General features: G+C 43.4%; 1 protein-coding gene and 1 long non-coding RNA gene across 5 annotated transcripts in view; one reads left to right on the top strand and one right to left on the bottom strand.

Moving 5' to 3' along the window:
• Trabd2b (TraB domain containing 2B) overlaps positions 1–15,901 on the bottom strand; it is a 221,360-nt gene extending 205,459 nt beyond the window's left edge. The window contains exons 1-2 of the mRNA XM_048782692.1: positions 15,875–15,901; positions 11,837–12,568 (exon numbers count right to left, since the gene is read on the bottom strand). Coding sequence (XP_048638649.1) covers positions 11,837–12,568; positions 15,875–15,901 — 759 coding nt within the window. The remainder of the gene's footprint in view (positions 1–11,836; positions 12,569–15,874) is intronic.
• A 60,401-nt stretch (positions 15,902–76,302) lies between these two features.
• LOC125620395 lies at positions 76,303–120,988 on the top strand. 4 transcript variants are annotated; one of them, XR_007352027.1, is made up of 6 exons: positions 76,303–76,549; positions 77,913–78,055; positions 114,037–114,110; positions 114,599–114,771; positions 117,969–118,119; positions 120,408–120,988. It is a non-coding gene; the product is annotated as an uncharacterized LOC125620395 (long non-coding RNA). The 4 variants fall into 4 exon arrangements; XR_007352028.1 differs by lacking the exon at positions 114,599–114,771 and having other exon boundaries at positions 76,309–76,549; XR_007352026.1 differs by lacking the exons at positions 117,969–118,119; positions 120,408–120,988 and having other exon boundaries at positions 76,322–76,549; positions 114,599–115,955.
• Positions 120,989–144,179: the final 23,191 nt, after the last annotated feature.

Below are 144,179 nucleotides of genomic sequence, written 5' to 3'. Positions count from 1 at the left end.
CCCCCCCCCCTTTTCACTAGAGCCAGAAGAGTTTCGAGTATAGGTTCTATAGTCAAACTTGCTAGGTTTAAACTCCAGATCTTCCACACATTTTCTGTGTGACCCCAGGCAAGTGGATTAAATCTCTGGGCCTCAGTTTCCTCGCCCATTAAATGGGGCTGAATCCACCTGAGAGCCTGACATGAGGATGAGGTGGGATAGTGCATTCTGCCACAGTGGACCTCTCCCTCAGGTCACATCAATCCCTTCCCTTCCCTCTATCTCCACATTCATCTCTAAACCCTCAGAATATGGAACCCAGCATGGCACAGTGAGGTTCTTGGAAGTGAACAAAATGAATAAATAAACAAAATGAGCAAAAGAATAGTGACTGGGTGGACCATTTACTAATATCTAATTCAGATCACTAAATATTTCTCTTCAGGATAAAGAGGAGAAATGCATGCGTACTAGAGCTAAGAGCACAGAGCACTTGCTCGTAGTCCTCCCGGGGCTGTATACCACCTGATTCTTCCAGTAACTCAGCTACTGCTCTTAACAGGCGCCTCTCTGAGCAATGCACGAACAGGGAAGAGCCCCAGGTCATGGGATCTAATCCATGGAAAAGCTAAGGCTAGAGCTGGGGGTCTCAGCCCAACTTTTCAATCCCTCCTTTTTGTGTCTCCACTCCAGAAAAAGTAGGAGACCATGGGGAAGCCAAGCCAGAATGATTACTCCAGACAGGAAAAAACGACCATGCTCTGGGTGGTCTGACCACACAGTTCCCATCAGGCCACCCAGCTGCCCATCCCTGTCCTGGATGATGCTCAGTAAGCAAGACCAAGAGATCGAGAACCATCTTTTGTATAAGATGGGCTTCACCTCAACATACAGCCTGAAAACAGGCCAATACTAACAACAACTATAATGACCACTATTTAACTACAGTTAACAATCATTACCTCTTACTCTGTGCCCGGTGCTCAGCTGTGGGGCTGACAGGCCTCATCTCACTAATTCCTCACAACAACCCCAGGGGGCAAATGCTATTGTGAGCCTCACTTTTTTCAGATGCGGAAACAGATCTCAGCCATCCAGCCAAAGTGGGGGAGATGGAATTCCAACTGCAGCCCAGTTTCTTGCTTAAGGCATCAAAAGATCTAAGCAGAAATCCCAGATCCATCATTTTGCACAAAGTACTTATCCTCAATTTCCTCAAAATGGGGAAAATAATACTTACCTTTCAGCATTGTTTTAGGAATTTAAAGTGATAAACTTGAGGCCTAGCACATAATATACACTAAATAACAATCGCTCTCTTGAGGTCTGGGTAGAGAAGGGAAAGGACAAAGCCACAAAGCCAACTGAAGGAGGGGTAGAAAGCCCCCCCACCCCCACACACTTTCCCATCCCCAAGATTGAATGCTTTGCTTAAGAATCTTCTTCCTCCCAGAATGGCCCTCTCCACTCCCAGCTCCAGAGCCCAAATCCTATTCCACCTGCAGTCTCCCTTAAGCCCACCTCCATCAGGAAACCTGCATTCCTTTCTCACCACCCTCCTCAGCAGGACATGGGGGTTCTACATGCTGAATGAACTGAACATCCCAAGCGAAATGACCAAGTGTTGTTCCCAGGGAGGATCCAAAGCACCTCAGTGTACCCATCCCATGACAGATCTACAGCTCTTCAAGCTGCATCTCAGCCCCAATACAGAGCCCAGTGCTCAAACATGTCCATAATCAAGTGACTGCCACAGCCACCCAACTGGAGATCTGGGAGACTACTGAGAGTCCCAGTACCGGAGGAACCAGTGACCAGAAACAAACCTGGTGCGGCTTCTGAGCTCAGGATCAGCACTGGCAAACAAACAAACAAACAACAACAACAACAAAAAAAGGGGATCCACGAGAAAGCAGAGTAGAGGAGGGCAGAAAGAAAACACCTTGGGGCATGCAAAACCCCCTGGAGACTGCAACCAGGCAAAAGAGGGTAGAAATTATCATTGCCAAGGGGGCTTTTGTCTCAGACTCAAGGCCAAACAGCCAGAAAGGGAAACCTTGCATACTAGAAGATGAGGGAGGGGGAGATTTCCAGAAGGCTTTCTCTGCTTGTATCATGCTCAAAGGGGTTTTTAAATGGGACCCAAGGCTTAAATTACTAAGGGCCTCCCAGGCCCATTAAGTCCCTGGGAGATAACACTGGCCAGGAAACTTTAAATAACCCTAATAGGGAGGAAGGCGGTAAATCCCTTAAACAGCAGAGGACTAAGGGGATAGTGGGGAGGCCTGGCCTTTATCTTCGCACCCTGGCTTGGCCAGCAGGGCTGGTCGTGCGCCCCTGCCTCCGCCGCCGCCGCCTCCGCCTCCGCCTCCCAGCGGAAAGCGGCTGTGGCTTGCCTCGAGGTGCCAGCCCTCCGGGCCCCGCCCTTGTCGCCACCGCTGCGTGGCCAAGGCGTAGCTGGGGACGTGCGCATTGCGGCCCTGTGCCGCCCGCCCGCAGCTGTCTTAGAAAACGTGCACTTGCGCTCGCTCGCAGAAGCCGGTGCAGGAAAGCGGCGCGGCGGCGCGGCCGCCCGGCCAAGCCCCGCGGGAACCGGGAACCGCGCACCGAGGTAGCGCTCCTTTGCGTCCAAGGGCTCCCCAGACGGAGTTGGACATTGCCCTGCCTGCTGTTCCAAACGGCGTTGCGAAGAGGCACCAGGCTGGAGATTTCATTTAGCCTGGACTCTAGCTGCAACACATGCAGAGCGGCCGATCTTCAGTAAACCCCAAGACGCACCGCTCCTGGTGCTCTTGCAGCTGCCTTAGGCACCCCCAGTTTCCGGAGCTTAGATCCCCGCCAGTGTCCTTCACCTGGCTAATTTTTGATTCCTTCCTATCTGGCTTCCCCAGGCCACCTACATCAGGAAGCCTGTAGGAAGCCTTCCTGGGTCTTCCCAGGGCTGGGGAAACTGCATCTCCTGTGCTCCCACAATCTTACCTGACCTCATCTGCTGCAGCAAAAGGCCTGTCTGACTGCCAGCCCCACTACCCAGAAAGGATGCACCTGGGCAACAGAATGGCTACTCTTGCTCATTACTCTACCTCCTGCACATATCCTGTATCTGGCACAGAGTAGAAACTAAAAAACATTTCTGGAACAATTGCAATGATGATAATTTTTTAAATGAAAAAATTACAATGAGCTAGTATCTGCTGAGTACTTACGGGTCTGCACTTACTACAGTGCTTTACACTACTTAATCCTCACAGCAATTCTATGAAATTGATAGTTAAGGAAACGGAGGCAAAGACAGAAATTGAAATTGCCCGAGGGTACTTACACTGCTAAGTGCATCAATTCTGGATACTGAAGGAGCACTGGGATATGGTGGGCCAATGCCTAGAGACTTTCCAGTGGAGGGGGCTACTGAGCTGAGTCTGCCCATGATGTGAGAATTTATAAAAAAGACTGATTTTGGCTTCTAAAGGTAGAATCAGATCAGAATGTTGCTGTGAATAAGGGAGGTGGGGAGGGAGCTTTGTGCAGAGAATACATGTTCAAGAGATCAGAGCAAGTTAAGAGTAAATTCAAATGCTTCCTCCTGCTCTCCTTGACTCAATGGAAAGAAAACAGAGAGAATCCCAGGAGTAAAAGGTGACAAGGTCTGGGGGCCTCCGGGCAGGGAGATCTGTGTACTGCCTGCAAGAGATGGAGGGTGGTCACATGCTGGTCCAAAGGCTGGCAGGTTCCCCCACAAGCCACCTTGCCTGAGTCAGGGGAAGACACAGAATCTAGCAAGGATGCAGATGTAGAGACCCACATGTTCCAAGGCCCTAGGCTCTCCTTCAGAGATGGCCCCAGGGCCCTGACTTTTATAGCCTAGTCTGATGATCTCCTAGGTAGCCAGGCATTCAGTGTGGCTCAGTACAACTCACTCACCAATCCTTTCAAAACACAGTCCTGAAAGCCAATCCCATTGTTGCACCTAAACTCAAACTACTGAGTTGTATCAGGTGGCATCAGGCCACAGGACGAAGTCCAATCTGGTGACCAGGAATAAAAGTCTTGCTATAAATTAGCATTTGTTTGAAGAGCCCAGGATTTTAATGAGGGCAGCCACCAGGAACCTTCAACAATTCAGAGGAGTAGAAGTTAGCCAGACAATAAAAACTGGAAGCGATTTTCAAATAGAGGGAACAGCACAAGCGAATGCACAGAGGCATGACCAAGTACTGCATGTGAGAGGGAGGGAGGGGACTCCATGGAACCCCGTGGCCCACCATCACTGGAGCCCCCTAACTATGAAAGTGAGAGGAAGATAAACACTTTAAAATGAAAATAAATGGAGGATGGAGTGAGCCTGGAGAGGCTCAAGTGTCCCAGGTACTAAAGAAGAGGAAAAAAGAGGCCTTTGTTCACAAGTCACAGGTAAAGAAAACAATAAAATATCCCACATGGAGAGTGACAAATCCAACAGACTCATGGATGCTACAAAGTCCTCACCAAGTGACCCAGTGACAGAACCGAAGTACTGGACATGTCTCATGTGGGGAGTCTGTGGGCTTATGTGACACAGAGGCCAAGATATCCTCCCTTTTCAGCATCCACAGCTGCCAAGTTCCCAACCACAGAATACACCACAAAGCCCGACTTCAGAACTGGAGCCTATTCAGCCCGATTTTGGAATCAATTATGAGTACATTCGGATCAGGAAAGAAAGACTGCCCAAGTAAAAATTATAAAGTAAAATACAGGCATGCTGAAAGAACATCATAAAATGCCATAAAGGAACTCCATGAAGGGAATTAAGGAAAGCTTTGGTTCAAGTCTTCTGGAGCAGATTAGACCTGGGAGCATTCTAGGAAGACTTCCTGGAGGAGGTACAGTTTTGAGCTAAGCCTTGAAAATCTCTGGATTCAGATGTTAGAAGAGAAAAGGAGGAAATTCCTGGAGAAGGAGGGGGCCTAGCAGAAGCAAGGCGTTTCCAAGCTTGGGGCAACAGTCTTGTATTCCAACGGATATACTGCACAGATTTAAAAGCCTGAGGATCCTGGAGGATCCTGGCGAGACGGCTTGGCAGCCGCTAAGCAGAACTGAAGGCTGGGCCACCGGCTGCCTGTGGATTAAGTGGGCGGACAGAGAGCCAGTGATGGGAGATAAAAGGGAGTGAAGTGGATAATATTTAGAAGCAAACTCAAGGGGAAAAGAACGTCAGCAGTCCGGCTGGCAGGCTGCTGTGTTGCCGGCATTCTTTAGTTTCCTCCCTAGGAAAGCTGCATTACCAGGCGACCTCGTCCTGGCTTTGAGAGATGTCCAAATGGGAACTATTAACAAAGGCATGCTCCCATTTTTATCTCTATCAGAAAGTGCTTTGCTGGTATGGCTTTCTCTCTCTGGCCAGGGATTGGAGAGCAAGTTGGGGAAAGGAGATCAGACAATGTGTGTGCAGATGGGCTTCTTGGAATTCTGGAGAACTGGCCCCTTCCAACTCTAAGATGTTAGAAGTCCGTGTCAAGTGTCAATGAGCTGAAAATTCTTCAAAGCTAAGAGGCTAGGATTTCATGACATGAAGATTCTTCCAGTCCCCCAATGTCTCTGAGCCTAACGTTCTAAGATTTCACCATTCTTTGGTTCCTGGAGCCTCAAAGTTTGGGGCTTAGGGATGGAGATTCTCTGAGCCTGGAAGTCTCTTACTGTGAGTTTCTGATTTAATGCTAGAAGATTTCATGACCTCTTGGTCACCTCTGACTTTAGGGCCTCATGTTCCTTTGACAGAAATTCTTAAGTCATCCTATTCTCCTGCCTCTGAGTTTGTCCCCCTCTAAGTTCAGATGAGACATTAGATGTTAAGGTCTGAATCAACCAGGTCACAGAGAGGGGATGTACAGAGCCTGCTGGCCATTAGCCCCCTGTTTGCAAAGAATCTGAGTATATGCATGTTCAGGGGTCACCCAAGGGACTTCCACACCATGTGACAGACATTTGCTGAATAGCTCCCAGCCAGAGGGCGCTGTGCGGGAGGCATAGTAGATGTGATGGCTGCAGAAGCTCAGGTGGGGGGAGAGGAAGCCTGCTTTCCAGTTCAGGTTCTGTACTCTCAAGGTGCAGCCCAGGCCAGCCTATATTTACTCCAACCCTGACTGAGGGGCTCTCGCACTCAGGATGACTTCTGAAATAGACCATGCTGAAGCCATGGTTTGAGGTCCTCCAGGGGTACCCAGCTGCCTTGGGGGAGGTGTGTGCGCCCTTCATTCTGTGGAGAGCATATAGATCCCACAGGAGGCCCGATGGTAGGGCCTAATGCTGTGGATTTGAGGGCTGCTGTGGAGGCTCAGAGAGGGCTGGAGCACTCAAGAATGGCCATTCTTGGAGATGGGAAATCAGAGATTGATTTTTGAAAGGAAGATAAAGGAAGAACATGGTCTCTTGATGAAGAATGAAGAGCCAGGACATAGTACAGATAATATCAGACGCTGCATGCCTCAGTCACACAGCTGTAACAGAGTGCTAGTCATGCTCACATTTCAGGTGATGAGCTCTCCACAGGCAAAAACTATGCCATTCCCAGGTCTCTGCTCCCAGATCCTGCACTGAAGTGTTCTGGCTGAATGACTGAGGAACTGAGGGAGGGAGAAGAGCCATAGAGTAAAGAGAGAATCAAGCCTGGGCAGTGACCAGAGGCTATGCCGCAACAGGCTGGGTACCCTCTGCTCTGCAGACCAGCAGCAGAATCACCCACCAGAACTAACAGGTCCCAGGACAAGTAGGTATCAGCAGCAGCCCACCAAAGACAAGTGGCCAATGATAGAAAACTCAGGCTCAATGGGGGTTAGTTTAATCTAAGAAACAAAGGCAAAGGATGAGCACCACAGATGGCAGAATTGGGTGGGCACTGGAAATAACCTAGCCGACCTCTCATGGGACAAGGGGACAACTTAGACCTACAGAGGGAAAGGTCTATCCCAAAGTCATAGGCAAGGTAGTAATTGGGTAAAGATAAGTATCTATTTGAATCTTGACTAATGCCCTAATAAAGAGGCTTGTTACTCCCTTTTCCCCTTCTGCCACGTGAAGGCACAGAGGAGACCCATCTATGAAGAACAGGCCTCTATAGACACTGAATCTGCTGGCACCTTGGTCTTGGACTTCTCAGCCTCCAGAACTGTGAGCAATAAATTAACACTGTTCATAAATCACCCAGTGTAAGGGATTTTCTTATAGTATCTCCGATAGGCTAAGACAACCCATTGGATGACTTTGGTATTTTGTGTCCTTTATGTAAGGCACGGAGTGATTGAAGTCCAAGAAAGGTGCTCCTCACTGTGCCCTATGCTTCTTTCTTCACACATTCATTCATTCAGCAGTGCTGGATGGTAAAAGGGAATTAGGGAAGGTCATATCACGGGTTCTGACCATTTGGTGTTAATTCCTTCATTCTGCAAATATTTACTAATACCTGCTGGCCCCCCAGGGTGTAGATATGGGAACCTTGACTATAAACCGAGGAGATCTTTCTTTATTCAACTGTTCAGTCTTAGCTTGTATTAGGGCGGCCGCCTTCGCAGTGGTCCCTTGGAAAGCTGGAGATGCATTCCAAGGAGGCAGCTGGTGCCCAGAATGTCTTTGGAAACTCCTATTTTAGAATTACCTTCAGATCCAATTTATAAACCCGGGAGAAAATCAGTTTCAGCACTTTTCAATTATTTCTCTTTCTCTATTTTGCTTTTTTTAGCAAGAAATGAAAATCTCCCCCTCCATACACTTACACACAAACACACACACACACACACACACACACACACCACACATACACATACAAATCCACCACATAAAGCTGCTTGACTATTAAAAACAATAATCAATTCATCTCTGAGATGCTTGGAAAGCACAGGCTTTAGCAATGGACACACCTGAATCTGACCCTGGAGTCTACCTAGCCTGTCTATGTAATCACAGCCAAATGACCCAACCTTTTCAAGTTTTAATTTTCTGTCTTTAAAACAGATATGACAATTGACCCTGCAGCATTGCCATGAGGATGAGACATCACATACATGTGAGATCTAATGTAGCACCCAGCACAGAGACAAAGTTCAGCAGGTAATTTTGTGGTTTCTAGCTCTAGTTTTACAAACATTTTGGACATGTTTGGCAGGCCTGTCCCAGAGCTCAGGCTCTACACACACTGGATGGGTGGCACCAGCAGACTGGCTAAGGCACAGCATGGCAGTATCCTTGTTTTCTTATTATATCTTGGAGCACCATATAACTTAAAACGTCTTCTCATCCAGTGCCCCCACTTACAGGGGTATGGTCGGGGAGGACTGGAGATTCCCAGAGGGAGTAGTGACAGCCAGCATCAGTCCCTTGAAGCAGCAGGCAGAACTGATAGGAATCTACAGGTCTCAAGATTGTCATAAGATCTGGGCTCAAGGCTCAGGTATCCCAGGCCCTCAAAGGCAGGGCCTCATCACTACCTCTCAATATTCCAGTTTCAGTTTGCTCAGCAAAGGTTGGACAGTGGATACAGCTGCTGGAAGAAATACATGGTGGCTTCCCATGTAGCCTTCCTCTTCCCCGGGGCTAGTTACTCTTTGCCAAGCTCAGAACCATCATGCAGGAAGTCATTTACTTTCTCAACAACCTTCTACAGGGAGTGTCTTCTCACATACTCATAAAACCAGCTCCACTCTAAAAGACTGGCAGCTACCATCCCATTGGATAGGTTAGATGGGGATACCAAGTCTCGCCCAAGCTTATATATACAAGTCTCCCACCAGGCTGAGCTGCCTACAACACACGAGGAAGCCACACTCTTCAGAGGATCAGCCTTCACCATCCCCTCTCCAGCCTCACAACCAAAGGAAATAATGTCTCTACAAGTACAAAATCACTAAGAAATAAAATTTTAAGCCCTAAAGGAAGTATACAGCAGAATAACAGATACCTAGACAGAAGTCTAAAGAAACAGTACCAATGTCAAGAAGAGCACATCCTTCATATAGAGGCAGGCAGATGGGCTCTGCTCCTTATTAGCCACGTGACCTTGGGCAAGTCATCAACCTTTCTGGGTGCCCACCTTAGAAAGCTATAGGGTTGCTGTGGGAATTCAATGAAATGGAAATGCATGTGGAGCTTCCTGCAGGGTGCCTGGCACGTGGAATTGATTAGAATCATCCTACGGAATGTCAGGGCTGGAAGGGGCTTGAAAGATGACCTAATCCTGGTGTCTCATTTCAGAGACAGAGAAAACAGGGCCCAGAGAGAGGAACTGACTTGTCCAAGGTCACATGGCAAAGTCATGGTGATGCTAGGTCTGGCACTTTCAGTTATTTTGAAATGAAAGATCAAAACCTACCAACAGACCTGACCTTCCAAGCTAGGCAAGATCAGTTACCAGCCTTCCAGTTTTTCAGGGGTTCCTCCAGGCCCTGAAGTCCCCAAACTAAATCTTTCTTTCTCTGCTTAAGAAGCAAAACTGCTTCTTCCCAGAAAAAAAAAAAATATGTCTATAAAAATTTTTTGTAACACCAAAATTAAAACTAAAATCTCAGACCTTAACAGAAAGTGACTCTTTTAAGCCTTTTTTCTAGCCTTCCTCTCTCACTGCCCCCCCCAAAACCAAATATTTTGCAATAACAGTAATGCTTCGAGGAAAGAAAAAATAAAAATCTGATGCACTTAACAGATATTTCGGTACAATAATGCATCACAGATGTTCATATCAAACTGTGCATGCGCGCATGCAATTTTACTGAGTAGGCTGTTGCATTTCTAACTTTGAGTTTGGGGATCCTTAATGACCCCATCTGCCCAGGTTCTTAATCCCACCTTTTCCAGTTAGCCCACGTCTGCCCAAGGGGTTGGAGGAGAGATTTCATCACCTCGGTCCAAAATGATAACAGAACAAATTGGCCAGTCAGGCACTCTGGCAGGTGGTGAAGGGTGTGTAGATTAGGGAGCCAAGAGGAGACCTGGTTTCTTTTGTTTGGAACTTGCTTTCTGCAGCCCTAGTGAGAGGCTGGACCCCCAGAACAATTTGAAGAGCCGGCCTACGCTGGAGATGGGATGGGTACGTTTTTGAAATAGAAATTGGAGTCTGTTTGATCTTCAAACATGGGCTTTGGAGACTGTCAGCGGGCTCCTTGCCGGCCGATGAATGGCTCTCAGGAACTTTTCCTAAAACATAACCTTACACACTTCCCAGCAAATGTTTTCAACCTAGCAGAGCTGTCATTTGGTTGTACAGCAGCATTTCCAGACCCCAAAGAAAAGATAGTTTTGTTGTTTTAAGAGAGACAGATTAAAGCCAGGGGCTGTTTAAGCAGAGCACTGGAGGGCTCCCCTCAGCCCTCGCTGGATTCCTCTGTGGTTGGTACAAAGAGGGTGTTGAGAATGATGGTGGATCCCCCGCCTCCCCAGCCTAAAAAAGATATAAGGCCAGACATGAGGCCTCTGAGCAGAGAGGCCCCCCACAAACCTGCCTCCAAAATGAGATGGGCGGTGAGCGCTGGGGGGCCCCAACACAGATAATATCAGCTCCCGAGGCTGGCAAGGGAAAAGTCACTTCAGAGGGAGAGAGCCGCTATGTTCAGAGGAATCAACACTGGGCCAGAGAATACGCAGGATTTTCCCCCGTGGAGAAGGAGTCAGGCGTAGTCAGAACCCTGCGGGGCGTGACTAACTGCCCCAATATTCCTGCCACCGGGCCCCTCTGGGTAAGGACTCCACAATTATGGGAGAGCCAGCAGGAGAACCGACAAACCCGCCTTTCATTTGGCCGGCAAATCAATCTGGCTTCTTACCTCCCTGGGGACAATATTGCATTTCCCCTGGAAAAACAAAGGCCAGAGATCTCGGAAAGGGGGATCGGTTTCTGCCATGGTTTCCCTGGTGAAGAGCTTGCAACATCTGAGGATCAGCGGGCAGGTCTGATCCCAGTGGTAGATCGTTCCTGGTCCCATCATCTTATGGTGCTGTCTCCTTAATGCGGAGCATGCACCTTTCAGGGCCTCACCGCTCTGGGGACTTTGGCCTGAACCCCCTCTTGAGGCCTCCTTGCAGGAGCCACCAGCCTAGGAGTCCCCATCCTGGGAACGACAGCCCCTTTCTCAGGGCACAGATGTGAACTCATTGTTCCCAGGGCCTCAGAGTTGAGTTTGGGGCCAGTGAGTTGCGAGTGACCTCTGCCCATAGAGAAGGCCTTTAATGACATTTTGCTGGCTCAGGTCTCTGGCAGTCAGAGACTTTAAACCTGTTAAGCCCCTCCCTTTTCTCTGCCCCCACTCATGAGGTTCAGAAATCAGAACTGTCAACCTTTAAGCAAACACATGTCTCTGAAATTATTAACCCCCAAAGTCTCTTTGCTGACTTTCTCCCAGTCTTAAGGAAGCAGTCTCAGAGTTTAGTAAAGGCCCAGGAAATTCTGTAGTGCTTAATCTGAAACAGCAAACCAGTGCTTGTAAAGGGCAGGTCCAGGACACGTCCCCTGCCAGCCCAGCCCAGGCACCATGTCCTCCTCTGTACAACACCACCGCTCCAGGTATTTGTCCACACAAGAGCCTCACAACAGCCTCTTGCTCTCCAGACACCATGGCTTTGGCAAAGCCTGACACAAACTGGCAACCCCCTCTTTTTGTTTTCCATCACTCTGATGCTCCCAGGGAAATTCTTTCTGCTCAGGCAAGCACAGCAAGTACGAAGTGGATATCCCCAACAGGTAACCCTGAAATACAAGCAAACACTCTCTTACCCCAAACTCTGGCATGCACCCTTTCCTCATCCCACCAAAGCAGCCCCAGAGCCAGAAAGAAGCTCTTCCTTAGGGGAAAGACCTGGCTCTGGCTGCCAGCTCCAAGCTAGTGAGCGTGCCTACCTGGGAGAAGTTGAGCCCATTGAGTGGATGGCACTGCTCCTCCACCCGCTCCACAGCCCCTGTGCTCTTCTTCATCTTCTCGGCCTGCTGGGCCAGGTAGAGGTCCAGCACAGGCACACCACGAGAGCGCACGTCCGTCTCCGTGAGAGAGTTCACCATGAGCATCACCCACACAGGCCTCTTGCGCTCCCAGTTGCCTGCAATGGCATTGAACAGGTAGTCCGCGTACAGCCCCTTGCCCCGCTGAGCAGGAGTCATCCATGATGGCATCATCAGCTTCACATAGTCCAGGTGGCGCTTCAGGCGCCAGTAGAGCTCTCGGGGCAGCACATCCTGCAGGTTCTCTCCGTGCGGCAACAGCTGGCAGCTGGCCAGTGCAGAGATAGTATAGGGGTCTGTCAGGTCCAGCTCGAAGTAGACGCGGGCACTGGCCTGGAAGGCCGCCTTGGAGTTGTCAGGGATGAAATCCCAAACGCGGGTGTAGGGGACATGGATGGTGCCAAACAGGTAGGCTGGGGGGTGACGCCGAATAGTCCACAGGAAAGAATTCAGGTCCCTCTGCTGCAGGAGAGGAGAGGAGAGGCAGTGAGGCTGAAGGCAGCAGAGGAGAGCCAGGCTTGGCACAGAGGAGTGGGAGGGGAGGTGGGACAGAAGGCAAAGACTCACTTGGGCTGTGGCAAAGAGCAAGAGCTTTGGAAGCGGAAAGACCCATACTGGAATCCCGGCTTTGCCCTATCTTAGATGCATGATCTGGAGCGAATCATTTCTCTTCCCACAGACTCAGTTCCTCATCTGTAAAATGGGAGTGAGAGCAGGGGCTGTTGGGAGGATTGAAAGATACAATATATGTAATGACGTCCTCTGAGCAGTGCCTGGCACAGAGGAAGTGGGCAATGAAGGGAAGCTCTCATTATGACCAGCTTTCACTGTGAGAGCCAAGCACTGCCACACCACCTGAGAACATTCATACTGGGCCAAGGCAAACCTTCCCTGGTGTTTCATGTGGAAGGTGGGGAGAGGGGGACCAAGAGTCCTGCTCTGGCAAGAAGGGAGGAAGTCATATAACTTTTAAATCCAACCATTAGAAGACATATGCCAAGAGCACTTTGAAAGCAGAACACCTATTAAAAATAGCACACCTATTTCAACAGCTACTTCCCATTCACCAGGGTGGATACAGTTTTCTTCTTGGAGGGCAGGTCTGGGGTGTTAGCTACTTTGCTCCAATAGCTGAGACCATAGATGAGAAAGTGCTTTAAAACCTCGCAAAGCCAAGTCAAGTCTCAATTTCTGGTTTGAGAAGAGAGGATTCCATAGAATTAATCCCAAGAAATGTACACATTCTGGATGCTTTCCAGGCTCCTGCATCAAAAATGTATACCTGGTCTTTATCCCCAATTCTGTCATCTTCTATGACCTAAGCTCCCATTAGGGTTGTGTGTGTGTGCAGGGGCACACAGACCAGGGCCAGTTCTCCAGATTCAGATTAGGGTCAGTGGGCATGGGAATGTAAAGGGGAATATCATTTTCTCTCAGGCAACGCCATTCTTCCATCCAGAAAAAATCCCTGAAGTGCTGAATGATCTGGCACAAATGAAAAGTATGTGTTGGGCAGGTAGAGGAATAGAACCTTACTTTACTAATAAGCAAAAATTGTAAATCCCAGCTTACTGGAAATAGACGGAGTGCCCAGCCAGCTAATGTGCTCCCTGTTTCTGTACAAGTCAGTCTGTTGGAGGTGCACCTTGCCCAAGGTCAATGAATTCCCTGCTAAAAGGGCAGTGAAGGAAGACCATACAACACAATTTCTTGATCTCCTGGCCTCCAATTCAGGGTTACTGCCAATGAATTAATTAACACTTAAAGAAAATCAAGAGATTTTTCATTTTGGAAAGAAAGTTAGGAGAACCAGTAACTTTTTCCACCCCCCAAAGAAATATTAGGCCAGCGTGTCCTGGCATTTACTTTTCCTCTCCTCTGGACTCTTCCCCCTTTTCGCCAAACTGAGGCACTTGGGACAGTAGGTGCTGGGGCCTGGACTGCAGAGGAAGAGAGAAGTAGGATCCAGTACCAGGAGAAAGTTTGCCTTAGGTTAGAATAGGAGGGCAGGGAGAGGGAGGGAAGCCGGGGAAGAGGCACAGAGTGTGTGAATGTAAGCGCGAAGGGGTTTGGAAGGAATCTGAGAAGACAGTCAGAAATGGGCAGCAAGAATAAGGAAGGATAAGGCCAGAATAAAAGTCAGAAAAAAAGAGAGTCTGGGGGGGGGGGGGCGGCACACGGAGAGGAAACGTCCAAACAGGACCTAAAGTCTAGAGGAGAGCCCGAGAGTGTCAGGGAGTAGAGAAGGAATGGGAGAGAGGGAGCGCCCCATCTCAGCTCCGGCTGGGTTCCGAGCTAGAGCCAGGACAGGCAAAAGCCAGGAAGGGCGCCCAAGACTGCGCCCAGCGGGCAGAGGTAGAGCGAGCGGGCTGAGATGGGTGCGGAAGGCAGGACTCAAACAGTCGCCCCAAAGGCTGGAGTGCCCGGGCGGGCGGGAGAGTGGCGGGGCAGGCGCTCGNCTAGTTCCCCTCTCGCTGCCGCGCTCGCTCCCTCACACACGCGCGGAGGGAGGCGAAGCCCGCAGCAGCCACTTCCCAACTTTCCAAACTTCCCAGCGCAACTTTTTCCTCTCCTCCCCAGCCCGCGCCTCCTCCTCCCTCCTCCCTCCTCCTTCCCCTTGCCAGCTCCCTGCCGGGCCGGAGCTTCCGTGCGCCGCCGCCAGAGGGCGCCCGGGCCGAGGTCCTGTTTGGCCAACCTCGCAAGCTCAGTGGTGGACACAGACCCAGTAGGAGAGTGGCTACAAATTTGTGGATGGGACATGGGCCAGTCTCTCCCAACGTGTTCGCTGATTCTGGCGGGAGTGAACGGCCAGAGGGGCAGCAGTTGGTCGAGCCATTGTAGACTAACTTAAAATGTAGCAGTCACAGGAAATCCAGAAGACGAGGTATACAACTTTTTATCATGACGCTGTGCCTAACACTGGCACGTGCTTCCTAGTTGCCCCGCAAACACTAACTGAATTACAATGAAATTTATAAGAGGAACAGAACAAAATCATCCTCCAAATTTCTTGGAAGCTTCCATTTAGGCAATCATCTCCCATCTATTTCCCTGCGTCGCAGAGATCCTTGTGTGAGGTTCTGAAAGGGAAAGGCTCTGTATCCCAGGTTCTCAGGCATTCCTCTAGGAATTCAAAGAGCCTTCAAAACCAACTCCCTCTGGCTTCTCAGGAAGAAAATGAGGGCTTAGAGAAGGCCACGGGGTAAAACCAAAATTTCTGGACCATTTCTACAAAATGAGGAAACTGAGTCACAGCACACTACTTAGTTCTATTAACACAAGAGTTTACTGACTCTTCTATCCTGTCATCATAGGTTAAAGAATGTATCTGATGATATTGTTGCAAGCCAACTGCTGAGAAAGGAAGACAGGGACAGATATGCAAGGAGGCAATTAAAATGCAGATAATGGTGCCAGAAAACACAGAAGCACAAGGAAATGGGAACAGAGAGAAAGGGTTATTTCTAAATATTTCTAAAATATTTCTAAAATGGTGATGATTGCACAATGACAGCCCAGAGACCCAAAGATGAGAGTCTTAAAAGATAGTCAGAGGTAGCTGAGAGAAAGAGGTGCACTAAATCTTCCAAGTAGAGGAGGAGCAGGTGACAGGGTGTCCTGGTGTGAGTGCACAGGTGCATGCAAGGCACTGCTAACAGCTGGGTGAGGCTGGAGCAGAAGCAGTGGCAGATGAGGCTGTATCTTCCAGTCAGGACTCAAAAGATCCACCCTTTGTATGTACAAGGTAATGGAACAGATTTGAAGTCAAGCATAGTGGAGCACTTCTGTACTTACAGGGGCTTGCGATTGGAAGGAGCAGGATGGGGGCCAGGAGCTGGGTGAGGAAGAAGGCAGAGAGTGAGAAGCCAGGGCCTGAGCTTGTGCGTCCTGACTCCCAGCTCAGTACTCTCCCCTTTCTCCACTCATGTCTCTGGGCACCAGATTGAGCATCTGGAGAATGGCCATGCTAGAAGATTGGGTGAGAAAACCTGCTGGGCTGGATGGACAGAAAGGTTTCATAGAGCACAGGATCTGTGCCACTGAGAGGAACACCAGAAGGAAAGGAAGAGGGCACTTCAGACTGGCAGGTTAAATCACATGAGCCATATGAAATCACCACTCTTATAGTCCAGAAACTGATTAATGTTGGCAATTTCATATGGTTCGACTTACTAGGTGCCCGGAGCAACCTCTGACTCTCAGCATCTTAGCCACACACATACTTGGTGACAGATAGTGAGCAGACCAGAGTGCCCAGACAGTATGGTACCACAGCACTGGACAGATACATGTTTCCCATACACAGCACTCTGTGAGCTGCAGCTGCAACACAAGAGAAGTCCTTGAAAAAACTCTAAAACTCCCTACAAAGTCATCAGTCCCCTTCCGTAAGGACAAGGTGAATTTGGGGGGAAGGGAGGACTTAATTCAACCAAAAGGGAAGCCATGGTCTTCACTGGAGAATTAGAAGACACAAGGCAGAGAGTGAATAAGCAAGAACCTGATCAAGTTAAAAGTGGTGGTGTGTGAATACATGTTGGCATTTTAAAATTCTACTTATTTTAAACAAAAGTTCCCTGGCATCTTTTTTTTTCCCTAAAGTTATAAACATTGTGGTGGCAGATTATCATGAGTGCTAGATGTAACTCCCTCCTCCATGACCTCACGTAGTTAGTGGCTCTGACCAGAGGTAGAACAATTAACATCTCTGTGCCTCTCTTTCTGCAGCCAGCTCCTTATCCTCCATGATTTTTCTAGAGTCAATGCATACATGCTTTTAGGCTCTTCATCAGTATGGATATTGATGTTATCAATGAGATGAAAGAACAAGTGAGTTTTTTAATCTGAGAAAGTTGAAAACATCCATTCATACAAACTCCTGAACATAAATGTTCCTAGCAGCACTATTCCCAATAGACAAAGGATGGGAAGGACCCATGTGTCCATCAACTGATGTATGGAAAAACCAAATGTGATATATCAAGACATCATATTGTACACTTCAAATATATACAATATTTAATGAGGTAGATATGTATGATGGAATATTATTAGGCTATAAAATGAAAGGGTGTCCTGATACATGCTGTTACATGGGTCAATCTCAAAAACACTATGCTAAATAAGCCAGTCACAAGAGGATATATATCACATGAGTCCATTTCTATGAAATGTCCAGAATAGGCAAATATATAGAGGCAGAAAGTAGATTGCCTAGAGTGAGCTAGGAGGAATGGGGAGATTGAAGAGCATAGATTAAGGGCATTGGGTTTCTTTTTGAGTAGTGAAAATATTTCTAAAATGGTGATGATTGCACAATTCTGAATAAACAACAACAACCAAACTTTATATAGTAAGTTGTATGGTATGTCAATTATGTTTCCATAAATTAGTATTTAAAAAAAAAAGGACCAAACAATCTTGATGCCCCAAGAGACTGCTCTTTCAGGACCACGAATCTTAGTGTTTTCAAACAAGCTTCCTCCTACCTGTTAGTGTCAAAAGCCCTGAATGATGACAAGTCCTAAGTCCTGGAGACTGGGCAGCATGGGTCATTCTGTCCCCTCTGGACCTGAGTGTGAGCTGAGACACTTTATCATCAGTGTGAACAAGCTTGTGTGGTAGATAACCTTTAAGGGCCTCAAACCCAACCCTAGAGCTCCAAGTTCAGTAGCTAAGGGCTTTAGACAGGATGTGAAAAGCCTGGGCTCAAGAGGGGCCTGTGGACTCAGATTCCTGACTCTTTTCCCTGGGGCACATCCGGCCTACTTTTCCTTTTATTGCATTTTAATTGCATTGTTCAATCAGATTGGTACCAGGAATCTGTAAGCTATAACAGCCAGGGCAGGGGCAGAAGCCTTGTAGCGTAACTAAACCAACAAAGTCTGCCTCCTGAACAGATTCTGGAGCCCATGCTGCTGAAGGGCATCACTTGCAGAGAGGGAGATGAAGGACTCTTCTACTTGTGATGGCCTGAGGGAGAAGATTTGCCTGAGGGCTACCCTCTTGTGGGACCATTGTGCTGGGACCATTGATAACTCTGGCATTTTCAAGTGGGTGTGGTCCAACTTCCAGCTCTGACTCCTATCCCAGTCTTGGCTCCTCCCACGCAGCCCCAAGCTGTCTTCCCTATCCTTGGTTGGAAATTGATTCTCCATGATTGAAGGACACGATTGCCTTGGGGAGAGGGGAGAAAGGAAGCTAACTCCAAGGCCAGGCAGAGGTCAGCAGTGTTTTTTTTTTCAGTCCAGAGTGAAGGAGAGCTCCAGAAAAAAGTGTAGACACTGAGATGATTCAGAAAAGGGCATTCCTCCCGGGAGCCAGGAAATATACACTTGGTTACAGAGGTGCAAACAGGAATTAGAGTTACCTATGTAAGATGGCATTCATTAAAAACAAAAATCTCACAGTGGCCCAGCGCGTGGAGGAGTGGAGGGTAGCGATCAGCCCAGGATTTTGTCCTCAGAGGATTTGCAATCCAGTTGAGAGGACAAAGATGCAAACAAACATCTTGGAAAACATAGGGGGTGGGGGGGGGGTAGAACAAATAAGTCAGCCTTAGGAGAGTGGAGATAGGCAAAGGCCTTTGCCAAGAAAGTGATGTAGTTAATCTTTAAGGATGAGTAGGAGTTGGACATGGAGGATGAGAAAAGAGAGGTCATTCCGGGCAGTGGGAACAGCATGTGCAAAGGTATGAAAGACTAAGTATTTGATCTATTTAGGGAACTGCAATCAAAGAACTAGAATGTAGGAGAACCATTGGGGATGGTCAGAAATAAGACTGCACCAGAAATGTCTCTGCCTGATCTTCAGAGGAGCTAGCTTGGTCTGCATACATTGTGGGTGCCGGTTGAGGGTGGCTAGCATGACAGGTTCCAGATGGGATGTGTGCACTGCCAGATGTGTGCAGCCTTCAGGGATATAACAGCAATGATATGCATTGCCTATATTAATTCACCCATATTTATGGAGTCCCCATACGTACTGTAGTATATTACCACAAATGAATAGAAGATCTGCCCTCTGGTTAATTGCAACTCTGAACAAGGCAAAAAAAAATATGTAGGTGCCAAATTTAAAATGCATGTGAATGAATATGGCTGCAATGAACTTGGAAGTAGATGTCTCCTTGAGATACTGATTTCATTTCTTTTGGACATATACTCAGAAGTGAGATTGCAGATTGTAATTTTTTTGAAGAACCTCTGTACACTTTTCCATAATGGTTGCATCAGCTTACATTCCCACCAAACAGAGAGCAAAGTTGGTCAAAAGTATGAACTTTCAGATGTAAGATAAATGAGTTCTGGGTATCTCATCTACAGCATGGGTGGTGATTCATGTGTTAACTAATTTGACTGTAATCATCCTCACACCATGTATGTTACTAAATCCTCATGTTGCACACCATACAGATATTCAATATTCGCCAAAGAAATATTTTTAAATAAAGGAAAAAAAGACATAAAGAATGAATATATATATATATATATGTGTATGTATATATATGCCTGACAATCCAGGCACTGTCAGTGAGAAGTGAGGGGTCAGGGACATCTTCCTGGAAGAGGTAACATTTGAATTAGTCTGAAGGAAAAGAGAATTTCAATACTGGAAAAAGCTTTGTTTGTACCCCAGGTAAGGGGAATGATGAGAGTGAAGGGGCTGAGTGAGCCAGGACAGGGAGAAGAGCATTCTGGCTGAAGAGGAAGGGGTGGCAGTGAGAGTGGACTGGGGTAGGGCTAGAGTGGCATGGGGCCATATAGCAAGTGAAGGAGGGAAAGGAGCTTGGGGTTATTGCAGACCAACATGTGCCAGGCCCTTTATCCAAAGGATCTCAGCAACATTGTAAGACAGATATTTTAACCCCTATTTTATATATGAGGAAACTGAGTCTCAGAGGGTAGACATGACAGATTCACGACAGGCAGCTGATAGTCAGAAGGCCTGACTCTCTAGACCTTTCCACTGACGTCCTTGCTTCCTTCAAGACATGAATGGGAAGGGAACACAGGTAGCACAGGCCACACTGGATGTGGCTTGTGAGCGCGCGCACGCGCACACACACACGCACACACACACTCACACAATCATGGAGGACACACTCAAACTGCATGGAGCAATTCTGGGATTTATCTCCCCATCTAATTAGGACAGTGGGGTGAGAGTCATTTAGAATTTGCCTTTCACGTTAGCCCAAGCTGTGCGATGCTTCATTCCTCTATTTAGAATTCAATCAAAGTATGGAAAGGGAAAGAAGAAATGTGATGCTTGAAACAAAATACCCCATCAAGCTGACCACTAAATGGCACTTAGACCCCAACTGTACACACAGCTGCTTTATGTAATGAAGGCTGTGGACCATGTTCCTGGATATAAAATAACAAACCACATATAAAGTTTTACGTTGCTGTGTAATTAGCACGGATCTGTGAGAGTGTGAGGCGGCCAGGGCGAGGGCAGGGGGGGGCTTGGGCTTGGCTTGAGAATGGTGAGCTGTGGAGGAAATATCATGCCCAGGGACCAGGAAGACAGGGGTTTGAATCTCTGTTCCACCACTCTGTGCCCTTTGACCTTGGGCAAATTATTGAGACTCTGTAAACTTTCAATTTTATATCTGTCCAAGGAGGTGATAGTACATGTCTTACAGCAGTGGTTTTGCCCTCCTCCCAAACCCCAGGGATATTTGAGGACTTTTAAAGACATCTTTTGGGTGTCATAACTGGGTTGGGGCTGCTGGCATCTGGCAATAGAGGCCAGGGTGCTGCTAAAAATCTCATGATGCACCTGACATCCTCTTCTGCAGTAATGGGTTGTTCCACCTCAAATGCCAATTCTGGCCAGATTGAGAAATCCTGCCTCACAGGATTGCTGTGTCATGATATATCATTTCTAATTCTTATTGGGCATTTATTGTATTACTTTATCACTTTATTTAGATGTATTATCTCTGACCTGTTCATACAAAATCTGTGAGGGAACTCCTCATTCTATAGATAAGAAAACTGAGACACTGGGAGAAAACCTGACCAAAATCACACACTGAGTAAGGGTTTGAACCAAGGGCGTGGCTTCCTTGACAACTGCATGTTTCAGTACCTACTGCCTGGTGCTTGGTGCGTGGCAGTGACAGTGACCTTTGTAAAGATTTATTCATTTATACATGCCACATGTGCATTGAGAGATTTGGTGCATGGTGCTAAGGACTTGGTGAATGCTATAGGCAAGGTCCTTGCTCACACTTAACTTACTTTCTAGTTGATGAAGAAAAATAATAAGCAGGTCATTAAATAAAAATATAGAGAGTGTAAGAGGTAGAGAGTGTCTGGCAAATGATGAGGAATCCACCAAGAGAAGATCTGAGGGAAGGCCATTATCAGCAAAGAGAATAGCCTGGGCAAAGACCCTGTGTTAGTCAGCTTCTGTGATCAAAATCCCTGACAAGAAAACTTAGATGAAAAGTTTATTTTGGCTCATGGTTTTGAAGGTTTAGTCCCTGGGGGCTACTCCATAGCTCTGGGCCTAAGACAAGGCAGAACATCATGGTAGAAGGATGTGGCGGAAGAGCCCTACTCCATTCATGGGGTCAGGAAGCAGAGAGAAGGCAGGGAAGAGACTGCAGAGAAAATGAACCCTTCCATTGCATTCCTCCAAGTGACCCACCTCCTCCAGCCATGCTCCTCCTGTCTGCCATTATCACCCAGTCCATTCAAACAAGGATGGACTGATTAGGTTACAGCTCTCACCATCCAATCATTTCATCTCCAAACATTAATGCCTTAGCACAGGAGCTTTGGGGTGACACCTTGTATTCAAATCATAACAAGGTAGGGAGGTACCTTAGTATGTTAAAAAAAAAAAAACAGAGAAGTCTAATGAAGTTGAATTTAGGTCATGAAGGAGAAAATTCTAAGAGCCAACAGGGAGTTGGAGTAAAGCAAGACTTTAAAGATCAAGGTTAAGTTTTAATTCCAGCTTTACTGAGAAGCTATAGGAGGATTTTAAAGAAGTTAAACACGACTTGATTTAGAGTTTTAAAAGACCATTCAAACTTTGGTGTGCAGGATGATGAGGTGGCAAGAGAGAAATTCAAAGAACCCAATAAGGACACTGTGCCATAGTCATGTGGGAATAATGGGTTCTCAGTCCAGGTGGTTGTGGTGGAACTGGAAGAAGTAAGAAGATTTGGTTCATGAAGAGTTGGAGCCAATAGCTACCATTTTGTGATGGAGATGATGTGGAGGTGAGAGAAGAGAGGAATGAAGCACCGTGCAAAACGTTTGGCTTTTTAACTGAGATGGGTAAGGCTGAGGAAGGAACAGATTGGGCTGAGGATGTGGCTCAGCAGTAGAGCTTTGCCTAACATGTACAAGGCCCTGGGTTCAATTCCTGGTACTGCAAAAAAAGTAAAATAATAATAATAATAATAATTTAAAAAGGGAACAGAGTTTTGAGGAAATGGAAAGGTGTGGTTTGAGGTCATATGAACTGCCCACTAAGATCCACATTAGGTGTCAAAGTAGCAGCTTATAAGAGGGAGCAGGCAGGGCTGGAAAGATATATTTAAGATCCATTGCTCAGAGATTAAATGTACAGCCAAGTTCCTACTAGGCATTAGACAGATAGATGATAGATAGACAGACAGACAGACAGACATATAATAGAAAGAAAGAATTGAATAAGGCCCAAATCTAAATCCCAGGTACTCATTCATTTCAAGTTTGAGGAGAAGTATCTGCCAAAACGATCAGAAGTAGAAGAAAAACCAGGGGAGAGAGATAATGACATCTAACAGAGCAGGGCAGGGAAGCCACCCTTAGATGGGATCTCAAACAGGTTGACAGCACTGCTTAGCGATGGAAGCACAAGTGCAATGGATTGAAGACAAAGAGAGAGTTGAAGAAATGACAATGGTCACTATGGGAAAGCCTTTCTAGAAGATTTGTGATGAAGAGTTAAGAAATGGAGTGGCCTAAGGACATGGGTCAACGAAGAGACTTTTAAAAATACGAATCCTGAAGTGTTTTTGCAGGCTGATGTGATGGATCTAGCATGGAGACAGGAACATTGATCCCAAAGAGAGGGAGGGTTTTACTGGACAAATCCTTGAGGAGTGTTAGAGAAAGAACGATCCAGAGACAATGGAGGGCTACTCCTTGCTAGAGGTCATTTCATCTATTTTTACAGGGGAGAAGATAGCAAGTATGTGAGTGATATAAGTAGTCAAGTGGGAAGATAAAGCAGCTACTTCCACTTGCACATATAGAAAGATCTGAGCCCTGATCTGGACCACTGGTCCATCCCCAACCCTGATCCCAACACCCTGATACAGACTGAGCTTTCCTCCTGGCCGCAGACTGAGTTCAGCCCCATGCACTGAAGATGTGAAGGTCAAATTGTGTCCACTCACCTCTTTCTGTTGCTAAGGGAGACCCTATAAAGAGTGTTCATGGCTCAACATAGCCGTCTCCACAGCAGGAGAAGAGCATTGAGGCTGAGCAGCACCCAGATGCTCCACTACTGAGCGCTATTTTCAAGACAGTGTCAAGAAAGGGAGGTCCTAGGACTTGTCAGCAGATGGGTCAGTAAGAGTAAAACCATTTGTGGGGAGTGTCCGAATAGGAGAGATCCAAGAATAAGAGGCTATTGAAATGGACCAAAAGTTGGGATTCATTAGGATGAAAGGCCCCAGCCAGGGCAGAAATGGACAAATCACTGCAACTGGCAATAAGGACAAGCAAGCACAACTTAAGGAGTGTGAGTGTGTTGGGTGGGGTAATCCGTGGTTCAGCTGAATCTAAGACTACTGAGAGCTCTTCAGATTCTTTTCCTTTAATATGGACTGACCCTTGCAGAACCAATGTTGTCTATACAAGTAGATTTATACATGTATATGGTGATTAGGAGTTTATAATACCTGCTGTGTAGGAAAAGCCCTTGCAACTCCCTTCACACTTCAAATTCCTCATTTTTAAAGTCAGAGCAGTAGAAGGGTGTGGCTCACAGGTTTGCTGTGGGGATCAAGTCAGATAATGTGAAAACACCCCATGTAGTACAAAGGGCCATGAATGTGGCTTTCATGATCATTATTAATAATATTAAGAAGATAAGCCACGCTTGGTGGCACATACCTGTAATCCCAGTGACTCAGGAGGTTGAGGCAGGAGAATCACGAGTTCAAAGCCAGCCTCAGCAATTTAGTGAGGCCCTAAGTAATTCAGTGAGACCCTGTCTCTAAATAAAATACAAAATAGGGCTGGGGATGTGGCTCAGTGGTCAAGTGTCCCTAAATTGAATCCCTGGTACCCTCCCTGCCAAAAAAGAAAAAGAAGATGAAGATGCTCGAAAGTGTCTCCTACCCTAGGAAAAATACTTTCATGCTCTGAAGTTACAAAAGGGTGAGCCCATCTGCAGCATGACTCTTTATGGGAAATATCGTAGAGGGTGTGTGCTGTGGTGGTACCCAGGGCCATTGCACTGAGCAGTTGGGCAAGATACACCTTGTCGGGGGTGCTCTGCAGAGGAGCTGCAGCGAAATCCATCTAGCACTCCCCTTGCCAAACTGTGTGCTCTGGCAAGGGACTGTAACCACATCTGATTTCACCAGGCACCATATAGGCTAGCCGTGGCTCTGGTCCCACTGGAATGCTTTCTTATGTTTTTAGGTTTGTTTATCTGGCTTTTATTGACCAAATCCAATCCTGGGGAATTGGGTGGCTGTCTGGGTTCAGCTACTGGCTTTTCATGACGATGCTCCAATCTGTATCTGCAGCGTGGTGTCTCCTCTGCTTTCCCACCAACCTCATTGTGTCCAAATTCACACTCACTTTTTCTTGGTTCGGAATTGGGACTGGATTCTGGACACTCATTTTATCTTCGAAACCCCTTTCCATCAGTCTTCTCAAGTAGTTGTCTAAACACTGCTTGAAATATTTAGTGACAAGAAGTTCGGTCACTAACTGAAGATAGCTAATTTTACTTTTTAATTTTTTTTTAAGTTATAAGTGAACACAATATCTTTATTTTTATGTGGTGCTGAGGATCAAACCCAGTGCCTCACGCATGCTAGGTGAGCGCTCTACCTCTGAGCCACAACCCCAGTCCCAGCTAATTCCACTTTTAAGCAGCAATTAGTATTAGTATTTAGAAATGTCTTTATATCGAGCCTGTACCTGTCTACCTGTAGCTTACGGCCACCAGTCCCTGGTTCCTGATCTTGAGACCATGTAGGACAAATCCTCATTTTCTCTATGACAGCCATTCATAGATCCAGGCACGAGGATGAGGTTATCCTGGGTGTTACTGCTGGCTCTTCCTTTCCTTGCTGGAAAGGTTTTTGCTTCTTTTTCCTCCCTTTTGAAATCCCTTATGTCTAGAAATGATACCAGCATTTTATGATTTTTTTCATTCATTGATAACGTCAATTCATTCACCCAACATCTACACGTCCAGGATCTATGGCTAAGAGGAATGAAGAGAGTTGTTAAGAGTCTTCAGCTACTCAACTTGTCTTTAACTAGATCCACCCTGTTCTCTGTGCCAGCATGGCCTTCACAGAGAAGCTCTGACTTTGGAAACCAAGCACCTCTACAGTAGCAGAAGCTTTTGCTGTCTCCCCAACTTTTATCACAAAGTTTTGCAGTGTGCGCGCACACATGTGTGTCTGTGTGTGTGTGTGTGTGTGTATGTGTATGTCTTTGTTTTGCCTCTGAGCTTTTTCCTTATCAGTCTAGAGTGCTTAGCCCTCCCATCTGTCTTCCCCTCTCAAATCAGCAGCTGACATTCTCATCTATTTAATGTCAGATTTTTCGCCCCAGTCGATCCCTTTTTCCATTAGGGTTTCCAGTAATGCTGCAGCTGAAATAATCACTTCTAGCTACACCATAAAGCATTAGCCCAGGGCTACAGAAACAGAAATCCTCAAGAGATCAAATTCAAAGAATTGTCACAAATATACAGGGGAATGTGTGTTTAGGCAAGCTTCATGGGGGTGAAGACCATTTGAGGGTTTTCCATTCTGTACTGTGCATAGCTCCTGTTCATAACAGTTGTGGCCACTTACTGCTGTGACTGACAGATAGTATTTTGAGGCACTTATTATTCAATAGGCATTGAGCAATGTATGGATTTCCAGTCTTTCACACCTCACTAGGCTTTGGTCTTGCAAGTTATTGTACTTGCAGCCATCCTAGTGAGGATGAAGTGGTATCTCACTGTGATTTACACTTCTCTTGTGATAAATGATGTTGAACATCTTTTGGGTGTGTGTGTATAGTGGGTTTTTGTTGTTGTTGTTGTTTTGGTTTTTTTTTCGGTTGTTGGGAATAGAACTCAGGGATGTTTTACCACTAAGCCACATCCCCAGCCCTTTTATTTTTTATTTTGAGACGGTCTCATTTAGTTGCTAAGGGCCTTGCTAAACTGCTAAGGCTGGCCTGAAACTTGTGATCCTCCTGCCTCAGCCTCCTGAGCCCACTTGGATTATAGCCGTGTGCCTCCACACACAGCCCATCTTCATCTTTTTGCAAATGGATATCTATTGTTCCAATACCATCTGTTGAAAGATATCCTTTCTATATAGAATTACCATGGCACCTCTATCAGAGATCACTTGGTCATTTATATGTGGATGTACCTTTGAAATTTATGTGTGGGTATATTTTCAAAAATATGTTCTGCCCCACTGATATGCATATCTATATTTAAGGCAATACCACATCGTCTTTATTACTATAGCTTTATACTTAGTCATGAATTTAAGTAGTGTAAGTCTTCTAATTTTGTTTTTCATTTTCAAATACATTTGGCTATCAAATCATTTGCATTTTCATACAAATTTTGGAATCAGTCTATTAATTCCTGCAAAAAATGTCTCCTGGGATTTTGATTGAAATTTCAAGGAATCTCTAGATCAATCAGGGAAGAATTTATATCTTGATAATACTAGAATAACACTTGATAATACTTGAATCCATAAACACAGTTCACTCGTAAGGTTTTCTTTAACTTCTTTCAGCAATATACATCTGCAGATCTTTTGTAAAGATTTTCCTGAAGTATTTTACATTTTGTGATGTTCTTGCAGATAGCATTTCAAGTTTATGATTGTTCCTTGAAAGTATATATGAATCTTGTATATTGTTCTTGTTTCCTGAAGCCTTTCATTTTCTACATCTACTGATGGCCTTCCCATTCTCCTTTTGGTTAATAGTAATTTAGTCTTTTTCTTTCTTCTCTTCCTAATAGAGTGGTCCAAGGTTAATTGTTTTTATGGATCTTCTTAAATAACTAGCTTCAGGTTTCATCAATGTTCTCTGTTTTTCTATTTTATTTTATGATTGTGTTTCTTCTTAGGTTTTAGTTTTCCCTCCTCCTTGTCCTCCTCCTCCTCCTTCTCCTCCTCCTCCTCCTCCTCCTCTTCCTCCTCCTCCTCTTCCTCCTCCTCCTCCTTTCTTTCTTCCTTTCATTTCCTTATTTATTTATTTATTTTTTATTTAACAGTGCTAGGGATTGAACCCAGGGTCTCACACATGCTAAGTATGTGCTATACCACTGAGCTACATACCCTATCCCTGTTCTTACTCCTTAAGATATAACTCAGTTCATTGATTTTAAACTTTTTATTTTTTTATAATATAAACATTTAATTCTATATATTTTATCTTCACTTCACAATTTTGGATATATTTTCATCTCCATTCAATTAAAATATTTCTGTGATTTGTTCTTTGAATCATATTTATAACTGTTATTTAGTTTCCAAATTATTGGCTATTGTTGAGATACCTTTCGGTTATTGATTTCTAATTCAATTCTCTTGTAGTCTGAGAACATACTTTGTATGATTTCAATCCTTTTAAATTTATTTAAAATTATGGCACAGAATCAGATTATTCTTTTTCCACCTTTATTCTTTTAATCTATGTAATACCCACATTTGCATATGATATTCAGTAAGAAATCAAGTTTTACCCTTTGGCTTATAATGAGCTAGATTTCCTCAATCTGTCAATATTAAATTTTTTTATATTTATTTATTTTTTTTTAGTTTTCGGTGGACACAACATCTTTATTTTAATTTTTTTATGTGGTGCTGAGGTTAGAACCCAGCGCCCTGCACATGCCAGGCAAGCGCACTACTGCTTGAGCCACATCCCCAGTCCCAATATTAAATTGATTTGTCACATTACTTTCACTGTATTTTAAGTCCTTTTATATATGTATCTGTGAGGGCTCTAGCAGGAAACAGAATACAAGCCCAAATGGACTATCCAAGGAAAGCTTGATAAAGAATTACCAGGTTAAGAACACAAACAAGGAGGGGGGGCACTCAGCAGCAACAGAGGGTGCCCTGAAGCACCCATCTATCAGGCATGAATGAGCAAGGGTCTTGAAAGAGCAGCTATCAAAACTAACAGAAACCTGGAGATGGCGTTTTGCTCTTCAGAATGGGTAGCAGCTGGGCCCCACCTGCAGCCTGGCAGGAAGAGAGGTAGAGAATAACTACCCTCTTTCTTCATTTCCCTCCAACTTCCTTCCAGTGTCTCTTGGTGGAAACTCAACAGAGCTTTAAAGTGCGAGTATGGTTAATGCAATGCAGGAGGCTGGCCTCTGGCAGCAAGGCAGATCAGACCAGGGTAGAGAAGGGATCTGGAGGAGCAGAGAGTACCCATGTGCACCTCTGCTCTGCGACAGAAGTGTCTGTCTGTTCTTGTATCAGTGCTACCATGTACTTATTCTGTGGTCTTGCAGCATGTCAATATCGGGAAGGTTGAGTTCTCCCCTCTTCTTCTAAAGTTTAAAGTTTTTAGATTAACTCCATTTATATTTCTCCATGTGCATTTTAAAGTGTATTGAGTTCTTCAAAACTCAACTGGAACTTTTATTGGCCTTATAGTAAATATTTATATTGATTTTTGGAGAAGGAATATATTTTTAAAATTAAGTCAACCCATTTGTGAGCAAGGATGTCTCTCTATTTATTCACATTTTCTTCCGTGTTCCCTATTAGGGTCATACTCTTCTACACAGAGGTCCCTTGTATGCTTGGTTAAATTAATCTCAAGATTCTTCCTATGTTGTGGCTACTAGGAATGGTGCAAATATTTAGCAATTACCTTCTATGTGTGCACCCTGCGCTGGGTGATATGGGTTTTGTAGTGAATGTGACGTGGTCCCTGGTCTCACAGAATTGACCCCACAGAAACAGACATCACCCTTGTAAAGAGACAAATCCATGACCACACATTGGAATGAGTGTTCTGAATCAAAGGTCCAGGTTTCCTCCCTGGCCCTCTGCCTTCCCTGTGTCATTCCTTAGTGCTGTATGTTATGGCTCTTACAAAGATCCCAGCCAGATGTCATGAGACAGCATTTCCAGCCCCAGTTCTGATTCATCAGGCCAGTTTGTTCATCTTTAGAAGGAAGGGTTGGACTGGACCCTCTAGTCCAACTTTTATGGCTCTTCAGCACCATTCATCTTCTTTCTCTCTCTCCCTCCCTTCCTTTGTTCCTTTTCTCTCTCTCACTCTCTCTCTCTCTTCCTTCTTTTTCTCCCTTTCTCTCTCCTTTCCTTCTTCTATAATTGAGTGTGAAGGAAAGAACAGTATTACCAGGGAGAGGGAACGGAACAGAACGGCTGGGTCTAGTTTTAAGTGCTGTTGGGATGCTCAGGCCAAAATGCCCACAGTAGAACATGCAGCTGCGAATCTTAAAAGAAGAATCCAAGCTGGAGATGTACAGCTGTGAGACTGATGTGAATGAGTGCACTAAGGACAGTGTTTATAAAACAAAAGAGGAGAATTAAGCATAGAATCTGGGAAACTGAGCTATTTAAAGTGAAGTAAGAGAAGGGAACACCTCTTTCATAAGGAACCTGCCACAGGTATAGTGTGACATAGGGCAAAAGGCTTTTAATCTCCTATGCAGTCATTTTGGAAGAAGTTTAATTAATGACTCGCAATCTTTTAGAATTCTTTGTACGTCAGTCTTCCTTTGTGGGGGTGGGGGGGACTGGCCAATTGGTGATCTGTGATTTCAAAACTGTGGCATGGACATTTGATGCTTTTACTAATAAATTCTTAGAGGAAGACACCAATATTCTCTTGGTTGCCTCTAAAATAGACATAATGATAAAAACTTTAGTGAGAGTGAATCTAGATTCTGGGAAAGCAATTAGAAAACCATAGTGTTATTCTTTATGATAATACCAAGGGTTAAATTCCTATCTTGGCCTTTATTCTCCATTCAGTAACTTAATTGTAAACTAATGTTCATTCCATTTTCACATATCTGTCTCTTCCTTCTGTTCCAATTCCTCTGGGCTCCCCACACCCAGCAGTTGGGAGATCAGAAAGATACCATCTGCTGATCAGTAAACAGATATGTATTCCATTCTGAGTTGATTGGATCAGGGTGTCTCTTGATGTCCTTTTCTGAATGTTCATACATTCCACCACATGCTCACTTATCTAAGGTCACACCCGGAGCCTCTGTGGCTGGGATGAATCACATCTGAGCTGACCATCCTTCCTGGAATCCATGGGCTGCAACATATGTGAGTTTAGCCAAAGTGGACACCTGCCACCTCCTTACAACAGGGTTGGCTTCAGATGATCCCATCTTTATGGTCTACATGGGGGCCCCCGATTGGTGAGATCACATATGGAACTTCTATTGGGTACCTCCTGCATATTTAGCACTAGGGTGAAGGGGGTTTATAGTAGAATAAAATGTCAAAAGAGAATAAAATGTCCAGTTCCTCAGAAGGAAAGAAGAGAGCATGGGATGGTGGCAGGTTTGGGGTAAAAACGTAAGGCATTTTCATGGTCTTTTATTTCTCTAGTCCAGATTTGGTATCTAGCAGGCTATAATTCCCCCAAATGAATTAATGCTCTGCCTTAAACATCCAAAACCTCTCAAGTCCCTCCAAGCTTATCGACTTCCGTTGGCTCCCCTTTGCTCTGAAGCATGTTTATTTCTCTGGGAGTTGCAGGCTCTTGTGTTCACAGGGCTTGGCGAGGGCCTTAATGTGTCCTTCTCCAAGTGGGGATGAAGAGCTGCAGATTTATCTGGGCTCCACAGCCATCTTCCTTGCATTCTTTATACCCCAGCTGAATGTCCCAGAGACATTATTAAATGAAAGGGGGATTGTTTGCTTTTTCTTTTTGTTAAGAGATGTTGAAGAAACAGAAAGAAGAAACAAAGCCAAGAGGAGTCCCACTGAAAGTTTATAGGAGCAAATATTCCTGTTATGAAAAGATCCCTACACCAGGGAGTTTGTGTGCCACTTCCATTTTCCAGAAGTCTAGAGTGCTTGTCCAAAGCCTTGTAAGAAGACAGTGACAGGATGGGGACTAAAATTCATGCTCTCTTTCTCTGACTCTGAGCCTCCACTCTAAAGAGCAGGGAGGATGTAGGGTTACAGAAAGGAGGCTGTGTGGCCCAGCAAGATTGAGCCTCCTCCTCCTCCTCCTCCTCCTCCTCTTCCTCCTCTTCCTCCTCCTTCTTTTGTAGACGGACACAATACCTTTATTTTTATTTGTTTATTTTTATGTGGTGCTGAGGATCAAACCCAGTGCCTCATACATGCCAGGCAAGCACTCTACCACTGAGCTACAACCCCAACCCCTGTCTTCTCTTTAGAGCCTTCATGTGACTCCCTGGGGACTCAGGACAATCCTCTCTTGCTTTCTGTCCTAGAAGCTTGAACTTCTCCTGGAAGCTTTGCTCCCAGAAGCTTGAGCTTTTCAGAAGTTCTGCCATCAACATAAAGGACTGATCTGGGGTGGCAACTGTGGGGCTGTGTCTGTGGGTGGGTTGGGTCTCCCCAGGCAAGCTCTGTGCTCCCCCCCTACCACTAACAGCAAGGCTTGAAAGCCAGCAGGTGTTGGGGAGTGGATATTGTGTCATAGACAGAACATGGACTTTGGGGTCGGACAGACCTAAGTTTAAAACCCAGATCTACTAATTCTCAGTTGTACCAGTGTACACAATAAGCTAGTTTTGGAGTCTCAATTTCCAAACTTGATTTTCACACCAATCCATATGAAGAAGGCATCTGAGAAAACTAAGAGTAAGAGAAGTGGAACGCCTCCCCACCTCCCCCCACCCCCCGCCGCCATTGTAATGCTAATCAGCTGAAGGGGAGAGGAAATGGCTGCTTAGCCCTCTTTCCATGCCAGGCACTCTGTATGAATCTACACAAACTCTTCATGGCAGCTGTGGGAGGGAAATGCCATGCTCATCCTGTTTAACGATTGAAGAAACTGAGGCTTAAAGGGAGTAGACCCTTTTTTATGTTCCTTATATGTTTTCTGAAGCTAGCAAGGAAATCCTTCTCACTTTATAGGTGAGAAGTTGAGATGTAGAGAGGGACATAAACCACGTGCTGGGGTCACACATAAGGAGTTGGTGGTGGAGCTGGGTCTGAGTCCAGATTTCCTGGCTCTCAACTCAGGGTTCTCTCACTGCCTAAACTTGCTGGGCCCAGCCAAGCCCAGGGAGGGCATGCTGCCCTGGGGTGTTGCTCTCCTGGACCAGTCTCTCCCCTCTTGCCAGGGAAGCACGGCCCCAGCCCCTGCCAGACGGCCTTGTTGCCCAACTCATGGGCAGGAGCCAAGCTTGGCAGCCTTTGGTGGGCATCCAAGTCAAGTTGCTCTTTCCTGGGCTGAGTTTAGCATGCAGCATGGCTTCATCATCCAAATATGTCCTGCCAGACAGGCCTCAGCTGCTGGCCGGCGGGGCACTTGGCGGCCCCAGAGAGCTTGGCGCTAATTGGGCCCAGCCAATATAAATCATGGTTCTCATTAAGAGGAAGTCCAGCCGTTCCCTGGCAGGCAAAGGGTGAGAGGTGGGGAAGGGGAAGAGCCACTTACTGAAAGGGGCTGATTCCTGCAAGGGCCCACTGACCTTATGCAAGTGTCCAGATGGCTCTGGCCCTCTGAGGAGTGAAGAAGCTGTGCCCAGAGATCTCTGATGGTTTGAGCCAGACTCTAGAGCTACCCTGTTATGTTTGCATGTGTGTGTTGTGTTATTTTCCTTTCTGCCTGGAGCACCATCAGGGATTGGTCTCACTGCATTCTGAGACATAGTGAGTCAAGTGCCATCCAAAAAAGGGAGGTAAGAGATAGTGCCCTCCCCCCAACAAAGAACTGCCCCAGGGCTGCAGTGAGGCCTAGAACCTTTGTAGAAGAAGGCTTGGATTCCCTGGAGACAGCAAGGCCCTGAAATAGGGGAAGGCTGATGGCTAGGTCACTGATGGACAGACAGTAGGAGGGATGCTGACAGGAGGGTCTATCTTGTCTTAAGAGCAGGTTTGAACTGGAGACAATAGCCAGATGAAATTGGATCATTCACATCTTAGCGCTTAGGAAGCTTCAGCTGTGTGCCAAGTACTATGCTAGGCTCTGGAAATATCGATGAATGTGACTCAGTTGATGCCTTATAAAGGAAGACCTGGAGAAGTAAAGAAGGCAGCTGAATAGAGGTGTCTACAGGTGATGGGGACAGCAGAGGCAAAGGTGCTGAGCAGCTCCGACTGATGCTCTGAAGGAAGAACAAGGAGTCGTCGTGTGCTGAGAAGAATGAGCTCCTGAGAACGAAATGATAAGATAGTGGGATCAACTCTGTACCATAGGTACATGCAAGACCCCCTGATTCAGAGGAAGAAGTCAGAGACTGACTTGGGTCGGGTACAGGAGTCAGGCCTCTCACACAAGGTGGCATTCTCAGCAGTGTTTTCGGAAATAAATGGAGAGGACTGGAAGGGATGTTAGAGTAGAAGCAGGAGCATGAGCAAAAGCAGAAGAGACCCAACAGGGTTGCTGCCATCAGAGCAGCAGAGTTCCACACGGCCTGAGGGAGGAGCATGGGCAGCACGGAGTGGGGATCAGGGGGTGGCGAGTAAAGACGAGAATTGAGGCTGAAGTTTGGTCTATTCAAATAATATTCCATCTGAGAGGGACCTTAGTTTGTCCAGTGATTTTTTAAAAATAATTTCCAATCCTCCCCGTGCATCAGAATCATCTGGAGAGCATTTATAAAACACAAATAACCAGTCTTCACCCCTGAGATCCTGGGTGTGGTGGGGGCCAGGAATCCGTGTCTTAAAGCAAACTCCCAAGGCAATTCGGAGGTGGAGTGGCTAACAGCCTAGTATTTTTTTTTTTTTTAAATGTAAGATGCTGATGAACGCAATGGAGAGAAATAAAACAGAGGAGGGAGATAGAGAATGTTGGGACAACTTAAAGAGTGTGGTCAGGAAAAGAAGACCCAAAGAAAGGAGCTGTGGGGAGGTGTCTTCAGGTGGAGGAAGGAGCAATTGTGAAGGTCCTGAGCAGCAGCATCTGGTGTTCTAAAGGAAGTACAAGGGGCCAGCATTGCTGGAGCAGCGGAGACCAGGTCAGGGAGGTGATGGGTAGACTGGTTGTATAGAACTTAGGCCTGGCCATTCCAGGTCACTCATTTAGCCCAACTCCAGGACACAGGCCTGGAGAAAGGAGATTCAATAGCTTCATCTTCTCTGAGCCCCCCCTTGCAACAAGGCTCTGTACCCAGTTGTGGCTGAGGAGATAGAATGAGGAGAGCACAGGCTCTGTCTCCTTGGGGATGCCAATCTGAAGGGAGAGGCACAGGCTGCCGTCACCCTTCTCCACAGGAGGCACCTGGAACACATGGTACTGTGCTGGTTCCAACAGGGTACATGTGGGGTTGCAGTGTGCGGTAGGTAGTTAGGAAGAGAGGTGGGAACATGCTGAAGCAGATGGCACTGAGTGGCTCCTTCGAGGGTGGGAAGGACATGGAAGGCACAGCAGGAAGGACATGCTGGAGGAAACAATCAATGCAAAGCAGAAATGGAGCCCAGACAGGTGTCTGTGTTGGGGAGGCAGCGCAAGCGAGTATGGGGTTGGAACATCCTAGGTTTTGGCCTGACTTGGTCTTGACATTTGAGACTAATGGGTGGCACATGGCTTTACCTCTTTGAGTCTCTCTGTTTTCAATTTCCCCATCTTTTCCAGGGGTTAATCCCATCTCCAAATATTGGCTGTGGAGATTAATGAAGTCTGTCATGCAGAGTTATGTGTCTACCAACCTAGGGCTTGGCATGGAGTGTGTTCCCTGGGAATTGAGTTTCACCTCACCCCAAGGACAGTTTGGTCTGTTCTGTTTTTCCCTCCAGAGACAACACATTTTCTGATTTTCTGGGAGTCACATGGCAAGGTGGCACCCAACAGTCCATGGTAACTATTCACAAGCTTCACTCTATTGGCTATTGTGCTTCTGATCTCAACTATCCTTTGAAGGTGGCGTTTTTACTGTTGCCCTGTCTCATGGGTGAAGGAGAGAGTTTATGAAGAGTCACCGTGGTCACAGAGGGAGTCAGAGCTTCTCGGTGTGCCTTTTCCTCTTCACCTTGTTGACCTTCATGGCCAAGACTTGGCATAGCAAGGGGAGCTATGAGCTTTTTAGTAGGTCCTGGAGCTGAAAAAGCAACCCCCTCCCAGTTCACATGGAGGGAACCTAGGTGACAGTGGTCATTTGGCCCTGCCCCCTCTGCCCTGCCAGTGTTTCCATCCTGGCTACCCCACAACTATCCTCAGCTTTGTTTGCTCTGCCTGACCTGGAATAACCAACCCAATGGGCGGGGTCTTCCTTCTAATTTGATTTGGGTCTCTGTGGAGGGAGTTGGGCTGGGTGGGGATAGGCTCACACATACAGGTTAACTCTTTCTCTGCCAAGGGAAAAAAATTCTAAGGCAATTTGGTGAGGTGCAAGTTCTCTGTTCTTTCAGTAAGCTCCTCCTTGAGTCTCTTTGACACTGTTCCCTAGGTGGACAAAGGGACAATTAGACCTATCCCTGGATGTGCTTACCTACCCCTGGATATGCTCACCAGTAATGGGAGGCAGAAGAGAAGACCCACAATCACTAGCCATGCTGAAGTACTGTGAAGAAGACACAAAGCCCCAGAGCCGGCAGAGATGAATGTAGCTTGTTAGAGTCTGTAAACAAGTCAAAATAACACCTGGTATTTTGCCAGGGGAATGTTAGAGTTCCTAAACAAGTCTGGATGGTGCCTGGCAAAATGCCAGAGGGAGTGGTTTGAGAAGTAACAAAAGCGAGCCATTAAGTGTGGAGATTCCTTATTGGTTGTCTGATGTATCTAGTTTATGCTAATTAGATAAGCTGTGTGGAATGTATAAATACTGCTCCTGTCCTGCAATAAACGGCTCCTACTCCTGCTGTATCAAGCTACAGAAGTTATTCGTCACCCCCCTGATTATTCTGCTGCAGCCGGACTGCGGCAGTAGCTCAAGAAACACTCCCTCTTCCAGTCAGAATGGCCATTCGTTCATTCATTCATTCAGCTAAATCCCACTGAGTCTGCTGTCCTCTGTGTGCCTGGGTCTCTGGGAGTTAGAGATGACTCTGACCATTTGAGAATCTCAGAACCCACTAGGCAGGGGGCAGGGCCATGTTCAACTCTGAAATAAGCCATTGAAAAGACAATGGTAGAGAATTGGGGGTCAAAGCCACTTAGAGGGAAACGAAGGCTAGAGTGGGGGCAGTGGGGCTCCTCCCTGGAGGAGGAGGCCTATGGCTCAAGTCTTGAGGAAGGGAAAACCTTTGTAGCTGTAGTCCCAGCTACAAAGAAGGGCTCCCAGGGATCCACATGTACCATGTGCTGGGTGTTCGAGTATAGTTTTCTTAACTATCTGGGTCTTATTTGAATGTACATACCAATTATTGGCCAATTTTTAAAATTTCTCAATCAATCTTTCTACAATTTGATTTCTTTGATCGCATTTTTCAGAGGAATAAATTGATTAAATAAAGATAGACCTGTTTTCAGACCACATGTCCTGATTTTCTGATTCTGAAATATCATCTATATGTTTCTATCCACGTAGCTGGGGTCTAGTTTGAATCCTTTGTTTAACCAGAGCATGTTCTCAGGAAAAGGTTTCTTCTTAGTCACCTCCCCTCACATGGGGTAGAGGATGGTGGAGGGAAAAAGATAAGAAATGATAAGAAGTCCCAGGTCCCATCACCAGGTAGAGGGCTGGCTGGAGTTGACATTCTTGGTTTGAAATGACCCTGGCCCCAGAAAAGTTTCAAGGATCATGGAGGCTTGGCCATATCGCTGGCTAAGAACAAGGGGTTTTAAATGAGAAAGAGCTGGGTCCAGTCCATGGCTCAGACGCAGATCAACTAGCTAGCACATCTGTGCCTTACGTATTTTCTGTAGATTATGGAGACCATTAGAGAGATCATATAAAGCGCTCAGCCCTGGGTCTGGCACTTAGTAAATACTTAAGGAAAGGCAGCTGATAAATGAACAGTAATAGACCATTGGACGTTCAGAGATCCTATTACCACCAGGCCTGTCCCCCAGTTCACACTCACCACTTTCTATCCACACCCACCTGAGCAGGTTTAATCAGGGGCCAGAAGCGGAAGTGCTCGAAATCATACTAACAGTAAGAATGAAGACATCAGCCCTAGGATCTGTCATTGTGGGAATCTGAGCCCATCTCCCATCCCATGCTGTCCCCAAGTCAGCAGCACCTCCTGGGCTACTGACTTCAGAAAAGACCCAGAGCTCCTCTTCCAGCCCAGGGGCTCTGCCCCTTTAAAAAGGCCCCTTCTCATCTTCATTCTGCTGGTTTTATCCATTACCTATGAATGGAAATTGAAGCTTAATTTTTCTCGCTTGAAGCCATTAACACGCTGGGCCCTTAACAGGAAACGCAGCTGAGCTTTAATTAGCCACAGCAAGCCCCCTGCATGAGCTTCTAGCACAGCCCAGGGACTTCAAAGATAAAGGCTTCTCCATTCTTGCTAATCACAGCTATTAATGAGCCAATTAAGGCTGTCTCTAGGCCAAGGCACACAGCTCTCTTAGTACTTGGGCAGACCACTCAGTCCTGCCACCGGGAAGCTCCTCCCCCTACAAGATGGAATCTGGTGTCCTTGGGAACAGAATGACTGGGATGCAGAGTCCCAGCTGGGTTGGCCTCCAGCTCTGTAGCTTTTCTGCTCCAGGTCCTAGGGCTGCGCAAAAGTCTTCTCTGAGAGGTTTTCCACAGTGAGGGATAATAAGCCTATTTCTCATGAGAAGTAATTATGATAACAGGAATGTAAGTCAGTGGTTCTCCAAATTTAACATGCTTCAGAATCACCCCAAGGCCTTATTAAAATTCTCGGCTGGGCTCCACCTTGAGTCTCTGACTCAGTTGTTCTGGGAGTGGCACAGTGCAAGGATCGTGCATTTCTACCTTGTTCTCAGGTAACCTGTTGGCTCAGGGACCACACTTTGAGAATCACCACTCCAGATCACAGAAGGGTTTGTACAAATGTGAGCTATTACTTGAAGATTTTAATTGTATTCCCATCTATAAATGTCCCATCCCACCTCACCCATTCCTTCACCTGTGTCTCATAGGACAGTTCCAAGAACTTCCCACCTGGGTGACCAATACTTGTATATACCCGTGTTTGTCACTGCTTAGTGTCCCCCAGTGTCTAGTATTCCAGGCTCAGCCCTAGGCAGATGTTGACAGGTCCACTTCTTTGCCTAATGTTGCTACCAAGATTCCAAGTCCTGATGTCTGCATAGGTCTTCAGCATCCTCTTTGGAAGGGGAAGTGGATGGGGACTACCTGGTTGCAGAGGAAACAGAGCATTAGGTCTTCAGAAGTCTTCTTGAAAAATGAGTTGACCAGTGGAGGTTGGAAAGATGAGAATGTGCAGAAAGAAGGACATTCCAGTGTGGGGACAGAAGAAGCATTATAGGATAATGCCTGTGGATCTTCTACTGATGGCTTAACCAAAAGTCTAATTAAAGTCCCTCCTGCTGCACTCTGTCTGTTTCCTTAGGCCACGGGAACACAAATTCACACACTTTTCAGCTACTGCCTCCTGCTTGTAACTCCCGACAGCATGACTCATAGTCACAATGTGCTTCTGGCCTTAGAGACAAGCTTTTGTGGTCAAAAAAGATGTTAACAGTTCATGTACAGCAGACAATGGGTTTCAGCTGGGACTGTTGCCTCCTTGTCTGATTCCTCATGCTCACTCCCACCTCTGTGCCCTTCCTTACTCTGTTCCACTGCCCAATATACCTTTCCTCCCCTGCCCTCTGATCTACATCCAATTCAATCTTTATAACCCACCTTAAATTTCTGAGGGAGCTTGTTCCTGAAAACTACCAGTTTGGAGAGATTTGCTTTATAGACATTGGATCTCTAAGTGTTTATCTAGGGCCCTTGGGAGATGTTAGACTCTGTCATGCAACAGAAGTGCTTCTTTCAGGAGTGCTGGGCTTAGTACAGAAAGTCAGGTGTCTCCTCTGCAGGATTTCTCAGAGCTTTGGGTATGCTACTGCAGATTGGGAGGCTCCAGGAGGACGGTGAACCAACAGCATTCCCCAACTTAATTTCACTGCAGCACATAGAAAGAACTCTTCCCATAGAGGACCTTGATTTTAGGTAGAAGATATGGGCCTTGAAGGATGGATGACTTTAGAAAAGCTCAGACTGACAGACTTGGGTTCTAAATCTGGAACTTACACCTCCTTGAGCCACTCATTATCTGTCCAACAGAGTGTTCCTTACCTTAGAGGGCTGTTGCTAGGATTATAGGAGAGCTATGAAATATGAGAAGAGCTCATCCCAGGGTGAGGTATCCAGTAGGGGCTCAATAAATGTGATTTTCTCTTCCCCCTTTTGCCTTTTCTGGCAGAAGCTCATATTATGCTTAAAACATGAACCATACTAGACAGGCCATGTTCAAAGACTCAGCAAATGAGGGTCATTCACAAGGACAAAGCCTGGAGGAGTGACAGTTCCAAGGAATCAGTCACCCAAACAGGCTTCCTGGAGGAGGTAGGTCTCTGCTAGGCCAGATTTTGAAGCTTAGTTCTCCAGCAAGGGCCTGTGGTGGGGGAGGGAAGGCCTTGGGAACTGCATCTCTCCCTGAGCAAGCTAGAGCAAGAATCTTTCTCTTTATTTTCCTTTTCCACCCTGGAGGCCCATTTCCCCACCAAATCCAGCCGACGCAGCACTTGCCGTCCCCTCCCACCGCCTGAACTTGGCCAACATCTCAAGTTCCCCTAGGTGTGAGCCTCAGAGTGGGGCCCTCCTGGCTTGTGGAAATTCACTGGGCCCTGCCTCCCTGACTGCCCACAGAAGCATGCCGTGCTGATGCCCGCAGGAAGTGTGGGGCAAACAGGCCACTGGGGCCCAAGCAGTCTGTGGTGCTGGCCTGGGCCCTAGCACCCCAACCCTGACCCCAAGGGCTGGGAGGGAGCAGACAGCACTTGTAGATTCCCTTCCCCAGATTCTGTGTCACCTTGCGCCATTCACCCGTTCCCCCTCCCCCCGCCAGTCATTTCAGGGGACCTCACTTTGAATCAGGCTCATTTTGTCCTGAATTCATCTAATATCTGTCACATCCCTAGAACTAGCATTCTTTTTACAGATGAGAGAACAAAGATTCAGAGACAGCTGGAAACCACACCTGTTTGGTCCAAAGTCCCACTGGTGCTCTGGAGCCCTTTCTTTCTCTTTGAGTCCTTCCTGACTCCTCTTCCAGAAAGCCCTCACCAGAGGCCATGCTGACCTCCTTTCTGAGTTGGAACCACAATGCTCAGCTCTCTTTAGTTTGGATTTCTGGGAAGAAAAGGACTGGGCCGAGGTCCTACCACTGTAACCCCAGTGCCCAGCACCGCACACAGTGACAAAGGAACAAAGAAGAACTTTTGAGACTACACGGAATGGACAGGTCATGGGCTTCGCTTCCCCCATCCCGAGTGGCTCTGTGTCTTCTCAGCGCTCTGTAGTTCTTCACCTTCCACTTACACCACTCAGGGTTGTTTCCCACCCAGGGATGGGGCTAGGCGTCATCTGTTTTACCCTCCTGCGACCCAGCTCCCTTCCTGAATTTCATCGGGGCCCCCAAATATTCATGAGCAAACCCCTGCGGCTGGACACACTCAGGAGGGGCACCGTAAGATCTCGGCTCCAATTCTCTCCCTCCGAAGGAGCTGCGGTCCAGCACGTTCCTGTCAGACCTGGAGTTTGCACTACGGCCGGCCAAAACCCACTTCAATGATTAGCGAAGGTGCCAGGGAAATTATGAAAACCATGTGACAGGTAAATGGCTGTTCCTGCTACTTTCTTAGGTTTCAAAGGGAGGATGGCTAGCTCCAGCGTGTGGGCTGGGAATTCAGGCTTTGCAAGTGCTTTCCAGAATCCACGGGGCAGAGAAGACCCAGCGGGATTCCACTTCTCCCTTCAGTGGATCCCAGTGGGCCTCTCAGACTGCGGAACTGAGGCCGCTGGCAGAATTCGCTCCAAGCTAACACTGTGGCTTTGTTCCCTCCACGAAGAGCAGATGTACAAAGGGGTTCTGAGTAGAAACAGGGCGGGTCTAGAAGCCAGACAGCTCCGCGGCTGGAAGACTCTTGGGGTCACTAAGTCCAGTCTTTTCCCTTTTCAGACAGAAAAACCAAGGCTCGAGCAAGATGTCTGCCCAGAGTCAAAGAGCTTCTTGTAGATGGAGCCACGGTGAGAGGGAACACATCAGTATCTCTGTCAGGCCTTGGAAGAACTTGAGTGATAGATGTCCACGAGGAATCAAGCCCAGCTGACTGGCTGGTCAGACTACCAGAGGCATATGCGACTGGCTTACCCCATTCATGGGTAAAGCTGGGCAGCGCTTGGGAAGGTGTCTAAGGCAGTGGAGGCTGGTTGTGTTTTCACCTCTGGCCACCTGGCTCTGTCCCCAGGGATCTGGATGTCCAGAGAACTCATAGCAGAACACATCCCAGAACAGAACTCAGCCTGGGCACCACATTGCCTTTGGCACAGGGAAAGGAGAATGTACCATTGCTAAATATCAGGTGCCTTTTACAAGAACCCATGAAATACTTGTGAAGGCATCTTCCACATCTTCATATGGAGACTCCTATGGGTCTTCCTATAAATACCCATGTTCTAGCACCTTCAATGGCTCCCTATAACCCTAAGAAATAGAAGCCAAGTTCTTCCCATAACGCTCAAGACCTTTACATACTTATCTGACCTACCTTTCACTTATCCTCTCTGAGAACTGATCTGTACGTGCCATTCATGATCATCGTGCCCAAAGCACTTCTGGATCTTAATAAAACCCCCAAACGAAACAAAAACAAACCCTCCTCTATCTGGAGGACTACTTATCCTCTGTAACCCAACAATCCATGAAGTGTGTCGCCTTCTCTGCCAGGTCTGCCTTTGATCCCTCGTCTCTTGTACCTCCAAAATATATCCCACATCTGACTCTTTCACTCTCTGCATTGCTACCTCCCAGGCCCGAGTCACTGTCCCCTCTTACCTGTTGCATCGATGTGGGCTCCTACCTGGTCCCCTGCTTTCCACTTTTCCCCAGAACAAGCTATTCTTCATGCAGCAGCCAAAACAATTTTTCTTTTTTCTTTATATCACAAATCAGATCATATCACTCTGAGCTTGAAACCCTCAAATAGCTTCCCATTGCAATCCTTTCCATGGTTTCCATCATCTCCTCTGCCTGTCTCCCTCTTGTCACATCATTCACACTGCCTTGTCCTCTGTGTTCCAGCCACAGGGGCCATTTTCTTGTTCCTCAAACAAACCACGCTTATTCTGGGACTTTTGCCTTAATACTTGCCTAGAGGGCTTTCCCCCACATCCTTCCATAGCTGGCTCTTGTCATAATTCAGGACTTGGCTCAAATATCACTTCTGGGAGAGGTCCTCCCCGTCCATTCCACAGAGCAGCCCCTGTTGTAGTCCCTGTTTGATTATTTTTGCAGCAATCATCCCTACATCAAGTGATTTTTATGTATTTGTTTCTATGTTTAGTTTCTGTGTCTCTGGCTACAATATAAGCTCAAGGATGGAAGAGGTGTTGCCTGTCTTTACTGAGGTATCCCCAGTGCCTAGAACAGTCCTCTGTGTGGAGTGAGTACTTGATAAATAAATATCTATGAATGACTGCATTAAGCAGCATCCCAAGAGACAATGCCCTGTGGAAGAAGGAGACCTTTGTGGGCTTTCTGGATGAGCTCTAAGAAGGTGGGTAGGATTTGTGTAAGCGGAGAGACTCCAAGAGGTATCCTAGGAAAACACCAGGATCATAGGTTGACTGGATGGAAAGAGAAAAAAGGTACAGAATGGCTGGAGCAGGGAGTCTGGGTACTGAACAGAGATGGAGCTAAGGTTACCTCTGTGCCTTGGCAAAAGGCTGGAGTGGGGGATACTCTACTCTAGGTGAGGAGGCCAACTCTGGAGGTCCTTGAAGACCAGGTCAGAGAGCTCTCCCTATCCCCGGCTTTGTACTGCTTCCAAGTCCATTCCCAGCAGACTCCCTTTGCATGTACATCTTATTATTTCCAATTGAAAAGAGATGGGGGCCATAGGAACTTAGAGGCACATACTATCCTCATCAGTAAATGGAGATGATTCTCACCCCAGCTAGGACTGAGCAATGTCTGTGCCCATGAGTGGCAGTTATGCCATCCTTATCTTCAAATGGACCTTGAACCACCTCCAGAACTAACTTCCAACCCCTGATGCTCTTCAGCCTCTGTTCTAGAGGATGTCAGCTGCTCCTTGCACACCTCCAGTGGCAGAGAGCTTCCCAACCGTACGGCTAGATAGTCACGCTGCTCAGAGAGTCTCCCTTTCTTCATACTAAGATGGATCAAGTCTCCTTGGAATTCCTCTTCTGGGACTTCACTCCAATTCTGGGACTGCCCACTCTGCCCCTGGGGGACACACTAAAGCAGGCATTACATCCTCTAGGGTCTTCTGGTCAGACACTATACTCTGGGCACTTCTACTCTTTCTCCACAGTGTTGCTTCCAGAGTGCTCTCCACACTGAACACCTCCTCCCATCTTGCCCCAGTTTGTTCCCACTCTGCTCCCATTTCCCTGGGAAGCGTCTCCACAAAAGAGTGACAGGTGACTTCAGAGTTCATCACACACTCTTTTTTTAAAATTTTTATTTGTTCTTTTTAGTTATACATGACAGTACAATGTATTTTGACATATCATACATACATGGAGCATAACTTCCCATTTTTGTGGTTGTACATGATGTGGAGTTACACTGGTTGTAACATAAGAGAGTTATATCTGATTCATTCTACTGTCTTTTCTATTTTCATTCTCCTTCCTCACCTCCCCCTCTGCCCTGTCCAATCCAGTGAACCTATATTTGTTGACCAATTGTATATCTTCTGCAAAGTGTCTGTTCAGTTCCTTGGCCCATTTATTGATTGGGTTATTTGTTCTTTTGGTGTTACGTTTTTCAGTTCTTTTTGTATTCTGGAGATTAATGCTCTATCTGAATCCTACTTCAAGATCATACATATCACATGACAGGTGAAAATGTGAAATGGTTCAGTGCTATGGAAAACAGGATGGTGGGTACTCCCAAATTAAACAGACCCAACAATTCCATTTTTCAATGTGTAGCCTAAAGAATTGAAATCAAGCACTCAGACACGTGTCCCACCAATGCTTGGAGCAGCATTATTCACAATAACAGAAGGTAGAAACAGCTCAAAGGGCCTTGGATGAAGGAACACACCACACAGTATATTCACACAATGGACTATGCAAATAGTAATGCAAAGTGTGGTAAGCCAAAGGCAAAAGGATAAACATCACTGAGTACACTTGTATGAAACACCCAAGACAGGCAAAGTTATAGAGACAGAAAGTAGAAGAGTGGTGATCAGGAGCTGGGGGCAGGGATAGGTAGGTACATATTATTGATCAGGGAGTTGAGTTTCTGGTTAGGATGATGAAAAGTTCTGGAGATGGACATCAGGTGACATAATGGTGACATTATAAATATATATAAGGCCATTGAATTATACTGTTATAGATGATTAAAATGGTATTTTCACATTATTTATATTTATTTCAACAAAAACACTAAAAACATATCTACCTTCCACCCCCTGCCAAAAATCAGTCAAGTACCAGGCATTTATAAGGTACCTGCTAAGTACAGGAACTTTCTCACACTGTGTGCCATCTAGCAGTAGAGAATTCCCTGTTCATAGTGACACTAAGAGTCAAGCACTAGCTATGTACCTGGATTACTTTATTGAACCCACACAGCCTTCTCAAGTAACTGTCCTTGTACCCATTTGATGAATAAAACTGAGGTTAAGAAGCTTCCTTAAAATTATGTGGTTATGGCTCAGGATGCAACTGTGAATGTCCAATTCCATAGACTACGTTTTTTGTTGTTATACCTGTTTCTGAAAGATACTTGGGAAATGCTTAAGAACAAGAGAAACACACATGTGCATTTGTATACACACACACACACACACACACACAGCCTGATTGATGGGTGAAATGTGTGCAGACTTCTTAAAAGGTGTGACCATAAACTTCAGAAGTGGGCCCGATTGAGGAGGGGAGAGGAAAGAGAGCTCACTCTGCTTGGTGCCCACAGCCTTGCAGACCTGCAGCCTCGGCTTAGAGGAGCCTGTGTCCCTTTGTGCATCTCCAACCCCAAACTTCCTTGTTGACAGTACCTGTAACATTGTGGGCTGGGCTTGTGTGTCTACTGCCCCACCAGGCAGGCGCTGCTGGTGGGCAGGGTCCTGATCTCACTCTCTAAGGCCCTGATGCCCAGCCAGGGGCTGGTGCAGAGTCACTTTGTGGTTTCTCACTGAAAAGATGAAAAAAGGGAGAGTGCTGGAGAAACCTATGGAAGAACTCAGCCTTGAGGAACTCTTGTTCAATTCTCCTTATTTCCCTATAATTAGAACGAATTTCCTATTAGCTCAATTTCCATTCCCGAAGGTGGGAGGAATTCAGGAAACGTCTTCCAAGATGCCGAGCCCTTCTCAGTCTGACTGTCTAGACATATGACCCACAGGCTGCCCTTAGTGCAGGTACCGATCTGGTGGGGGTTGCAGCCGCAGCTGGGGCGCATTACTTCTGGGGCTGGCACAGCCTTCGTTCTGGGCTGAGTCCTCTTCCAGGAGAACAGCAGCCCGGATTAAGTGGCTGAGGCACTCACCTGGCTGGCATTTGCTTGTGCTGGTGAGGCTGGGTTGCTGCCATAGTGCACAATCCCAGGGGCACAATTTACCTTGAAGACAAAGTGGATGATGTTTTCTAAAAGTTGCCACCAGGAGCAAAGGTCAAGCTGCTAGTGACAGGCTTGTCTTTGTGGCCATCTCTCCAGCTGTGTGTGATACTGAAGCCCTCAAGAGCTCCACTGCCCACCCAGGACCTCTCAGTGATCTGGATTCCCTAGTATATATATTTTTCTCCCACCTCCAACTTGGCACCAGGGTAAGTGATGTTTGGCTAAAGTTCTATTGTCCTCTCCGAGCCTCACTTTCCAATTTGCACAAAATAATCCTGAAGTTCTCTCCATCTTAAATAAGCTAGGACTCAAACTAGATCCACAATTCATCCTCTGTTAGCTCTGGTCTTGGCCAAGTTCATTCTTGGCTACTCACAGTCTGGGGATCTGGGCCTTCTGTGCTGAGAAACTCAGGCCCTATGCAAATGACTAGACCAGGGACTGTCAACATCCAGGGAAACAGGATATCCAGATGAGCATCCCCAGAGATAGTGCTGCTCTAACCAGGCTATTATGGTGAGGGTGGGGGACTGAACATCTCAACTCAGCCCCAGACGGCCTCAGGGGAGAATTTAGAGGAAAGAACAGTGGGAAGCTTTATTCCTGGGGAATTTAGTCACTGCAAGATAGATTTCTAGCTAAGCTATATCTTCAACCCCGGCTTTCTAAGTGGATAAGGATTTGCGACTCTTTCCAGCCTCCACAGACTGCAGAGAGAGGTTTTAAATAGCCAAGGTGACTTGGCTTAACTTGGTCAAACTCACAGTTGGACACATTCCTCATTTGGTTACAAGGACTCAGAAATAGTCTGGTGGTGGTGATCCTGGGGGGCATTGGAAGTGCCTTGGGAAAAATGAGATAATAGTCTTAGGCATCCCCTACAAGGACATAAGATGTGCCTAATATACTTAAAGGGTCCTCCTTGACCACCATCGGGCATTTTATGACTTGGTAGGCTTCAAAGTTCTCTTGTGTGTTCTTCTTACATGGAGAAACTGAATCCCACGGAGGAAAAAAGACTGGATCAGGACCACCTTGGAACAAATAAAGTTAATGGCAGAGCCAGGGCTAAGACTTGGGTTTCCCAACCATAAAGTGGGCGAACTTCCCTACTTTTGACAATGCAGCTTCTACACCAGCCACAACCAGCATAAACCAGTACAATAAATAAGGCCACATGCAGATATTCACTCACTGCTCATTTACCAAGTCTTTGCTGTATGCAGGTTGTGAATCAGACACAGAGATGGTGGAGCTGGGAAGAGACAGAAATGAGCCAAGTGCCACCCTTGACCTTGAGCTATTGAGAAGGGGAGTTTAGCAACCTGAGAATAGATGCTTTAGGAGGGAGGAGCTGGGGGATGGGGAGCACATCTGGCTGGAAAGGGAACTGGGAGTTGGAAATCTGCTCCTGTTTTCTGTTTTCTCATTTTTATTGGTCTTATCTCCCCTCTAACCCCAAGAGAGGGATTAAGGCTCCCTCATTAGCCTGGGAGTCTCTCTGACTGACCCTCTGAGTCAGCCTCTCCTCTTCCAACACCCAGCATGACCTCCCATTGAGTGACTCTCTCTAGCTTGTCCAGCCCAGCTCTTACTTGACTCAAGCCACCATATTTTACCTGGAACACTGCTGGGCTCCTCACAGTTGGATACATTCCTTGTTTGATTCTCAGGACTCAGAAATAGCCTTGCGGTGGTAATAGTGGGGAGCTACGGAGGTGCCCTTCCATCTCACCTCCAGCCCATGCTGTCCCATACCTCCTGCTCACAGCTGCTATAGTGGCCTTTCTGAAGAAAAATTATCTTGTGGAATCGAGTTTTATGGGAAACCGACATTGCCTCCACTTCTCTTCAGGGTTGGTTTGGAATAAGCACTGTCAGTTTCTGTCAGTCTAAGGACTAGTGGAAGGAAAGCAAGTGGAAGATTTCAGCTCTGACATAGGGGACACAATCTACAGCCTGAAGGTCCAGTGTTGTAACAGGCTGCTCCGGGGTAGAGGAGAGGGACTGTGTGGTAGATTCCCCGTGAGCAGGGGCCTGAGATCCTTTTGCTTACGTAGATATTGTAGAAGGTGTTTGGGCATCAAATCCAGGTGTCAGATTCCAAACCAGGACCTAAGATCACAGACACTTCATTGCACTGTGTCCATTTCCATGTCTGTACCCCTTCTTGGGTGGCAGCAATTTGAGAGCTTTTGTGGGGCTGATTCATCTCTAGAGCCTAGTTGACTAAATCTAGCAAGTGTTTCCTCTGAGTGAATGAATGATTTGTGAGCTTCTGAGATCCCAGAATTACTCCTGGACTGGGCCCAGCCTCTCCAACTGAGGAATGATGGTGGAGACTTGAGTGTAGAGAAAAGGCTCCCTTCTGGCTGCCAGTCTCTGAGAGCTCCCCCACTTCAAAGGACTTGTAGATAAGAAGGGATTTCTGGGCTGAGTGAGATCATGCCCTCGTTGGCCTTCCCCTATCCCCCACACCAATTGTACACATGAAAATCTAGCTTCCTTATCTGCCTAAGCTCAGATTTGGCACCCTGGAACTTGAAAGGCAGAGGGAGAGAATCCATTGTCCATCCAGATGTCCTTAAAGTCCTCTAGCTGTGGACCACAGGACCTTGTTCCTTCTGAGGTGCCAGACCCAACTTCTATCTGCACAGAGGCGTGAGACCTTGCTTGGATAGGAAGATGCTGCCCGGAGGCAGAGGATCCCAGCAAGGGCTGCAGAGTTGGCTGGAATGATTTTGGGAGAGGAAAGAATACAAGAAGATAAATGAGCAGAGGTTCTCACCTTTGAAGGGAAATTCCCTGTACAGAGACCTTAATTTGCACATGATGAGTGGATGTTTAGATGGATGGAAAGGTGAATGACTGCAATGGATGGCGGTCCATTCAAAGACTGATCAGAGATGCAACAAGGCAGGGCCAGCCTGTCCCCAAAGAGCTCACTGTAAGCAGTTTGTGATACCATAGTTGCAATTCAACTTGAACGTGGGAGTGGGCCTTGACAGATGGAAAAGATGTGGCTACAGACTGAAGACAAGATTGAGCTGAAGTCTCAAAGTATGTTCAGAAGTGATTTTTCTGGGATTTGAGATGCTCTGAACATTTCTTGAACCACTTTGAGATGAAATTCAAATGACCAAACATTTTGGTTGATTTTTGCCTTTCAACAGGGGTTTCGGTATTCTTAAGATCCAGTAAGCCTAAAAATTCATGAAAAGCTTAACGCAGAAAATTAAAAGTTAAGAAAATCATACCATCTTAATGTATTCAGTGCTGTATGTGAATCAAAGCTGGAAAGGGAAGTGTACTTTTTGTACAGTCTTTCATTTAATATAATCTATGTGAGGATTATTATGCAGGCTTTCATATATGTACACTTGGGTTCAGGGAATTACAAAATTTGTTCCAGGTCACATAGCCTAAGTGGGAGAGCTGGGATCTGGTGCCATGGCTCTGACTCGAAAGCCACCTGATCTCTATTATATCTCACAGATCTAGAGACCTGTCTCAGCAGAAGGACCCCTGGGTACTACTGCTGGAATTCCAGAGCCCACAGAAACAGAGATTAAAAGCTTTGAGTCTGAACAAAGACCCGGAGGCAGGAGGACCAGGGGTGAGCTTGGTGGGGAAGTGGTTATTGTTTCTTGTGACTGAGGAGAGTGTTTGCTTAAGGGGGGGAAAGGGAGATAGATGAAGAAAGGAAGGAAGACAGGGCCTGTTTATGGGGGGCTTTGAACACCGGATCCAGAACTGCTCACATTTCCTTGTGCTCCTAGGATACAGTTGACACCAGTAGCTGTTTTATAGAAATATTATATGCCAAAAAAAAAAAAAAAAGCCAAAGAAGCTTGGTGTTATAAGGGAAACATGATATTCAAGTTATTTGAATTCAGTTTCTGCTCTTTTTTCTGTAATCAGATTTAGTAACAAAAGCTTCAACTATTTGTAAACATTTATTAACTACTTATTTTGTGCCAGGAACTGTTTAGAGAGTTTTACATGAATCAACTCATTTATCCACACACTAACCCTATAAGGTAGGGGCTGCTGTGAACCCATTTTTCATATAAGCAAATGGAGGCAGCCGTTGTGTACCTTGGACAAATGACAAATGATCTCTGGGTCCCAGTTTTTGTATCTATAACACCAGAGAATTGAACTAAATGAAGTATTTGCTGTGAGCACAGTCACACCATTGATGTGTGAGAAATGTTTGTGGAATCTTCATCTGACATGAGGAAGGAAGCGTCAAGTTCCAGAGTTTTCTGACCCCAGACTTTGGTTCCTTTACCATCCCTTGCTTCATCCCAAAGGTTTTACATACAGCTGATGAGCATTAAATATCTGCAAAGTGTTTGATGAGATCGTTGTGAATTCCAGGGTCTGCTTTGGACTGGCTGCCTCCCCCATCTCAGCCCTAGGAGGGATGGGGTGGGTTTTCCTGAGCTGGGAAGTCCCTTCCTGCTCACATATGAACTTCCCTGATTCCTAGGGCCTGATCTAGTGGAAAGTTTCCAGGCAGCTTCCTGGGAGGGAGTGGGTACCCCCTGACATAAAGGTTACGCTTCCCTTTATGCTAGTGTCACATCTTGGGCAGGGTGGATCCCCGACTCTCTGGGTGGTTTGTGCAAGACTGTGTGGAAGAGCCAAATGTGGATGAGGAGTGAATGTGCCTCATGTTGCTAGGTGGGTGGGTAGCGTGTGTGTGTGTGTGTGTGTGTGTGTGTGTGCGCACTCATGTGACTGCATCAGACTTTATGCCCATTTCCTCCTAGGTGGGGATTATCTGGTCCTTCAGGAAAGAAAAATCACTCAATTAATGAAACCCAAGCTGGGAAGTATTGATTAGGGGTGTTGGGTAGTGTGCATATGGCATCATACTCGTCAAAGGGTGGTCTTTTCTCTAGCACCCTCTCCTTGCTTGGGATTTCTGCAGAACTGGTGACAGGACCCTTTAAGGTAACAACATCTGCAGAGGCTCTGGCCTTGCATTTGGCCCTGAAGGGAGGAAAGAGGGCGATGAAGTTAGTGGTGTGGAAGGTAGGACTCTGGGCCATAGACAGGATAGAAAGAGAGGGTGCAGCCAGGCAGAGGGGTCATGCCAGTGGGGTTTCCAGGCATTTAAGCCTGCCAGTGCCACCCAAGGACATGGTGCCTGCAGTAGGAGGTGCCTGACCTCTGATGTCACTCACTTCTGAGACTTGCTGTTAGACACCTGGATTTGTGTTAAGTCAGGTCAATGCAGAGCTGACCAGGTAGGGGCCCTGCTGCACAGGATGGGGGTAGGAAGAGAGGATGGGCTTATTTTTAGAGTCAAATTGCTGGTTGAGATCACAGCCAGGGGCTCACCCCTCTCCTGATCCTGCGAAAAATGTACCTTAAACCACCTTGGGGTGGGAGCTATTCTCAGGGAGGCTCAGCTCACCCTGACCTGCCAGACCCTCCCCCCATCCTCTTTGGAACCTCCCAGCTGGAGTTTGTTTGCACAGCTGGCCTGGGGGTAGCTGAGTCGTTGGGGAGGGGCTGCCCTCTGGGTCCTGAGGCTCTGGCCAAATATCCTTAGGCCAATTGGAAGGGCCCCAGAATGATGAAAAGGGCCTTGCAGATCCACAAATGGGATGTCCAATTTTGGAATCAAGGAATCACAAGCTGCTACCTTCCTGTTGCCTAATCTCTGGCAAGTCGTGGACCCTTCATGAGCCTCCCTTTCCTTGTCTGTAAAATGGAGAGAGTACTGTATGCGGCAGTCTCTGGGGGGAACTAAACCTGATTATACATGTGAGTAACTGAGACTAATGCCTGATGTACTGCGGGGATATGATTATCATTTCCCTCTGTTTCTTCTCCTTCTAGTCCATTTCTCCTGTTTTTTTTTTTTTTTCGCCATATGTTAATCATTCCTATGTATATTCAGCGAGTGCCATGGGCCACAGGCACTGTGGATGCCATGGTGAAAGAATTGGGACCCAGACTTCAGGAACAGAGATTCCTGGCAGAGACAGACGAGAACAGTCCATAGGGTAAGTGGGCTCTAGAGAGGCTGCTCAGGAGACGTGTTGCCTGGACCCTGCTAGAGTCCCCTCAGCTCATCTCCCTAGTGGTCAGATGCCCTCCAGCTGCCTGAGCAGTGGGCAGCTGCATCCTTCCTATAGCACTGCCCCTCAAGGAGATTCCAAGTGGGTCCCCACAAGGTATGCCAGTAAGTCCCTACAGTGACAACTCTCAGACCTGTACAGGTCTAGAGAACAGTGGCAGGGTGTGATCTGAATCCAGCTCTGGGTCCAGGGTCCAGCTCTTTCTACCAGGCTGAGTTGCCCCTTCTTTAGGTCTTTTTCTTCCTTGGACTTCCTCAACCCAATTTATCACCGTGGGTTCTGATTATTTGATTATTGACTTGTTGTTCCCACTCTCAAGAAGCCCTTCAGGAGCTGGGACCATATTTCATTTGTGTCTATGACTAGCAGTCCAGCAGTCCAGCAGCCCAGCAGCCCAGCATAGGGTCTGGCACTGAGAGGGCATCAATGAAAGCTGAAATGGATCTGGTACCACCACACCACATGACAGCTCCCCCGCCCCCCCACCAGGGGAGCCAGGGGGCAGATCAATTGCAGCAGTTGCCCTTCTCTTGAATTTGACTTCTGCAGCATGACCCCACCCCTGTTGGACTCCCTCCCTTCCTCCTTTCTTCTAGGTCCCGAGTGCTCTTGAGCCAACAGGATGTGACAGGGCAGAATGTGTGGCCTACCCAGGTCCAGCCAACTAGGCCAAGCTAGGAGGTGAGGGCAGGAGATCCTGACTCACACTGAGGTGAGCATGAGAGTCAGGGGAGGGAGAGATGCCCACCAGCAGTCGTATCTTACAGACCCAGTACCACATGAAGGCTTCAAGAGGAGCCTGGAATTTAGGGTTGGAACACAGGGATTCAAGAATTAGCTCAAAAAGCCGGAGCAGACCTGGCTAATTTCTCCAGTTTAGATGTGGGTCTGTCTGTCGTCGGTGTCTGAGTGGCTGCTTCTCTTTCCTGTCAGAGTCCAGAGACAAGCTGGCCCATTTGCTTGGGGCCCACCAGTCCCCACAGCCTGGAGAGTCTGGGAAAGAGCTCACCCTGGGGAGTGACTGACAGGTTGTCAGGGAGAATGAGCTTTCAGATGGGAACTTAGTTCATGGGTAGATCAGACAGCGGCCGAGATCCCAGGGCGAATGGGCCTGGTGATGGATGCTCTGAGACCTTCTCATCTGCCTCTGCTCTGTTTCTGCTGCCCACCCCCAACCTCCATCTGGTCTTCTTGTCCTCTTCTTGGTTGCTAGCCAGTGGTGCTGGTGGTGGGAAGAGCCAGCTAATCCATCAGGCTGAGGATACAGGGAGGCTCCAGCCATCAGTTCATGAATCAGCTCAGATCTGGTGTTGTGTCAGTTGGACATAACACGGCAGAGTCTGGAGTGTACGCCTCAGGGACATTGTACAGGAGAAGGAGGCCTTTGGACCCAGAGAGACCTGGTCTCAAATCCTGGCACCCTCACACACTTGTTAAAGTTGGGCACACCACTTGACTTCTCCAAGCCTCAGGGCTATCCTCTGTGAAATGGGAGTCACAGAAACCACCTTGCCTGATTCACAGGTTATTGAGAGGATCAAATGATAGAAAGAATTTTTAAATTGCTGCCAGTGGTTGTTACTATTTTTTTTATTTTTTATTTTTTTGGTACCCAGTTTCGAACCTAGGGCCAATCAACCACTGAGCTACATCCCTAGATCACTTTTTTTTTTTAATTTAGAGACAGGGTCTCACTGAGTTGCTTAGGGCCTCACTAAGTTGCTAAGGCTGGCTTTGAACTTGCAATCCTCCTGCCTCAGCCTCCCAGGCCACTGGGATCACAGGTCCGCATCACTGTGCCTGGCTGGTCATTAACTATTATTCTTTATCACATAGTTGTTAGTGGTGGAATCTAGTCCAATCCAGGTTTCCTGACCCTCAGACTTTTGTTCCTACTTTGAGTCAGCCCTTCACATTGATCTAGCTTAGGATACTGGCTGGTCTAGAGGCAGAGGAATGAACCTGATGAACTCAGGCTGATCCTTCTGAGTCTATCAAATTCCACGGGGTTGAGAGCACATAAGAATTGGGCCATAATTGTTCTAAACTGAATGACTGAGTGGTCAATGTGGCCCATAAGTTGTACCTACCAGTGCATCCCTAAGCAGATCTCTAGAGACTCAATGTGAAGGGTATGTGTTCATTGTGGGGCAGAACGGGGGGCAGGTGTTGGGGATTAGGAAGGAGGCAGATATACGCTCTAGCCTCCAATGAACTTGCAAACTCTTCGGGGGGTGATGGGATGCTCATTTACGAGATATTAACTAATATATAGGGCAGAGCATGTAAGATAGCAACTCTTATCTATTCACAATAGCACTCCCAGTGCCTTACATACATAGTAGGCATTCATGAATTTCTGTCCCATGAGGGAATAAGAACAATTGCCACAGACAATCTTTGTGTGTCATCCATGTTCTCCTTGGGACTTCCATGCTCCTAGGGGAGAGTTTGTAAAATTTGGTCTGAGGCAGAGACAGCTCAGTTGTTCTGTAGTTGCTTGTCATATGTCCCTGTCCCTGCTCATGGGGGTCTATAGCTCCTCCTTGACATGTCAAATCATCAGACTCAGATGCAAAACTTTGCTCTTTTCCTTTTACCCTTAAAATTTTAACTGCACTGGGGATTTTTTTCTGGGCTTTGTTACTTTACTGAAAATTTGAGGTGTCATAGAGGAGAGATTCCAGGTTCTGCCAACTTTAGAAGCTGCACCATAAAAGACCTTCCAACCTCCCCCACTCCAAGCTCCTGACCTGTGGCCTTCTCCACAGCCTTCTGAGAATACCCACTAGCTTCTCTCCCCCTCCAATTCATGGCTCTTTTTGCAGGAAGAAGACTGATGGTTTGCTTCCCTCAGACCCAGAAAATTCTGAGGAATAGAATATTCTGTTTTTTTTTTTTTTTTCTTTCACATTAATCTCTCCAGGAGGATTTCAGGCCTGTGAATTCTGGTTGAATTTGCAGAGGGCAGTGAGGAAGGTTCAGACTCAGGGTAGTGAAGCCCTTTCTAACACCAAGAACTGTCCAGGTTGCCTAGAGGGACTGAGCTTCTAGATATGCCAGCAGAGCAAGGTTGCAGAAGACCTACCTCCCCCAGCTGGCAGATGTGAATTCTCAGGTATTTATTCAGCTCGGGGTTTAGGAAGTGTATGAAGTTAGGAAGCAGAACTGCGTTCATGGCCCCAGCTCTTTTATTGGCTTTCATTGTGAGCTTGATCAAATTTCTACCTGTGTCAGTGCCTCGGTTTCCCCAGTTACTCAACTTGTGGGAGCAGAGGACAGGAAAGTCTGATTGGGGCTCTCTTTAGTTTCCCTTAGACCTGAGACACTGTGATTTTCTGGTATCTCAAGAGTGGAAGGTGATTTTTTTTTTTTTCCTGCCACAGGAACTGGATGTCAAGTTTGTGGGAAATTGAAAGTGAGTGACTGGATCTTCTTATCTCTCTGGCTCCAGGCCTGGCTGGGGCTCTGTCTGGCTGCAGCAGATGGGGAGGGAGCTTTGGGGAGAGGGGAGCTAGCCCCAGACCCTCCTCCAGAGCAAGTGAAGCAGGCCCTTGACATCCTGTGTAGAGTGGGCCCAGACAGGTAGGGTTAGCCTTCCCGGCCTTGCAGATTGTTCTGAACTGAGTGACTGGGTGATGAAGGTGGACAGCAGTACCCAGCAGTGTGGCCTCTGCACCAGGTTCTAGGGAGAACATATCCTGCATCTCTGCAGTACTTGGGAGAAGCAAACTATCAGTCCTCCTCCTGCAAGAAAGAGGTGGAAAGACCTGCTGTTGGGATGGGCCTGGGATATAGATGGAGCCTTCCTGTTGCAATACAGACTTCATAAAAAATCAGGGCTCTCTCTATCACTGAGACTGGTCCAAAGTTTCAAAAAATCTTGTCCAAGATCTCTGTATTATTCTGTTTTGTGTTGTTATGACAAAATACTGGAAGTTGGGTACTTTATAAGGTGAAGAGTTTTGTTTGGTTCACAATTCTGGTTCTGGTGAGTCCAAATATCATGGTGCTGGCATCCTGGCAAGGGAGCCCTGGCAGCATCATGACATGGTAGAGACATGGTTGTGGGCAGAAGGGATCAAGTGTTTGGGGTGGCTACTTAATAACAGCGTGCCCTCATGCGAACTAACTAGAGCCCCAGGAGAACTATATTAATTTCTTCTGAGAATGATCCCATGATCTAATTACCTTACACTAGGCCCCACTTTTTAAAGGTCTCACTACCTCAACATTGCCAATCCAGGGGCCACTCATGTGCCAAAATTCTAGCACAAGAACTTTTTGGGGAACACAAACCATATGCAACCCATAGCAGTCTTCAAGAACGCCTGCAATTATGAGTAAACATATTTTTTAGCATCTACCACGTGCTAGGTTTTGTGCTGGGCACCAACTCATAGCAGTAAATAAGAAAGACCCAGCCTTTGTCTTATTGAGGGAGAAAGAGACAAAGAAACAAGGCAATGAGAGGATAGAGTGGTACAGTCCATGACAAGAACCCACAGAGGGTTGAAGAGGGGCAGACAAGGACTGTGAAGGCTGAGTAGGGTTTTGCTAAGCCAGGGGAATGGAAAGATGGTACATGGGGTTCCAGAGAGAAGGAGAAACAAGGGCAGAAGCCTGAAGTGGGAAGGGAGCAAAGCCCATTCTGAGGTTGGAGGTGCTGTCTCTCGAGTGTGATCCCGAGTGTGAATGGCTGGTGAAGAACAAAGGGCAGGAAGAGCCGGGAGGTGAGCAAGGTGTGTGATGGCTACAGACAGCGGAGCCAGGACCAGGATGGGTCTGGAGCCTTGTGAAGGAAGGGTCCTGGGGGCAGTTGAATTAAAGAATTTTAATTGATTTAAAATTGAAGAATTTTAAGATTCTCAGAGAAGATGGCTGCTGTGAGGTTGGGAAACGATGCCTGGAGGGAGAGAGCTTGGAGCGGGGTGAGAAACCGCCTCAAGGAACCAGATGAAGGATGACGAGGGATGGACTGGGGAAACTGATGGATTTGTAAGATTTGGAGGAGGTGGAGTCAGCAGGATCTTAGTTTCCTGTGGACACTACATTCTGAATGATGAACTGCATCTTTTAAGCAATTAAAATTATTGCATCCATTAAAAAATAGTCATAAAGGCACTAGTATGGAACCCAAGGGGTTTATATCAGGTATCTTAGCTGCCTGACATGAAGCTTTTGGAAATGGGTTTTACTCACTCACCACCCATCATGTCATCGCAGTAATCAGAATTACTGGTTGAATAATTTTGCCCCATTTGGTCAATATAATCACTATATATTGCAGAGACACTTAATGTTTTAGTTGCCTAAAGGTTGTAGTTGGTGGCAAGCCCATGTCTTTGGTTTCTCTGTTTCTGGTATCACCCTCTAGATGACTGTTGACACCACTGTCAAAAAGATCTTTCTAAAATGAAAATCAGATATGCCTTATAGTTCCTTGATAGTGCCAGGGTTTCTCTCCCTCAGTTGACCCCAGCACATCCACAGATAAATCCCTACATGCTATTTAAAGTGAAATGCATCTTGCATTCATGATGTAATCCTGATCTTCAGACCCCAAATCTTGTTGGATAACACCAGCCTGGATGCTCTTAAAATAGCATCTATAGCCAGCAAGGCCCAGGATGATCTAGCCCCTGTGACCTGTAGCATGTCAAGTTAGTTATGTTAGAAATATTTCTCCTGGAATTCCCTTCACTGCAAAGTTCCAAGTGTGCAAGAGGTGCCTGAGACCCTTACAAGAACTTTGGAAGAGAGAATTGCCACAGCAGCCCTGTTCTTTTACACAGGTGTGAGGCAGTGGCCAGGCCTACAATTGCTCCATCTCCTGCTGTATATTCTCCCTTGGTTTCTCCTCCTGGCACAGGACATATCCAGCACGATGAAAGGCCTCTATTCCTCCTGCAGCCACTTGCATAGGAGAAGCTGGAGCCTGGAAGTTGTGTGACCTTGAGGATTCTATCTTCACACCCATCATTTCTCTCTGACTGCCTGCCCTATAGACTTCTGGCCCCAGCATCCAACCCAGAGACAGCAACCTCAGATGGAGTGTTAACCAACCCCCTCACCTTTATAGGTCACATCCCTGTAATAAGCTCCTTATTATTCCCATCATTCCTAGCAGCTGTTCTTCTTTGCTTGAACCCTGAGACTCTGTCTCTCTCTTGAGCTACCCCCCACAGCAGGATGCTCATGCATGCACGCAGCTGATCTGCCCTCCTCCTTCTTCCTTTTTTCCTTTTTTCTTTGTTATTTTTAGTTAAACATGACAATAGAATATATTTTGACATATCTGCACGAACATGGAGTATATTTTATTCTAATTAGGATCCCAGTCATGTGGTTGTGCATGGTGTTGTGATTTACTGTGGTGCATTCATATGTGAACATAGAAAAATTATGTTTGATTCATTCTACTGTCTTTCCTATTCCCACCCCCCAGCCCTTTCCTTTATTCCCCATTCCTAGTATTTTGAGGAACCTCCATAGTGCTTTCCAAGGTGATTGCACCAATTTGCAGTCCTACCAGCAAAGTATGAGTGTCCTCTTGCTCTGTTCCTTTATTGGTTGGTTGCTTTGTTTGAACACCTGAAGCTCCTCCCACTTTGGGGCCTTAAACGTGGACTCTTCCTTCCTCCTAAATGCTGCCCTGCATACTCTGCCTGACCAGATCCAGGTCTGTCTTTTCACAGTGCCTATGTTTAACGTTTCCCTCTCTCTTTTGCATTTTTGATAGTCCTTCACAGGTTTGTGGGTTGTGCGTACACGTGTACATGATGCCATCGAATGTCGTATGTCTCGTCTCTTTCTTGAGTAGAGCACACCATTTATGTAGGGGGCTGGGGGAGGGGCTGCATATGGATCACTCACTTCATATGTGTGTGTTTGCTGGGCAGGAGCTCGTTAGTAATGACTTATTTAATTGAAGGAAAGAATGAGTGAGGAAAGAAAAAGGGAAGAAAAAAACGAAGGAAAAGAGGAGAGAAGGTTGGACAAAAGAAAGAAAGGGATAAAGAAAGTAAGGAGAAGAAGGAAAAAGAAAGAGGCACTTTTTCTTTTCTAGATGTTTTCAGTTTCTAGCTGCTGCCCCTGCCCCTGTCCCAGGAGAATCCTCCGTGACAGGACAGGCAGGTAGAGGCCCTTCTGCCCTTCATTGTCCCACTCTTCACTATGGTGGGTGCTGAGTGGCTCCTACCTTCTCTCCCTGCTGGCCTGTGGCTCTCTGAGGTGCTCCTGAGCCTGGCACGTGGCAGGAGTCACAATTGTGTGAGCTTGCGTGAGGTTTCCATGTGGAATTCTAAGTCTTTTACCATCAAACTCTCACTCACTCATCTCTTCCTGTCCCTGAACCCTCCTCTGCCATCTGAACAAGCCACAGCCTCTCCAGCCTCCAGATTTTGCATGTGGAATCCCTTCTGCCTCCCATGACCCCTGCTTCTCTATCTGGCACCTCCAGGCTGTCCTTCAAACCTGGCTTCAAGAGCAGCCCTCTTGGGGGCTGGCAGAGCCCAGGAGTGTGGGATGGTGAAGGCTGACTCCGGCCCAAGTGTCAGCTGACATTTTTCCAAGGGTTTTCTTCCTCCCAAATGCTTCCTCTGTGATTCAGAGATTTGCCAGAAATAACAAAGGTCACAGGACCCAGAAAAAGCAAGGAGGCTCAGGTAAATAAACTGGGTATTGTTTCCCTGGTCACATGGAACACTTTCCTTCCTGCCAACGTTCTCTCAGCTCTGCTCTGTTGGCTGTCCTAACACATGCCCTTCCCTCGGCCTCCTCCCAACACAGGCCTTGTGCTGGCACAGGGCTTGGACTTAGTTTGGGATCAATAATATCTCTGCCTCTGGCGAGCCGTTCCTGTCCTTACATTTCACTCATTCATTCACTGTCATTCCTTTTGGGCGTTGTGCTGGGCATGAAGGACACAAAGGTAACAGTCTCTGACATGGTGAACTCTTAGTGTCACTGGAGAAACAGAAACCACAGCCTAGGTTGGCAGATAGAACCAGGCAGGGCTGTGGGGACAACGAAGAGGGGAAAGGGAGTATTTTCAGGAGAAGTGGCATCTAAAATTATACCTTATGATCAACAGATTTGGTGAGGAGAAGAAACGGTGAATGTCCTGTGCAGAGAGGAGTTAGTTCTGGGCAGAGAGAAAAGCTGGGAAGCAGAGGGACCTAGCCTGGTCTGTGTCCTGGGGTGGCTGGAGGGAGGAGTACCAAGACATGAGGTTGGACAGGCTGATAAGGACCACATCACAAAGGGACTTAGGGATAATCAATTTGAACTTTATCAAGAGAGCAACAGAGAGCCCTGGTGGGTTTTGATCTACCCAACTGTATAGCAGAAACGACAACTCTCAGCTTTATTCCGTGGTGAAGGCATGAGTTCTAGCCCCTGCTCTTCTGCCATCTCATCATGCAACCCTGGACCTGTCTTTCTCTACCTGCTGTCCCAGCTTCCCCTGAGACCCTCCCTACTCTCTATCTCTAAAATAAGGTATTTGGATTAGGTGAACAGTAAGGATTTTCTAGCTCTGGGATTTTCTAGCGCTGCCATTCCAGAATACTCCATTGAATTAATTAATGTATTAATCAATCAACATTTATAAGTTTGTGCCAGGCATTTTATAAGAAGATGGGGTTCCCATCACTGCCCAGCAGGAGCATGTGGTCTGCTGGGGAGGCAGATAACTGAACCTATACCCGTAACACAAAGCAGAATGAGCTCAGAGTTGTGGGAGCCCAGTGGAAGGAGTGATTCATCCTCCCTTGGGTATCTGGGGGCGGCTTCAGAGAGGAAGCAGAGGATGATCTGGGTCTTGAAGGATGTACCCAGGGGTTGAAGATAGGGCCTACTTTTTTCAGGGGGGCCTGAGTCACCCGGGGGCCTGGAGCTGGGTACCTAGGAGGCCCTCACTACCAGATTTAGAGGTGTGCTTTATCTTCTGCAAGGTGTGGGGAGCACTGGGGAATGCTAAAGTGTGGGCAGCTCACTTGCTTTATTTTGGGGGGCTGGAGCAGACTTTGTTTCACCCATGGAGTCAAATTCATGTGACAGATGGGAAAGGAGGGGTCATTTCAGACCCCCAGCTAGAGGCCAGATTGTGAGCCACGTGACTGAATGCCTCATTTTTCAATATAGGAATCCTACTTCAGTCTAGACTGAGGCTCAGAGGGTGATGCACGGAGTCTGAGGTCACACTGTTAGAAGGTGGGGGAGCCAGGACAGCAACCTCACTGGGGTCACGACTCCGGAGCTGTGATCTTCCCAGTGACCATGCTGACTGCTCAGTTGTTTGCAGCACTGAGCTGGAGCTGGCTGGGTATTTTCCACTAGACCCAGCACCTGTGTAGGAGGGCTCTGTCCAAGATGTTTCCTGCTGGCCTCTGGTGACAGTAGGGTGTGGAGAGAACCACGTGCTGGAGGGGCAGGGGAGGAAGTACCCCCATCTGTCCTGTCACTGCACACCCTCCAAGAATGGGCACCGGGCTCCCCACTACCCTGGGTGGGAATAAACTCTTGAACTCTCTGCAGAGATAAAAAGCGCTATCTCCTCTCAGCCTTGAGTGTCGGCAGATGGGGCCTCCTGGGCCAACCTCCAGCTGCCTCTACCAGCAGTTGTGAGGAAAAGCTGTTGGGGTAGGTGGCCCCTCCATTCTTTCCTCCCTTGGGGATGCACCAGCACAGCTATTTAGCATAGCCTGCCAGCAGGCAAGGAACCCCAAGTCAAGAGTGTAAGGAGCTAAGAGAGGCATGGTCTACCCCAGCCAGCAAGCTCTTTGCAAGTGGGTGACCTCCATCTCATGATAAAATGAAATCAGACTGCCTGATTCAAATGCTAGCCTGCCCTCCTGAGCTGTGTAAATCTGGGAAAGTTCACTCAATTCAGTGCCTGGGTCTCTTCCTCTGTAAATGAGGGTTTGGAGAGGCAGGCAGTGGTGAATCCATATGAAGCAGCCAGGATGGTGCCTGGCATGGTGACAAGATCTCTGTAGGAACCCGTTACTTACTACTGAGTCTCTGATTCACTCTCTGATCGCTGACCTGTGATCACCAACCTCCCTCTCCTTTCCTTCCTTGCTCAGGGAAGCCCCAGTGTCTTTCAAACCTCCTCTGTCACACTGGCCTCCTGTCCTGTGTCTCAGGACGGGGGCTACTCTGTGGATACCTTCCCACGTGTGTGATAAGGACACAGACTTTCTGGTCCTGCTCAGATGAGACAAGACAGGCAGCTCTCTGTCTCCCACACTGTCTTCCCAGTGCTGGAGAAAGGACCGTTCTTTTCCCAGTCCTACAGGGGAAAAAAAAAGTCACTATGGTGATTCATGGACTTAGGATCCTACAAAATCAGCGTTGACAGGGGACCTCTGAGGGTACCCCTGTCTGTTTCATGCCCTTGCCCCTTGCATTCCCACCCCCAGTTAAAAGCACCAGACCTCTGTATAGTTCTCAGGGCAGCAAGACTGATCCAGTTTCCCCTGCTTCTGGGAAGAATGCCCAAGGACAACCAGGTCTGGGTCTCACAGTTCCAGGGACTGAGGATGAGCCTGCTTGTCCCTCCATAGTCCACAGCTGAGCAGGCTGGCTCGGAGCCTTTGCTATTTGGAGGGATGTTTTGATAACCTCTTACAGCTCCTCCCCCATCCTGCAAAGCCCCACCTGATCACCCACACTCTGGGCCCCTCTTATCTCTTTGCTCTAAGCTTGCCATCCATTACTGTCTGCTGGCAACACGAGTTTTATCTGGGTCTCCATGGAATGAAATTGATTTCTATGAATAATTGGAATAGCCGGCTGGTGACCCGGTATTGCTGCCACTAGGGTGGTGGAGCCTTCAAAGCTCACATCTCTCTTCATTCCCATGAGTGTTATCTGGTCCAGACCACCCTAACCTTCTGCTTGGATTGTGGTTACAGCGTTCCATTGCTCTGCTGGGCTTACCTCCCCCCTCCCCCATCATCCCCACCATCCATCCACTGCAATCCATCCTCCACATAGCAGCTAAAATGATCTTGAAAAGCTCAAGCTTTCCTAGAGAGTAACCCTTCCTTCCCTGGGCCTGTCATTTGTGATTGGATTTCAACTTAACTTTCTGGTCTTATAGATGAAGATTCACCTTCAAGTGTCCTACGTGCCAAAGGACACCTTAGCCCAAGCTGCTTCCTGGGAGTATGTTCCTGCAAGCAGGTGATCCTTCCGGGGCACCTCCCTTGCCCAGGCTCTTTAGGGTATATACAGATGGGTAAGACATAGACCTTGTCCTCAGGGAGCACATGGGCTAGTAGGAGAGGCAGAATCATAAAAAGTTGCTTTATAATGGAGTAAACAGGTATCCTGGAGGCAAGGATGGAGAGGTAGGGAGTGGGCTGTGAACCCACAGGACACCAACCCAGCCTGGAGTTGGTAGGGAAGTGTTCCTGGATGAGAGAACATAGGGCTGGGTCTTGAAGGAAGAGAAAACTGGCCAGATGGGCAAAGGAGACCCTAACTGTTAAACAATATTAACCACTTGAACTATACCAATTCAAATGCTACTCCCTCCAAAAACACTTCCTTAATTGGCAAGGCCCACACTGCCCTCCTTCCAGAGGGCTATACAGTTGCACAAGGCCCAGCTCTTGGCTTAATGCTCTGTTCTTGCTGTCTTAAAATTATTAACGATTTTATTTTGCAGTGTTGGGGATTGAACCTACATCCCTAGCCCAAAAATTACTAATAATTTTTGAACAATGGCTCCTAATTTTTATTTTTATTTTTTACTAGCCATCACCCAAATATGCAGCTGGCCCTGCCACCCACAACTCTTGTCACTTTTGACCTTATATTTGTCCTCTCAGATTTCTTATCGTTTCCCTGGGGGCAGTGGCAATTCCAGTGGGTCTGCCTCATCTCTGTCCTTTGGGTCCCGCACAGAGGCAGGTAGAAAGGAGGCACTTGTGATAATGTAGCAAAGACAATGAGCTCCACTGGAACACACTGTCAATCAAAGCCAGGTTAGCCTCTCCTGGGGAGAGGCATGACCCAGACTGCACAGACTTCAGGGACTCAGGGAGGAGTGACAGTGTGGCTGGACATGGTAGGAAGTACTCCCCAGAGGACACTCTGCTGCTCTTCTGTCCTGGGCTCAAGTCCATTTTGATATCTAGTCCCCATTCCACTTGCTGCACAGATCCTGTCCCTCTTGCGGGGCCTCTCCCCAGGCCTCTGGGAAGCAGAGAGGAGCTGGGAGGTGGGATGACAGCATCTTAATTTCCCTGCTAATTACAAGTGCTGGGAAGAGGGGTGCTAAAAGCCAGATAATTACCTGGGAGGAGCCAGACTCCTGGCTGTTCCTGGTCCCAGGTATTTCACTTTAAAGGTTTTCTTTTCTTCTTCATTAAAAAATAATTTTTAAAAAAGGGAGATAAAAAGAACTAAGGACATGGCCTCCTCTCTTCTCAGCCTTAGGAAGTAAAGAAAGCAGTCCCTTTCCTAAGTCCCTTTCTGCCCTCTTTTCATCAGGGACCTAAATCTTCCTGGGGAGACAGCTGGAGAAGCCCAGTCTCCTCTGCTCTGCTCACCATTCCTAGACACAATGTGTGTATGTGTGTGCACGAACACACACACACACAAACACACACACACCAGCCACCCACAGCTTCGTTTCTGAGAATGAGAAACTGAGAAGCCTGACTTGTTAGGACTGCAGGGCATAGGAGAGGAGTCCCCTCTGGTCCCCTCCATGGGCTCTGAGAGCAGGGAGCAGAGGCCGGGCCATGTCACCCAGTGGCTTGGCCTGACTCCTGCACCCCAGTGCCTGCCAGCTTCAGGCATAGCTTAAAAGGCTCCCAACAGGAAGCCCTGAAGTTGATGAGCATTCTTGTGGTCCAGCATTGATACAGCGATGCTCTGTTTCATGAAGCTGTTGTAATCTCCATAATAACATTTTCCTCTTCTTAAATAAACTTGGACTCTAGCCCGAAGAATGTGGCTGGCTTTGCTTGGGGAATTCGGGACCCTAGGCTAGGGAGGGAACACGGCTTGGAAAGGTGGGAAGGAAAAGTCACAGCTCCCCACCTTGGGGCTGGGACTCAGAGGGGCCTGGCAGGGGAGTTGACTGAGAAGAATCTCAGAGGACTCCATAGTCCAGCTCTGGGCTGGCCAGGGCACCTCTGCCCTCCAGGGCATAATTCCTTCCAGCACAGGGAGGTTTTGATTAAGGGACCACTACACGCTACTTGAATGATCTCAAGAAAGTCACGTCATCTCTCGGTGCCTTAGATTTTTCAATTGAAAAAATAGGAATAATTATAGTAAGCAACTTACAGGTACACTGTGAGGAGCACATGAGAGAAATATGTAAAGTACCTCATGCAAAGCATGGGCTCAGCACATCTTTAAAAGAAATACACACAGATGACCTTGCTTCAGATCATTTTAAAGTTCTAAGTAACTCAGATTCTGAGTCAAGGGATGAAAAAAAATCTTAGCATTTTTGAGCCACTGAATTGAAAATGTCTTAAGATCATAAAGCAATGAATTAAAATATTACTTAGCAGTATGGAATCTTAAGATTCACAGAATCCTACACTGAAACAAAACAAATGATAGTCACATCTTAAGGTCTTAAAGGTCAGTACAACACTGGCTGTTGGGTATCTGTCTCAGATCTCTTTGACAATACCTCCTAGGTTGTTTGTTTCCTTTCTTTCTTTCTTTCTTTCTTTTTTTTAACTGAGGGCCTTATGCATGTGTGTTCTAACACTGAGCAACATCCTCATCCCTTTTCTATTTTATTTTGAGACAGGGTCTCGCTAAGTTGCTGAGGCTGGCCTTAAACTTGCAATTCTTCTATCTCAGTCTCCTGAGTTGCTGGGTCACAGGAGTCAGCTTCTCTTATGTTGTTTCTGAAAAGTTCTTGAAAACTGAGCCCATGTCTGCCTCCCTTGGTCCTAGTTCTATCTGAGCCACCAGAGCATATTGCCTCATTTGGCCTTCCTACTAATGCCCGAGAGTGGCGACCTGGTATGTCTGATTGGCAGGGTTCAGAGGGATTTCTATTACCCTTCATATATTTATGTGCCAAGGACCATGTTCTCCTGGCAAGTGAGCTTCTCTGGTTCTCAAGTTCTCGAGACCATTGGCAGCAAGTGGTTCCAGTAGTAAGTGTGTGTGTGTGTGTGTCCCTGTGTATGTGACTGTGTGTGTGCACCTTTGTGTATAAGGTTGGGAAGGGAGCTTTGGGGCTGGATTTCAGAAGTTAAGAAAACCAAGATTAAAGAGGGACAAGAAAGGAAGAGAAGTGGCTGATGCGCTCTCAGTGGAAGATGGGATCAGCCCTCATCATGAGGGGCACCCACTGAGGTGGTAGCATATGCAACACAGACAAAGTCCACCTTACCTATCTCTCAACAGGTCTGCAGAACATCTGCAGTTCCTCATTGTCTTGTCATCTTCTCAACTGGTTCCCTTTGAGAGGAAGCAGCAGCATGGGCAGAGTCACATATGTATTTCAGAAAGGTCTCCTGGGCAAGGGTCTCCAGTGGAGGAGCTGGAAGGATGTGAGGCCAGATGTCAAGGCGAGGTGGGAGGTAATGAGGGTCGTGACACTGAACCAGGGGATAGCCACAGGTAGTGGTCCTCATAGAGCTTAGCACAAGGCTGGACACACATCTGCTATTACTTTTGATCATTAATATTATTCATTATGAAAAATAATCATAGTGAGAATAATAGTAGTTCTCAGCTATTGAGCATTGCAGTGTAGGGTATCATGTTCTTCACCTACATTATTTCATTTAATCCCTGTAACCTTTACTAACTTCATTTTACAAACGAGGAAACTGAGGCCCAGAGAAGTTAGGCATTTTGCCCAAGATCCCCCACAACTAGAAAAAGACAAATTCAGGATTTTTAAAACATGATTATCCAACTCTAAAGCTTATGCTGTAATTAGGTCACCACATAAACAGTCTTGGAGGAATTTCCTGACTGTCCTGGGTACTGGGGAGAGAGTCAGCAGAAGACCCTGTCAGACTGGCCCCGGAGGAGAGAAGGAGGGGGAAAGGTTTGTCACCTAACAGGACCACGGAGAGGAGGGCCCATGGAGGTCCCAGGGCAGACTCTGTTTCCTCCCACAGATGCTATGCAAGGCTGACCTGGAGGAGGAAGCCCCAGGTTGGGGAGGGGTCCAGCAGCCCTGGCCACTCCCCCAGGTTTTGGTTCCCTGGGCCTCGCAGGATCAGCTCTCTTCCACTCCCAGCTCCTTGTGGTAGAGCCGTTCGTCGTTTCCTCCAGAGACCACCATCTCTCCTAATTGGTGGAAAATTGGTTGCTAAACTGTCAGGAAATCACCGATTTTCCATCCATTACTGGGGGGGACCAGGCTGGGTAGCTGTGGGGGACTCTGGGTGGGAAGCAGATGCTGATTAGGCCTCCAAGTTAACAATTAGGTTTGTGGACCTCCTCAGGCAGTCCTCCCCGACTGCTTATTAAGTCGCTGTGAAGACCCGATGGGTAGGAGATATTGGTTACATGGCACGCAGAGCCGCAAGAGTGGCTATTCATTAGGCCTCGGTTGTGGGGACAGAGAAGACCTAGGAAAAAACAGTGGCTTCGATCCAGGAATGTTAAACAGCCCCATAAGTTGGCAGAGAACTTTCTAATTGCTGCTCTTAAGCTATATGTATTTATCTAGGCGATTTTTTGGAGGAAAGAATTTCAGCATTGGGGTGAGATCCCCACTATGATTTCACCCAGGATTAGGTTGTTAAAGAATGGATATTAATTAAAGTTGAGGGCCTCAATCCCTTCCTAATTAGCTCATGGAGTATAATTTGCCTGCAAATGCTACTGTTACAATTATCTTGAATTTTTCTGGCGCTCTCCTCCAGCTGGACTGGGTGGGCTTTACCCCATTACATGAGCAAAGGGGAGGGGAAGGAGTAGGCCTGGGTTTCACTCCTACCCTGCTGTTGACTCGCAGGCGAGGAAAGGGTTCTATCTCTGGTTCCTTCACCTGCACCGAAAGGGTAGTTAAGGGAAAGAGATGGATATATTTGAGGAGCCCATTTTAGCTGGGAGCCTGAGATCCACAGAGTTAATGAATAGTCAACACTATCCTGAAGATGAAAATATATTTGTGCCCAGAGTCTTCTGCATTCTCCACAACAAGAGAAATCCAAAGGGATTGTCATCTTCTCACCTGGTTCCCTTTGAGAGGAAGCAGCAACACAGAGTCACATATACATGTCTCTTTGCCTCAGGGAAGCCAGAGAGTTCTCTTATGAGGCCCAACCTTCAATTGTCAACATGTTCCTTTTTGAAAAGCAGGATATAGGGGTGTTTATCAGCCTCTGTGATGGGCAGAGCAGTGCACTCAGAAGTTCTCTCTTGTTGGTGGACCCTGGCTGGTTTTCTGTGTCCTCTGACCACTCCACCTCTATTCCCTGAACACCATATAGCCATCAAAATTTGTTCATGGTCTGGCTTTTCCAGAAATTCTTCTGTTCACCCTCTTCTCTGCCTACCAAATTCCTTTCCACGTTTTAGTCCCTTCTTTATGAATTCTTTCCATATTTTCCCAGACAGGAATAGTGGTTAGGGCTTCCCCTAAATGAATCCTCTGTTCAAATCTTTAGCTAACCCCACCTTGCAGGGTGTTTATGTCATGTCCTCACCTATTGCACATGAACTTCTTGAAGGCAGGGCTCACATTGTGTCTAATTTAACTTGAAACCTGCAGAGCACAGGCCATAGCAGGTGTCAGAGTTAGCTGCATTCAGTTTATGCCTCTGGCTTTTATAGCACATTTGAGAATGGGCTCTTGGTCTTTCCCCCTGACCTGTGAACAGGACTCTGGACTTGGAGAACACTAGGGACCTTGGGTGTTCCCTGGGGCAGTGGGCTCTGGGCCCTGTTCTCAGCCTTAGCACAGGCAGTTAGGAGGGGTCTTATTGTCCTTATCCCACCCAGGGCTTCTGGGCTCAGGGGACATGGGGTAGCAAAGCCTATATCTTCCTCTTCTTCCTCCTGAGATCCCTAACACAGACTGGGGCGATGGAGGAGAGGAAATGAGGCTGTATTGCACTGAGCTCGGTTGGCCTTGAAGGAACCCACAAAAGAGACTGAACAAAGCCATTGAAACCCAGACCTCTGGGTGGAGGAGTCTGCCTGCAGCCCCCTGAACTGGGGGTTGGGAATCAAAGTAAGGGAGGTGCTGCTGACTGGGAATATAAACAGGTTCAAGAAAGGCTTAAAGAAATTCCTAGTTGACAGATCCCCAGCAGGTAACAGGTCATTAATAACCATGAAAGATGGTGACGATGATGATAATAATAATAATTAATAATAATACCTCCAAGAGTGCTTTTATACTTTTAAAAGCCTTTTTTTCCTGGCAGGATCTCATTAGATACTCTCCACCCGCTTGGGGGAGGGTGCAGTGCTCTGAAGGGTGAAGGGATTTGCCTGAGACTGCACAGCCTCTTCAGGGCAGTACTGGCACTAGATGCAGGATGTTCCTCACTCTGTCCCCAAAATTTTTTAGAGAGTGGGGTAAAACTATCCAAAGGCATTGTTGGGTGGGAGCCTAGAACCCCATTTTTGTCCTGCTCCCCCAAGCCCTGCATTGTTATGCTGCTTCTATAAACTCTTCACTCAATGGACAGCAAACTGGGCTCAGAGCCCTGTTCTCTCAGTGATTTGCAGGTGACATTGAACAAGCATCTCGACCCTCTTCAGTTTGCCCATTTATTCAAGGTAATAGTTGGCTATTCTGGGAAATTAACCTCTTGGATCCACTATTTCCTCTTGGTAAAGTGAGGGGGCAGAAGTACTTGACAAGTAGATGACATGATGAACTTAGCCAGTTTAGCACAGAGAGAGCTGACCACAAACACAAGGTTGGGGTGACATCTGGGAAAGCAGCCCAGGTTGGGGGACGAATTTGATGTCTTTTGGGGGACCTGTCTGCCTTTTTTCCTGCTCAGGGGTTTCAAAGCTGGGTTCTTTGCATCCTGCACATTTCATGGACACTTTGCACTGGCTCATTAGAAAGTGATGGTGATTTGTTCTATCTTGCCAGATCCTAGAAAGGTCTATTTTCTGGATGGAGTGTGGCTTTAGGAGTTTTGTGAATTCACCAGATGTGTCACAACTTCAATGTGTGGGGATATTTGTTCTGAAGCTAGTTTGTCTCATTCCATCAGCACATGGTACATCGCTCTCCAGAGGAGCACTTGTTCTCCAGTGAAAATCGAGTCCCCCTTGGGGAGTGAAAGGGGCCAGTGCTGCCACCTACAGACAGATTCGTTAATGGATTAGATTCATTTCATGAAGAGCTTGCTTAAAGAATAACAGAAAACAAACAAAAAAAAAAAAAAAAGAGAGAGAGAGAGGCGAGATTCAGTTGCCAATTTCAAATGCCTCCCTCCCTCCCTCACCTTACTGCCTCAATATTTTAAAACTTATCGTTATTAACCACTGTTGTCTTCAGCTATCCCACCTTAATAGAAATTGCTGGTTGCAAACCAGGATGCATGTGGTGACATTTCCATTTGGGCTCACCCCCAGAGCACTGACATTCACAGTGCGTGTCAGGGGTTACAGGACGATTCGCTCTCCATTCATAGATTGGTTCATTATGTATTGCATCATTGCCTTGGTATTGGATCAAAACTTGTGAATGTTTCATATCTTCACTAGGTTTGCAAAGCTTCAGTTTACCAAATCCCATTGGGATGGAATGATCCAAAGGGTGGTGCCAGGAATAGAACAATTTTGATTCTTGTGGATGAAGGAGCTCAGAGGACCTTGCTCCTGATTTGTCTTTTGCTACTTCTCAGAGAGCAAAGAGGACATGTCTGGGGTCAGCAATACTATCTGTCTCATATGGGAAGCAAGGAGGAAAGGTCTGAGTCCTTGCACTCCAGTCTCGGGGTAGAGTTGTGATTTGCTGCCAACTTTTCATTACCCCAAAGATTGTGAACAGTAAGCAAAACTTGCGCTGGACAGCTTGGGGCTTCAGTGTGACTCTGGATTTAGAAAGGTAAACACGCACAGACTCCTCTCAGGGCAATGTATGCTAGAGCACTGCAACAAGCCCGGTGGAGATTTCTCCAACTATCTTAGGGAAAGTAGGAGCTCAGGTGGGAAATTGCCCAGCCTAAGGTCACCCAGTGGGTTGAGAGCGGAGCCAGGACTGGAACCCAGGTCACTTGGCTCCTTACTTCAGGCTCTCTGGGAAGATTTCTTTCATAGCCTGTGACCTCTCAGAGCAGGACCTGGCTCTCTACCCAAAGCTCCCTGTCCCTGAGGGCTATAGAGATGAAGCTTAATTTTTAATGAACTGGTTTTCAGTTTAACTGTTCCTTTGGCAATGATTAATACTTGGTCACCCGTCTGGCATTAGTGATCCTGACCAGGGCTGACCCATGCAAGTGTAGGTGGCCTCCAGGTTCAGGTGTGCCTCATATGCAGATGGGCAAGGCTTACAGGGTGCAGGAATGGCCTTCTATCTCAAGGCATCTCTTCTTTCCTCTGCTTGGAATTGTGTCATTAGAATTGCTACTCTTCCAAAGAAGGACATTAAAAATGCCCCTGGTCAAGGGAGCTAGCAATATAAATTGTGTTTAGAATACTCCTTGGGCTCTTGATCTGACAGCTCTGGTGTCCAGAAGATCAGACTCATGATCAGAGTTAGGATTTTTAGTTGAAGGTTAGCAAGCTGATGACAAACCAGATGTTTATGTGTCCTGTGTGCCAGAATTGGGGATGGCAGGGATGTGTGTGGCGAAGACACAGATTTGGAGCTGGGGAGACCTTGGGGCAAAGTCTAGTTCTGAGGGTCACTAGCTTTGAGGACTTGGAAATGCTTCTCTGAGCCATAGTTTCTTATTCTACCAAGTGGAGATAATAAGCTCTCTCTCTAGATACTTCTGAGGGTGAAATGAGAAAGTGTAAGTAAATTATCTGATCTCCTACAGAGGCATGAACTAGAGAGGGCTTCTTCCCCCATTTTTCTTCCTTCTCAGGGGTGTAGCCTGCCCTGTGTGGGGAGGTAGAGGAGATCCCTGGTTTACACGGGGTGGAGAATTTTGCTCTCTGATTCTGGATTCTTACAAGGATGGATTCTCTCTCCATGAGATGGGTAGTTAGCCAGGCCACGGGGTTACCTCTTTTCTGCTTCTGAAGTCAGTTGGAACCTTGAGCAAAGCTGAATCCGCCTCCAGTTTCCTGCCTCTTCTCATGATTGCAAACATTGTGAGCTGAGCAAGTGTCTCTGGTGGAGTCCGTCACAGTCTCCTGCCTCTGTTTTGTGTCAGCATCCGCTGGCAACAGCAGCAATTCCCTCCTGCTGCTGCCTAATGGATGCTCTTCTGGGTTGGCATCCCTGGCTTGGGGTGGACATGCAGTGGTTCAATTCTCCTTCTAGGCTGATGCAATGTTGTACCCTTTGCCTCAAGGGCCACAGCCAGGAGGAGTCACACAAATGGGATAGAGTTAGCCCTTTCCTGCTCTAACCACGTGGGACTGACCATGGTTGCCTGGACTTGCTGTCCCCTGTCATATCTCAGGTCTTCCTCTTCTTCCCCTATGCCTGGAGTGCCCTGCCCAGAACTTTGTCTAGAGAAAAGCTCATCACTCAAGCCAGGGCCCACTGCCCTGGATCTCTAGACCCAGAGGACAGCCAGTCCTTGGCTTCCCTGTAACAGCTTCCATAGCTCTGCATGTTGTCTATTATCCTGCCCATCTCTCTTACAGACTGGAAGCTCTATGAGCCATTCCTAGGTCCTGATCTCTGGGCCAGAGTCAGGACCATTTTCTTGAGATTGAGCTGAGCTGAAGTCCTGGGGAGGAAGGAGAGTGGTTTTCATGACCTCCCCAGTGAGGATGGATTGGGTTGGAGGTCAGGCAGGCTGAAGCAGGCCATCTTGAAGCCACCAGCGGAAGGTATGGCTCCTTCTCTGTTTTGGTTTTGCTTTTGTGGGCTTTTCATTTCAGAAGTTAATCTAGTTAATGCCAGCAATGTCATTTTGGCAAGCCAGCAATTTCCTTTTGCCCTTTATTTAATGAGCCCCGCCCCCTCCCCAATCTCTATAATAAAAGGCATGCAGGTGGGTAATTACAGAGGTGTGAAATAGGGGTGCTGGGCCAAGGCCAGCTAAGCATTCTGGAGCATCCGCTGGGGAGGGTTTTAGGGAACTACCCAGTCCCACTATTCAGTTGCAGGTAGAGAAATGGAATGTTCGAGAGGGTGAGTAACTTGCATGAGGCAACACAGCAAGTAGGAGGTAGAGCCAGCACAGGAGCCCAGGTCCTTAACCCCTTGCTGAGGTCCTTCCCACTACTCAATGCCAACACTGTTTCCTTTGTATATCCTGCTGAAAATTCCACAGGAGTGCCACCATCCATCCATCCATCCATCCATGCAGTCCATAGATACTTACTGAGGGTCTCTATTGCATGCTAGGCACTATGAATAGCTGTGACCAAGGCTGTTGCCGCCTTGTCTTCACAGAGATTATCTTCTTAGGTCACAGTCTGACACACAGCCTGATGGAGGCACGGCATGTGATAATAGGTGATTTCAATACAGAGTGGCAAATGCTAAGTTTCTGTAAGGATCAGCCTCTGTAGAAACACAGAAAACGTCCAGCACCATAATGAATCTTGAAGGATAGGTAAGAGTTTGTAAAAGGTGCTGTGTGAAGACAGAGAAAGCTTTTTAAGGAATCTGAAAAGATATTTACCCAAATGTTAATAATGCTCATTTCTGGGGAATGGGGTTTGAAGGGTAATGGGAGGGAGGGATGGAGGAGAAATTTTACTTCCTATTCTACTTTTGGTATTGTGTGAATTAGAATGTATATGTACTGGCATTTTAATAAAAAGATACTTCTATTTTGAATTTTAGGGAACAACAAATGTCTAAATGTGACAAATACAGTGTTGAGGGAGAAAAGAATAGAAGGTCATGGAGGTTGGCTGAGGTCCATCTAATGTTCTGAAATGCTGGGCCAAGACTTTGGACTTGAACCAGTGGTTAATGAAGTAAAGGTAGAGGCCAAATCCACAAGACCTTGCAATGCTTGAAACATAGCAGATGCTCAGTTAATCCATACCTGATTTTGAATGCAAAGGGCAGCTCTGCTCTCCTCTTGGGTAACCTTTCTTTTGCTGGGCCCAATGGCATATGCATATAATCCCACTGCTTTGGGAGGCTGAAACAAGAGAATCAGATCACAAGTTTGAGGCCAACCTGGGCAATTTAACAAGACATTGCCTCAATTAAAACATAAAAAGGATAAAGGATGTGACTCCGTGGTAGGGTGACCTTGGGTTCAATTCCCAGTTCACAGAAAAAATAAAAGGGCAGGTCGTATAATATGGAGTCATTTGAGTTTTGAGATAGAAGGCTTGAAGGTGTGGGGCTTTGCCACCATGTGCTGATGGCAGCGGGAAGCCTACTGTAGGGAAATACATTCCTGCAGAAGCAGACGAAGTGGCAGGAGAAATTCTATAATATAAAGAGAGATAAGAAGGGCTGAGGTTGTGGCTCAGAGGTAGCACGCTCACTTGGCATGCATGGGGCACTGAGTTCGATCCCCAGCACCACATAAAAATAAAGTAAAGGTATGATGTCCACCTACAACTAAAAAATAAATATATATATATTTTTAAAAGAGATAAGAATACTGTGATTTCTTCTCAAACCTGAGGAAGGTGGAATGGGTCCAGATCCAAGGAACGTGGCATAAGTTGAGAGCCACTTTCTTATAATAGGGAAATTCCTAAGACATGGACTTTTCCAGAACAGATGAATTTTGTGTGTGTGTGTGTGTGTGTGTGTGTGTGTGTGTGTGTGTCTTGTGGCTAAAATCGATCAAAGCAGGTCATTGCCAGTTTTTACCTCCCACATGGAGTCTGCTTCAGCATCTCCCTATTTCAGTGACAGCAGGAGGGAGCTTCCTACAGTGCAATGTTGACTGGATTGCTTCAGGATAAAGTTCAGGATCCTCACTCTGGCTTGGGGGTGCTTTGTGTTCTGTTCCTGGCTCATTTCTTCAGCCTCATCTTCCACGGTCTTCATATCCTACTCTGCAGCCCGTTCAATGGCTTTCAGTTAACCTTGGGCCTCCATTCCTTTCTCTCTTTGCTTACATCAGCATTTTCCTTGGACTATCCCATCCTACTCTCCACCTCCCACTTGTCAGATGTATTCCCATCCTTCTTTTAAATTTCCATCTTGAAGACATCTTCCCTGTGAAGACTTTTCCAGTCACATCCCCACTCCCACCAGTATCTTTCTCCTCTAAATAGACTTACTCATTTCCTCCTTGACACCCTGTGCCCAAAGTACTCGGCACAATTAAATTCACTTGCTATCAGACACACTGTCCATGATCACTGTTTAAAGCGCAATGACATCTCACTGAACAGAGCATTCGCTTATCCATCTCTCCCCTACCACATTCCCTTCCTCCCTGACTATAATCTCATGGTGTCAGGGACCTTGTTTGGCTATCCCCCAGCACAGAGCACAGCAGCTGGAACATACTAGTATGTATTCAGTAAGCATTTGTTAAACCATTGTGTGAATAGCAGATCACCTCTGTAATGATTTCTCTTGTCAAATAAAAATCAGATCACACCACTATGTCCTTTCACCTCAAGGAGTGTCGGCACAGCTGTCTGCACTGGGAGGATGTGGAGGGCTGTTCTATCCCTGCCTTCTGCCCTTGGATAGTCCTCTGCCCTGCTCCAGATGTTAGTTTCCCCATCTCGTTCATTGAGGGTAATAATCCTTGTGCTACTTCTCCATAGAAATGTTTTGAATCTCAAAGATAAAGACTCAGATCCACTCACTACAAACTCCAGGCAGCACAAGCATGTTGGTGGACAACAGCCTTGTCTGCCCAGGCCACGGCTAAGCTTTGGGGGGCTCCTCTCCTACCATCAGAGACTCTCCCCTCTTCCAGCTCACTTATATTGTGGGGCTCAGAGAATGTTAATTATTAGGTTGCAGCCCACCTGGAGAGCCTTAGATGAAAGCAAACTCAGAGTGTAAAGTCTAATCGATGCCCAGTGCCTGGCGTCAGGGCCTTGGCTCACTCTGCCTGGAGATGGATCATTAATCCAGGCACTCTGACCTGGAACACTGGGCCCAGGAAGTCCTGAAACATTCCTGACCACCCACGGCTCCCACCATTAGCCCTGCCGCTGACTTGCAGAAGTTTACATTCTCAATGTTAGATGAGACTCAGAGAGTAGCTGGTCCAGACTCCCAGCCACGGCAGGAATCCAGGCTCCACTGTGCACTGGATGCTCAGTCTCTGGAGAGGTGTTCTTGAGGAACAGCCCTGGGCGTGGAGTGGACAGATATATGTGAGTTTGAGCCTTGCCTTCCTCTTCTGTAAAAGAGGGATAAGGTTATCTAGCTCACCAGACTGATGTTTAGGAATAGATTAATTTGCCTGAAGGATTTTTATTTTGAAATTAATAAGAAGGACGGTCATATGGGAGGAGTTATTGTCATTCCTAACATCACAAGGAGTCCCTGGGATACAGTCATTTCTTTATGCTCAGAGTCATCTTGGGTAAGGTGTTGCCTCTCTGTTGGCAAACTTTGATGATCCCTGGGCCTGAAGTAGAAAGTAAGGACCCCTTTCCTCATGCTCAAGGCCCTTCACTCTGTAGCGTCCCCTCCTTTCTCAGCTGCATCTCCTGCTTCTCCCCACCCATCAACTGCCTTTCACACACACAAGTTGACTTTGATAGCCCCATTAGCTTGGCACACTGGGGCTCCGCTCCCTTTACTTAGGGTGCATTTCCACCTGTCTTTCAAGTCCATCTCCTGAGAAGCCTTCCCAATTCCCTACTACAACCCACTGGTGAAATCAGGTGTTGCTTCTTCTGGTTCTCATGGAATGCCATGGTTTTTATTACCCTAGAACAATAGCATATCATTGGCGTTTAAGCTATTTTTCTTCTTGGATGAAAAAGGAATATTAAAATGTAACTTCCCTGGTGGTGGTGGAGGAACTAGATGATTACTTGTTATAGCTAATCACAACAACAATATAACAATATCAGTCATTGGTTCCTTGACATGACTTTTTTTTTTTTTTTTTTAACAACTGAGTACCTAGGTGCTGGACAAATTTACTCTAGAATTAAACCAATCTGAATATAATTCTATATCCTGGCTATAAAAAGACACGATGGTACTATCAGAGTTTTTCAAGCTGTGATCTCTGGCCATGTGGTTTGACCATGCAGGGCATGGCATTCCAGGTGGGGCCTTCAATGGAGGCCATGCTTTACCTATATCTCACAACTCCATTCTCATTGATTCCATACCTTGTCTGGTTCCTAAGGGCCCTTCTGGCTCTGATCTCCTGTGATGCCATGATTCCATGGGGGAGGCAGGTGACTGGGAGAATGCTGTGATGAGGAAACAAGATGGAAGGGGCCATCAGCCTGGCTGGTCAGGTTCTAGGCCATGGTTTGAGGATCCCAGGCACCTGGGGCAGGTGGAGAGGGCAGGGCTTTGTCTATCTTTATATAATGCCTCAATGGTGCCTTGTACAGTGTTCAGCCCAGAATAGGTGTTGAGTATCTATTGAATGGAGAAGAAGGTTGTCCACAGAATATTTCTTCAGACTGGATTAACTGAGAGGATGCCTGGCTTAATCAGACTTATTCTTCTTCCTTTCTTGGGGAAATATCCATTGAATGGACTCACCAGCCCAGAAGACTCTCAAATTCCGATTTCTCTGTGGACACCACAACAAGATCACCCCTTCAAATTGATATATGGAAGCTTCCTAGAGAAGATCAGGTCTTAGGAGAGATGGAGGCCAGGGGAGCTCCCTGCTCAGGGGAACTGAGGTAGGCAGAGGTCCTGAGGTGACCCTCAGCTTTTGAGAAGGTGTCAGAAATCCCTGAGACAATATACAGCAGGACTCTGGGGGAGTTTTGGCACCTTCGTCCTATGTCCATATCCATGAGTGTAATTTCAGGTGGGTCTTCAAAGGGACTAGCTATAAACTCCAAAATGGAGAAGGATCTGTCTATAGAAGCTGAGGAGCTGGGGCAGCCCAAACTTGTTTCAGAAAGGAGCCCAGGATGATCATGGACAAGGACAGAATTTCTTCTTCAGAGTTGAGGAGGGTGGTAGGAAGAGCTGCTGGGGTTTACAAGAAGGAGTAAACACAAGAAACAATTTGGGAATAAGGGGAGCCTTGTGGGCCACCCTCAACACTGCCTCATTGTGAGCTCTTAGAGGACAGGACACGAGGCTCTTCTCTATCCCCTTTAGACTCAGCATCAAGCTTTGCAAATATTTGGTGCATGATAAACACTGCTTGAACTCAATTTTCCCTATTCTATATTGCCCTTTTATTTTAAGCACAGACTTTTTCTCCCTCAGATGGATTTCTCCCATCTGGTTACAGAAACTGAATCAGTGGAAAGAGAAATCCTAGGATGCTGGAATTTCAGGAACGTTTCCAGAATGCCAAGAAAAATAACTCTGTGATGAACCAATGGCATCGTGATGGCAGATCTGGAAAATGCATTTGACTGTCTGAATCACAATATCATAAGATCACAGAAACCTTAAAGTCATCCAGTCTATTCTGTGATGGTACAGATGGAGAAGCTGAGACCCTGGGAGGGGTAGAACCAGCTGGTAGCAGAGACAGGACTGGAACCGAAGGCGGCAGCCATGTACCCGGCTCTGATCGGATGCCAGGCCTCAGCTGCTGGGCACTTCTAAGAGCTGTCTGACATGTGTAGCTCTGCCTTATCAGCAGGAAGAAAAGATGACAGCAAGCACTCTTTCCTGGCCAAACATCCATCAGGACCCACATAAATATTTTCCCAGAATCTGCATGGCCGGCATCTGCTGGCTGGCTTCCATAGGACAGTAAATAATTCAGAAGACTGGTTGCTTCCTGACCACTTTCTTGGGTGTGTTCTCGGATGACTGTGTTTTTTGGAGTGGACTTTAGAGAGACCTTGATGAGGCAGTGAACAGAGTCCTTATGGGACTCTCTGATGGCAATTCCTGGTCAGGAAAGAATTGCCCGTGGGGTCTTGATGTCAACGCATTTGGGGTAGATGATTACTGTTACTCAGTCTGAAAGGCCTTTCAAGTGGGGCCAGGAATTAGTTTCAGGGATTAGGGTGGGATGAAGGTAGAGACTCTGGGACCCACAAGTCAGAAGAAATGAGCTCAAGTATGGTAAATTGGGTAAACTTGATCAAAGGCATGTTTGGGTCTTGGCAGATAAGCTGCTGGGGAAGAGAAGAATATCATTGGAGCTGGCATGGCCTCAGGCTATCAAAGTGGCCAATCTTGGAGCTAAAAGCTCAGAGGGTAGTGGTGTCAACCCCGTTCATTCTGACACCTCACCCAGAGCATCTGACTGAGGCTGGTGGTGAAGTATGAAGGCCTTAGTACCTGCCTTTGTCCAGCATAAGGGGAACAAGTCTGGAACTGAAGGAAAAGCACTGGACCCAGAGGGCTGGAGCTCAGAGGACCAGTACCAATGGGGTCCTGTCTGAGCCTCACAATGGCGATGATAGGGTGTCTGATGTGTCTTGACTTCCAGCCTTGTTTCCTGAAAGAGGCCCAATCTGACGTCCTTTATGTGGCTTTTGAGGATTAGGAACGGGACCCTTTAATTCCCACCATGGGCTTGTCACCTAGGCATTTGACAAAATCTTTTTGAACCAGCCTGTAAGTGTTGTACACTCTCCAGGGATGGGAGCTCCTAAATTCATTTCCTCCTAGGCTGTGTTGTAAACTCATTTCTCCTGATTTGGAAGGAAACAGAATCATGGAAAGAGTATGGGCATTGAAATCAGATGAACCGGATTCAGGTACAAATTGAACCAGCTGTGTACGCTTAGCCAAATCTCATTTTTCTCATCTGAGGAATGGAGAAATGATCACTGAAAGACTGAAACAAAGTAACATGCATAAAGTGGGAATCACGGTTCCTGGCAAAACCTAGATAATCAATAAGTGATCACTGACTTATTATTCAGCTTGAAGGAAATGAGATCTAGGACTTATCTTAGATCTGTCTGAGTCAGGCTGTGTGTCTTTGGGAAGTTACCTCCCACTCTGTGCCACAGTGGAAGCCACCCTCATCACTAACAGGGGGAAAATATTGTCCACTTCACAGGCTGTTGTGAGGTTTTAATGGGATGCTTGTTACAATTCTCGGGCTTGTACTTATTCCTAGGTTTAGGGGAAATTCTCATTTTATAAAGGATTAAAAAACTGTGAATTCACCCTCTACATCCTAATAGATGTGAAAGACTCTGATGTGAGGGTAGAAGAGTTCTCCTGTCCATCCCTTCCTTTCTTTACCCCTCCCTAATTCAGGCCTTACCCCCTCTCAAATGGACCCCCTCCCCTTAGATCTCTCTCCTGCAGTATCTCTTGCTCCAGTTGATTTTCCCCACCACAAAAGGACACACATAAACAAAAAGCTGACCCCTCCACTCTCCTATTCAAATCCTCCTGTTGTGGTGGTCTTCAGGAGGTTCCAGAGTTCAGCCAGGCCAGCCTTCCCACTCTATCTTCTAGATTCTTCCCTGAAGCCCCTTAATTTACATGTACGTTTGCATTTGCATGTGCATCAGAAGAAGTTCCCTGGGTTCCAATCAGCTGATGAATAGTTATATGGGAGTCCTTTGTCTGTTGGGTCATCTTCTGGCCCTTTCTCTGGGCTTTGGGTTCCCTATCTGGGATGTCTAGGATTGAACTAGATGATCTCTCAGGGCCTGCTGTGGTCTGAATGATGGCATTTCCTCCAAAATTCCTCTTGAGGGTTGGGGGTGTAGCTCAGTGGTAGAGTGCTTGCCTAGCTCATGCAAGGCCCTGGGTTCAATCCCCCACACAAGACAAAACAAAAGTTCATGTTGGACTTAATTTTCAATGTAATAGTGTTAAGAGGTGTGGGCTTTGGGAAGTGAGTGATTAAGTCAGGAGAGGTCTGTCCTCATGAAGAGGATTAGTGCCCTCATAAAAGGGCTCAAGGTGGAAGGGACCGCTGTCTTGTCCTGCCTTCTGCCACGTGAAAACACAACAACAAGGTGCCATCTTGGAAGCAGAGAGCAGCCCTCACTAGACTCCAGTGTTGGCTTCATGTTTTACTCTCCAGCTTCCAGAACCATAAGAAACAAAATTTTCTTCTTTATAAATTACCAGTCTGTGGCATTTTCTTATAGCAGCACAACTAGATTAAGGCAGGGCCTTTCAGCTCTCAGGCATTTTAACAAAATTTGATGCCCTCCTGGGTGACTGGGAATTCTTTCTCTTTTTCTCTCTCATCACATTCACACATATACACAAATATGCAGATACCCAAGCACTCATATGCAAATTTTGCACAAGTACATACTTCCTGTATGTTCAAACAAGTATTTTCATGCACACATTCTTATGTACACGTGCAAATATTGCTTCATAAGGACTCATGCTTTTCTCTTTTCTAAACATCCTCACATATATATGAAAACAAAGCCTGTTTTATTCCACTGAATCCCTAGCATCCAGAGCAGAAAAAGTCCTCAGAACACATTTGTGGAATGAATAATGAATGCTCTCCCTCCTCCCAATGATGCAGGCATTTATACATGTTATATCCATAATATGCAACTATGAGCTGCACACACTCAAGGGTGTGGATGCGCCGACACACATTAGATATGCCCAACACTCTGATTCCCACCCACATCCCGGTGTCTCAGATCTCCTTCAAGAGCTGAGAGCTAAGGGAAGTCTTTTCCCAATGCCACCCTGAAGGTCCCCTTGTCAGGTTTGGCTCAGGGACACTCACAGACCTTGGTCCAGGTGTTGGGGATAACTCCACAGCTTTATATTCGGACAGTGCTCTGTAAAAGTCAAATCACTTTATTACATGATATTCCACTTGGTCTTCTCAGCTGGCCTGAATGGAGACTCCTAGCAGTGGTTAGCTGTCCTCTCATGTTGCAGCCAGGGTAACAGGGACCTGGGGAGCTTAGGCCATCTGTCCAAGGTCACAAAACCAGCGAGCAAGTGAGTTGCCTAAGCAGAACCCTCTCTCCCCTTCCCTCCCCACTCTCTCCTTTGCCTCTCCCAGTGACTGTTTTAAGATGATTATTTATTCTTCAGTTGTTTTCTCCCTCTAATTTATTTCTTTCTTTATCTTTTTTTTTTTTTAGTCCCCTGTTTCCGCCTGCAAAGAGTAGGGTTTCAAGAGGGAGTGAGGGAAGCCAAGTTCACCGTCAGAAGGAAAATCTAAAAGTAACTTTTCTTTGGAAACCCCAGCCAAGATTCCTGCCAAATGAAATGAGAACTTCACTCGTTCGCACACACCCACCTTCACAAAGAACCAGCTTAACTTGCAAAAGGAAAAAAAAAAAAACTTAATAGAGTTAATATATCTACTTCAGAGAACAGATTAAGGCCCCTCTGGCCATATAATTTGCCAACTAATTAAAAAATTATTTGCACTGTTTTATGATTTTAAAAAGTTGCGTCACTTTTTTGTTTCCTGGAAGGAATCTGTAACATGCAAGCCTATGCTGGTTGCCAGGGCTTTGGGATGGCTGGCTAGTGTGTGGGTCAGTCTAACTGGTTCTTTCCCACAAAGATAGCACTGTGGCAAGGGTAGGGACTCCCTCTGGGACTGAAGATGTGATAGTGGCACTCTTCCTGGCTCTAGCAGGTTTTGGGAGAGATGGTAGAGTAGTGAAAAAAAGACCACTATCTTTGGAGTCAGACTGGTTTGAATCTCATTTCTGCCCGATAATGATCATATGACTATAGGCAAGTCACCCAAGTCACAGGTCACAGGTCTCGGTTTTCTCATCTGCAAAAAAAAAAAAAAAAAAAAAAACAACAATTTATAACCCTGTATTGGCAAGCTATTGTTAGATTAAGATTAGCATATGTAAGGAAACAGGGAGATCAATGAACAGTAGATAGCATCAGATTAGCTAACCTAGCATTTGATTCTACTCTGTCCTACATTTCTAGGAGAAGCTTATGAGGGATAATGAGACACAGAAGAGGCAATAAAGAGAGCCAGGCTCCATTTCTGGCTCTATAATGGAAATTGCTCTTCTCTAGGTCTTTGTCATCTATCAGAATATCTCCAAGGGGCTATCCAAACCTGTAGACTGTGTGTTGGTCAAGGGTTAAAACTGGATCTTTTCCTGTTTCTGCCTCTGGACAGGAACATAGATCAGATATACAGTAGCTGCTCAAAGATACCTTAGCTGATTGGCCCCGCCCACCACTGATCATCCAAGCCCAGAGCAGCAATGGTTAATTGAGATGCTCTCATGCCTAGTTGTGTACAAGGGATGACTCATGAAATTTAAGGTAACTGTTACATTGAATACATTAGAAGCATGGGGATATAATCAAGAAACACCTTCCATCCATCCATCACTCTGCAGGGCTGACTCTCTTCGGTAAAAACTGGGTTCTTGTTCCACAACTCTTCTGTTTTCCCTTGCATCATGAAATTCCCTATTCATTAAAAAAATCATAAAACATTGTTTCTCCTCAATAATTAACATCTTGTCTAGGATCCTACTATTATTGTGAGTTCATTTTCTGCTGCTATTACAGAATGTCTGAGACTGAGTCATTTATAAAGAACAGAAATTTATTGCTCATGGTTCTAGAAGCTGGGACATTTAAGATCAAGGGGATGGCATCTGGTGACAGTCTTCTTTCTGCATCCTTGCATGGCAGAAGTGCAAAGAGAGGGCAGGAGATTGAACGCATAGCCCCAAGACATTTTACAATCCATATTAATCCGTTCATGAGGTGGAGACCTCAAGAACTAATCATCTCTTATTAGGTCCTACCTCCTGACACTGTGGTATTACAAGCTAAGTTTCCAACACTCGCTTTTGGGGGACGCAGTCAGAGTATATCACTACCATTAGCCATAATAGTGGTAATAAACTTCAAACTTCATTTAAAGGCAGTATTTTTCCTCACTATCTGCTTGGAACTGCTGGCCAGTCTCCTGCAGTAAGAAAGAGGATCAGTGTCTCCTTTCTTTTTCTATCAAAAGCATCTAATTCTCCTATATTTGATAATCATTTTTTTTTATTTCTCCATTGTCAGAGATGGGGAAGGGGCAGGAGAGTTCCTACTAGACTAAGGTAGACTTGAAGGTTCAGGTTCTCTCTGAGTTTGGCAGGCATTTAACTTTTCCTTCGTTGGGTGTTTTTATGGGTGTTTCAGAGAACTTCACGCCCTGCCCTTGGCCCATGCAGGTGATCCCTTCAGAGGGGTAAAAGCATTTCTATTCTCCCTGGCTTTATCAGACTCTTTCCTAGCCCCCAGACATTGGCTAATACCACCAACCTTGTTCTACTGAGTGCTGGGGTCTTTGGTCCCTCTAGATTGTCTTGGGACAGGCATGGCCTAGGCCATTTTCTTCTTTGTGGGGTCCAGATCTGGTTTCCAAAAAATGCTTCTGCATTTTCTGCCTTGATCAACTCTGAGGATGCAGGTTTCCCCTTTGCAGCAACCTCCCTTTACTCTGCTGCTAGAACAGCTGGCCAGCTCCCCTCTAACCCTTTATATTTAGCAGTGGGAGTCAGATTCCAGTCCATCATATCTCCCAAATACAGGGAAAACATCAAGCTATCCAACGATTCCATTACCGCCACTTTTCCCAGGCTTGAGTTAAGGGAGGAAGTGGATAGAGAGGCACCATGTACTTACAGCTCTTTCCAGAAATCCCATATCTAATCCCCCACTCGGTCCTTGGCCTCTCCCACCTCTTTAATATGCCGGAGGTGGGTGGTCAGCAAGGAACCACGAGAGCAGTTTTTAGCACCACCTTTGCCGTCCTCACAGGGTGGTCTTGCATTGCACTTGGGGTGTGTTATCCATTATCTGGGGACCTCACATGATATCTGGACTAATGTAGTTAAATTTTGAGATTGGCTTTGTGTGCTGTTTTTCTCCCCAAGGCAAACCTTCGAGGTAGATATTACTATCTTCATTTAATGGATGAGGAAACTAGTCTGAGGCTAAGCAAGTAACTGTAAGCATACAACTAGTTGGAATTGAAGATTGCATTAATAGGATTCTAAAACCCGAGTTTTTCTTATCTTACCATAAAGACTGAGGTTTTCCCTCTGTGGTTGGTGGATAGCCTGATAGTTGAGTGCCTACCACACAGACAGCTTGAACTTCTGTGTCAAATTCGGGTGTGACTGTCAGCTACTTATTAATCTTCAAGCCTGTTCCTATCCACACCTATTTCAATGGGATGTCATTTAGGGCAAAAGCCTTCACCATGCCTGGTGAATGGCTTTGGAAGAACCTAGCAAATAGTCTGTCTTGTGCTTGACCACATCATGAGTTCCCCTCCTAGTATTTTTCCAAAGCTTTTATTTAATTTTTTCCCCCTGCTTTTTAAAATCTTGCTGATTATTGTATTGGAGAGAGACCCTTGATTGACATGACCCCTTGTCAGCACCAATAACACATTTTTTAAAAAATGTTCATTTGTTGACTCATCTGTCTTTATTTGGTTCTCTTTGTTTGCAGTAGTTCTTAGTAAATATTGAAGGTTTGTTGGATTCATACCTTGGCTGAACAACATGAATTTGGGGGCTGGTTAGGAGCCCAGGAAGGAGGATGAGGAGAGAAATAGGCATCTGTGGGGGCAATAACATCAGTCAGCCACACTTCAGAGTCTCGATTCCCCGGGCAATCCAGCATGAGTCACCTTCTGTCAGCCTCAGTTTTTCTCATCTGACCAGCAAGAATGAGGGTCCCCATCCTGCCAGCCTCACGGGGAGTGTAAGATGAATCTCCACGGGATCAAGGATGTGGGAAGGAGTGTCGAAGTGTCAAACGTGTGGGTTTGGTCTGGGAAAACAAAACTTGTGACTCAGCCTGGTTCTCCTCAGACACTGGGATGGGGGACCCAGGGAACCACCCTGGCCTGTGTGTGAGTCTCAAACAGAGGCCTCTACGCTCTGGAATAAATTATCCATAAGGCAGAGGCGTCAGGGCTGCTGCTCCCTGTCTGGCCTCCTTGGCCATCTCACTTCATGAGACATAAATCCCCAAGACTCCCTAGTCATTTCTAATCTCCATCAGTGTTTAGTTTTTAGTTTTGTGCCCCCCTTTCTTTCCTGCTTGTTATTTTATAGGACTGTGGGTCAGAAGGGCAGAATCCAGCTACAAATCTCACCGCTCTCCCTGCAGAGCCGGTGGGACAGAAGGAGGGAGCTGGAATAAATTGAAGCACATATGCCCCAAGAATCTGAGCCAAGGCCAGAGGTATTGCCGTGGAGGCTCTTCCAGAAAAAGTGGGGTCTGGAATTTGTTCTCTTGGTTTACCTGAACCTCTAGATTCAGAGTCAAGAGAAAATGGGGAGTGTGCTCATGTGATGAGGACACTGGGCATGGCATAAGACTCATTTCTATCACATCTAGCTGGGTGATAATGACCAGGTTCAAATGGCTATGAGCCTCATTTTCCTCTTCTTAATGGAAACAATGATACTTCTTCATAAGTTGATTGACAGGACCAGTCAGGAGGATGTAGGCCACTGTGTCTAGTACACTGTCTGGCCCTGTGAGGCATTCAGTACACAGGGCTTTCTCCTCCCTTCAGCCATCTGTGACTGGGAAGTCATGGATTTGTCATCTAATCCTCCTTAAGACTCTCTTGAATGTGAGCTCCTTGGAGGTCGCCACTTGGGCTTGTTGCCCCCCAGATGGATCCTCGGTTCTAGTATAAAATGCCTAACATCTGATCTCTGCTCAGTGAAGAGTGACTGAGGGATGAATGGATCCAAGTTCTCTGCATACGAAGGAGAGAACATTTCCACTGAGTTGTACAGAATCAGAAGGGCTGACGAGCAAAACACAGGCTCATGTCTTCACTGTTAAGAGGAAGGGACATAGATTCATGAGGGGTAAGTGACACCAGAATCACACCAGAAGTCACAGCAGATCCTGGTCTGGAACCAGGCCTTCCCCTGCCCCATGTGATGTCCTTTGCCCTACACTCTGCTGTTAGCCATGTCATCAAGACAGAAGAGCGAGATGGAGAATTAACAAAAAGACAAATATAAGAAAAGGAGAGCTAAGGGAATGAAATCTTTCTGCTCAGGTCCAGAGATAAAGAGGCAGATAGATAGACACAGAGACAGACACTCAGGACTCAGACCGAGAAGGAATTAAATCCCAAACAGACTGGATGGACAGCCCCAACTTTTCTCCAGCTCTCTGAGAACTCTTCCCCACTTTCTGGGGCTCAACAGTGCACTTGACCTTTATCTATGTAGGTGTCAGGATGGAGTAATATTGGTGTGAATGGGGAAGCCTCAATGTCTACTTGAAGCCAACCTATGTTGCCTAACTCAATCTGGATAGCAAGACTGCCTTCCTCATACCTGCACAGTGATGCTGTTGAGACCCTCACTACTCTTTTTAATATCTATCTTAATCACAACTGTCATTATCTTTCAAATGTATATTGTGTGCTAGGCACCGTGCTAAGTATTTCACGGGTGTGAATGTGGTTACCCCTCACAGCCATCTTCATTTCACAGAGGAGGAAAATGAGGTTGAATAATCGGCCTACGGTCACCTGTGAGTGAGGGAGAAACCAGCGGGACAAAGCCCATCACCGTCTCTTCTCACATCTCACTTCAGCTTTTCTCCTGCTGCTGTTTTAGATGTTACCTTGCTTTCACTGAGCTGAACAGATCTTTCTACTTTATTCAGACTTGCTTCCCACTCCATGATGTCTGCAGATATCCTAAATGAAATACTGTTCTAGGCCCCGAGTGAGGGGCTACGCATGCAGATTTAGGAAAAGGGAGATTGACATTTCAATAGAAGACTCTAAGTTGGTGTGTTAAGTAGAAAAAAGAAATACATCTCCAGCATCTGGAGGTTTGGAGAAGAATTTGGAGACATTTGACCTCTGCTCGAAGGTTGAGTGTGTGACCACCACAAGTAAGACTGGACATTCCAGTTAAGGGAACAGAGAGGAATGTGCTGGGGAGATATGGGATACTAGGGGAGCCAGGGGGGCTCCCAAAGGAAAGAGCTGGAATGTGAGATTGGAGAGGGATGCCAGTCAGGTTGTCAAAGACTTGAAGACCAGGCTGATGATGGCTGTATTTGAGGCAGTCGCTTGGGTGAGATCTTCAAGAAGGAAATCTTGCTGTACTCTATGTTGACTGTCACTTAGTAGGGATTTAATAAAGTCAGCTGATTGGCTGATAAAGGTACATGTCAAAACTTCTCTATAGCACCAGAGAGTTTATTGGAGACATTTTTGTTGAAGGCCCAGCCCTTCTCTTTCTGCCCTCAATTTCCTTCAGGCTGGGACTTTGCTGCTTCTGGCTACACATGGTGCTCCTGGCTCTGGGATGTGTTGGGCTCAGAATTTCTGCCAGCCTTCTGGGCTTCTTATGAAATCTGAGATTTGGGCTGGGCCCCCGTTTCCTGACACAGGCCTAAATCACTTCCCCTGCTCTGAAGTCTACTGTGCCTTCTCACCACTCACCACAGCCAGAGGTGTCTGTTGCCAAGTTGGGAAGGGTCAAGCCTCCAGAACTCCAAACTCTGGGATGTGTGTTGCTAGAATCAGGCCTGCAAGAGGTTCCGGGTCCACCCTCAGCCCAAGAGAAGTGCCCAAATGTACAACCATGGACAGCTTTAATAACTTGGAGCTACCTCATTGGCATAAACTCTCAGTTTTAGTTTGCTATTTATAGTTACTTGTAAAATCAATAACACATTTTTGATTGGAGACTGTTAAATTGGTCTTCACTTGCCAAGGGTCTGGGAAAACCACTGGGTGTGAACGCTCTGGGCATATACAAAAAAGCTTGATTGCACTTTGTCCATCCTGGGTCCACAATGCTCCTTCCATATAGTCCCTCCTGCAGCCTTGCTCACAACCAGCCTCCAGCTTCCTACATTCTAGAACCTTCAAGACCTGGTAGCAGATACTCTGGCATCTCCCACTATCTTAGAATCACAGTATTTCAGAATCTAAAGATCTCAGAAGCCTACATGATTAAAGTCCAAGAATATTCAGATTGTAGACTGTGAGAAACTTGGAATTCTAAACAATCTGAAACTTTGCAAGGAGTACTAAGATATGAAATGAGGATATCAGGAAATGAGGAGTTTGGCTTGAGTCTAGGTCTCTGTCTACTATTGAGGTTCAGAGAAGGCTGAACATGTCTAGTTATTTGGTGGGGATGGGGAGTGGCCAAGTGGTGCTTGGCAGTGGACAGTAGACCTGGCAGGAGAAGGGAAGGGCAGAAACTGCAGAGAGGAGCAGAAAGTGCTGCCCTCTAGCTGGCCAGATGTGTTCAAGAGAAGTCAAAGATACCTGTTGGGAATTCGGGATCTTGGGGCAGAAGACAGTGAAAATTTGAATTATCACTATTATGTAACCTTAATTCAAGTCAGACTTAGAATTCTGGACTCCAATGGCTTTAGAATTTAATTTAAGGCCCCTGGAATTTTAGGTTATCAGGGAGATTCAATATAGAATTATATCTGGAATCTTAAAAACATAGATTATCAGAATTATAATATCAGAGAATTCTAAGATATCATAACTTAAGGGGCCTGTAAATGTATGTATTTCAGTCTTCTTATAGTGGAATAGGTTAGGGTTTGGGGAGAGTCTGGGTTCAAGAAGATCTGTTGGAGGTAATTGCAACTTTCATGGTATATTTTAACATCCAAAGCTCTAACTGGACATAGCAAGAAATGAGGGAAGGAAAGCAGCAGCACGTGGTTGCTTTTTGCAATAGATGTATAAAGAGGATCTTGGCTTAATACTTCTCAATGCAGTTAACATTCAGTGACAAGAGATGTCCAACCTAGTGTTTCTACTTATCTTCGTCTGTTTCTGCTGCTGTAACAAAATACCTGAGACTAGATAATTTCAAATGAACAGAAATTTATTTGCTTATATGGTTCTGGAGTCTGAGAAATCCAAAAGCATGATGCTGACATCTGGCAAAGGCCTTTGTGCTGCATAATCCCATGGAGGTGGCAGATGGCCAAGAGAGGGCGAGTGTAAGAAGGCAAGAGCTGAAAACACTTTTGTAACAAACCAACTCTCATGATAACTAACTCACTCTCATGATATGGGCATTAATTTATTCATCAGAGCAGAGACTTCATGACCTAGGCACCTCTTATGAGGCCCACCTTCCAACATGGTTGCATTGGGGATTACATTTCCAATACGTGGACTTTGGGGTACACGTTGAAATCAAAACACTACTTTATGTTGAGGAAATGGAAGTCTGGAGAAGGAAAGTGATTTGTCCAGTTTGAAACAATCAGTTAGTGACAGATCAGATCTGGACAGAGATCCATGATGCTTGACTTTTAGCCAGTTATTTCCCTTCCACTGGTCTGCCTCTCCTCGACTGAGGTCTCTCATTTCATTCTCTTGACAGCTTTATGGGAAGCAGTTAGTATATCACTTAAATGGAAATATAAAGGACAATAAAGAAAGGAAATGGATTATGTGATGAGAGCTCTGCACAAAATTCACAGTGAGGCAGAGGGTTTTATCCTTATTGGAGCCCGATTCTGCTTTTCTGTCATGGACCAAGTCCTGTCCTTCATGTGCTGAACCTGGACTTTGGTCACAAAGCAAGGCTTCCATGTAGTCACAGGCCAACCCTTGACCTTGGCCAAAGACTGAGTCTTGACTTTAATTACAAAACAAGATACAGCAGAGGAAAGAGGAAAAGCAGGCCATACTGTCTGCTGAGAAGAAGACAGGCCATTTCCTATACTGAGACAAATCTTCTGGCATAGGGAAAGAACACTGGGATCTGGAATACCCCTGACTGCATGAGGAAGGGATTTCTAAGAAGTGCATTTAAGATTTCTAGGTCACCATAGATGAGAAGCAACTTACCTGATTGGTAAGTTTGGGTGGAATTTCTTAGTGTATAGAACTAGCTCTCTTTCTTCACCTTAAGAGCTATCTGCCAACAGGAAGCACACGTTCTACTGTAACTCCTGGCTCTTGTCCTTGTAGATAAAGGTGAGCCTGGTATAGAGCTGCTCTGCTTAGTTGGTTAAGACTGTCTACTTGTGGGGGAAGACCTAGGCATGCTGTGTCAGTCAACACATACTAACTTTTACAAATAGCTCTCAAAATACAATAAAAATTAATTTCTTGCACAAATCACTACCAAATGTGTGAAGAGTACTCTAATCCATGCATTCATTCAGGATTCAGGTTCCTTCTGTGTGTGGCTTTGGAATCTTCTACAACAGTATTTCTCAATCAGGGATGACTCTGCCTTCCCGGGGACATTTGGAAGTGTCTGGACATATTTTGGTTGTCTCTGCTGTGAGGAGTGAGGATGCTATTAGTGTCTAATAGAGAGCAGGAATGCTATTAAACATCCTACAATGTGTGTGTCAGCCTCCAACAAAGAATTGTCTGTCCCAACCTGCCAATAGTGCTGAGGTTGAAAAAATCTTATTTTTGGGTCTTCTGGGTCATTCAATCAGCAAATGAAGTAAAAGAAAGGAATAGAGAATGAAATTCATTAGGATGTTACCGGTTTTCAGAGAATTGGTGTATATAGCATTTTGGTCCACATCTAACTGGCTAGAACTAGGGAGTAAGGTTGGGAGATAGAGTCTAGCCGATGGTTAGAGGATGGGCATCTCTCCAGTCTCTGCCACAAGACCCATTTGCCTCTAATTATAATCTATAAAGGTACAATTTTGGCTTCTATATTCTCTTTTATTTCTTCAAAGATTCAGATTTAATCAGCCATGGACTCAATTACGGAATAGGACAAAGCGCTTTCCCTCTTTCCTCTGTTCACTGTTCTACACAGTTAATAACTTTGACCTCACAGGACTTGTGAGGGTTTCTCTGCCCTCTATTCCTACATTCTGAAAAGTGATCCCTCCCCTTCCAACCAGAGTAAGACTTTGAGGTACCCCATTCCAGAAAATAAAAGTTCATCCTAATCACAACTTGGTTCTTCTAAGAAAGGAAAAGGAAAAAGTTTGCAAGAAGTTTTAACACTGAAAGTGGGTGGGGTTCTGGCAACTCTCTCAGCTACTCAAAAATTTCCTATGAGAATTGAGAATGGCTGCAGAAAGGGCCGCTGGTTGAGAGGTGGGGCAGTACACATCAAGTTTCAGTTCTGCCCCTCCATGGATGTGTGCAACCCTGGCCACATTCTCTCTCTGAATCTAAGGGCCATTGTTACAAAATGGGTAAAGTGACTTTTGTCCTGGCTCTAAGTGTCAATGTATAAGCTTATCTGCTGCTTTATTTCCCTATCTTGGTCCCTCTCCCCCTCTATGCAGATCCCTTTTCTGGCATCAACATACACTTAAAGAATGGGATCTTGCAGGTGGTTGGTTTAATGACCTTCTCTCCTCCTGTGGAATTCCGTTGGCAGAGGGGAGTCCTCAGGAGGTTGTCATAAATAACTAGGCCCTTATCCTCACGTCGTCAGAAGGAAGTTTGAACAGTGATTGATGTGACCCATTTGGCAGCAATGGGAGCCCAGAAGAAGGCTCATTGCAGATCAGCTTATAAAGATTCATGTCAATCCAGCCTGACTGGGGAGCCAAACCAGGGTGTCAGACTTCCCTGAAAGCCTTGCTCAAGAGTCCCTGAGGCAAGAGCAAGCATTTCCCTCTGGGTGAGAAGTGAAAGGAAAGTCTGTGGGGATGAAGAACGAAGAAAGGGCTCTATATAACAGTTCAGAGAGAGGACCTTGTAGAGTTTCCAATGGAATCCTTACAAGGATTTATTCCTCTTTTTTTCTGTCTTGCTCAGAATATCCAGAATAGGGATCAGCATACAGCAGGCAACATTAAAACCTGCTTGAATCAGCATGACATGTTCATGAGTTGAATACTGTTATATGGTTTGGGTATGAGGCATCTCCCCAAAGGTCCTTCGTTAATGAAGGAGGTGAAATGATTGGCTTATGGGATCTGTAAACTTCATCAGTGGTTTAATCCACTTGATGGATTACTGCTGTACTAGGTGGAATTGTAGGCAGGTGGGGCATGGCTGGAGGAGATAGGTCACTGCGGGTTTAGCCTTGGAAATTATACCTTGTCCCTCGGGCTTCCTCTCACCTCTGCCATGAACTGATCAGCTTTCCTGTGCTATGTCCTTATGCCATGATGTTCTGCCTCCCTGGGCCCAGAGCAATAGAGGCAGCCAACCATGAAGGGGGCCTCTGAAACCATGAGCCCCAAACAAATGTTTCCTCTTTTAATTTGTTTTTGTCAGGTATTTTGGTCACAGGGACAAACAGCTGGCTAACACCAATATTCAAATTATTTTTTTTTGGTTGAGACGAAACAATTGTGTGTTAAAAATGGTATTCATAGTAGGAAAATATTAGACCTACGAGAATTATGCGTCTCTTTGTTCAGCAACAGTGATTGCTGAAAGGAGGAACAAAAGAGGGAGGAAGAATGTGGGGGAAGAGCCTGGGACAAAACTCTGCTGATTTCAAGATCTGGCTGATCCAACCCTTGATTCCCCCAGGACAGAACTCATTAAAGATTTGTTGACTTAGCTCAATATGCAGCTTGAAGCTTTCTGGGCCTATGGCTGCTCCTACCCACACCCCACATCTGAAACCTTCTCCTCCAGGCAAGGTCTGAGCCTCAGCAAGACTCCCTCCCTCCTGTGGGCCTCTTGACTCTTCTATCTGAACAAGAGGTTTCACTGTAACTGCTAGCAACTGGGAGCAAATACCTCTTTTATAAACACCCCAGCTATACCTAATCTCACCTGCAGCTGTCAAGAACCCCACAACCCCCCGGCCTGTATAACAGACAGATCAGTAGAGAAATACGTCATAGCCCCCAGGGGAGTGCAGTTTCTAGAAAAGGATACCTCTTCTTCTTAGGTCTCCAAGTAAGAGAGGAGTTTCTCAGAGATAGACCTCTGGATGTTGGGAGTGCCTACAGGAAAGGGGTCAAGAGACTTTCATTCCCTGTCAGATGCTTGCTGATGTGAACCTGCAGACCCATCTAGACCTGCAACTATAGCACACCAGAACTCTGGGAAGTTCTAGTTAGAGTTTGGCCTCTGTTCATTGGAATTTGAGGGCACACAAAGTAGAGACTGCCATCTTTTGCTGTTGCTTCTGAAAATACAAACAAACAACAACAACAAAAAAAACTTCATTGGGATGTAGTTGACATGCTACATATTTAAAATGAACAATTTTATAAGTATTGACATTTATATACACCCCTGTAGCCATCACCACAAAAAAGATAGTGACTAGATCCATCACCCTCGGTTTTCTTTTGTAGAAGTTTGCCCTTTAGTTATTACTTCCCCATTTCATCCCCCTACCCACTCTTCCCAGGCAACTATTGATCTACTTTCTGCTGTAATTGATCAGTTTGCATTTTCTAGACTTTTATATAAATAGAATCATATGGTAAATACTTTTTTTGGTCTGAATTCTTTCACTCAGCATAAACATTTTGAAATCCATCCCTATTGCTGCTATACCAATAGTTCCTTCTTTTTTATTGTTAAGTAGCATTTCATGGTATGTATATACAATAGTTTATTCATTCACCTGTTGGTGGACTTTTTGATTAATTCCAGATTGGAGTTAATAAAGTTGCCTACAATTGTTCATGTGGAAGTCTTTTTGTGAATATATATATATTAATATGTCTTCAGTGGAATAGTTAGATCATATTGTAGGTGTACATTTAAAAAAAAACTGCCAAATTATTTTCCAAAGCACTTCTGCCATTTTACATTCCTATCAGCAATGTACAAGAGTTCAGTTTCTCCATATACTTGCCAACATCAGTGTGATTGGACTTTTTAATTATACTCATTTATGTACGTGTGTATTGTTTTTCCATCATGATTGTAAAATTAGTAATAATAACAAACAACTTTTTATATGCTTATTTGCCACCCACATGTATTTTTGGTGAAATGTCTGTTCAAACACTGTTCATGTTTCATTAAGTTGTTTCTTTTCTTTTTATTGGGTCTGAAAGTTCTTTACAGATTCTGGATACAAGTCCATTATTAAATGCAACTCTGTAAATATTTTCATCCAGTATGTAGCTGGTATTTTTATTCCCTTGAGTGTCTTTTGACATGAAGAAATTTTGACAGTGTAATTTATCAAAAATTTTTTATGAATCTTACTTTGATGTGTGTGCTAACACTTTTGCATATCTTAGGATCACAAAGATTTTCTTCTGTATTTTTTTCTAAAAAGTGTTATACACTTATGATTTACACTGAGGCCTATGACCATTTGAGTTAGTTTCTTTTATATATGGTGTGAGTTATGGATTGAACTCACTCTTTCTTTCTTTCTTTCTTTCTTTCTTTCTTTCTTTCTTTCTTTCTTTCTTTCTTTCTTTCTTTCTTTTTCTTTCTCTCTTTCCTTCTTTCTTTTGTGTTGCCTGTGCATCTTTAATTGTTCTAACGTTTGTTGAAAAGATTTTCATTTCTTTCCTGAATTGCCTTTACATCTTTATCAAAAATCAGTGGTCCGGATATATGTGGGTCTATTTCTGGGTTCTGCATTCAGTTTCTTTTATCTATTTATCTGTTTTGGGTCCAATGTCATACTTTTGATTACAGTGGTTTTATAATAATTCTTGAAATCAACTAGTTATCCCATTTATCCTTCTTCAAAATTGTTTTAGTTATTCTAGATACTTTACATTGCCACATGGATTTTAGGATCAGCTTGTCAGTGTGTGCAAAAAGCCTTCTGGGATTTTAGTTGGGGTTGAATGAATCTATAGATTAATTTGGAAAGCACTGACATCTTAACCATGTTGAGTTTTATGACCCCTAAGCAAGGTATGTCTTTTATGTTTTTATATCTTCCTTTCAGTGTTACTTTGTAGTTCTCAGTGTACAGGTCTTCATCAGATTTATCCCTAATTATTTAGCATGTTTTTGGTGGACACTGTTGTAAATATACTTTAAAAATATATTCCTTCTAGCATTTTTGCTAGTATATGGGAATGTAATTGATTCTTGTATATTGATTTTATATTTTACAATCTTGCTCAATTTACTTATTGATTCTAGGTCCTTTTTCAAAGATATTATTATTTTCTACATAGACAATTATATTGCCTGGGAATAAGAAGAGCTATTCATTCTTTTCCAATGTTAAATCAGGTAGAGTTATTACATCAACACTTTTCTTTTAAAATTGTTTTTGTTATTATAGGTCCTCTGTCTTGCCACACAAATTTTAGAATCATCTTCAATTTGGGTTCCTTTTATTCTTTTACTTCCTGATTGCTCTGTCACTAATATGTAGAAAAATGTTGAAAAAGTCAAAGTAGGTGTCCCTTTTTATTCCTAATATTAGAGGAAAAATATTTAGTTTTTACCATTAAAATGTTAGCTTTTTCTTTTGGTATATATCCCTTTTCAAGTTGAAGAAATTATTTTTGATTACTATTTTTTTTCAGGAGTCATCAGATTTTATGAGGATGTTGGATTTTATTAAAATAATTTTTGGTTTCTATTGTTCACATGAACTTTTTTGTCTTATTAATATAGTGAATTGTATTTTTTAAAGAAAATTTTAATTGTGGTAAAACTGTAAGGTTTGTCATCTGAACTAGTTTTAAGTGTATAGTTCAATATTGTTAATTATATTCACACTGTTGTGTAACAGATCTGCAGAACTTGCATTTACTTTTGAATACTTAAACTCATCTGCATTCTTTGGAAAAACTTCACTTGACCATGTTTTATTACCTTTTTCATATATTGGATTTGATTTGTGAAATTTTAATATGGCTTTGATTTCCTAAAAATTTGCTTTGAATTTTTCATCTGTGTTTGAAAGCTATTGGTTTGTCATTTTCTTTTCTGGTAATGTCATTATCTGGTTTCAGTATCAGGGCAATGCTGGCAACAGGTAATGAGCAGGGGAAGCCTTTCTCCTTCGATTTTCAGAAAAAGTTTATGTAGAATTAGTATTGTTTCCCCTTAAGTGTTTGGCAGAGTTCAGTAGTGAAGAAACTAGAGTTTTCTTTGTGAAAAAGTTCTAAACTACGAATTTTATTTCATCAATATCAATGGTATCTATTTCTTTTTGGCTGAGCCGTAGCAGATTTGTGTCTTTTAAGGAATTGGTGCATTTCGATTGAGTTGTTAAATTTACAGGTATAAAATTGCTCATGCTATTCTGTTATTAATTTGTTACATTTGTAGAATCTTCAGTGACTTCACCCATCCATTCCTAATTTCGTAATTTGTATCTTCTTCCTTTAACCCAATGAGTGGCTGATTAGTTATTGTTGCTCTTAAGGAATCAGCTCTTAATTTTGTTGATTTTTTTTCTATTGTACCATTTTCTATTTTACTGATTTCTATATCGAACTTTACTATTTTGTTTCTTCTTTATGTTTAATTTGCTCTTTCTTATTACTATGTCTTCAAGTTACCTAATCTTTTTTTCTGCTGAGTTTAATGTACCCTTAATCTTATCCAGAGCCTTTCTTTATCTAGAACATTGTATTTTACATCTTTAGGGACTTTTTGAGTATTTTTGACATCTCCCATGTTTCTACTTTACTCTGAATGTATAGACTACAGTTATAGTAATTTTGACATCCTAGCCTGCTGATTTCAAATCTTTCTCCGTTCTTGAACTGTTTTGATTTATCAATGATCCTCCTGTGTGCTTGCTTCTTTGCAAGTCTGGTAATATTTGATTAGATACAGAAATTTTGACTTATCTTGTTGGGTGGTGGATCTTTTTTATTCTCATAAATCTTCTTGAACTTTTTTTTCCCCCTGAGATGTATTAAATTACTTAGAAACAGTTTGATCTTATCAAGTCTTGCTTTTTTTTTTTTTTTTTTTTTTTTAAATTCGCTTGGCATATCTGAGCAGTCTAGTGGAATTATTCCCCACTACTGAGCAAGACCCCTTTTTGGGAAAAAGTTCAAATGTTTCGGCATCAAAAGATCTCTGCTGTCTTGGAGCCTGGTGGGGTGACCCACTTCTGAAGGGACAGCAGGCACTCTTGTGGAATTTTCCAGGGAAGAAGATGGTCTGTTTTGTGCCTGCCTCCCCAACTTCCCCCTGGCCTTTGGAGAGTGTAGAAGAAGGCTTCCATGTTCTGTTATAAGGAAAGGACAGAAAGTAGAGGAGACAGTGGAAGCCCTGATAGTTTTGGACTAGATAAGGTGACATGCAGCCAGGGAGGAAGCATGGACTGTGGAATAGAACAAAGGGAGACCTGGCTACCCCTCCCTGTGGGGTCCTCAGGGATTGAGGAAGCTGGCATAAAGATAAACCTCTGCCTCCAAAAACTCATAGTTCACATTGTCTACCAGGAGACTGTGTTAGTCAGCTTTTTTTTTTTTTTTTGACTGTGACCAAAATACCTGACAGGAACAATTTAGAGGAGGGAAAGTTTATTTTGGCTCACAGTTTCAGAAGTTTAGTATGGTTGGCCAGTTCTCTTGGTCTGGGCCTGAGGCAAGGCAAAACATCATGGTGGAAGGGCATGGCTGCAGGAAGCAGAAGAGAGAGACAGGGAAAGGAGTCGTAGTGAAGATGAAACCTTCGAAGGCGTGCTCCTTCCAGTCATGCCCCACCTGCCTACAGTTACCACTCAGCCAGTCCATCCAAATTAGGTTTTAGCTCCAGAGACCAATCACTTTACCTCTGAAGATTTCTGCATCAAATCAGGAGCTTTTGGGGGACAACTTGTATCCAAACCATAATAGAGACCAACATGTTTGGCAGAGGGCACCAGCAATAGAGGGCCACCGTGCAAGAGAAGGGACCTCTTCTCATCGACAACAATCAGCCTCTTTTTAAAGGTGACCTCCACTAATCCTCTTACTTTCCTTTCTTACCTCTCAACAAGAAAGGCTTAGACCCAGAGAAGAAAGACGAGTAAAAGATAAGACTGCACTCCCTTCCCATTCCTGTAACTTGAGTTATAAGTCTGGCAAACTTTGAAGGGAGGAGAGGAAATTCTATTGAAATTAGATATGAGATTGGAGTTGGGAACTAGACTGGACTGGGGTTTTAGTAACTGATATCGATAGGAAAGCCATGGGATCTGCCTGGAGATATTTTTAGGAGATGAGACTGAGAGATTGGATAGATCATAGTTAACTGCAGTGACCGGAGATCATAAATTGAGTGAGATTTATTCTTAGACTCCAATAAATTAAGTCTTCTCAATAAACTGGTTATAGCTAGTCTGCTAACATTGGTTGCTGAACATTGACATAGGCACTGTGCCCAGTGCTGAACATACATTATCTTAATTGCTCTTTGCAACCTAGAAGATAGGCGGTAATTTACTTCCTCTATATTACAGATAAGAGAAACTGAGGCATGACTGACCTAATTGTGGAATACAGAGAATTCACATGTACCTCTCCACTCCACAAAAAGCCCATTCTCCTGGGCTGGGGTTGTGGCTCAGTGGTGGAGCACTTGCCTAGCATTTGTGAGGCACTGGGTTCTAGTCTCAGCACCACATATAAATAAATAAAGTCCACTGACAACTAAAAAACTATATTAAAAAAGCCCCTCATTCTCTTTAATTTAACTCATCTCACACTCAGTGTTTGTCCAAACATTTTTGCTCATGTTCCGAGTGTTTTTCATTTCCCTCCGCTATTTTCTGTGGGTCCATTTCCTAATGGGGCAAAGACAGCTTACCTGGTGGAATGGAGGTGGTCGAGGAAAAGGGCATGTTAGGAAAACACGTCACTTATGTGGATGAAATGTTGGATCAGAGCTCACAGAACCATGTCCAGCTGAAAGATATCAAATAAACCACTGATCTTGTATTTTAGTTCCTTTGTCTGTAAAGTGGGCCTAGCAGGAGTGCCTATTTCACTGGGCTATGTAAGGAACAAAGTGTTAATACTGGCAACATCCCTGGATCGTTTCTGGCACGTGGTCAGCTCTATCCAAGGATCAGCTGTTTTTTTTTTGTTTTTTTTTTTTTATTGTCTACCCTCATCACCACAACTGCAAGAGCCCAAGTGAACCCACACACATGCTTTATTTTTTCCTCCATATCTTCACTGCCCCTCCATCATTACTCCATCTCCATCACCACTCCAATAACAATATCTTTGCAAAGAAAAACCCACTTTCCCTATTCACAAGAGAAAAAGGGAACCTTTCCTTCCTCTCCCTGGAGACAGCCCACATCTGACACTAGATTTCTATCCAGCTTTTCTAAGTGCACCTCTGGTTCCCTTGCCGGACAGGGTCAGAGTGAGGATTTGAGCCCAGATGAGAAATGCCAGAATCCTCCTCCACCCTTTGCAGGCAACTGCTTGGATAGGTAGGATCCCTGCAGTACCTTCCGTGTGCACCAGGCGGCAGGTGCTGATTGGGAAATGAGGTGCACCAGCTGCACATCAGGGTCCTGCCAGTGCCTCTGAGCACAGGCTCGGCTGGGAGATTTCTCAGAACACAAATGTGCAAGCTCTGCCCTGAGATTCTAATGCAGTGAGTTTGGTGCACAACCCAGGCATGCATATTTTTAAAAAGCTTTGAAAGTATCTTTGATTCAGCTTGTTGTAAGGGTCTGTGTTTGGAAGTATTCCAGCTTTAGAGTATTGCAAAGAGCAGCAGCCACACATAAGCATGAAGTGTGTAACACTGAAGCAGCACAGGCCAGATCCCTAGACTGAGCTTTTGCAATTCAGAATGAGTGATTTTTTAATGTTTAGAGTCCCCAGATAATCAAAACTGTGTGGATTTTTTTTTTTTTTCTGAATCAGGATTCATACTTTAGTGACCTGTCTCCAGAGACCCTGTTGTCTCTCAGTCGCCCTGCAATGCTGTCTGCTTGCCATCTTACCACTGCCACCAGAATGTTCTCCCATGCCTCCCAGCAATTTTGCAGTCCTGTAGACCCCGCTCCCGTTTCTCCAAGTTTTGGGGCAAATTAAAACTTCTTTGAGCCTCAGTGTCTGAGGCATCAAGGAGAGTCAGAGCTGGACAAAAGTTAAGGTGATAAGACAAGTTTTACTCAGGGCTATTGTAATAGGAGGAGAGCAGCCCTAATATGGAATTTAGGCCCATTTTGAATGCACCAGGAATAAATGGAGGTTTACAGCCAAGATGCAGAGGATTGGAGGATGGAAAAATGCTAAGAGGAGACATCAGGTCTGGGGGGATTTCTGACTGAACCAACCAACTAGAATTCTGTTGAAGGCAGGCAGTTCAGGATGATCAGATACGAAGAGTGGGGAGTGATGAATTTTGATCATATATTGATGATGATCAGATATATCCATATCTCTTGTGAGGGTGAGAAATCCTAGGTAAATTGCCTTGGCAGTGTTATTTGCTAAAACAGCTTTAAAAAGGAAGTGTACACATGGGCCTAGGAGAAGCCTAACAAAAGTTTGACCAAACTAAGAATCTTTGTCAATGGGATAGGAATATGATATTCCATCTCACTCCAGTCAGAATAGCAATTATCAAAAATACAAGCAGCAATAAATGCTACCAAGGATGTGGGGACAAAGGCACACTCATACATTGCTGGTGGCACTGCAAATTGGTGCAACCACCCTGGAAAGCAATATGGAGATTCCTCAGAAAACTTGGAATGGAACCACCATTTGACCCAGTTATCCCACTCCTCAGTATATACCAAAGGACTAAAATTAGAATGATCCAGCCACATCAATGTTTATAGCAGCTCAATGTAAAATAGCAAAGTTATGGAACCAAACTAGGTTCCCTTTACAGATGAATGGATAAAGAAGATGTGATACACACACACACACACACACACCATGGAATATTACTCAGTCTTAAAGAAGAATGAAATTATGACATTTGCTGATAAATGAATGGATCGGAGACTATCATGCTAAGTGAAATAAGTCAGTCCTAGAAAACAAAAGGCCAAATGTTCTCTCAGTGGATATTAACACACAATAATGTGTGTGAGGGGTGAGAATAGAAATCATTGGATTAGATGAAGGGGAATGAAGGGAAGAGGGGATGAGAAGAGGAAAGACAGTAGAATGAATTAGACGTAACTCACCTATGTTCACATATGAAGACACCACCAGTGAAACTCCATGTCGTGTACAACCACAAGAATGGGATCCTAATCAGAAAAAGTTATACTCAATGTATGTATAATACGTCAAAATACACTCTACTTTCATGTATATTTAAAAAGAACAAATAAAAAAATTACAGGAGAAAATTTATGAAGTTTCTATTTATACTGGTAGAAGGAATTAACCGGGCTCCACATTTCCAAGCCCAGGTATCTTGGAAAAATCTTAGAACCTAGGCCCCTGGCTTTGTAGATGGGCAAACTGGGATCTGAAAGCTAAATGATCTCCACAGGGCGTTCCTGTGAGAGAGGAGCAGGGTCCAGGTGCCTGACTTTCAGTCCCTATTCTTTCTTCTACATCTCACTCCCAGCAGCCTCTCCTGTGGAGACTCTTGCTAATATCGTTCTAAGTATTCCTGACAGCCGTTGCCGGTCTCCTCTCTTCCCCCTTTCCTTTGGTCAACATTTAGTATCACCTATCTAATTTGGGTCCCTATGTTAGGTTTCTGATAGAGAACCTTAACTATAACTGGTACTAAATGAGTGATTGATGGTGGTTTACTTATTTACATTTATTTACATATTACCAATGAGCAGCTGCTTTGTGCTGAACCTTATTCAGGGAGGCTGAAAGGGACTCAAGAGAAGCAGACAGTGCATACTCCATGATGCCCTGGAGGGCTTGCTAGAGTTTGGCAACACACACATTCACATGCACACACATGCACCCTGTGGTGGATAATCAGCATCTAGGCATCCATCTAGGAGAAGCCATGGTAGGGTCAGTAGTGCTGTGTATGCCTTTGAGGCCAGAGGTTAGTTTGCACTGGGTTGAGAAGCCTGAGAAGTCAGACCTTGGCTGATGCTTCTGTTTTTCTGCCCACTCTGAGACTGCATTTTCTCAGTCCAGTCCCTTGGCTCCTCTTTTCTCTTTGGTTCTATTATTTGATGGACTCCTCAGGCTTCTCTCTCGTACCTTTATTTCTCAGTCTCTGTAGTCTTTATGCTGATTCCATGATCTTCTGTTTCTTGATGGCTTCTAAATCTGTATGTCCAGAGCAATGTGTTCCCATTAATTTTGGATCCCTTACATCTATCTACCCGAAACCTCTCTGATCAGAAAGCTCAAATGCTCCTACCCCAAACTGAGCTAATTTCCTCTCCAACCTGTTTTTCCTCTGGAGCTCAGTGGCTTAGTCGGAAAGCCCTAAGTTGTTCTAGGATCCTCCCTCTCCTTAACTCCTCCCCCGGCATCCCAGTAGTCGCCATGTTCTCTGATCATCAAATCTTGGGGCTCTTAACATTCTCACCACAAATTCTCTTGAATGGACCTTTTCTATCACTGTCCAAGTTCAGGTAAGATGAAGACTCACATCATTATCCTAGCAACTTTTTTTTTTTTTGGAGAGAGAGAGAGAATTTTAATATTTATTTTTTTTTTAGTTTTTCGGCAGACACAACATCTTTGTTTGTATGTGGTGCTGAGGATCGAACCCGGGCCGCGCGCATGCCAGGTGAGCGGGCTACCGCTTGAGCCACATCCCCAGCCCAAATCTAACAAGTTTTTACCTAACTGGTTTTCCTACTTTGGGTCCCTACCTGCCAGCAAATCCTCCACATGAGACCCAGAGAACTCTTCTTAAAACAAAACAAAAGCAAAAATACTTCATCATTTACAGCCTTTCACTGTCTTCCCTCTGCTCATTCCACACTCTTTTAAGAGTGGTCTCTGTAATCTGTGTCATGAATTGAACCACGTCCCCTGATAGGCATGTTGAAGTCCAACCCCTGGTATCTCAGAATGTGACATTATTTGGGAATGGAGCTGTTGGAATGCAATTCGTCAAGATGAGGTCATGCTGGGGTATAGTGGACCCCTGATCCAATACAAATGGGACCCATATAAGAAGAAGGAAGTTTGGACACACACATAGGCATAGAGGGAGGATGGTCCTCAGAAGCAGAGGCAGAGGTGGGAGACATGCTGCCACAATCCTGGGAAGGCCTGGGGCTGAAGCAGAAGCTGAAAGAGGCAAAGAAGTGTCCTTTCCTAGAGCCTTTGGAGGGAGCACGCCCCTGCCAATACTTTGATTTTGAACTGCAGCCTCTAGAAACGGAGACAATGCATTTCTGTGGCAGAAATGGTATTTCTAAATGGCAGTTTGTGGTAATTGGTTGGCAGCCCTAGTAAACACAACTGTCATGATCCAAATGCCAACTCTCCAGCCTCATCCTCCATCCCTTGCCTCAATTTACTCTACTATCTCAGGCCAGTCACACTGGGCTGCTAAAGAGAGTGCTCACCCGAACTCACCAACCACTAAAGGCTAATCAGCCACGGGGCATGGATTCTTCTAGGAAATTGCCTCTAAACTGCCAAACGCTTCTCCCTCATGCTCCGGGGCTGACCAGCAGGCTGGAGGGAGGCGGGCCCAGGGAGAGAGAGTTTGTATGCTCTTTGAGGCTAACACCTAATCACAGTCCCTCTTCAAATGAAAAATGGGGAAAACACTAGCTAACTGTTGTTTAGTGACCCCCACCCCCACCCCTTTAAAATAAACACTCTTTTCAATTAGGAAGATTTGTCACCGGGGACAGTAATTCCGTGTCCTACCAAAACAAACACAGTTGTAATTAGTTTTATCCAGGAAGAAAATTAACTCTGTTTATCTTAGCATAATTAATCACTGACCTCTTTCTGTCCGGGTAGCTTGGGGGAGGGGAGGGGAGTGGGGTTTGTGATCTACAGCAAAGGGGCATTTCGGGACCCATCTATCTTTTCTCTTGGTTACACAGCTGTCTGCATGAGTTATTTGAAATAATATTCCTAGCCAAGAGTGGCGGAGCTGCCTATGACATAACCTGGGAGAGACACTAAATAAGGCCATGATTTTACGGCTTCAGTCTGGAGAGTACTGGATGAATACGTAGCCAATGGGCTTGAAGCCATGCTGTGGCCCCTGAGATGCACTTGGCTCCTTTTGTGTCCCTTGCCTTGACCTCCAGGAATTCTGGGCATGGGGAGAGGAGCCACAGGGAAGGGGGTGGTTCTTAGTTATGGAGAAGAGACTATAGCTGCAGCCATAAGGGTAGGCTTCGGGGATATGGGCTTGGCTTCCTGTCCTGACTCTGACATCCTTTAGCTGCATGACCTTTGGCAAGATACTTCATCTTTCTGAACCTTGGCCACCTCCTAAGTTAAAAAGAAAGAAAGAAAGAGATAAAANCCCATACCTAGAAGGGAAGAAGAGAGGGAGGGGGGAGACCGAGAGAGGGAGGGAGGGAGGGAGGGAGGGAGGGGGAGAAAGAGAGAGAGAGAGAGAGAGATATTTTCTCAATGCATTGCAGTATTACAACAAATGCTGAGCTGGGGACACTGGTGTGAGATCCCCTGGTAGAGATGGATGTAGAAACGAGGGAGTCCAATTTCTCCCTGCTCTGGACCATTCAGTGGATGAATAATACCTCACATAATCCTCATGATCACTCTAAAATTAGGCACAAGGGAGGGGAGCCCAGGGACAGGGTAATTGAGGCTCACAGATGGGAAGTCATTAGACCCCCAACTGCATGCCTAGAAGGCAGTGTGGCTGGGATGTGACCCAGGTGTGTCTGACACAGAAACCTGCTCTTTGTCAGTTTCACCTTGGGGGTCCTGACTGAGTGTTAATGACTGGTGCTCTGCCCCAAGACCTCGAGTCAGGGGCATTAGAGCAGCACAGCCCCCAGGGCCAGCGTCAGGTGTTCCCCGAGTTTGCATGGCAGTGTCTTGGGCCTCACCTCGTCCTGACCGAGATCTGTTGCAGGGGGATAATTTAAAACAACCACCCAGGCTGATCTTCATGTTTTGGCCATCTGTTAGGGTCATAAAGGCCTACTTTTTGCTCATGGTGTTGAGATGGCTACTCCCAGACTTGGGTGGGGAGGGGGCCTTGCCCTCTGGATAAGGGGAAAGGAGGGCTCTGAGACCAACCCGCCCAGGTCCTGAGCTGAGTGGGATGGAGAGGGAAGGGGAGGTGGCCAAGATCCCTAGAAGCAAAGGACAGCCCCTGTACCAGCCTTGTACCAGAAGCAGTGGCTTCTGGGGTAGTGGAGAGCTGTGCAGGTCAGTTTTGGGGGCCTGGAGGCAGTACCTTCTTCCGCTGCAGACAAGGAACAAGGCAGCCTTTATGAGTGGACATATTGCTGGCAAACTGTGGGGTTTTGTTCTCCCCAAACCTAGCAAAGAACCAGAGCATAGAAGAGGCAGATTTTGGTGCTGCAAAGGACCTTGGGAAAGGGAATCATACAGGTCAGATTCTAAGGGCAATGAGACTGGTTTGTCTAGGCCATGGTGATCAGGGCCCAAACCACAGGGGACACCACACATCCTGAGAAAGAGCAGAGACTAGTGGGTCAGACAGAATTGTTTTCTGCACCCCACTTTTGCCAGTGACAAACTATGAAAACTTGGAAAACTTCCTTCCCTTCTCAGTGCCTCGGTTTCCTCATCTGTAAAATGGAGATAATAGATAGCCCGTAAGACTTTTGTGAGGGTTAGCTAACTGCATTGTGTGTGTGATCTCATTTAATCTCCACAACAATCCTTGAAATAGGTTTATAATTATTCTCAAATTTATAGTTGAGTGAGAGCAAGAAGCTCAGGTGCCTTGCCCAAGGTAACCTAGCTTTCTGGTGGTAGAGGCCAGGTAGAAACCTGGTTCCATCTGATTCTAGAACCTTCACTTTGTATTCTGTAACTCCTCTTTTTTAGGAATGAATAAGCAAATGCCCTTCTGTACAGTCACTCAGCCTCTGAGGTGTCACTGACAATCATCATGCCCCCTCTGGACACTAGGCTTGGCTCCTCCTGCACACTTTCTGCTGTAGCTCCTACATCTGCCGTTTTAGTCACATCTGGAGAACTCTCCTTGCTAATGGTCCTGGAGATACACACAGCGGTTTCAAGCACAGGATCCAGAGTCCGGCCAACCTGGGTTCCAGTGTTGCCCAAGAAACCTCAGATGGAAACAGTCTCCAGAAGGCAGACACTGTCTGATGATGGGGTTCCCCAGGTCCCAGCTTTCCTGGGAGCACAAATCAGGCCAAAAAAAAAATGCCAGAAAGCTCCTTAAGAATTGTCCTTTACAACAAGGCCACAGCCAACAGAGGGGGGAGGCACATCACTGGGGCTCAAGATGGGGTCTGGGCTCTGTGGGAAAGGAAGGGAGGTGGCTCTTGGAAATTGTTTTACCATGTAAAATCTTCCAGTAGGAACTTTATATGCAGGATTTAATCAGCAGGGACTATAGACAGGACTCATTTTGTTCATTGCTGTTCTAAAAGACTGCTGGGTTGGCTCCTCTGTGGCTCTGTCCTGTTCAACAGACATTTATTGAGCATGTACTAGGTGCCAGGGACTTTGCTGGGGATTCAGGGACTAAAAGGGACAGCGCCTCTGCCCAAGGAATTTATTTCATCAGCTTTTTCATTGCTCTGTCCAAAACACCTGATAAGAACAATTTTAGAGAAGGAGAAGTTTGTTTTGGGATTCACTTTCCTACTCCATTCATTGGGGCCTGAAGGAAGGCAGAACATCAGGGCAGAACTGTGTGGCAGAGGAAAGCAGCTGGGAGAGAGAGAGAGAGAGAGAGAGAGAGAGCGCGAGAGCGAGCTCTCTCTGTTCAATAAGGACAAAATATGAACCCTAAAGGCACCCACCCGGGACCCCCAGGGACCCACCTCTTCCAGCTGCACCCCACCTGCCTATAGCTACCACCCAGTTAATCCTTCTCAGGGGATTAAGGCACTGATTATGTTAAGACTCTAGTAACCCAATCATTTCACCTCTAAACCTTGTATTGTCTCATCCAAGAGATATTGGGGACACCTGAAGTCTAAACCATAACAGAGTTTGTGAGCTCTCTCAAGCTGGGTGGCAAAGCAGTGTGTGTGTGTGTGTGTGTGTGTGTCTCTGTGTGTGTGTCTTTGCATATGTGTGTGTGAATGTGTTTCCATGTGTATGTATGTGTCTGTGCATGTCTGTGTGTGTGTGTGTGTGTGTGTGTGTTCTTTTGTGTGTGTCTGTATGTATTGGGAAGGGGCAAGTAGGGGAAGTTGAGATGTGTGGCAGGAAAAAAAAAAGTGCTTCTCATTCTCAGCCCTGGGAGGAATCAGTCACTCCCCCTACTGGTGAAGACCAACTCCTAGTCATTTGGGAAGTGGTTTGCACTCCTGGAGAAGAATTAAGAAGCTGGAATCCTAATGAATGGTTTTTACATGAAGAGAGCTGAGCTATGTCAGCATTGGCCCACAGACAGACCCCAACCTGTGTGTTGGAGAAAGAGAGGGAAGGGAGGTAGAGAAAAGGACAGTGAGGAGGGGGCTAGGGGAGATGGTCTGGCTTTGGGTTCAAACCCCCAACTACAAATATCTAATCTTAGAGAGCTCAGTCTTTTGTATCATTCATGGGAAGATGATCTGGCAGCCGGGGCAGCCACCAGGTAGACAGACAGGAAGCAGCAGGCTGGCCTGCTGTCCCAGGGGATGTGCCTAAGAGCCTGCAGTGTGCAGACCACCACACAGGAGCGTCCCTTTGTCTTAGCCCTGGTTGCCACTGAAACAGTCATCTGCAGATGTGGGTACCAACAACTGGGGACATCTTAGTAGGGTAGAGAAAGTTTTATTGGTTAAAATTTGAAGAGGAGAAGATTTCAGATCTCTGATGGTCTGAAGGCAGAATTATCATGGAGAACCAAGTGTTAGCTTAGAAGGGGGCAGCTTTTCTGATAGGCTATGTTTCTACCCAGGATCAAGATGTGATTGCTCTGGGCTCAGGCTTTCCCTGTATCGTGCCCCTGATCAGAAAAAGGAGAAAATAGGTCAAGCATGGAAGAAAGTGTGGGGAGGCAGACAGAAAGTGTGGAGTGGACATCAGAAGATGGGACCTACTATTGGCTGGGCTCCTTTTCTATTCAAGGCTCACTTATATTTGGGCCACATTTGACCCTCATGCTACCTTCTAGGGTGGTTTCACAGATGGATGGTTGGAGGTGGTCAGCCAGAACATTCCCAGGTGTGCCTGCCTGCCAAGCCTGCTGTATTTGCAGTAGTCAATGGTCCTCAGGTGGGCAGTAGTGTCTCAGGCCCAGCCACATTGCTCAGAGCCCTTTCCTGCTCCCTGGAGGGCCTGTCCCCTTCTGCTTGTACCCTGCTTCATTTGGCCAACCTGGCTGGGTATTTACTCAAAAATGAGCGGGGCACTTGGCTCCCTCTGGTGGTCAAACTAGTCAGAGGCTACCACTTTTAGGAGGTAATGCTTTTTTTTTTTTTTCAAATTAAAATAAAGTAATTGACATATAATAATTGTGTATATTTATGGGGTACAATGTAATGATTTAATATATACATGCATCATGAAATAATCAAAGTCAAGTAATTAGTGTATATATCACCTTATCTTTTTTTTTTTTTTTGGTGGTGAGAGCATTCAAGATCCTCCCTTCTCTTTTGGCATACATGATTCATTATTCTTCACGATAGACACCCTTATATACAATAGAACACTGGCACTTATTCCTCCTGTGTGCTTGCCATGCCTTTTAGAAAGGCAGTGGGAAAGGTTTGGTGACCTAAGAGGTAGGAGGAAGATTTTCCATGAGTGGAGTTTCTGGCATAGTAGTTGCTTCATACAACTTTGACTAATTAATGAATGAAGTGGAGACCTAGAGGCAGGGGTGAGCTATGGGTGGGGGGAGCAGGAAACCAACCTGAGAATCCTACACAAGTGGCCCTCTGCTGTGGGTCTCAAAGCCTCTGCCTGTGTAATCCTGGGGTTGCTTAATATTGCTCTGTTCATTCTAGGCTGCATTTATTAATCACCTGGGAAGTTGTTTTAAAAATACTAATAATGAGGCCCTGTCCTTAGAGATTCCGACTTAATAGTTCTGAGGTAGGGTCTATATGTAGCATTTAAAAAAAATCTCCCCAGGCAATTCCACTGTGTCTCTGAGGCTGAGAAAGATGTGGGCTATTTTTCTGGGCCCTTATAGCTCTTATTGCCTATGATTCAGAGATTCTTTTTGAGGACCCTCACTAAATTTAATTTGTATTCTGTGGCAGTTGATGTTATTTTGCCATTAGGACAATGGGCTGATATTTGTCACCAATAAACTTAAAGATAGGTCTCGAAGTCTGCATCCATAAGGCGATCTTAACAACAGACCAGGGGAATATGATTTATTCCCCATGCCTCTGGTGTAATTAAGAGTGCATTATAAAGAGACCTGCACTATGGAGATGCAAATCAGCGATGGCAGTTTAACTTTAAGTTCCTGTTTCTTTAGGGTGACCATTGTGTTGTTTCAGTACTTAGGAGCATGTTATTCTCACAGCAAACATGGAAAGTCCACTGGGAGAGAAAATGCAACACACCGAGGAGATGAGTCCAGGCCTCTGGACTTTGTCACATCCACAAGCTCTATTACTTTATTTTCTTCTCTGTTGATTCTCCCTGGATCCCATATGTAAAATTTATGGGGAAAAAGACAAAGGAGGAACAAACTTCGATGTGGGCAGTTCCCCTTTAGACATGCCACTTAAACAATAAGTTGTTCCTATTAGAAATGCCCCAAGGGTATGCATTATTTGGAAGTGCTTCTCTGGTGTTTCTGGGCTGGGGAAAACCATGTGCCCAAAAGGGGGAACTATGAGTTGTGTCTTTGTGGGCAGTCTGGACTGGCTACCCTGCCTTTCATTCTCTCCCGCCATCCCCTGCCCTTGCCACTGAACGAGCATTCACCGTGAGGTTGCTGACTGAGCCCAGATGAGGTTGCTGCCAGATGACCTGAGCTCTGGGTTGGATTTGCAATTAACCACGTGGGACAATAATATCAGTAACAAGAGTGCCACCACATACCAGATGTGCTGCCTGCACCTGAGGTGTAAGACTAGGTCACATTGCTTTATTTTCACCTCATGCCTCAAGGCCCGTCTGCCTTAAATACCACCTTCCCTGACTTTTCCAAGAACATTGTATAGAACGAAGTGTCTGATAATCTGTCAGAGAGAGTCTAATCTTGATGATTGTCAGAAGGGAAGAGATTGGCTTGACCTTGTACAAATTTAGCCCCTTCTCCTGAGTAGCCAAATCCTGGGATGCTTCTCAAAGGGTGATCTTTGTAAATCTTAAAGAATCCTGTTGCAGAAAGCCCATGACTCAATGTCTTCTTTGTGGTCTTTTGTTTATAATAATTAGGGTGAAGAACAAATAAAGGGTTCAGACAAAAATAAAAGATCTATTTCAAGCTGATAAAAATCATAATGACTGTCAGAAACTACTGGCAGTTTCTCTTTTTGAACTAGGGATTGAACCCAGGGGAGTTTTACCACTGACTGAGCTACATTTCCAGTCCTTTTAATTTTTTTATTTTGAGAAAGCATCCACTAAGTTGCTGAGGCTCTTGCTAAATTGCTGAGGTAAGCTGTTTTTTTTTTATGAAAAATGTTTTAAACTGTCTCACCTGGCAGTCTATCTTACATGTGTACATAATTTAATGTTCAGAACCATTTTGCAAAACAGATGAGTTAGAATTTTTTAATAGTATAAACTTACATTTTCTTAGTACTTTATTTTAAGAATTGTGCTAGATTGTAATATAATAATATAATATAATAATATAATATAATATAAATGTAATATAATATATAATAATATAATATAATAATATATTATAATATAATATAAATAATAAACACTATTGCTGATCCTTACTATGACACCATTAGGTAGGTTTTATCATCCCATTTAACAAACAGGGGAGTCAAATGTCTGATATACAGGGTGCTCCTGTCATGTGGAGGGACCCTGTCAAGGGGACAATGACCCTTCCAGCCCAGGAACTAACTAGTGAATAATCAGAGCCACATTTCTGGCCACAGAGTCTGGCACAAAGCATATGTCATGAAAAATATTTGTGAAAGAAAGAAAGTGCTCAGACTTGGGACTGATGAAATGTTAAAGACGATACACTAGGATCTGTCAGAGAAAGGGCAGTGACCGTGGTGCGAAGTGGCCAGGAAAGTGGAGGCAGATTTTGACTTAAGATATGAAAAACCTGCTTGCCTCATCATTGCCATAGAGCAAGGCTGTGATGATAAGGTTTTCCATCACTTAGGGGTTTCCAGGAGCAAATTCCTTTCCCAACTGTGTATGAGCAGCTTTTAAAAATTCTGCAGTACTAGTTTGACCTCTAGGTGGCACTCTGGTACCTACGTTTGAACAGAGCCCAGCTGGTGGTTCTGTCCAGCATCCCTTCAAATTCTTTTCATCATGCTTCTTTGAGTCAGGGGTTCTCCTATAGTTCATAAAATACCGGAGGACAAGCACATTCTTTTAAAATTTATTGTTGATTCATCCAAGTGAACCTTCTCAGCCTAAAAAGATTTTGAGGCTGGTGCATGTGATCCCATATTACAGACATTTGAGGCAGAGAGCACAGACACCCAGGAGACAGTCCTTCAAAGCCATTTATTCTGAATCCTTGCACAGAGGGAGTCTCTGGAGGAGATAAGATCCTGGCACAGTCCAGCCCTGGGGCAAAGTACCAGTTTTGTCTCAAATGATGAGTAGAAAAAAATTGTCTTCTTCAATTCCATGTTTATTATTCTTTCTTTGCCCGTACCCAGTGTATTCTTCTGAAACACAATTAGGTGGGCAGGATGGAGGTAAGCCAGGGTGAAGAGCACAATCGTACATTGTGCTCAGGGAGATCATGAGATACAGTGAATATGAAATGTGCCAAAGACATGTAACATCAACAAACTAGAAACATGGCAACTGGAGGTGAGGCAGATGTTGATGAGAGAGATCAGGTCATCCTAGGTTTTCCAGATTTGAACAGGGTTAGATTGATTTTAATTAATTTAAGATGAGGTCAAGTTCTGGGAATGGTACTGAGGCTTGGCTAGTTGAGTTTTGAACTGGCTCTGTAGCATCTCTCCTTCTTCCTGCCCTGCCCAGTGTCTTGTAACTATGTCTTCATGCAACAAGTAGCGCAGTACCACTCACATTGCAGCTGTTAGTAGAGGCAATGGAGATATAGCTATGAAAAAAGAAAGCAAACTTCATGCCCATGAGTTTACATTTTAGTAGAGTAAATAATAAACCAATAATAAAACCATTCTATATGATAATAAGTGCTATGAGGAGGACAAAAATAGGAAACTAGACAGGAAGTGATCAAGAATAGGGTTAATTTAGCTAGGATGGTCATGCTAAATTTTTCTAGGGTGGCATTGGAGCTAAAAACAACAATGGGAAGTAACCTACTCTCTGTTAGCATCCTCAACTCCAAGGAAGCTGCAACGAATGACAATCAATTTCCCTGATAAATTCCTAGAAAGGTCTGAGACTCTATGCACAACAAAGAATGGGAATTAAAAGTGGGAGAGGAAATGGGTAGGTACACGGAACAGTTGATGAGCACGTCTATCCTCATGCACACAAAGATTTTCAGCCAGTGTATATCTTGATTCAATCAAGCTAGACTATGGACCAACAAACGAAACTGCCGTGGGTCCTCAATTCTGTACATGGAGTTAAGGGACCTGTTTGCCAGTCTGGGTTTTGGTTTGGTTTTGGTTCCATCCCTTCTTTCTTTTCCCCTATTCCTCTGTTTTGGAATGGGAATGTTTACTCTGTGCCAGTATATACCGGATATAGGTAACTTGCTTTTGATTTTTTACAGGGGTTCACAGCTAACAGTTTGCCTTGAATCTCAGAGGAGACATTGGACTTGAACTTATGGCAGTGCCGGAACTAGTAAGACTATGGGACCCTTGGAGTGGACTAAATGTATTTTGCACTGTGAGACTGATGTGAGCTTTTGGGGACCAGGGATGGGATATTATGGTTTAGATATGAGGTGTCTCCCAAAAGCTCCTGTGTTAATGCAGGAATATTTGAAGGTGAAATGATTGGATTGTGAAAGATTGCTGTAACCTAACCAGTCCATCCTAGTTTAAATGGGATGACTGGTAACTGTAGACAGGTGGGGTATGGCTGGAAGTGAGTCACTGGGGACATGCCCTGGAAGGGCTCATCTTCTCTGTGGCCCCTTTCCCCTTCCTTGCTCTCTCTGCTTCCTGACTAGGATAAATGGAACAGCATTTTTTTGGCCATGCCTTCCCATCATGATATGCTGCCTTACTTTGGGCCCAGAGTGATGGACTCAGCCATCTATGGACTGAGGTCACTGAAACCATGAGCCCCCTAAATGAATTTTCCCTCTTTTTTGTTATTCTTTTCAGGTATTTTTATCACAGCATGGCAAAAGCTGACTAACACCCCTATTATCAGGCAAATGCAAATCAAAGCCACAATGAGACCTCATCTCACTCCAAAGAATGGCCATCATCAAAAAGACAACAAATAACAAATGCTGCAAGGGATGCAGAGAAAAGAGATATCTCATCCACTGTTGGTATGAATTAGCATGACCAGAATGGAAAACAGTGGAAAGTTCCACAGAAAGCTAAAAACGAACTACCATATGATCCAGCTACTCCACTTCTGGATATATGTCCAAAGGAATTGGAATCAGTATATCAAAGAGACATTGCACTTCGAATGTTTGTTACAGCACTGTTCACAATAACCAAGATGTGGCCTACCCTGAGGTGTAGTTCATGTCCTTCACCAAAGCATTGGGTATAATTTTAATTGCAACCACTCTCATGGAACCACTGACTTGTATGTGGTCTGTCACTGATCAAAATGCTATTGTGTGGCACATGTCTGTATTTAAGTTCTATAATGTTGGGGATAGAAGTATTTACAATTTTCTATCCTCTTCATGAATTGAGTCTTTTCATTGCACAATGTCCTTCTTTGTCTCTTAGACAGTTTATTTTGTTTGATACAAAATAAGAAAATGAGGTATATACACACAACAGGATATCATTCAGCCACAAAAAGAATAAATTCCTGTCATTTTGTAGCAAAATAAGTGAAACTGGAGAAAATTGTGTTAGGTGGAATACTCCAGGCACAGAATGATGAATACACATTTTTACTTTCACATGAAAGCCAAAAATGTTGATATCATAAAAGTAGACACTAGAATAGCAACTGCTAGAGGGTACTAGAGGGTAGAACTTCCAGGAATATGTTCTGTAGAAGTGGTAAGAGTGGGTAGCCTTGTCTTCCCCCTGAGTTTTGAGGAAAAGCTTTCAACTTTCAGCACTGGGTATAATTTTAATTGCAAACTCATCATCTGTGGTCTGTATTATGATTAGATACATTCCTTCAAAACCCAATTTGGTGAGTCTTTGCCATGAAAGGTATTGTATCTGATCGATTACTTTTTCTGCATTATTGAGGGGATAATATGCTAAGATGATTTTGTTGTTGTGCCGACCTCATAGACAGTGATCTATTTAAACTAAAATAGTGGTGATATCCCCAGGCAACAAACTCTCATGGAACCACTGTCTTGTATGTGGTCCGTCACTGATCAAAATGCCATTGTGTGGCGCATGTCTGTATTTAAGTTCTATAATGTTGGGATAGAAGTATTTACAATTTTCTATCCTCTTCATGAACTGAGTCTTTTCATTGCACAATGTCCTTCTTTGTCTCTTTGACCGTTTATTTTGTTTGATACAAGTACAGCCAGATCTGCTTTCTTTTGGTTACTGTTGGCATTGTAGATCTATTCTCAAGCTTCCCTGTGTCCTTTAAAGTTGATGTAGATCTCTAGTAGGCAGCTTGTGGTTGAATACTGTTAAAAAAAAATCTGTCCAGGGCTGGGATTGTGACTCAGTGGTAGAGCATTTGCTTCTCACATGTGAGGTACTGGGTTCAATCTTTAGTACCACATAAAAACCAATAAAAATAAAGATATTAAAAAAAAATCTATCTAGCCAGTCCACATCTTTTGAGAATTTAATACATTTATATTTAGAATAGTCATTATGCAAGCACTATTGCCATTGTGTTGTTTTCTGTTTTGTAGTTCCTTTATTATTTCATTTTTCTCCTTTTGTCCTTCTTTGTGATGACTTCTACTAGTGGTATGCTTTGATTCCTTTCTCTTAATAATTTGTGTATTTACTACATTTTTTTTGTGGTTTCCATAAAGTCTATGTAAAATATATAGTTATAATAGCTTATTTTAAGCTGATAAGATTGATTATAGACAATAACTCCATACTTTTAATTCTTCATCCATCACATTTTATATTGATTTTACAATTTGCATATTTTTATATTGCATGTACAATAAATTATTATGAATAATTAGTTATTAATGATAATGCAAATTATCACTTATTTTAATTATTTTTTAACATTTATGTTAACATTAAAAGTGTTTTATTGGGGCTGGGGATGTGGCTCAAGCGGTAGCATGCTTGCAGGGCATGCGCGAGGTGCTGGGTTCGATCCTTAACACCACATAAAAATAAAAAATAAAGATATTGTGTCCACCTAAAACTAAAAAAATAAAAATTAAAAAAGTATTTTATTCACCAACATTACAATATAGATAATTTTAAATATGAGCATATTTAAATTCAAAAGTGAATGTTATACATTCATATGTTTTACATTGCTAATTAGTATCTTTTATATTAGATTGAAGAAATCCTTTAGCATTTCTTATATGGAAAGTCTAGTAATAAATTTTTGCAGCTCTTGGTTGGTTAAGATTTTATCTATCATTTATTTCTGAAGAATCATTTTGCTTAGTATAACTATTTGGCAATTTTTAAAATTTCAATATTTTTTTTTGGGGGGTGAGGGTACCAGGGATTGAACTCAGGGGCACTTGACCACTGAGCCACATCCCCAACCCTATTTTGGATTTTATTTAGAGACAGGGTCTCATTGAGTTGCTTAGCACCTCACTTTTGCTGAGGCTGCCTTTGAACATGTGATCCTCCTACCTCATTCTCCTGAGCTCCTGGGATTATAGGCATGTGCCACCGTACCTGGCCTAAAATTTCAATATTTTGAATATATCCTTCCATTCAGTGTTTTGAACATACTGTTCTGTGGTTGGTGTGGTGGGGGCCAGACTATATAACTGGAGTCTGGCTGGGAACCATAGGTGGATGGGACCATGAACTATGCTCCTTAGTTTGCAGGGATTCTGGCTTGACTCCTTACCCAGGTGGGGCTGATAGCTATTTTCCATGGCTATGATGGACTCCTGGCTGGGTTCCTCAGTTAGGACCAACTGTGGGCTGTTGATCTCTGGCCAGACGAGGCTAACTACTGAGTTACTTATGTATTTGGAGCTGATGACAGAGTTGTATGACCAGACAATACTGCTGGTAGGAACGTGTGCCACTGTTAAAACCTATTTATGAGTGGTTGTTAGCATTGCCCTCTTTTTTTGTTCCTAGATGATTATAGGTGGTACTAGATGATTATAGGCCCTAGCAATTTCTCCACCGTTCCCTGTAAGGTCAGATAAAAGTGGTACTCCCAGAAAGTGCCCCATAACACTGAAGAAGCTGAATGTTTGCCTTGGGCTTTCTTCTCGCCTACGGGAGAAACCGTAGAACCAGGGGAACCTCTCAGTATGGTGTTGTGCTGGCCTGGGGAAGAGGCAGTCTGTTCAAAATGAAATTACTATTCATATGTTTCTAATATAATTTTTCTCATTTCTTGTAGTCCAAGGGGACTAAGTCCAAGTCTTAGTCAGCTTTGCATCACTATGGCCAAAATACTGGACAAAAACAATTGAAGAAGAAGGTTTATTTGGGGCTCATGGATTTAGAGGTCTCAGTTTATAGACGGCCAACTTCATTGCTCTGGGCCCAAGGTAAGGCAGCATACCATGGCAGAAGAGTGTGGTGGAGGAGGGCTGCTATGTTTATTTCAGCCAGGAAGCAGAGAGAGCGAGGAGGGGCCACAGGAAGGATGAACCCCCAGGTCATGCTCCTCGTGATCTGCCTCCTCCAACCATGCCCCACCTGCCAGTAGTTACCACTAAGTCAGTCCATTTAAACTCAGATTAATTGACTAGTTTATAGCTCTCTTAATCTAATCATGTTACTTATGAATATTGCTGCATTAACACAGGGGACATTTGGGGGAATACTTCAATGCTTCATATCCAACCCATAACAGGGAAGCTCCTGCCACATCCTCAGATTCTGTGATCTTCACAAATGGAATATCAACTATGGGTAGTTGCTAACTGAGATTAAAGTTGGGGACCTTCTTTTCCATCATCTTGCTAACATTACATCTCCTTCAATTTTAAAGGCTAAATTGCCAGACACAGTGTTCTTACAGGTTTTTTTTCCCCCACTTTTCTTCTTCTGGTATTTTAAATATGCCATCCAATCTCTTCTGGTCTGCAGTGTTTCCACTTAGAAATCCATGGAGTGTTGGAGGGGTTGCCTTGTATATTATGAGTCACTTTTGTCTTGATGTTTTAAAATTCTTTTTGTATTTGAATTTTGACAATTTGATTATAATGTGTCTTGGTGTGGATTTCTTTGGGTTTATTAATAATAATAGACCAGTTAACAATAATATTAATATTAACAATTAATAGTAATAATAATAGACTAGTTAAGGTCTATTGCGATTTTTAAATCTGTATGTCCATCTTTTTATCCACATTTGGGAAATTTTTGACTATTATTGCTTCAAAATAATTTTCTGCTTTCTCTTTTCTCCTTGAATTCCCACAATGCTTATATTTATATATTTGATGGTGTCCATAAATCCCTTAGGCTTTCTTAATTTTTTCATTACTTTTTCTTTGCTCCTGAGGATAATTTCAAATGAGTTATCTTCAAATTCACTGATTCTTCTTTATATCAAATCTGCTGTTGACCTCCTTTAGAGACCTTTTTCCCCAATGGAGTTATTGTATTCTTCAGTTTCAAAATTTCTTTTTGATTATTTAAAAATTTTTATTTCTTTGTTGAGTTTCTTATATTCTGAGCTCCTTGAACATATTATTTAAAAAAAAATTTTTAGTTGTTGATAGACCTTTATTTTATGTATTTATATGGTGCTGAGAATCAAACCCAGTGCCTCAGACATGCCAGGCAAGTGTGCTACCACTGAGTCACAACCCTAGCCCTCCTTGAGCATATTTATTGTGAGTATCTTGAATTATTTTTCATGTGATCCATATGTCTTCATTTATGTAGAGTTTGATTTCTGGAGATTTAGTTTGTACCTTTAGTCTTTATTTCCCTGTTTCTTCATGCAAATTAATTTTGTTGGGATTCATGTATTTGAAAAAATAACCTCTTTGTCTTTACAGACTGGGTCTATATAGGAAAGACCTTCATCAAATACCCTAGCTAGAGATTAAACAGGCATTTTAAATCTTTTTGTTCATGTGTGTTCCCTGGACTTGTGCAAAGTTTCCGTTAGAGGGATTTGCTGACTCCTCCCCTCCCAACATCTTGCTCTCTTTGTTATCTCTGTAATACTATTAAGTTCTCTGAAGCTGGTACAAGCCAACTTGCTCTCTTTTGTTCTCAGTGGCTTCCGAGGTTCTAGAGTATGTCAGGTTCTGTAAGCGCTCTGAGATGGCCAAGACCTAAACCAGACCCTTCACAGCCCACTGGAGGGAGAGGCAGGACTTTGAGCACAAAGGGAGAGGCCCCTGATCTTTATTGGCCTCTGTCTACTTATTGCCAGTCTTCTGGAGCAGCAGGAAGCCAGCTCTCTTTTGTTGTTAGAGGCCTCAAGAAATCAGACTACGCTGGGTCCCATCCATATTCTAAGGCAAGAAAGATAAAAATTAGTCCCTCAGGCAGCTCCCTACACAGCTGAAACCTGTATACTCGCTGCAACTCTTTCCTTCCCTTGGGAGTTGAAGAGTTTTTCTCTTTCTTGTTCTTTGCTCAGCTAAGGGGAAAGACTTGGGTGACTGTATGTGTTCAACTCTAAACTATTAAAGGAGTTTGGTGACTCCCAACCTATGTCCTTTCCTTTCAGTGCTCATGTTTAGGTAAGACAGAAATCAATCCCTTGACAGTTCCACCTGTAACCCCGACTCCCCTCAAGTCTAAATGTTATATATATGTTTCATTATTTTTTAAAATTTTTTTATGTGTCATTATTTTTTTCTCTTTTTAGGGAGATGCCTGAATTGAGGAATTTTCTTCCAATCATGCCATGTTGAGCCAGGAGAAGGGACTGTGAAAAGTGAATGCCAAACGTTTTCCTGCCGGCTTTGATGCTGCTTGCTCCATGGTTGTCTGGGGTGCCGGAAACTCTTAACTATTTTTTAAAATTATTTATTTATTTTGATTTCTTACCAGAGGTTTTGATCTGTGTACTGTTGGGGAGTCATTGCTTGCAGGAGGAGAAGGAAACTTTGGGGCTTCCTATTCGACCATCTTGCTGATGTCACTCCTATTGTTTTTACATTTTGTGTTTAGATCTACGACACATTTTCAAATGAACTTGGTTAGAACAATTTTAGATTTAGAGAAGAAGCTGGATAAGTTCAGCGTTCCCGTGTACTCTACATTCAGCTTCCCTATCATGATCCTCTCGCATGAGTAGGTTATGTTATTTCAAGTCCACATTTCTTTTCAAACTGTTATGGTTTAGATATGAGGTGTCCCCCAAAGGCTCCTGTGTGAGACAATGCAAGAAGGGTTAGAGGTGAAATGATTGGATTATGACAACCTTACCCCAGTCAGTGAATTAATCCACTGACAGGGATTAACTGAGCAGTAACTGAAGGCAGGTTGGGTGGCTGAAGGAGGGTGTGACTTTGGGGTACATATTTTGTTGCTGGTGAGTGGAGTTTCTCTTTCTTTTTCTGTTTCCTGAGAAACAGAGTGCCGTGTCCTGAGCTGCTTTCGGCTGCCACACTTTTCTGCCATAATGTTCTGCCTCACCTTTGGGCCCAGAGAATGGAGTTGGCCATCTATGGACTAAGACCTCTGATACCATGTGCCCCCAAATAACCTTTTTCTCCTCTAATTGTTCTTTTCAGGTCTTTGTTCAAAGTGATGAAAAAGCTGACTAAAAATTGGTACCAATTGGTATCAATTAGTTTGTCATTAATGTACCTTTTCTGTTACAGAATCTCATCTAGGAAATCATCCTTTGGTTAGAACAGTTTTTCAGACTTTCTGTGTGTTTTACAACCTTAACTGTTTTAAGATGTACTGGCATGATATTGTGTAGAATGTTCCTCAAGCCTGACTTATCTGATGTTTTTTCCTCATGATTAGATACTGGGGTTTTAGATGAAGCCCATAGAGATGCCATTCACACAATATTGTCATATTAAAGATACATATATCAACACCACTCGCCACTCTTCATGCTGACCTTGATTACCTCTATGAATGACCTCATGGATATTTATTTTATACTTTGGGTTATAATACAATACTATTTTTTTTGTACTGGGGATTGAGGATTGAACCAATGGCACTAAACCACTAAGCCACATCCCCAGCCTTTTATTTATTTATTACTTTATTTTTATTTATATATGACAGTGAATGCATTACAATTCTTATTATATAGAGACAGCACAATTTTTCATATCCCTGGTTGTATACATAGTATATTCACACCAATTTGTGTCTTCATACCTGTAATTTGGATAATAATGATCATGATATTCCACCATCATTAATTACCCTATGCCCCTTCCCTTTCCCTCCAACCCCTCTGCCCTATCTAGAGTTCGTCTATTCCTCCCATGCGCTCTCTCCCTATCAGCCTCCTTATATCAAGGAAAACACTGGGCATTTGTTTTTTTGGGATTGGCTAACTTCACTTAGCATTGTCTTCTCTAACTCCATCCATCTCCCTGCAAATGCCATGATTTTATTCTCTTTTATTGCTGAGTAATATTCCAGCTGTATATATATATATATATATATATATATATATATATATGCCACATTTTTTAAAATCCATGCATCTACTTAAGGGCATCTAGGTTGGTTCCACAGCTTAGCTATTGTGAGTTGTGCTGCTATAAACATTGATGTGCCCAGCATTTTATTTTTTATATTTTATTTAAAGACAGGGTCTTGCTAAGTTGCTTAGAACCTCACTAAGTTGCTAAGGCCAGCTTTGAAATTGTGACACTCCTGCCTGAGCCTCCTAAGCAGCTAGGATTACAGGTATATACCACCATCTTGGCTACAATATTATTATTTTTTGCTCAAATTAATTCAGCTTTGGCAAGAGGAAGTTCTTTCCGTTGGTGCTTGTGCTTCTGTGACAACCCATTATTATAGGGCTCTCATTGTCTCTCCATTTTGTATATGGGGAGACAAATTTTTTTTGATACTACATAATGCTCCTGGATCATCCTGCATATTTAAAACCCTAATTTTAGAGTCAACCATTTATTCAAGGAGTCCTGCTTCTTTTTATTGGTAAATGGTATTAGAAACCAAGATATGGACATTAGTTGTGCTTGTTGCTATTGGGATGTTGTTTCTTTTGGACCCTCACAACTGACAGAATAGCCATGGGTACACTAGCCCATGTATAGACACATATTTATGAACTTTTCTCTATATAATCTTCTATAGCTATATTAATTTCAACACAAATTCATAGTGTTGTCTTCAAATCGATTCATTTAGCTTGAATCATTCTGACTTCCCTTCTTTATCTGTATATTCCCATTCCAATGAGATACCTGGTTCTTACCATTCACTGCAATTTTATTTGTACAATTCCAGTGTACATGTATAGAAATATTCAGAATTGTTAATTCATACTCTCATGGGAAATAATTTCATCAGCTACACTACAATTTTTATGTGCAGTTCTTTTACATTTGGACTTATACACTTCCAATGTCACTTTGTTGACTATTTTTGCCACTCACCCCTTCAATACGGTTGTTTCATATGTTTGTAATAAAATTTGATATTCTCATCAGAGTCAACCAACCTTCTTTTGGTTGCCTTATTACTTAAATGGGTTTTAAAAAATTTGTATGCATTAAATTTGATCTGTTTATTAAATTCTATGGGTTTTAAGAAATGCATAATGTCATGTATCTGCATTAAAATATCTTGCAGTAATTTTACACCTCTAAAAGAACACCAAGTTTCAGCTGTACATCAATCCTCTCTTCCCTTTGAGCTTTGGGTGACCACTTATTATTTTACTGTCAATATAGTTTTGCCCTTTCCACATGTCATATAACTAAAACCACATGTCACTTAATTAATGCACGATGTAGCTTTTTAGGACTGGTTTCACTTGGTGTTGTACCATGTGTTTTTGTGGCTTTAGAGCTCATTTATTTTTGTCACTGAATAATTTTCCATTTTATGGATGTACCGTCATTTATTTATTTTTTACATAAAGATTACTAAGATCATTTTAATTGTCCCAAAATTTGGAAATTATGAATAAAAACAGTTACAAACCTTCGTGTTACTGTGTATACATAAGCTTTCAAATCAGCTAGAATTACTATATAGATGATACTTGCTAGATTTTATTGTAAGAGTCTGCAGGCTTGTAAAAAAATGTCAAACTGTCTTTCAAAGTAGCTTGTATCATTTTTTCATTCCCATTAGCAGAATAAGATTTCCTATTGCTCCACATCTTTGCCAACATGCGGTATTGTCAGTTTTTTATATTTTAGCTATGTTTATTAGCATGTAATAGCATTCCACTACTGTTTTAATTTTCAATTTGTTAATGACAAATAAATATCTTTTTATATGCTTACTTGCATCTTTATATCTTCTTTGGTGTCTGTTCATATCTTTTGCCTATTTTTAAAGTGAGTGATGGTTTTCTTATTTTTAAGTTGTAATATTTAGGTACAAGTATTTCATCACATGTTTTCCAGAAGTTGTTTGTAAGAAATTTACTTGAAATAAAAAGATACAATTAGGCCAAATAATAGGGTGGAGAAAGATATACCAGGCTATAATTAATCAAAGGAAAGCTCAAGTAGCTTGATAGTCATGCATGGCTTAATGGGACAGGTTCTGAGAAATGTGTTGTTATTTTGATTGGTCATTGTGCAAACATAGAATGTACATACGCAAATTAAGATGGCTCCAACATCACTGGTTGATCAAATTGAACCATTGTATATATGGTCCATCATACACCAAAATGCTATTATGGAGCACATGACAGTATTAATACCACACAAAATAGATTTCAGAACAAAGAACGTTACACATGATAAGGAGAATCATTTTATAATTGTGAAAGGAGCATTCATCTAGGAGATATGAGAATCATGTATATTTATGTACCAGATAACAATGTTTTAAAATATATGAAATGAATACTGATAAAACTAAAAGGAGAAACAAGTACACATATTTATCTGAAGATCAAAGACTTCAGATAAATAAGTGTATTAACTACAGTATTTATAAAGGTAAAGTTTTAGAAACCAACAAAGACTCTCCCGTAGCATGTGCTTGTAATACAAGTATTAAATAAGTAGTGTGAAAATCAGTAGAAAACTTGAACAACTATAAATCAACTAACCTGACTGACATTTGTAGAACACTGTGTCTAAAACAGGAGCAGCCATGTGGGTGGGCTCCAGCTGTGTGTGCCAATCACAACTTTTCCGGCAGCCACTTTTGAGAAACTCCATTCTTGCCATGCTCTGTCCATGGAAGGCCACTCTGATGGACCAGTCTGGTCCATCATACCCTTTTCAACACTGAACAATTCTGAAGAGCATCTTTAGCTTTCTTGTATTTTTAGCAATATTGGACCACTTGTACAGAGCAGTACTGGTCAACCTCCTCGGCAGGGCCTCTGGCAGAGGGTCTCTGTGTTTTTGTGGTGGCCATGCCCTCTTCAAAGAGGCTTGAATTTCAACCTCAGAATTGAACACACTCCTTAGTTGTTTTATTCTCCATTATTCCTTAGTTTAGAGATAAAGCTTTTCTTTTGCACCTGATACCTTTGAGCTCCACGGAGTTCTCTGAGTTATTAACTATCCCTATGTTTCTAAACAATACTAATTTCATGTCAAAGTTTCCATGTGTGGACTCTGGGGCAGAAACTGCCTCCCAACTAGACGCAGATTGACATGTCCTAAAATGTTGGCCTTCGCAAATGGGACACTGAATGGGCCTGAAGGAAGCTTTTTAAAGAGGCCTGAGCTCGCCCTCAAGTGCCATTTAACCTTTCCCCTATTGCTCGTCCTTTGTGCCTGGAAAGAGCAAATAATGGCTTGAGCTCTAGAAGTCATCATATGAGTATGAGGTGACCCTGAGGATGAAAGCCAACTGCTTCCAGGATAGAAGAGCAGGAAGATTAAAAGGTCTTTATCCCTAATGATTTAATGGAGTCCCTTTACTACCTCTGAATTGCCTACCTTTCAGCTTCATGTCATGAAAGAAAAAAAAAAAGAATAAATGCACTGTATAAGAGAAATAGTTGTATTACAAGCACATGCTACGGGAGAGTCTTTGTTGGTTTCTAAAACTTTACCTTTATAAATACTGTAGTTAACGTCCTCCAACATAGCTTTTTGTCCTCAAATATGATTTAGGAAACTGTGAAATATAAATAACAAACATTTTAAGTTTTCAATGTATATACTTCTGGGAATTAATGAGCTGCATTTTTTTGCCATCCATTTCTTTCCATTCAGACATGCATTTTAATGATTTGCAAATAGTCTTACATATTGTGTGTGTTGACTTTGGCAATCTAACAAATTACCACAATCTCAGGAGCTTAAAATAGCATGCATGTATTATTTTACAGTATCTGCAGGTTAGAAATCCAGGCATGGCTTATATGGGTCCTCTGTTTCAGGGTCTCTCACAAGTCTATAGAATCAAGGCATCATCCAGGTGGGGGGTCTCATCATCAGGTTTGATAAGGAGGATCTGCTTCTAAAATCACTTACTTAACTGTTGACAGGTTTTAGTTCCTTTGGGGATGTTGGGCAGGAGAACCTTGCTTCATCAAAGCTAGCGAGGGAGAAAGTGCACTAGCAAGGTGGAGGTCAAAGTCTTTCATCATTAGTTACAGAGATGAAATACCCTTAGCACTGAGACAGACCACTGATTAGAAATAAGTTGGTAGACCAACCACACTCAAGGGCAGGGGATTACTCAGGGGAGTTTATACTATTTTGTGGAGTGATATGAGAGTTCATCTCATCACATTGAAGAAAAGTATCATTGTTTCATAATGTTCTTACAATTATTCTTTCTACTTCCACAGAGCTTATATCTCATTGATGGCATTTTGAGGTACACTGATAGTCTCTTTTCCATGGAATTTCATGTGAAAAATATCTGAAATTTGTTAAGATAGATATTTGGGTTATCACATGAAGCTGTGCCTGCTAGAACCTTTATTTGGCTTTCCCATTATTCTTCCTAGTGGTCTGTCTTTAGACTATGTACCTTATTCTTGAGGAAAAAAATAAACGAACTCCTTTAGCAGCTCCAAGCGTTCTTCATTCATCTTTAGTAGCAGTCTGCAATGCAGGTGGCAGAGCCCTTGGGGAACTTTTCATTGGATTGTGGGCTTTATGGGCCACCACCAGTCCCACTGTGCTTTGGCTACCATCTGAAGGCCTCACATTAGCTTCTGGAAAGAAGAGACCAACTTGCAGTGTCCAGGCCTGGATGTTACAAAAGCTAAGGGCAAAGTATCAGTGGGCTCACTTGGTGTCTATCCACTGCACATCTGTTGGGAAACTATATCATAAGGACTGTCACTCCATGAGTGATAATCCAGCGATCCAGAAAGAGCAAGAGCTAGTTATATTCTTGCTGACTATTGAGATAAAGGAGTTTCTCTGATCTATATACCTGACTTGAAATGTTCCATTTTTGAGTTATTGCATTATATTTTTTATTGGGTTTCCTGATTTCAAAAGGATAAAAAAAACCTTCCAATTTATGACTAAGTTATGACTTTGCCCTTCTTTTGGTTATACCAGGATCCTAAGAAGGCTATGAGAATAAAATAAGATTAAGGGAAAGAAAATCCAGCTATTCAAGGTGTCATTCTATGCAGGGTGCCAAAAAGTAAAATGCTAGAATTAATTGAAATATGGTACCATTTATTCACATTTGTTTTATTTAATAACCAGTGAAATGTGAATTATTTATGTATCTAAAAAGAACAGTGTCTTGGAATAGACATTGAAGTACACACAATTACAACAACAACTAACACAATACTTCTCATAAGTGTTGGCCAGTTTCTGTCAAATAATGTGATTGCTTTGTAAACCCTGATAGCAACCCACAGATAATAATCTGAAGTTGGCAGTCCCAGCCATAGGAAATCTGAAATTATAATTCATGGTAATGTTCTGTTCATGAGAATGAGTAATTAGTTTATTATCTAAACCTAGACATCTTACTATGCTTGCCAAGAATTTCAGAAATCCAAATGAAACCTGATAGAATAATGTTTAGCTAATCTACTAATGTGATAAAGATAATTTTGTAAATCTACCTAAACTACGTTCACTTCTAAGTTTGCACAGCCAAAGCTATCATTGTTCCACTCAATGATATCTTTGGGTTCTTCTGGGTCTCCCTGGCTGACTTCCAGAGGATACCTTTCCCATGATGAGGGTGGTCTAGCATTTTCAGAGAGTTAAAGACCCAGGAATTTTTCCTGAGAAGATTACTTGTTATATATGTGAAAAAAATGTGTGTATGTGTTGTTTGTCAAATAATTGCTTATAATCCGGAAAACAGAAACAAGTAAATTATCTCATAAAAACAATTTAGTTGAATAAATGAGGGCACACAACATAGAGTTAAGAAAAAAAGAACTTTTCCTTCAGTTTAACTCCTATCAAATTCTACTCTCAACAAGGTGTGACCATTATTATTAATTTCTCACTATTCCAAGCTCTGGCTCTTCCTAATACTTATGTGTACACCTACCATGTTCTGTTTTCTCTATTCCCCACTAAAATGACTCTTCTCTTCTGTCCACTTTCTATGATTCCTTCCCCAGGGTTGACATTCAGGAGAGACTTGTCCCTCATCAAAAGGCTGGAGCACCAGAGGATTGACAGAGAGAGAGGGAGAGAGAGAGAGAGAGAAAGAAAGAGAGAGAGAGAGAGAGAGAGAGAGAGAGAGAGAGAGAGAAATCTTCATCTGCTCCTAACCAGAAAACAAAAACAAAAACAATAAAACACCAATATAAAGGTAGAACAATTGCTACATGAGCTTGGTGATGTTACTTGCAGGAGGAACATCAATCACAGTGAGGTAGTTGATGGACAGGGAGGTTCAGAGCTCCTGGGATAAATGAGCTATGTTGGTTGAGACTCTGTGATCAGGACATAGGCTGAATTCATTAGGAGACTTGTAAATTATTGACATACTGTGTTCACCTCTCTTGGATATTTTTAACCTTATATTCAGTTATTTCAGGACGTGTGTGATTAATTCATTCATTAAGCTTCTTCTGTATATATATGTCAAGTACCAGGCACAATGAGGCTATGTTTAAAAAAAGAGTGTGTTTGATTTCTGGAGATTCAACTTCTAGCAGAAAAGAGACACGAACAATTTATAAAGCAATGATATAAGTGCAATGATCCAAATTTTATTTATTAAGTAGAAAGAAAGGAAAAGTATTAAGTGATTAACATTTTGGGAGGTGAGAGGGAACGGATGACCCCAAATCATTCCCAAGATCCTGTTCTAGATTCCATCTTATAGAAAACAAAACTTTTAAATCCTCAACTAAGTGATTAAGTCCATCCAGAAATTTTGACCTCAGAGAATTATGGTTCCAAGGTCATAAAAGATGGCAGAGAAGCCAGAAAACTACACTACACAGAGGTTTGTGTGAGTAAAGAGAGTTTCACTTCTTCCATTGTAATCTGTATGGCTTTTCCTTGCCTTTTGCATAGGCTGGAGTCTCAAGAGTGTAGAAGTAGTGGCAGCAGACAATTTTCCCTTGTTCTCAAAATTAGGGTGTGTGTTAATTCAGGCTGTTTTGACAAATAGTGCTCCTAGACTGGGTGGCAGAAACACAAACATTCCCACATTTCTGGAGGCTGGAAACTTGAAGATCAAGGTGTCAGCAGATCTGTCTGACGAGGGCCCTTTTTCCTGGTTTAGAGATAATTGTTTTCTTGTATTTTCACTTGGCAGAGAGAGTGCTGTCTCAGGTCTATTCCTCTTTGGGGAATAAATATTAGCATGAAGGCCCACCCTTGTGACTAAGCTAATCCTAATTATCTCCAGAGTTCTATTCCCAAACACCATCACATTAGAGATTAGTATTCAACATATAAATTTTTTTCAGGACACAAACATTTATTCCATAGCAGGGGAAAGCCTCTATCTTTCACCACTAAGTGTGATGTCATCTGTAGCTGATTTAAAAAAATCAAGTTGAGGAAGTTCCCCTCTATTCCTAATTTATTAAAAGATTTAATAAACCATGAACTGGAGTTATACTTTGTCAAATGTATTTTCTTTATATATTGAAATGATCACTTGTTTTTTCCTTTATTTTATTACATTATGGTCATAATATAAATTAATCTTGAATGCTGGGATAAGTGGTGTATAATCACTTTTGTACATTGCTGTATTCAATTTATATACATATGTTATTTATAAATACGTAAATATATTTATTTATTTAAGCTGGGGGTTAGACATAGGATCTTAAACATGCTCATCACACACTTTACCACTGAGTTATACCCACAAGCCCCAGCTCATTAATATTTTAAAAGGATTTTTATTTCTGTGCTCATAAGATACTGATCTTTGGTTTTCTTCCTGTGATGTCTTTTTCTGGTTTGAATATCAATGTAATACTGCCCTTATAGAACAAACTGAGAAGTGTTCCTCTGTCTGCTATTTTCTGAAAAAGTTTGAGTAACATTGGTAGTATTTAATTAAATATTTAATATCACTTACCAACCTCTTATTTATTATCATTATTAATTATTAATTATTATAATATTATACTATAACATACAATATTATGATATATGATTATAATATTACATAGTACAATAATATATGATTATAATATTATAATTAATAATTATTATTTATTATTATTATTTATTATTTTCTTTTTCTTCTTGAGTCAGTTTTGTTAATGTTTCTATTTGCCAATTTTTAATTGATGAGCAAAAAATTGTTCCTAACATTCCAGTATCATCCTTTGAATTTCAACAGGGGAAGTAGTTACATTCTACCTTTCATTTTGGTAATCTTTTGTCTTCTGTTCCCCCACCCCCACCCTTGGTGAGTCTGATTAAGGGTTTGCCAATTTTGTTGGTCATTTAAAAGAATCAATTTTCAGTTTCATTGATTTTCTCTATTGTGTTCCTGCTTCTATTTCATTATTTTCTATCCTGATTGTTCTTTACGTCCCTTTTGATTTTTTAATTTATTCTTTTTCATTATATACAACTTTCTGACTTCTTTTGATTTAATTACCTTTTCTTTTTCTATTTTCTTAAGGTAAAGATTTATATGACTGATTGGAGAATTTCACTTTTTACAAACCTAAGTGCCCCAAACTATAAATTTCTATTTCAGTACAAGTTTCATCATATTGCATAAATTTTGATTTGTTGTGCTTTCATTTTCATGAGTTCAAAACATTTTCTAATTTCTTATTGTGACTTCATATTGTTACAACTTATTTGGAACTGTGTTGTTTAATTTCAAATATTTGGGAATTCACCAAATTTCTTTTATTACTGATTCCAAGTTTTATTTGTTTAGAAAACAAATTTCATATGAATTAAATTTCTTCAAATTCATTGAGATTTATTTTGCGGGGAATTTTTTAATATGCACTTGAAAATAACATTTGTTCTGTAACTTTCGGTGGAGTGCTCTATAAATGTCAATCAAGTTAGAAGATATTGTTTTCTAAATTTTCTGTACCCTGTGTAGTTTTCTATCTAGTTTGTTCTATTACTGAAATGTCAACAATTGAAATGTCCAACCATGATTGTTGAATTTTTATTTCTTCTTTGGATTTTTTCAGTTTTTATTTTATGTACTTTGGGACTCTGTATGTATAAAAGTAGGTGTGACATTTATAATTATTATATTTTTTGTATGCTATTGACCCTCTCATAATTCATTTTACTGTTAACCTATTTGAATTTAAGGAATGTCTCTTGCAGATTAAAAGGATCTGTTTTTATCAGTTTGGTGATCTCTGCCTTTTGAATGAAATGTTCAGTCCATACTTAATGTAACTTTTAAAAATATTAGGATTTGTTTGTCTGTTTTTAACTTATTTTTCTCGCACACCATATTTTTTGTTCATATTTTCCTCCATTTAAAATGCATATTTCCATGTTTTTTAGTTTATTTGATTATGCAACCATCATCTTATTTACAGAGCATTTCATCACTCCCGAGTGAAAATTTCTCTCATTGCTGTCTCCAGAGAGGCAAATTAACTTTAAAAGCACAAAGATTGATAGATGACTTCTCAAAAGTCTATGGAATCTGTGAATAATCAGGTTGACATCTATCAAATACCAGAACTTACACACATACACACATGCATACACACACACACAAACACACCCTACCTGTACTAGCCTAAAATTCTATTCTATCTAGTAAAACTATGAACTATGCTTCAAAAAGTAAACATGAAATAAAAACATTTTAGATAAAGAGAAGTTGAGGAAATTTGTAGTCAGCAGACTTCTCTTCAGGTGGAAGAAAAATGATTCCAGTTTGATATATAAGAGTCAAGAAATAATGAAAGGACACAAAATGGGTAAATATATGGATAGATAATATTTACTACTCAGAATAATAATTGAAAGTATTATAGAGTAGAATATACATGTGTAGCTAATACACATAAAAATAATAATACAAGTTGAAGTAATAAGCGAATTTCTAAAATTCAAGCAGTATTAAATTCTAGTAAGTCAATAAAAATGATGTAATCTCTCAGGTAACCACTTAAATAGTAATAGGGCATAAAACTAAAAATTTAATAGAAGAAGAATAAAATTGAAAATTTAATCCATAAGTCAGGAGAGAAGAAACAAGGAGCATTATGTCACTATTAAGTTAACAAATGAGCCACAAATAAAATAATAAAAAGTAAATAATTAAAAGAAGAAAAGAAGGACTATGAAACTGAGAAGCCAAACAGAAAATAAATGAAATCTTATATAGCAACTCTACTGTATTAGTAATACATTAAAAATGAAAGGACTAAATGCTCCAACTAGAAGAATAGAAGTGTCCTACTGGTTAAAAACAAGTTCAACATGCTGCTTACATGAGACATACTTTTATTAGAAGAGCACAAAGTAGTCTAAAAGTATAGATAAAGATAGTCTGTACAAGAAGCAATCAAAAGAAAGCTAACATAACTATTCTAATGTCAGACACAATGGATTATAAGACAAAAAAAGCTTTAGTAGAAATAAAGGGAAATATTTCATAAAGATACCTTGTGCTCATAACAAGAGATGATAACAAGAGTATCTACCTAGCACAAATATCTATTTATGTACACACAGATGTATTTACTGATCCTATTGTGAATCCTATTTCACCATCAGTGTCTGTATCTAGAACACACACCGAGATCAAATCATAGGTCCGTCTGTCTCAGTGCTTCCCCTTGTTCTTTCTGTAACTCTTGTTCTTCTTGCATGAGGCTTTATCAAGTCTTCACAAGTTTTCCTGGGGTCTGTGTTTGGCTTTTGCATCCTTGCCCTTGTTACAGTGCCCTCTGGATCCTGACCACCTTTTGCCTGTACCTGTTCCTCTATAGTGCTGCCGGCCTCACCTATTTCTGTGACTAGGCAATGTTATGAATACATTTCCAGGAGACTTTTTGGACAGGGAGGCTAGTCCTGGAAGTCTATGATTATACAAGTAATGTTCAATGAATTTTGACTGCCATGTATTAAGACGAAGAGATTAAGATTTGCTAGATCAAGTTTGTATGATTCATATTGTGTCAAAGTTGCTGCTTCACCCAGTGATTGATTATCCTGAACAATTTCCAGTTTTCTTGCATATGACCTAGCCAAATCGAGCTCAAATTTTGCACAAGTTACAAAGTTCATTTTCAGGAAAGAATAATGAAGTGACGATATTTTTCTCTCTTGTTGGTGGCAAGAAATTTAATTATTTTAGGGAGCATACTACTTACCAAAGCCTTGGTGAATCATCTGGAGGGAGGCAAATACTGTTGAGCTTTAGTGTCATCAAGGGACAATATTTCTGAGAAAAGTAAGAATATATAATAATAGATAAGATGAAAATATTTTCTTTATGTGGGCCAGAGAGTCAGAAAGGAAAATGGGGAAGAGAAAGTTGATTCTTAAAATAGTACCATATTTTGTTTAGGGTTGTGTTATATTTTCTATGAACCTCAAGTCCCTAATAAAGTAAGCATCACAAAACACTTGGGATATTTGATTTCTAATGAAAAATTTTAATGTTACTGAGGTATGCTTTGGAGTTGATGTGGAAACTGGATAGAGACGCAATGCTTAGATGTAGGGACTAGAGACAGTAATAACCTGAATATTTTGATTCAATTGGAATTTGGAGAGGTTTTTAGACTTCAAAATGTGTGCTCAATTAGGGTTCAAGGACTCTTCACCTAGAACAATGAGAAGGAGGGAATAACCAAGTGAATCTGGATGACTTAAATATTTAGTTCTATTTTGTCATGTTCTTCTGAAGCTCCCATAAGAGTTTTATGACTACTTTAGGTTCCCAGATACTGGCTTGGGATCTCTCAGGAGCCTCCAAACTGGTAGCAGCCCCCAGTCTTGGGTTAGAGTGAGATCTCCACTTGTATCTTGATCTTGTGCTCATTGATAAGTCAGGGTCTCTATGATTTATGCCCCTCAACCTTCTGGTTCATATTTGGGATTTTATACCTTTATTTTATTATTTATTTTAAAATTTTTATGTGGTGTTGAGGATCGAACCCAGTGCCTCGCACATGCTAGGGATTTTAATCCAAGGGCCGAGGCTTTCCTACCATACCCACTTTCTCTTGAGCCAGAGTTTCCATTGATGACTTTAATGCTGTGGGTTTCAAAGACTGAAGCGGGAAATGGTCGAGAGAGGCTATTGCTTTGAAGAATTTCCATTTACTTTGTAGCCCTGGTATTACACTCAATTTTACAAGATCTGCAATATTCAGGTGTGACTTTTGAAACCTTATCATGCCCTCCCCTTTGTAGGGGGGTGGGAAGAAGAAGCATGACAGGATTTCTAACTTCTGTTGGCTAATAGATCACAGATACTGTGCCTGATCCTCAGAAGCAAAGATGAATTTCTGAGATGGAGGTGCTCTCTGCAATTTTGTACTGTAAAAAAGGCAGGGGTATCTTCATCTATTTAGTAACTCACCGTGTGTCTATTACTTATTATTTTCAAAGCTTCCCTACATAGTATATTTTAGGGTCTATCATGATCATTATAGTTTGTGTTCTATTTTTTTTATCAAATTAATAAACAAATGAGGACTTAGAAATTGTAAGAAAGTTGCTTAAAGTGATGCAAAATTATATCTGCTTGAGAGAAGCAAAATTGTTTAATTTGAGTGAGAAGTCCTAAGAAGACACAGACTTCCCTGTATTTTGGCCAATCATCTCCCTCTTCCTGCCCTCCTGCTCCCATCAAGACAAATTAGAACCAGGCAGTACCCAGTCCAGGAAAAGAAAAATTCCATGCAGAGCAACTCAGGAATGTTAACTAAAGAGTCAATCAGGATATCTAAAACTGGAATGGAGGGGTGTGTTAATTTTCCATTGCTATATCAAAATACTTGAGAACATTAACTTATAAGGAGGGAAGATTTATTTTGGCTGACAGGCTTCAGAGATTTCAGTCCATGAATGGTTCTGTTTCTGTCTATGATGAGACAGTACATTATGGTGGCCAGGAAGCAAAGAGAGAGAGAGAGAGTAAAGAGCCAGGGGTCCAATATTCCCTTCAAGGGAACATCCCAGTAAACTAACTTCCTTCAAGTAGGCTCCACTGTTTTAAAGTTCTACCCCTTCCTGATAGTGCCCCAGGCTGGTGACCAAGCCTTGAGCTTATGGACTTTTGGGGGACATTTAAGATTCAAACCATAACACGATGCAAAAAGAGGTCAATACTATTGCCAAATATTCCTTTTATTTTTCCCTTCAGACACTAGAGTATAATCCAAGTTTAACCTGGATTCTCTCTTAGACTCTGTGTACTTCCTCTTCAGTACAAACTCCTTCCCCTTAATGAAATCCCATTTTCCGTGAATTGGGCTCCCTCCTGGTTCTAATTGGTCCTCCCTGCTTCTTACCTTTGTCACAATGAACCACTTCAAAATGAAAATTCCTGCAGTCCCTTGTCTGGTAGCTTCTTCTGTGACTTTACTCTTCCATTTCTTTTTCTACCTATTTTATTCATTGATTCAGGGTATTCATTCTGTGTAAAGTCATTCTGCCCTACACTTTTACCTTATTTATATAATTCTCTTCTTTCTTCTTCCTATAGTGTTTCATCTTATTTGTCACTCTGGCTAGGCAATAATATACAGTTGTTGGTCAAGCAACTGTCTAGATGCTGATGTGGTGATAATTTTTAGATATGATTAACACTTTAGTCTACTAAAAAGTAGACTTTAAGTAAAGCAGGTTACCTTCAATTATGTGGGTGAGCCTCATCCAACCCATTTAAGTTCTTGAGAAAAGACTGGGGTCCGCTGAGAAAGCAGGAATTCTGCTTCTAGGATACTTTTAGACTTAGGTGCCAACAGAAACTCTTCCCACGGTCCCCAGATTGCAGCCTTGTCCTGCAGACTTCACTCTTGCCAACCTCCATAATCATGTGAGACAATCCTTTAAAAGAATCCTCTCTCTGTAAATGCACATCTTCTTGATTTTGTTTTTCTGGAGAACCTTTACTAATATACTCCCTTAAAGAAAACTTGACTCAGCTCCCTGGAAACCACCTTCCTTGTGGGTGTCTCTAATTACTATTGCTTTTCCTCTCCTACTCTAGACCTGAAGAGACAAGAGACCCTTTGAAGACATCATCCACTTCTTTAGAAGTCATATTATCAAGCAAAAGGCCATCTTTCTTTGCTACTGATGTTATCCAGCTAACATAATATTGTTTCTTATGCTTCTTGCTTCCGTCATTTACTAACCTTCTTAGCACTTCTGCTGACTCCTTTTAAGATAACAATATCTGGATCTAGCCTTCGCATCTGGGACAGTGGTATCTATCTTGCTCTTTTTGTGACAACCCACTCCCATGGGTACAAACTGGGTTCCCAAGAGAACTACATTAATTGATTCTGAAGGAAGCACCCCCAAGGACACAAGTACCTTCCACTAAACTCTGCCTCTTAAGTGTTTCACCACCTTAACACCTCCACACAGGGAGCAAGCCTCTGGCACATGACACTGTGGGGGACACGCTCCATCAAAAAGGGGAAAGGGTGTTATGGTTGCTTGGCAACAGCGTTAGTCAACACTTCTCCACTTTTGTGGAGATAATTTATCAAAATTTAACTACCACAGAAATTTAATATCTCTTTTCTAATCACACAGAGCAGTTTAAAACCTAAGATAGCATGCCTATTTATTTTTGAGCACAAATTTCCTTTAGATGGTTGTAGGGTGATGGAATATAATAGGATGGATAGAGAGGATAGCTAACCATCCTGTTTGGATCTTAGACTTAGCCAACAATTACATTAGTAATAAAGCATTATAATTTTTTAACCTCTATTGTCATCATTAGAAATTGCTGTATCTGAAATCTTAAGTTACAAAATATCAAACTCTGGCCATAAATATATGCTTTTGTGTTTTTTTCACAAAGGTTTTCATTTTTCTTCCACCTCTCTGAAGCTTTGCTCTAAATGTTTACTGTGATTTTTCATGATAATAACCAATGTTAAGTTGATTTCAGTCCCAGCAGGTTTCTGGATATTTGGAGCCAGGACTTGGTGGTGAGTGTTATCGAGAGTTGGAGAGCTTATACATTAGAAATCTTCAATTTAGATTAGAGAATGAGAGGTCTCTGATAGACATGAGCAAGATATCAGTACAAGTCCCAAAGGAGTAAATAGATAAGTCCTCAGTTTAGGTGTGACTACATTACACACTGAGATATTCCTGAGTCTTCAGAATTCCTGGTGGCAAGTGTAGTACTCACTCTTAATGGTTCAGAAGAAGTTATGCTGTGCTCTGAACTCTAAATAAAGAAATACCTAATCTCTTCTGCCACCATGACTATCATTGCTAGGAATCAGAATCTGTCACTTCTCTTAGAAATTCCATCTTTTCGTTTTACCCTTGTAAATACAATCAACTCTTTGTATACATGGGTCCCCCATCTGATGCATCTGTGAATTCAACCAACATCTAAATTAAAATATTCCAAAATTTTGCTCTTGTCATTTTTCCCTAAATATACAGTATGGCAACTATTTACATGATATTTATATAGTATTGGCTATTATAAATTGTTATCCATAAATAATTAAAAGTATATGTGAGTTTTTTAATAGATCATGCAAAAATGCTACTGTATGCTATTTTCTACAAGGGACTTGAGCATCTTTGGGTTTTGGTATTCATAGGGTTCCTATAATCTATACCCTAAATATACCAAGCAATGGCTGTATTTCAGAAAACAAGGATAATTAACTCTGCAAATTTCATATTCCAGAAGAAACGAAGTTATCAGACAAAATAAAAGACTGACTTCTGCATATGGTGTTTATTGTGTTAAGATAAATTCCTTACTGTACTTACTTTGTTAAGCTTTTTTAAAAATAATGAATAAAAAGTTATGTTTTTATTAAATGTTTTTTATGTACCTATCCAAATGATGATGCTATTTCATTTTGATAATGTGGCTTATTACATGTATCAATTTGCATGTTAAACCATGCTTACATACAAAGAATAAATCTCACTTGATCATGGTATGTAATCCTTTTAATGTACTGCTGAATTCAGTTTGCTGCTATTTTCTTGAGGAATTTTACATCTGTATTTATTAAGGAAGTTGGCATATAGTTTTCTTTTCTTGAGCTGCTTTATTTAACTTTGGTTTCAAGATGATGCCAACATTATAAAATGAGTTTGCAAGTATTACTTCTACTTTTATTTTATTTATTTTTAGTTTTGGTACTGGGGATTGAACCCAGGGGCACTTAACCACTGAACCACAGCCCCAGACCTTTTTTATGTTTTATTTTGTTCCAGGGTCTCACAAAATTGCTTAGATCCTTGCTAAGCTGCTGAGGCTGACTTTGAACTCCCAATCCTCCTGCCTCAGCCTTATGATCTTCTGGGTTACAGGCGTGCACCACTGCGCCAGGCTACTTTTGTTTTTGGAAGATTTTAAGAAGTATGGGTATTAATTCTTCTTTGAATATTTAGTGGAATTTACCTGTGAAGTCACCTTGTCCTGGACTTTTTGGAAAGTTTTTGATTATTTAAATCAATCTCCTTATTTGTTACTAATCAGTTCAGGCTTTTTATTTCATCTTGATTCAGTTTTGGTAGTTTATGTGTTGCCAGGAATGAACCCATTTCTTCTAGGTGATCTAATTGTTGGTGTGAAATGATTCATAACATAACAGTCCATTGTGATCTGTTTTATTTCTGAAGCATCCATTCCAATGCTGCATCTTTCATTTCTAATTACACTTATTTGAATCTTCTCTCTTTTTCTAGTTAGTCTAGCTAAGGTTTCATTGTTCTATTTTACTTTTTAAAAAATTATTTTTAAGCTTTGTGCATATTTTCCAATTCTTTATGTATGTCTGCTTCAATAGTTATTATTTCCCTCCCTCTTCTAACTTTGAGTTTGTTCTTCCATTTATAGCTTCTTGAGTTGTAAATTTAAGTTGTTTGAGATCTTTCTTCTTTTTAATGTGTTTATCACTGTAATTTTCCACCTTACTACCTCAATGGAAGCATTCTTTAAATTTTGAGATGTTGTTTATATTTTTGCTTGTCAATGTATTTTTAAAAATTCTTTTCCAATTTTCTTTTTGATCCAATTGTTGTTAAAAGTCTGTGTTTTTAGCTTCCATGTATTTGTGAGTTTTCACATATGCCTACTGTTATTCACTTCCAGTTTCATTCTTTTGCGGTTTGAAAAGATATTTGGAATTATTTCAGTTTTCTTAAATTTGTTAAGACTTGTTTTATGATGTAACATTTGATGTATCTAGATGTTTCATTATTGATTTTCTGTCTGGACATTCTATTCATTGTATCTCAATACAATAAAGACAGTATCTGGAAACTCCACAGCTAACATCATAATCAATGGGGGAAAACTAAACACTTTGACTCAAGATCTGAAACAAGTCAAGAATGCTCACTTTTTTGAGTTCTGTTTAACAAATTACCACATTTTCCAGACAGAAGAATTAAATAATAAAGAGTAGTATAAGTCATCCAAACTGGATAAGGAGTGAAATTATCTTTGCTTGCAGATGAAATGATCACCCACATAGAAAACCCTAACAAGTCAATAAAAACATATAAATATAATAATCAACTTCAGTAAAGAGGATACAAATTCAACATACAAAAATTACTTGTGATTCTACACACAAACAACAAACAATCCAAACAGTAAATAAAGAGAAAAAACCTCATTTACAATATCATTATAAATAAAATACTTAAAAAATAAACATAATAAAATACTTATAAAATAAACATAACCAAGGAGATAAAGTACTTGTATACTGAAAATGATAAAATATTGCTGAGGGAACTTGAAGAAGAAACAAATAAATGGAAAATCATCCATGTTTATGAATTTGAAGAGTTACTTAAAATGCATATGTTACTCCAAATGATGTACAGATTCAATGAAATCTTTTTGTTTCTTTGTTGTTTATTTATTTATTTATTTTGGTTTTGGGGTTGAACCCAGTGGTGCTTTACCACTGAGCTACATTCCAGCCCTTTTAATTTTTAATTTTGAGACAGGGTCTCGCTAAGTCAATACAATCCTGATAGCATTCTTAAAGTGATAGAAAAAGCAATCAAAAAAATTTATATGCAGTCACAAAAGACAATGAATAATCAAAGCTATCATGACCAAGAAGAGCAAAGCTAGAGATGCTATAATTCCTGACTTCAAAATACATTGCTGATCTACAGTAGTCATGACAGCATGGTATTAGTATAAAAACAGCTGTATAGACCAATGGAATAGAACAGAGAGCCTGGAAATCAATTCACACATTTATAGTACACTGATCTTTGTTAATGGTGCCAGGAACAAACAATAGACAATAAATAGTCTCTTTAATTAATAGTGTTGGAAAACTGTGCATATGCTCCTTGACTCACAATGGGATTATGTATCAATAAAATATTACATCATCTATAGTTGATATAATATTGTAACATAGTTGAGCCATTGTAAGTTGGAGACCATCTGTACATATACATGAATGAGAAAAACTGGAGTTTATTTTATACAACATGTAAAAGTCAACTAAAAATTGTTAAGTCTTAAATGTAAAAGCTGAAACCACAAAAATACTACAAGAAAACTTAGGGTATGATTTTCTTGACATAATTTTGGGCAATAACTTTTTGGATAATGACAACAAAATCAAAGGCAATAGCAGCAAACATAGACAAGTGGGATCACATCAAAACTAAGAAGCTTCTATATACTAGAGAAAACAATCAACAGAGAAAATAACAATCAACAGAACAGGAAAAAATACTTGCAAAGAATATGTATAATAAGGACTAATATCCCAAAATATTTAAGCAATTCATGCAATTTAATAGCATAAAAATAAACCAATGAGTTACAGTACCAATATTTAGATATTTGATCATCCCATTACCCCAAAGAGAAAGAAGCTCATAAAGTAGTTCCTTGCTTAAAATAAGTGATAACTATCCCAATAGATGAATGGACATAAAAACAATATAAAAAATCAAGAGAACAAACCACCCCAAATACCCCATAATGCTTCAAGAACTGACTCCATCAACAATACAGTGGAGGAAATGTCAGAGATGGAATTCAGAAAATTCATAGTTACAATGTTGAACAAACTAAAGGAAGTTGTAAGGAACAAAATTAGTGAGAAAATACAGGAATTGAAAAATCACTTCAATAAAGAGAAATTTTGAATAAAGAACCAAATGGAAATCCTGGTAATGAAAGAATCAGGAAACCAAATTAAAAATTCAATGGAAAGTATCATCAATGTATTAGACCATTTTGAAGATAGATTTTTTGCCTTAAAGATGAAATACATAATTTTGAAAAAGTTTATCATAAAGAAATCATATTAAAAGTTCACACCCACATGAAAGAAATTTGGAATAATATCAACAGACCAAATTTAGGAATTACTTACTTAGGTAGATGAAGAATCTAAAATATAAAATAAAAGGGTACATAATCTTTTCTATAAAATAATATTAGAAAGTTTCAAAATCTTGAAAATGAGATGGAAATTTAAATACAAGAGACATATAAAAGTCCAAAGAGACAGAGACAAAGCAGATCTACTCTAAGATACATTATAATAAAAATGCCTAATAAGTAGAATAAGGATAGAATTTTAAAATCTGCAAGAGAAAAATGGCTAGTCACATTTCAAGGGATTTCTCAGCCCAGACCCTAGAGGGGGAGCTTGTAATAATATACACTAAGTTCTCAAAGAAAATGAATGCAACCAAGATTGTTATACCCAGTAAAATTAAGCTTCAGTATTGAAGATTAAATAAAAATCCTCCATGATGAACAAAAGGTGAAAGAATTCATAACCAGAAAGCCTTCACTAAGAATATACTCAATGACATATTTCATGAAGAAATTAAAAATAAAAATGAAAACTAGCATAAAGATGAATTAACCACACTAGAAAAATAGTCACTTAAAAGAGAAACCTGTCTTATTTAAAGAGTAGAAATAAATCAAAATGATGCAAAATAAAATATCTTTATAATAACATTGAATATAAAATGTCTAAATTACTCAATCAAAAGATGTAGAATGGCAGATTAGATTAAAAGACAAGACCCAACAGAGCCTGTCTGCAAGAGATTCACTTCATAGGCAAAGACATCTACTGACTGAATGTGAAAGGATGGGAAAAGACATACCATGCAAATGGTACCTATTAAAAAGTCAGGTTAGCTATTCTCATAAAGGACAAAGTGGACTTCAATCCAAAATTAATCAGAAGAGACAAAAAAGATCACCTCATATTGCTCAAGGGAATCATACTACAAGACATAATGATTATAGATATTTATTCCCCAAACAATTATTCATCTACATACATAAAACAAACCCTCTCAAAATTATGAACCAAATAGACCACACTACAATAATACCAGGTGACTTTAACATAACTCACACCAGATATATCATCCAGACATAAACTAAGTAAAGATTTTACAGAAATAAAAAATACATTTACTAATTTTGACCAATAATAATATTGATCTATAGAATATTTCATTCATCAGTGACTTAATTCACTTTCTTCTCAGCAGTAGCACATGGAATATTTTCTGAAATAGATCATATTTTAGGTCACAAAGTAAATTAAATCTTAGAAAAAACAAACAAATAAAAAAGAGATAATATCTTGCATTCTATCAGAACATAATAGGATGAAATTAAAAATCAATGAAAAGATTTTAAAAAAACTGTAGAAACACCTGGAGACAAAATAATACACTTTTGAATGATGAATGCATGGCAGAAGAAATTAGGGGAGAAATAAAAATACTTAGAGGTAGATGAGAATAATGATAAGCCATGTCAAAATTTCTGAGACACAATGAAGGTGGTCCTACGAGGAAAGTTCAAACATTGAGTTCGTACATTAAAATAATGTAGATACCAAATAAATAATCTAACATAACATCTCAAGGCACTAGAAAAAAAGAACAAACCAAGCCAGAATCAATAGAAGGCAGGAAATAAATAAAATCAAACCAAAATCAACGAAATTGAGATAAAAAATTCAAAAGATCAAGGAAATAAAAATTTTTAAAGAATAAATAAAATTGATAAACCCTTAGCTTAACTAACCAAAAAAAAAAAAAAAGGAAAAACTCAAGTTATTAAAATCCATGATGAAAAAAGAAATATCAACACAGACACTACTGAAATCTGGAGGAGTATTAGAAACTATTTTGACACTTTTTATTCCAATAAACTAGGAAATGTTGAAGACATTGACAATTTCCTAAACACATATGTCCTACCCAAATTAAACCAGAAGGATATAGAAAATTTAAAGCCCAGGACTTCGGGGTTTCTGTGCTAGCGACTAAAAGGCTCAGGGGTCACTCTAGTTAAACTGGGCTAACTGGGCTGCACGAAATAACCACACAAGAGACACAAATACCTTTTTCTTTGGGGTAGCTGTGACGGCTCCTCTGACCTTAAGGGTCCGCAGAAAGAGAGAGAGCGAGAGCACGCGCTGACCCCTTTTATTGAGGAGAAGCTATTCAAATGAGGCAAGGGGTCAGGTTTCAGGGGGCTGAGTCTATCTTCATGATGTCCACTGTCAGCAGGTTGACTGACACCTGGGTAGGCCACACCCAAGGGCACAGTAAGGGGAGGGGACACACACAAGGCACTTCCATGGAAGATTCTATCCTAAACAGGACAAGGGGTAAGATTACAAAGGAACAGGTGAGCATAGCTTCACCCATGGGGCTGTAGCAAGACACACCCATTTCTGTGACTGAGCGCCTCAGCAACCAGCTGGGGAGTGTAACTCAGTCACCCATAAGGTTGGCTTCCCACACAGGACCAATGGATTCTCAGCTAAGTTCTTCTACCAGACCACGAAATAAGAATACCAACCTTCCTCAAATTATTCCATAAAATAGAAATGGAAGAAAAACTGCCAAATTCA

This window comes from Marmota marmota, unplaced genomic scaffold, assembly GCF_001458135.2.
Source record: "Marmota marmota marmota unplaced genomic scaffold, marMar, whole genome shotgun sequence".
NCBI lineage: Eukaryota > Metazoa > Chordata > Mammalia > Rodentia > Sciuridae > Marmota > Marmota marmota.
The sequence above is the reverse complement of the archived record's forward strand: the minus strand, read 5'-3'. Positions and strand labels throughout refer to the sequence as shown.